This window comes from Hemicordylus capensis, chromosome 2, assembly GCF_027244095.1.
Source record: "Hemicordylus capensis ecotype Gifberg chromosome 2, rHemCap1.1.pri, whole genome shotgun sequence".
Lineage (NCBI taxonomy): Eukaryota > Metazoa > Chordata > Lepidosauria > Squamata > Cordylidae > Hemicordylus > Hemicordylus capensis.
Window position 1 is genome coordinate 218273059 of NC_069658.1, and position 123893 is coordinate 218396951.

Consider the following 123893-nt stretch of genomic DNA (forward strand, 5'->3'; position numbering starts at 1 on the left):
GCTGAAAGCCAGTTCAGAGCTTGGGTTTAACCATTTCTTTGTTCCTTTTCCCACCTGCCTTCAATCCTTAGAGCTTTTCAAATTGTATTCCTTGGGTGTTCTTTCATCGCTGGACCAGTCATAGCAGATGAGATTTCCTGGAGGACAGCTTGGCCACCAGAACTGATCTTCCCTGGTAATGCGAAATGGAACATAGGAATATAAGAGGCTACCCTATATTGAGTCAGACTCTTGGTCCATCTCGCTCAGACCTGACTACATTGACTGGCAGTAGCTCTCCAAGATTTCAGGCAGGAATCTTTCCCAGCCCTACCTGGCGATGCTGTCAGAGATTGAAACTGAGATTTTCTGCATGCAAAGCTCTACCCCTGCACTATGGCCCCTCTGTATAAGATGCCTTCTAGGAACATAGGAACATAGGAAGCTGCCGTATACTGAGTCACACCATTGGACCATCTAGCTCAGTATTGCCTTCACAGACTGGCAGCAGCTTCTCCAAGGTTGCAGGAAAAAATCTCTCTCAGCCATATCTTGGAGATGCCAGGGAGGGAATTTGGATTCTTCTGATGCTCTTCCCAGAGCAGCTCCATCGCTTAAGGGGAATATCTTACAGTGCTCACACTTCTAGTCTCCCATTCATTTGTAACCAGGGTGGGCCCTGCTTAGCTAAGGGGACAAGTCATGCTTGCTACCACAAGACCAGCTACCACAAGACCATGCTTGCTGCCACAAGACCAGACTATGGTCTGTCTAGCTCAGTATTGTCTACCCTGCCCGGCAGCAGTCTCCAGGGTTTCAGACAGGGCCCATCCCCAGTCCTGCCAGGAGATACTTCCAGCAGTTGATGCTGGTACCTTCTGCATGCAAAGCATTTGGAACTATGGCTCCATCCCAAATGGAAGATTGTTTGCTTTTTCTTACCTATATGCACCCACCCTTGGTCCACTCTTGGTCACCGCCATCTCCCTTGTCCTCTTCAGCCTTTAACGAGGGCCACCTCCTGGATCTTGGATAAGCAGCATGCCTGCATGGGGGAACGAGATAAATCAGGGGTTTATCTATTTAAAGAAAAAACAATTTGTGGGGGGCCCTGTGCTCTCCACGCCTGATGAGATAAGTCCATTTTTGCCAAGAATGGAAATGGCGTGTTAATGAGGCACTTGAGGCTAATGCACGAGGCTTCTTCGAAGCGGTCGCTCTTAGCGCCTGTCTTCACGGTGGAGCAAAATGGACTGAGCCCGGTGAATGAAAAAGAGAGAGAGATAATAGCTTAAAGTAGCTCCATTTCTCATGTTGGAGTGTTACTGATAGCATGCCCAAATGATACAAGGCCATTACCATAATGAACAGAGACCCGTCTCTGGTGGAGAACTCATCGCAGCTCCTCATGAGGGATTCTTTTTTTCCCCCATTATTGTCTCATCCTGTAAAAATAATAATAATAATTTGGGAGTGAGGAGGAGAGAAAGGAAACCAAGAGGAGAAGCAAGAGGGTGAAATAAAAGGGTGGAGGTGAAAGGAAGAACAAGATTTGGGTGGAGATTGGTAAGAACTCCCTATCCACTGGAAGTTGGAATCCCTGGTCCAGGGATGTCCTTAGAGAGCCCTGGTAGGGGCGGGGCCTGGGGCCAATCAGCCAGTGCGGGGCCCCTTCCAGTCAATTCTAATGGGGATTAAGAGAGCAGGGCCCGGGGCGATTGCCCTGCTTGCCATGCCCTAAGGACAGCCCTGCCGCCATTGTTTGGTCTCTCCCAGCAGGCGAGGTGAGCGCTTTGTTTGCTGGTTGGGTGCTCTTTTTTTATCCCTTGCTCCAACATCAGTGCAGGAGGCATGGCCAGCATTGGGCCTGGGAGCACTGCACACACTTCCTTCTCACGGTTGGCCTGCGCTTCATTCATTGGCTGGGTGTCAGAGAGCGGGGGCTAAGGGTGCCCAGGGGCGGGGGCTGATGGGTGCTCTGGTGGGCCCTGGATGGCCCAGGGACATTTGTACCCCATTGTTCCACAGTGGCTATGCCACTGGGTGCCTTTCTCCCTTGCCAGCAAGTGCCAATGCGGGCAGCGCTGGCCCTACTATGAAGCAGGGTGAAGCGATCCACTTAGGAGGTAGATGGTGAGCCAGTTCCAGGGCTGTCCTTAGAGAGCCCTGGCGGGGGTGAGGGTCCTGGGGCAAATCAGCCGGTGCAGGGCCCCTTCCAATTAATTCTAACAGGGATTAAAAGAGCGGGACCCAGGGTGGTCGCCCTGCTTGCCATGTGCTAAGGACAGCCCTGCCCTGGTCTAAACAGGAGGTTGCATTGCAGAGACATCAGATGATGAAATCCACAGACTGCTTATCATGGGACAGCAATGCAGCTAATTAGGAGGAATTTCCTAGCGGCAAGAGCTGTTGGGCAGAGGAGCTGTCTGCCTCGCTCAGCTGTGGGCTGTCCTCCTCTGGAGGATTCCACACAGAGGCTAGATGGCTACCTGTCAGGAATGCTGCACTGAGCAGGGGGAAGAACTAGAAGACCTCCAAGATCCCTTCCAACTCTGCTAGACAGCCATCAGTCAGGGATGCTGTAACAGTTTCCCGCACTGAGCAGGGGGTTGGACTAGAAGACCTTTAAGGTCCCCTCTAGCTCTAAAATATGATTCTGTTTGTGCAGTGATAGGCTCTGCTCTAGAGATTGTCAGAAGCTGGGTGGCCATTTTTCAGGGATGCTGTAGCAGATTCCTGCACTGAGCAGAGGGTTGGACTAGAAGACCTCCAGGGTCCATTCCATCTCAACAATTCTGTAGCTTAGAAAGAATTCAGCAGGCAACAAGAAGCATAAGAGCAGCCCTGCTGGATCAGGCCCAAGGCCTATTTCCTCTAACATCCTGTTTCCCACAGTGGCCCACCAGATGCCTCTGGGAAGCCTACAGGCAAGAGCTGAGGGCATGCCCTCTCTCCTACTCTTGCTCCCCTGAAACAGCAGTTATTCAGAGGCACCCTGCCTCTGAGCCTGGAAGCAGCCTACAGCCATCAGACTAGAAGCCATTGATAGAACTGTCCTGTGTGAATTTGTCTAAGTCTCTTTTAAAGGCGTCCAAGCTGGTGGCCATCACCACATCCCATGGCAGAGAATATGAGTTGTGGGGAAAGGAGGCAGAACACTCTCTTTCCACTTTGTCCATACCATGCATAATGTTATAAACCTCTATCATGTCTCCCCTAAGTTGCCTTTTTCTAAACTAATTTAAAAAAAAAATCACTCAGACTGGCAGGAACTGAGCCACAAGCACACATGCAAAGAGCCTCATCTGTGAGTGGGAATGTGTGATAGTGAGTGCCTCAGGCACATAGAGCAATCTGGATGAAACCCAACCAATCTCCCACTGAACTTCACACAGTATGCTTCACCATGAGCCACAAGCTACCACTTCCATTCCCACCAGAGATGCAGAATGGAACAGGAGGGAACAAGCTAGGAAAGGTGGACATCAAAGGATCTGGTTTCATGGTAGCAAGCATGACTTGTCCCCTTTGCTAAGCAGGGTCCACCCTGGTTTGCATATGAATGGGAGACTGCACGCATGAACAATATAAAATATTCCCCATAGGGGATGGGGATGCTCTGGGAAGAGCAGAAGGTTCCAAGTCCTCTCCCTGGAATCGCCAAGAGAGGACTGAGAGAGACTCTTGCCTGAAAACCTGGAGAAGCTGCTGCCAGTCTATGTAGACTAGGCCTGCTAATTTAGCCCCCCCCCAGCTGTTTTTGGACTACAACTCCCATAATCCCCAGCAACAGTGGCCAATAGCCAGGGACTATGGGAGCTGTAGGCCAACATCTGCCGCAGGGCCAGAGCTGAGTAGCCCTGGTGTAGACAATACTGAGCTATGGTCTGACTCGGTATATGGCAGCTTCCTTTGTTCCTAAGGTGTGGACCATGGCCCATCTGTCTGATGATGGGGGTGATGAATGGTGGCATTTTATCTCCGTGTGCAACTTAAACAAGTTTGGGGAAAGAATTCTGGAAACAGCTAGAAGCTGGTTAGGGTGGAAGAAACTACTTTTGTGGGAAGGTGAAGAGCTGCCAATCTCAATTTAGGTGAGGAAAGCTCTTTCCCATTTGAAGGAGTTTGGGAAGGGTAAGCAGAGCCTAGAGATACTTAAGGCCTCATCAACATCTGGTCCTTGTTTGGTCTTGTGGTAGCAAGCATGACTTGTCCCCTTAAGCTAAGCAGGATCCACCCTGGTTGCATACGAAAGGGAGACTAGAAGTGTGAGCACTGTAAGATATTCCCCTTAGGTGATGGAGCTGCTCTGGGAAGAGCATCTAGGCTCCAAGTTCCTTCCCTGGCTTTTCCAAGATAGGGCTGAGAGAGATTCCTGCCTGCAACCTTGGAGAAGCCACTGCCAGTCTGTGTAGACAATACTGAGCGAGATAGAACAAAGGTCTGACTCAGTATATGGCAGCTTCCTATGTTCCTATGAGTGCTCTGCAGGAGTGCTGAAACACTTGCTCACTGGGAACCCTCCATGGTCCTGAAATAGGTCTTTGCTGAGAACTCTCCAGGGTGCTAAAATTTGTATTGCCTTTCAAGTTTTCTTGCCTGAAGTCCAGGACAATTCTGGGTTCCTTTTAGCATGTATGCTCAGCTTAGACAGGGAGGACCACTAGGCACCATTGCTACTGTGTGTAAACTGAGAATGTGTCCTGCAGTACAGGCCTATGGCTGAAAGTCAGTTGTAGTGAACAAGCTGTCAATCAGAGATGCTTGTTTGTTTGTTTGCTTGCTTGCTAGCTTTTTTGTTTGTCATATTTATATACTGCCTGATATGTGTTTCTCTAGGTGGTATTTTGCCATTACTATTCTTCTTGAGCACATTTTGGAAACCATGGCAGGAGGGATGCAGTGATTTTGCTACATGTAGTGGTCTGTCAGTAAGGAGATATCAAGGAGGGAGTATTTGTGACTGATTTTCCCCCACTACTTGCTTTCCTCATTTTATTTACATTAACATTTACATTTTATATCCCACTCTTCCTCCAAGGAGCTCAGAGCGGTGTACTACATACTTAAGTTTCTCCTCACAACAGCCCTGTGAAGTAGGTTAGGCTGAGAGAGAAGTGACTGGCCCAGAGTCACCCAGCTAGTCTCATGGCTGAATGGGGATTTGAACTCGGGTCTCCCTGGTCCTAGTCCAGCACTCTAACCACTAAAAATGCCTGATGCATCTGTGGATGGTTGGCAAATCTTTTAGAGCAAAATATTTTTAATTCTGTTTTCAAAAAAACTGAATATGTGTCCAACAATCAAAAGGTCCCTTAACCAGCTGCTGTTGTTTTTATATCTGCAAACAGCTTAACCCAGAGTGGGTGAGTGTTTCGTTTCCTGATATATGGATATCATTTGTGCATACAGTTGACACCTTTTGAATTACAAAAATAAATTCTGGCATCTTGCACAGGGTACCTACCTCTGAGCATGTTCAAAGTCCTTTCCCCCCAAGATGAATACTGTGTTTAATTTTTTGACTCCCTTTAACCAAACCGGAGTAGGGTCAGAGAGTCTGTCTTCTGCAAAAAGGAACCTGCTTTTCAAAAATCTTGGGGTGTTGATAACACTTCTAGATTTTATTCTCTTTTCAGGTTCTAGTACCTGTTACCTAATGCAACATAGCTTTCTATTGATAGCCACAGTTTCAAGGCACAGGAGCAGGGTGTCCTTTATTTTTTTAATGGGCAGCGGCCCTCTTAATTTTGTGCTGAAGGGGGAGACTTTCTCTCCTCCCAGGTCTGGGTAACAAGGCTGCTGCTGCTCTTTCCCACTTCTAGAAGACCTTGTTGTGCGGGAGCTGAGGCGGTTCCCTTGGAAACCTCTGGAAGCCCGGCAACAGGTTGCTGGCAGCTGTCATGTGACCAGGGGAATTAATCAGGCAGGTTGTAAGAATCAGGTCAGCAAAGGCCGAAGTCCAGCTCTTCTCCCCCCCCCCTCCGCTCACCCCCTCACACAACATGCACACACCATCTCCCTCCTCAACCCCAGCTTGGGTTGAGAACTACCTGCAAGAAAAGAGCTTGTTGGTCAAACAGGCATGGGAAACAACTCCACAAAATAATGAAAATTTCAAGACCCCACCCCCAGCACAGTACTTCCAGTGACTGTTGCAAGTGTTTGTCTTATGTTTCTTTTAGATTGTGAGCCCTTTGGGGACTGGGATCCATCTTATTTATTTATTATTTCTCTGTGTAAACCACTCTGAGCCATTTTTGGAAGGGTGGTATAGAAATTGAATAAATAATAACAACAACAACAACAACAACAACAACTAGCTGGGCCGGGCACAGAGCATCTGAGCCTCTAACAGCCCACCCAGCCCACTCCCCCCCCACCCACTGCCTGGCTGCGGTTTGTGGCCCTCCTCCTGCCTGCCACCACATGCTCCCAGGGGCCAGGCTGGCCTCATCCTCATCCGAGTAGCTGGGCCAGGCCCGCCGCCACCACCTCCTCATCCTGGCGGTCAGGCCAGGCCGGGCTGCCGCCATCTCCTCATCCCAGAAACCGTTTTCTCCCCGGCCCCATCACTAGTCTGGCAGCTGCTCATGAACTCTCGCAAGAGCTGCCACACATGGGATTAGTGACGGGTACACCTAGGAGAAATAAATATATAGATAGTAATAATAAAGACCAACCTTTTGCTGCTGGGGCTGGTTCCACTCTGCACCCCCAGATCCCTTTCTAACTCAGGGAACCCCAGGTGAGCAGGCATGGAGCAAAAATAAAGCTAAAGCATGGCCAGGGGCAGCAGTTTTCAAAATGAATGAATGCACAACCCGCCAAAAGGTTGCACAGAGTGTTGGGTAACTGCCCACAGATGAAGCGGCTTGATTGGGCCACTGGTTCAGTCAGCACAAGATTTCCTACTCTCACTGGTAGCAGCATTGTGACAAGTCGGGTTCCGAGGGGCCTTTCCCTAAAACTTTCCAGCCAGCGAAGCCAGCAAATGAATCTGACAGCTTCTGTGTGTAAATTTCACACTCAGTCACTCCGCTATGATCTCTCCAGCAGCACCATTTTAGACACGAGTTGTTGGTTCCCACAGTAGATAGCTGATTAAATAAATAAATAAAAGGGCTCACGATCTGAAAAGAAACGCAAGACAGACACTGACATCAGCCACTTGGGGACTGCTGTGCCGAGGATGGAGAGGGCCAGATGCTCTTCCCCTTTCTAATTATTAGGGCCAGTTGCTCCCCCCGCTGCCCCCTCCCCCGCCCCCTTAAGAAAGTCACCACTTGAAAAAGGTCCCTCTTGGCCCAGTTAGCAGGAGTGACTCCCAGATTGTGTGCCCCAAGAGGGCCTGAAGATGGCTCCCTATCCCAAAGGGGCTCACAGTGTATTAAGAAAGTTGCACAAGGTACACACAAGTGACAGCCACTGGAGGGATGCTGTGCTGGGGATGGATAGGGCCAGTTGCTCAGGTTGGCTCATCCATCTTGGAGGATGGAGCCTGTGGTTTTCATTCAGCTCTTCCCTGTAAACCATTTCCTTAGGGTTGTCAGCTCTAACTGAAGCTATTCCTGGAGATTAATTAAATAATTGATTGACTGACTGACTGACTGACTGATTGTATTTCCATACCACCAGATATAGAAATCTCCAGGCGGAGATGTCCCCCACCCAATATTTCCCCCAACAGGTTTCACAATATCAAGCCATTATAATCTCCAAATGGCTTTCAACAATCACCTGGAGATTGGTGCCGAATGAAGAATGCACCTTGTTATTACTTGTCATGTAAAACTCTGTGTAATCAACCCTGTTTTGATTTTTGATGGTCTGTCTTTCCTAATGCTCTACTAAAAAATACATATGAGCAAACCAGGATCTTAATAGAAACTTTAGGCTGGTTCACACAGTTCTAATTAGGGTAGGACGGAGATGTGTTCTACCCAAGTTCAGGATATATGCGCACTCCCTTTTCCCAATTGTTTGTGAGTAAAAAGTAAGGTAGGAGGGGGATGAAGTAGTCATCTGCTAAGCAGTAGCTGGGTCAGAAAGCTCCCTCTTACAGCTGTATCCAGCTCTTTAACAAGGTAGGATGAAAAGCCCTCCAAGCCAGATGCTGCTTAGCAGACTATGAGGTCATTCACACAATCAAAAATTGTATTCTAACCGGATTTGGGAGCTGTGTTCTACCCAGGTGTGTGCTCCCAATTTTCGGTGGTGTGGAAGCAAGGTAGGAGGAAAATCTGGACAGCAGTTATTGAGGCTCTCCACACGAGCAGTGTGGAGAGCTGAGAAGGGTTCTGCGAGGAGAGCGGGCTTGACCCGCTCTCCTTGCAGACAATCCTGCACCTAGCCCTGGGCAGCCAGATTTGCCGCCCACACAATTACCGGCTCTGTCGTGGGGCATTCTGGGGAGACCCCCGTGGCCGGGAGGCTCATGGTAGCCTCCTGGTTGGCGGGTCTCCTCGTGAGTTGCCATGGTGTGGAGCCACGCCATGGTGACTCACAATCAAACAGGGTTAGCAGAGTGCTCACTCCACTAACCTCATTTAACAGCGTGGTGGGCATTTAGCAGGGTTAGCAGCTGGGAGCTGCGTGGCACCCCGTGCTGCACATGATTGCACAAAACCGGGCTGGGCTTCCTCAGCCTGGTTTTGTGTGGTTGTGAGAATAGCCTCATTGTGTGGATGCAGATGCTACCCAGGTTTTCCTCCTACCTTGCTTCCACACATCCAAACATTGAGCACACACAGCTCCCAAACCCAGGTAAAAACATAGTTTTTGATTGTGAGAATGACCTCGATCACTCCCTTCCCTTCCTCTCTTGTTTTTAATTCACAAACCACCAGAAAATGGGAGTGCATACAGCTCCTGAACTTGGGTAGGACGTGTCTCCTATCATTAGAAGTTCTTATCTTTAGTTGTCTGTACAACACCCTAGGAACATGGAGTACAGTTTCCTGATGTAGCTTAAAAGGTAAAGTGTGCCATCAAGTCGATTTCGACTCCTGGCGCCCACAGAGCCCTGTGGATTTCTTTGCCCTATCTGTCGTTGCCATTGTGTAAGTTTGGTGGTAGCTTTGCTTCCTTTCAGCAGTTCAAAAGGTGATTTTCCTGTAGTGGAATGAGGAGTAGTTTGATAATAAGCAAATAGAATTTCATGGATTGCCTCTTTCCACGACTGTTGTTGCGTAGTAGCCAGTTGTAAACTTTATTCCACTAAGCTGTTCATTCTTTCCACTATTTCATTCTTTCCACCATCCTTCCCATTCCCTCAAGGATGGTACAAGGAAAGAGTCTTGTGTTTTATCCCATGGTTATGCAAGTAAATTTGCTCCATTTCAAATGAGGTAAGCTGTGTCCCATTGTCAGTCACCAGTTCTTTAGGAAGACCTTCTCTCTTTTTTTTTTTACAAATTCAATTTTTATTGATTTTAACAATAGCAATATTATCATTCATTAAAAATACACACACACAAAAAGGGGTGGACTTCCCGCTCACATTTCTTCGTGAATCAACAACTATAAAATTTACCCTTGCTATAATAATAGTTCAAAACATAAGTTCAAACCCTTACAAACATAATTAATCTAACCAACCTGCGATTTATACTAAATTTCAAACCCTGCTGTCAAGTCCATAGTAGGAAAGTAATTCTTTAGATAGAACAAAAATGGTTTCCAATCTTCTTTAAAACATTCCAAGTTTTGATCTCTTGATAGTGCTGTAAGTTTTGCCATCTCTGCATATTCCAAAATTTTTATCAGCCAGTCTTTTTTTGAAGGCAGTTCACTAGACTTCCATTTCTGTGCATATATAATTCTAGCCGCCATGGAGGCATACATAAAAAATGTTAAATTGGTTGTAGAAATTGCACCTTGTGTTATTCCCAGCAGGAAGGATTCTGGCTTCTTAGGAAATGTCATTTTAAATATTTTCTTTAATTCATTATATATCATATCCCAATAGGCTTTAGCCTTCCCACAGGTCCACCACATATGAAAAAATGTGCCTTCAAAATGTCCACACTTCCAACATTTGTTTGAAACATTTTTATACATTAATGCCATTTTTTTTGGTGTCAGATACCATCTATACATCATTTTATAATGATTTTCTTTGATAGCATAACATGCAGTAAATTTTAAATCATTTTTCCATAACTTTTCCCAGGCTGCCATTTCTATATTAAGCCCCACATCTTGAGCCCATTTTATCATAGTCGTTTTAACCACTTCCTCTCTTGTCTCCTCCAAAAGCAACAGTTTATACATTTTAGAAACTAATTTTTCATCATTTTGACATAATTCAGGAAGACCTTCTCTTGCAAAAACTGCAGCCATTAATTGGATCACCTTGTTTATAGTAATGTTGTCAGTAAATGAATATTCTGGCCACCTGGAATAGTAATATCACTATAACAAATCTTTGGTTTGTGGGATAATTATCAAGAGGCCCCATTATATCCAGAGCATGTTTTCCCCAGGGACCATTGGGATATTCTACTGGAGTCAAGAGGGTGGCAAAAGACTTCTGTAACTTGTCAGATAAAGCACAAGCCATACAGTGCCTGGTCACATCTTCAAAGTGCTTGTCCAAATATCTGGCCACCAAAAACTTTCTCTGATTCGTCTTTTAGTCCTGCTAATGCCCAGGTGACCTTCATGGACAATTTTGATCACTTTTGCTTATAAGGTGGTTGGCACCACCAAACAATCAGTCCTCAGCACCATCTCATCAAGAAAAAGACAGTTCACTTGCTACAGTACGTGCATGTATGGTTGAAGATGTTCAGGAACCTTGTTTTTGCCTGGCCATCCATTAGTTATGTAAGGTTTAAGTTCAGGAAGCACTTGATAAGCACTAAGGGCTGCTTTCCATTCAGAAGACGTGATCACTCCATGAGTGGATGAAGCTATTTGTGCATTTACGACTCCTTCTTCTTCATCTTTTGGGATCTCCTCTTGGCCTGGAAGTGGAACTCAAGATAAATAATCTGCAGTTGTTTGATTCCACCTGGAAATTGAAATCCAGAAGTCTGGTGGTCCATTTGGCTATTCTTTGGGTTCCTTGACTTGATCCTCAAGTAGTAAATAAAGGAGATAAGAGTTTATGGTCTGACCATAAAGTGACTTTTCTGCCCCACAAATAAGTCCTGAAGTGCCTCATTGCCCAGAAACATGCTAGAGCTTCTTTTTCAGTGACAGAATACATCTTCTCCAATGCAGCAAACAGTCTGGAAGCAAAAGCAACTGTAACTTCCCTGTCCCCCCCCTTTTTTGTGGGGGTCAAGGCAGCACTCAAACCATATTCAGAAGCATCAGTGGTTACAATAGCATCAAAAAAGTGGGAGTTGGGCTTTCAGCTAACAAATTTAGAGTAACTAGCTGGGCCGGGCACAGAACATATGCACCTCTAGTTCTACCCGTCCACCCGCCACCGTCACCACTTTCCCCCTGCCCGCCCACTCACCACCATTGCTGTCATTTTCTCCCTGCCTGCCTGTTTTATTTGCCACCAGCAACATTTTCTCCATCCCCAACCACCTGCCCGCCCACCACTGCCTTCTCCCTGCCCATCGCCCATCCTTCCGGCTCTGCTGCTTTCGTCTTCCCTTGCCAGAAGTTTGCTTGCGAACTCTCACAAGAGCTGCCACACATGGGATTTGTGACAGGTACACCTAAGAGAAATAGATAGATAGATACTCACAAAGTCCTAAAAATGAGCAAAGTGCATCCTTGTTGTGTGGATCTGGTGCTTCCTGAATAAGCTTTCACCATCTGTTTTGGGATGTATGCCACTCTGAGATATTGTGTGTCCCAAGTTACGGCATCAAGTATGTACAAAACTGACATTTCTCTGCAGAGATAGTAAGTCCATGTTGTCAGAGTTTTCTTCTGTCAGTTTAGCATCATGTTCTTCAGTGGTTTTGCCATACACTAGAATGTCATCCTGAAAGTAAATGATTCTATCCATAGTCCCAAAAATTGCGTGCATCATTCTTTGAAATACCGAAGCTGCAGGGACTAATCCAAAGGGCAGTCTTTTGTATTGACAAAGACCCTCTGGGGTGATGAAGGCTGTGTATTTGCGAGGACATTTGAGCAGAGGAATTTAATGACAGGAAAAAGACAAGTCCAAAGTTGTGAACACTGAGGCCTCTTTCAGAGTAAGCAGCATTTCATTGATATTGGAGAGTGGATGACAATCCACTACCATGTTGGAGTTCACATCCCTTAAATCTACGCACATTCAAAGAGTACTGTTTGATTTCTGCACAAGAACAATGTTGATTCTGATGAATTAACAGGTCCTATGATGTTAGCATGCTGTAGTCTTAAGAGCTCCTCTCTAAGTGGTTGATGCAATCCTATGGGTACATTCCTCACTTTGCGTTGTACAGGTATTGCATTTGCCTTCATCTGAATTTTATGTTTGAAATGTATGGCAGTGCCAGGAGTATCAGCAAAAAAATCAAAGAAATTAGCAATCATATCAGCATATGGATGCTCCATCATCTGTAATATGGGTTCCGTCAAGATTAACATAGTAGCAAATGTAGCATTTGCTATGGGCCCCGCATTTTCTAGGGCCCCACACACCTGGCTTGAACGTCTGCCCCTTCTTTCTGCTCTCTATTTGGTGCTCTCTGCTGACTCTCCTCATTGCCTGCTGCTGACCATTTTCATCTATGGCATCGCTGGCCTCGCTCGAGGGCGTTTAAGCAAGGTCTTCCTGGCACCATGGTGTTGATTGGGTTATCTATTATGTTAAGCAGCACAGGAGGGAGTAGTAAGAACAACAATAAGAACAGATAGCTTGCAAAGGGGTCTCAAAGACAACTTAATCACCAGGGAGTTGGTCTTCATTTGTTTAAACTGTAAAAGTTTTTAAAAACATACACAGAGAGAATAAAAGAAATAAAAGAAGTTTAGATTAAAAAACAACTAACTATTAATGCCGGGCGGAAGAAAGGAAGCTAAAGAAGATGCTAGTTGAATGTTGCCAGCGTTTTCCGACTGACTGGGAGAGGGTAAAGATAAACAATGAGAATGTGTACCTTTAAGAGGAAAAAGAAAGCCAGAAGTAACTCAGATGCACGGCAAGAGGAGTCTCAAAGTTTAGTGGATCAATTGAGGGGAGCTTGAAGGGAGATTATATTATGGTCTTGTTGGGTAAGGTCACTTATATCCTCCTTTAGTATCTAGTGCTGTTGGGAGGGAATTTGTGATCATTGCTTTTCAAGGAACTGCCAAATTTAAGGTGAGCTCCTTTCCTCTCCTCTAGAACTGAAATAACTACTGCTGCGTTGCCAACTTCATTAGCTTTACATTGGGATGCCCGTTGAAATTGTCCAAAGATAAACGGAGGCTGCAAACCTAAACACACTTACTAGAGAGTAAGGCTCATTGAGTTCAGTGGGATTTACTTCTGAGTAAACATGCTTAGGGTTGCACTGAATGATTTGTGCATATCCTCCTTTTAATATTAAGCATGTTAGTGTAATTTAGATTGAAAGAGGCTGTGCCTCCTGCCAAAAGATTGTCTTTTGGATACTTCTGTTTTCATGAAAGTTGCTAATGCACCTCATCACAATCACATTCATTTGCAATGCATCAACTATTTTAAATATACATCTGCTTTCCTGTCAGGCTTGCACAAGAGGTTAAACATATATTCTTAATATTGTCAAATGGCCCTTTTAATGTGATGGCTGCTGGGATCCAATATGTTCTGCACACATTGGAATCAAACATCCACTATTGTGTGCCAAAATTGCTAATAGGTTCAGATTTCTCAAAGTATAGAATTCCTGAGAACCTTTTAATTTAAACATTCAGAGTTTTGTTCCCCACCCCCTTTCTCTTTGTGAAAATAACTCCAAAGGAGAACCCACGGTCAGGAGTCACAAAAGTGTGTGTGTGTGGGGGGGTGTTTTGCAAAGTTTGTTGACTGGCTGGCTCAGCTGAGTGGAGGTATGGGGCGGTTGGTGGGGGCGCACTTGGCAAATGAAATAATTGAATTACTTTACTATGCAAGTAAATAATTTATGTTTCAATATTTATGTGCATTTTTTAAATTTGGGGCCCCTTCATAACATATGCTACGGGCCCCACACTAGCTTAATCCAGCCCTGGGTTCCGTGCCATTTGGGTCTAACATGATCCATAGGTCTTTCTGATGTTTCCAGTCCAATATTGAGACTCCTTTTTGTGACACATACATTTTCCCTTCTGCAGTACATCCTTTGTATTCCAAGACAGGAGTGAAATATCCATTTATGACAAAATGGGAACATCCATATCCCCATGTCTGAAGACTGCAGGTGCAGACCTTGCTGCAGTAAGGAGTTTCTTGTAAAGTAGATGGGAAGTGATAGTGTACGGAGAACCAGAATTAGTCATCATCCGCACTTCATGGCCATTAAGTTTAACTTGACAATGTGAAGATGCAAGCTTTAACTCTGCCACACTTAAAACACTGTCAGGAAGTGGTTCAGCTGCCTCATCTTTATCATATGGTGAATCAGTAACAGAGTGGACAGCAGACTTGCAAACCTTAGCAAAATGTCGCCCCCTTTTCGCACTTGTTGCAAGTGACCTTCCATGCTTTGTGGGCAGAATTTCCACATTGGTAGCTCCTCCTCTCTTGTGTTGTCACTTCCTGGGGCAGTGCCATAGGAGAAGATTGTGTTTGGAAGGATTTAGACTGAACAGCCTGGATTTCAGTAAGCTGGTTTGGGGGTACCAAAGAGAAGAAGAGCATTTTCCACCCTCCTAGCAATAGCAATAGCAATAGCAATAGCACTTACATTTATATACCGCTTTATAGCCGAAGCTCTCTAAGCGGTTTACAATGATTTAGCATATTGCCCCCAACATTCTGGGTACTCATTTTACCGACCTCAGAAGGATGGAAGGCTGAGTCAACCTTGAGCCCCTGGTCAGGATCGAACTTGTAACCTTCTGGTTGCAGGGCGGCAGTTTTACTACTGCGCCACCAGGGGCTCTCTCCTAGCCATCTCTATAACTTTTTCCAAGGCAAGTTGCCACTCCAATGGCAATTTTCCATGCAGTTTGGAGCAGTTTGTTTTCATAATAATCTGATCCTTGATCAGTTCATCAGTAAAGTTGGCAAACTCTCAGATTACACTTAAGGCACGCAATGCCGTGGTATACTGATCAACAGATTCACCAACACTGTTCCCAGACGGCGATTTTACTTTCCTTCACCAAGGGAAGGGCAGGTGTGCATTCGCATATTGTCCAGATGTACATCGAAGTTCCTGTGAGCTATTGGGGAGCACTCCATACACAATTTGGGTATTTCATTGCACATTAGAACTTTGCCCAATTTATGCCCAGGATAAACAATTCCACTTTTCGCATTGATTTTTGGTGGCAAATTTGAAATATCCAATATGCCCTGTAACTCGCCATATAAGCCCACAGTAAAGCCTGCTGTCTGGGAAAAGTCCAGGTAGTTGGAGTCTAGAATAGAACTTGTAAAGAGAACTTGTAAAGTTCAGCTATCACATTCAAAGTAGGGTTGAAATGATCTTCTAAAGCTTGAAGAGGTCATCATGAGATTTGGTTCAGGGTGTTATCAATATGCTGATGACACCCAAATCTATTTCTCCTTGTCGTCAGGAAATGGCATTCATTCCCTAAATGCCTGCCTATGGGCAGTAATGGGTTGGATGAGAGACAACAAATTGAAGCTGAATCCAAGCAAGACAAAGGTGCTTACTGCGGGGGATCAGAATTTGAGAGATGAGTTAGATCTTCCTTTGCTGTAGGGGTTACACTCCCCCAGAAGGATTAGCTCCGCAACTTGGGAGTGTTCTTGGAACCAGGCCTCACCTTGGTATCTCAGGTGGAGGATATGGCCAGGAGCACTTGCCATCAAGTTCAGCTGATTTGACAGCTACATCCATTCCTTGAAAAAAAGATCTCAAAATAGTGGTGCATCAGCTAGTAACCTCCAGGCTTGACTACTGCAATGCATTGTGCGTGGGGCTGCCTTTGTACGTAGTTCAGAAACTTCAATTGGTTCAAAATGCTGTAGCCAGTCTCTGGGGTAACCTGGGGAGACCATATTGTGCCTGTCCTCAAACAGTTGCACTGGCTTTTCCAGGCAAAATACAAAGTGCGGGTTATCACCTTTAAAGCCCTGAATGGCTTAGGTTCAGGTTACCTTAAAGAGCGCCTTCTTGTGTATGATCCCCATCACATGTTGAGGTCATCTGGAGAGGTTCATCTCTGGTTACCACTGGCATGTCTGGTGATGACTCTGTAGCTGCTCCTGGCCTGTGGACTTCACTCCCAGCAGATATCCATAGTTTGGGCTCATTGTTGGCCTTCAAGAGAGCCCTAAAAACATATCTCTTGCTGGCTGCTAATTTATTTATATCTCTTTTAAATTAACCTAATGTTCTGTTGCATTAAGTGTTTTCTATTTTGTACACTGCCTTGGGGTTCCCAAAATGAAAGATGGTTTGGAATTTTAAAATATATAAATCTCCCCCAAATGTATCCAGTTTTTAGTAAAATACAGTATTGCATTTGACAGATATTCTACATTTTAAAGAGATGCTTTGACAGGAGTGTAGCTATAATTGAGTGGATGGGTTCAAAGAACCCAGGCCCTCAAGCTCCTGAGGGTCCCCCAGCTCCACCCCTCCCTATTTTCTTATCTCCCTCACTCTGAAGGGCCGCTGGAGAGAGGGTTGAACTCAGGCCCCCTCTCCCCTACCTATGCCCCTGTGCTTTGAATATTTTAGCTATTATTTTTTAATAATTTTAGTATGAATTATCGGCTGGCTGCTTACTTTTATATGATCCCTACCGCACGTTAAGGTCAGCTGAGGAGGTCCGTCTCCAGTTACCACCGGTTCGTTTGGTGGCGACTCAGAGGCGGGCCTTCTCTGTAGCTGCTCCCGGGCTGTGGAATGCACTCCCAGCAGAAATTCGTAATCTTAAATCCTTAGTGACCTTCAAGAGAGCCCTTAAAACCCATCTGTTTGGTCTGGCCTTTCAGGGTCTTTAATTTGTTTTAATTGTTTTAATGTTTGCCCTGGTTCTCCAGGGTTTTTAGCTGTTTGAATGTTTAATTGGTTTTATTCTGTTTTTTTAGTTTTGATTTTAATTGTTAACTGGTTTTACTTGTTTTTATTCTGTTGTAAACTGCCCTGAGCCATTTTGGAAGGGTGGTATATAAATTGAATGAATGAATAAATAAATAAATAAATAAATAAATAAATAAATAAGAGCTTCCATTGATCATCCTGGACTAATAATGTTATCCTGATAGCTGGGGATCTCTCTCCAGCCTTTGGGATGTAATGCATTCATAGTTTTGCACCATACTTTTTGAATATTCTCATGAATAAATATTAGGAATATTTATTCCAGTAAATATTTTTGTATTTACTTAGTGCCATCCATGTACACAATGTATTAACAAAGAATGAGAAGGCAGGTCCCTGCCCTGGGAAGCTCACAATCCAAAAAATAGAATAGTCCATGATTCTGGGACTCTTTCAGCCATTGGTGGAGATAGGTGAGAGAGACAGGATGTGGCCAGTTTGCTTTGATCAGAATCCATTTTTTAAAAGCCGTCTCTGGACTACGGATCCAGGAACATCATTTGGCCAGCCACTTAGGACAGGAGCCACTCAGCCCAAATTGGATTTGAGCATAGGATTTGAATTTCAAACAGTGGCTAATTCAGATCTGGGGCTTGACAGGCAAGTGGGAGGGGCCATCCATGTTTTTGGCTGAAGTTCAGTTGTACTAATGATTCATTTATTTTCTTTGCATTTCTGATGAGACATTGTCCATCAAGGGCCTCTCTCTGCCAGGTCTGATGCTCCCTATCCCAGGCCAATCAGCACCAGATGGGATTAGTTATAAATTCAATTAAATAGATAAAGATAATCTCTTTGAACCTCCAGCTTTTCTGTTTTCTCTCTCTCTCAGTGAATAGCTAGTCTTTGAAAAGCCAGAATTCTGATCTTCTTCAATTCAGTTGGAGATTATTGTGAAACCAACAAGACTCAGTTTCTCAAAACTGAGAAGCTTACGTTATATGGCATCAGTTGAACCGGTAAAATTCAAAACTGCATCCCCTTAGAGGAAATTTTTTAAATGGCAAAACTCCGCTAGGAATTAGGGCCAGGGAGAGGCAGGCAAGAAGTATGTTGGTGACATTGTGGACACTAGGCAATAGACAACCACAGGAGCTGAGTTTTCTTTAATTCAAATGGAACTATGCTGAAGAACTGCAGCAGAGCTGTTCCCCACCTCCCAGAGCTCACCCCAACAAATAATAATACATTCTTAGTAGGTGATCATGGAGGACAGCTATTGCAACATATGCTAAAACAGACTCAACAGACTCAGAAAACACGCTTTCCCAGCAGGTTTGAGCCCCAAGACTTCTTAAATCAGGAAGCAAGCATTCTGCAATTTTTTGCTTTGTTTCTTTTCTTTTCTCCATTTCTTCTGCAAGAAGTTCTAAAACTAGCAGTTCAAAAACCAGCTTTTGAGTTTTCCACATCTGCAATCAAATCAGAGGGCCTTTCATCCAGGGGTATTCCCAGATGAAGCATTCACGCCAGAATCGCCGCCCTGCATTCCTCCACATTTTTGATGGGGCATCGATCTATCGATCGATCTATCGATCTAGTTATTCAATATATAGAGGGCTAGTATGTGCCCCTAGTCCCTTGAATCAGAATCTGGAAACATCGATTACCCGCTGTGATGTGTTTAATGAATTATTTATTTATTTATATTTGTTTGTCTGTTTATTACATTTGTACTAAACTTTCGTCTCTGGGCGGTTAATAATAGTATAAAACAAGTTAAAATATATACAAAAACTTAAAACAATTTAAAAATTTAAAAATCACCACGAATTATCACCTTAACATTTTAAAGAACAGAAAAAGCTTGGATGAGGAGATGGGTTCTTTCTGGGGAAAATCTCTCGTATTCGGGCCGACTTACACAGTCTCCACAATTACTTCAGTGTCTGATGTGGAGGTATCCAGCGGCTCCTCTTGTGTGGTTTGGTTGGATCAGACCAGTTTGTGACTCCTGAGGATGTGGACAAGCTGGTTGGAACGGTGCGGCCTACCACCTGTTCTCTTGACCCTTACCCAACTTGGCTTATACTATCTGGCAGGGGGGTTGTTGTAGAAGGCCTGGTAGAGATCATAAATGCTTCTCTGAGGGAGGGCAGGATGCCTCCTTGTCTTAAGGAGGTAATTATTGGACCACTTCTGAAGAAGCCTGTCTTGGATTCTCAGAGTTAAGCAACTATAGGTCTGTCTCCAACCTTCTGTGGCTGGGCAAGGTAACTGAGAGAGTGGTGGCCTCCCAGCTCCAGACGGTCTTGGAGGAAACTAATCATCTAGACCAGGCCTGCTCAACTTCGGCCCTCCTGCAGATGTTGGCCTACAACTCCCATAATCCCTGGCTATTGGCTACTGTGGCTGGGGATTATGGGAATTGTAGTCCAAAAACAGCTGGGGGGCCTAAGTTGAGCAGCCCTGATCTTGACCCATTTCAAACTGACTTTCAGGCAGGCTGTGAGGTGGAGACTGCCTGGGTCAGCCTGATGGATGATCTCCAATTGGAAATTGACAGAGGAAGTGTGATTCTTTTGGTCCTTTTGGACCTCTTGATGGCTTTCAGTTCTATCATTCATTCATTCATTCATTCAATTTCTATACCGCCCTTCCAAAAATGGCTCAGGGCAGTTTACAGAAGGATACTTCTGGTGCGTCTGAGCAGGGTGGGAATAGGGGGCTCTGCTTTGCAGTGGTTCTACTCCTACATTTTGGGCAGGTTCCAGATGGTGTCCCTTGGAGACTGTTGTTCTTTAAAATCTAACCTTTAGTATGGTGTCCCTCAGGGCTCCTTATTGTCTCCAATATTTTTTAACATCTCCATGAAACCACTGGCAGAGATCATCAGGAGATTTGGTGCAGGGTGCTATCAGTATGCTGATAGCACCCTGCAGTCAGGTAGGAGTTTTGGAGTTTGTCAAATTTTGGAATTCAGGAATGAGGAGTTAAATGCTGGTTGGGACAGGAGGAAACCATGTCTGGAAGTTGATTAATAAAAAGTTGTTTCCACAATGGTTCCAATATTAGGGGAGGCAAAAGCCACTTTAAATGCAAGGCAGACTGCTGAGTGAAGGTTATAAATTTGGCAATGTTAAGCACACTTTCTCAGCATGGGACCAAAAGTGGGGTAAATCGGAGGGGAGGGCAGAGGAAAGTGCACGTTACATCAGGAATTCTCAAACCTGGGTCCCCTGATGTTGTTGGGCTACCGCTCCCATCATCCACAGCCACAAGGCCACTGTGGAATGAGAGTTGTAGCCCAAAAACCTCTGGGACGGACCCAGATTTGAGAAACCCTGTGCTTTTTCATGCCCACTAGTGTAATTGCAACACCCTCAGACGCTCCAGAAGAATACTATGGTCAATAGTATCGAAAGCCACCGAGAGGTCCAGAAGGACCAACAGAGTCACACTTCCTCTGTCAATTTCCAATTGGAGATCATCCATCAGGCCGACCAAGGCAGTCTCCACCCCATAGCCAGCCTGAAAGCCAGTTTGAAATGGGTCAAGATAATCCCTCAGAGAAGCATTTATAATCTCTACCAGGCCTTCTACAACAACCCCCCTACCAGATAATATAAGCCATGTCGGGCAAGGATCAAGAGAACAAGTGGTGGGCCGCACCGTTCCAATCAGCTTGTCCACAACCTCAGGAGTCACAAACTGGAACTGATCCAACCTAACCACATAAGAGGAGTCGCTGGACACATCCACATCAGACATTGACGTAATTGTGGAGATGGAATCTAAGTCAGCCCAAAAATGAGAGATTTTGTCCACAAAGAATTCATTAAACACATCACAGCGGGTGGTAGATGGTTCCAAATTCTGATCCAAGGGAGGAGGGGCACATACTGGCCCTCTCACAACCCTGGACAACTCTGCTGGACATGAACTTGCAGATGCAATATGGGCAGAAAAGAGTCGCTTCTTTGCCGCACGTATCGCCCAAGCATAGGTCTTCAAATGAGCTTTATGTTGCAATCTGTCAGATTCAAGCTGAGTCTTTCTCCACCTGCGCTCCAGTCGTCTACCTCACTGCTTCAGCCCCTGTAGTTTTTCCATATACCAAGAGGCCAGTTTTGAAGCGGGTTGGAGAGGACGCTTAGGAGCGATCATGTCTACTGCCCTGGTGAGTTTGCTGTTCCAATTCTCCACCAGGGCATCAACAGGATCTCCGACAGAGCCAACACTAAATCACTCCAAGGCTTCTTGAAATCCTATAGGATCCAATAACTTTCTCGGGTGGACCATCCTAATAGGTCCCTCACCCCTGCAAAGGTGGGGTGTGACTGTGAGTCCAACCTTAACCAGATGGTGGTTAAGACAATGGGGCAATCACAGGATTCCCCACCAACAGAACACCACCCTGATCAGAGTGAAAGACCAAATCAAGCATGTGACCTGCAATGTGCATCGTTCCCGAGACCACTTGAGATAGGCCCATAGTTGTCATGGCCGCTATGAACTCCTGAGCCGCCCCGGACAAATTGGTCCCAAAGTGAACATTGAAGTCCCCCAGCACCACAAGCCTGGGAAACTCCAACACCAAACCCGAGACCAAGTCCATCAGCTCAGTTAGGGACTCCGTTGAGCAGCGGGGTGATCGGTACACCAACAGAAGCCCCAGTCTATCCCTGGTCCCCAGACTTAAGTACACACTTTCGATATGGTCAGACACTCTATCAGGGATCCTGGTAAGGGAGATATTATTCTTATAGACCACAGCCACTCCACCTCCCCGCCCGCGGTCCCTCACCCGCTCCTCAACAGAGTACCCTGGAGGAAGAAGCTGGGACCACACTGGGCCCCCAGCCTCCCCCAACCAGGTCTCTGTAATACATACCAGGTCGGCTCCTTCATCCAGAATCAAATCATGGATGGTTTCTGATTTGTTCCGGACTGACCTGACATTACAGAGGAGCAAGGTGAGGTTCCATTATCTCCCTCATTCTGAGGGGCCAGCGGGGAGAGCGGTGAACATAGGCCTCCTCTCCCCTAGCTGCGCCCCTGGCTAGGCTGCACTGAAAGTACATTTGGAAGCACGCTGAGTGCACATCCAGTTTTTTAAAAAAAATCTCTCAAATTTCTAATAGACACCTCTTTCTACAGCTCGAACAACCTCCAGAGGTTGACCCCTGACCCTGAAATTATCCTTTCATGTCACTGCTCCTATTAAAAAAGGCCTCTCTGTGGCACCAAGAATGCAGCACATTTAACAGCAGGAGTGGGGCTGTTTTTGTGTTTGTTTTTGTTTCTTAATTCTTGCTCACTAAACACCCAGGGAACCTTTTTTTCCGCCTCCTTGGTGGATTCAGCCACGGCACTCCCCAGCATAGCCCCTCCTTCCTTCCCGCTTTCTCGGCTGTTACTATAGAGACACAAATGTTCCTGCTATAAGTGTTTACAAGGCAGGCCCATATAGCCAGATGGTGGCCTCCAGTCCACCTGAACCGGCGTTTCATGTTTTTCCATCCAGGCTGGGATTTCAAGCCTGGCGAGGATTAGAAAGGAGGGTTAAAATTTACACATCTGCTTGTGCCTTCGTAACCTGAGCTTCCCGTCCAGGTTGGGGGGGATTAACTGGGCCAGCATCCACAAGGTCTCACATGTAGGCAGCCTCAGGCATGGAAATGCCCGTTTGGAGCCCTTGGCGTGGCTTGCTTCATAGCTCTTTGGGGTTTCTTTTGAAAGAAATATAGCTTGCTTTCCCCCTTTGATTTCTTATGAGTTTTTCCCCTTCTCCTGCAGAAGTGGGAACAGGGATGGAAAGGAGAATGAATTGTGTGCAAATTAAATAAGAAAGGTAGGAGGGAGGGAGATGAGTTAAACTGAGCAAATGTAGAGTACCAGATGCACCGCCACAAGTGACAGCCCCAAATACTTGGGGGCTGTCTACTCTGCTGTCAAGGGAGGTGGGGGCAGTGTTTAATTTCTCAACAGCGAAGAGCCAAGAATGGCAAGGAAGCAGATTCAGTCTAGACATTAGGGAGATTTCTTAAACCTAAGAGCTGTTCAATAGTGGAACCACCTGCCTAATGCAGTAGTGGGCTCTCCTTTGCTGGAGGTTTTCCGACAGAGGCTGGCTAGCCATCTGTCAGGGAGGCTGTAGCCATTTCCTGCAGTGAGCAGGGGCTGGAATAGAGGACCTCTAAGGTCCCTTTCAAATCGAAATTCTGTGGAAAAGCTGGCACTGAAATGTTCTACTGCTCATGAAAATAGAGAGAGAGAGATGTTTGTATATATAGGTGTGTGTGTGTGTAAATATATATTATGAATAGATACACACACACACAGCAGATCAGTATTTCCCAAACTTATTTAAACTGGAGGCATATTCCACTCTGACACCTGAAAGGTCTTTTTCTTAGAGTGTGAAATAATTACCTGTTCACAGAGGAGTGTGCCCATGAGGTGCTACATGAGTTGTGGACACAGCAGCTGGTTAAAAGAAGGAAAGCAGTGAATCAGGCCATCTGCTCTGTGGGTTGGGTGGTGGTGGTTGTAATTAGTAGTAGTAGTTAGTAGCAGTAGTAGCAGTAGTAGTAGTAGTTGTTGTTGTTGTTGTTGTTGTTGTTTGATGTTAAGAATATTTTTGTTTGTTTTATGCTGTAAACTGTCCAAAGACTTCAGTAGTGGATGGTATACAATTTATTAATTAAATAATAAATTTATAGACGGCTTTCAACAACAACAAAAATCTTGGAGGGGTTTACATAGAAAAAGGAATAAGATGGCTCCCTTGTGAGATGAAGAGCTCACCGTCTAAAAGGAAATGGGAAAGGAAAGACTAGCAACAGCCGCCGCTGGAGAGACACGACTGTGCTGCTGAGTCGGTTTAAACAATCTGCTCACCGTATGAGCAGCGCTGAGGTGGAGGGGACCTACCTGCCCGTGGAGGCTGCTCGGAAAGAAGCAATGAGGAAGGACTCCTCCTGCAGAGGGGCATCAGGCACCTTCCTCCTCTGTAGATGGGTTCTATGAAACTCAGAAGTTGCTGCCATTGTTTCTCATGACATACCAGCCATTTTCCTGTGTCACGACATTTGTGGCTCTGCACACAGCCTGGGGACCCTGACTGGAGTCGTCACGGCACCCTCCGTGTATTCTCGCAGCTCTACGCAGCAGTGCTCACTGAGTTTCTACCCAGTGGGCTGTGTGGGAGGCGAGGAAAGAAGACATTCCTGTAAAAACTAACAATCTAAGACACCAGATTGTCTTCAAGGGAAACTCAAGGTTGCTCTCCTTTTGAAGGCAAATATTCTTTCTTTTCTTCTTTCATATCTGTGCCTTTCAGTGCCATCTAAGCTAGCAGCTGCCACTATTTCTTGTGGCAGTGGCTTCCACACATTAATTCTCCATCGTGTGTAGAAGTGTTTCTGTCTCCTGAAGCAGTGCCCTTTGATGACCCCAGTAATGACAGAGGGAGAAAAACATCTCTCTATCCACTTTCTCCATAGCAGGCAATATTGAATAAGCGGCTCTCACGCCAACCTCGACTTAGCCTCCGTATTCTAAAATAAAAAGACATAAAGGCTTGAATCTTTCCACATAGGAAGGTGAGGAACAGCCGTGATATTGGCAGGGTGGGACCCTAACAATCAGCACTGGCTCTTCTATAGTGCTAAGAGTCCAAAGCACTTGACATGCACTTCCCGAGGAATCGTCACAAAAGCCCTGCAGGAGAGGCCAGACTTCACAGTGGAGGTGGTACATGTTGGTGGGGGTGGGGGGAGAGTTTGAGAAAGAGTGAAGCTATTCAGATGATCGGGAGGCGGGTAGGGTGGGCAGGGTTTCATCGGCATGCAGCCCGAGCATGCACATGACCCCGGCGCCAGCATTAAGGGCACACTCGTGCCCCTACCCCTGGCTAAAGGCCAGGGTAATAAGTAGGGTTAGGTGAGCCAGCAGCACCAGAATTGGTTCCAATCCCAGCACTGCATATGAGCAGCCTAACCCAGGCTGGGCTGGGCTGCCCTAGAGAGAGAGAGAGAGAGAGAGAGAGAGAGAGAGAGAGAGAGAGAGAGAGAGAAGCTGATTTGGACTTCCTTACTTGGAATTGTCATAGGGGACATAGGAAGCTGCCATATACTGAGTCAGACCATTGGTCTACCTAGCTCAGTATTGTCTACCCAGACTGGCAGCAGTTTCTCCAAGGTTGCAGGCAGGAATCTCTCTCAGTCCTATCTTGGAGAAGCCAGAGAGGGAACTTGAAACCTTCTGCTCTTCCCAGAGCAGCTCCATCCCCTAAGGGGAATATCTTACAGTGCTCACACATCACATCTCCCATTCAAATGCAACCAGGGTGGACCCTGCTTAGCTAAAGGGACAAGTCGTGCTTGCTACCACAAGACCAGCTCTCCTATCACTATCTTAGAACTGTGGAGCTGGAGGGGTTCTTGGAGGTCTTCTAGTCTAACCCCGACTCAGTGCAGGAGTGGGCTGTAGTTAAACTGACAGATGGCTGCCCAGCCTCTGCTCAAAAACCTCCAGCAAAGGAGAGTACCCAGCTCCTTCAACCATTCCTCATAGGACTTCCCTATGTCCTCAAAGGACTTTCCCTATGTCCTCATAGGGCTTTCCCAGACCCCAAACTATCTTGGTTGTCCTCTGAAGCCCGTCCATTTTATCAATGTCCTTCTTAAAGTGTAATGCCCTCCACTGGATTCAGGATTCCAACCAGTGCCCAACAGAGTGGGACTATCATTTCTTGAAAATGATGGGTTTGCCTCTAGTAACAAAGGAATCCAAATGTTCCCCAGTACCTGTGGGTGTCTTTCTGAATGGGCCTTTGACCTGCATAAGAACATAGGAACACAGGAAACTGCCTTATACTGAGTAAGACCTTTGGTCCATCTAGTGCAAGCTTGCCCACCCTGACTGGCAGTAGGGATGTGCATGAACCAAGGTCCAAACCAATTCGGATGAGGTCCAAATTGATTTGGCACTGCCAGAGAGGGGAGGGAGAACGGCAAACGGGATCTTTACAAAGGAGGAGAGCAGGTCCTTATTCCTGCTGTGACGGCACTCCCCCCAAGAACGTGTGCGTGGCTCCGGGACACACATGGCATCTATGCATGAACAGGCACCACTCGCAAGGTCAGCAACACCATGTATGGTGTTGTTGCATGTGCGGACACCATGTGCATCCCTGAACCACGTGCGGGTTCTTGAGGGGAGTGCTGTTACAGCAGGAAACTGCATGCAGCAGCGGAGAGCAGGTACGGACCTGCTCGCCTCCTTTGTAAAGATCCCACTCATTGCTCCCCCCCCCCCCCGCCAGTGGTGCCGAACAAGTTTGGCTCCAAACCTGTGCATGAACGTTGATTCGTGCACATCCCTAACTGGCAGCAGCTCTCCAAGGTTTCAGGCAGGGATTTTTTTCCCAGCCATGGGTGTCCAGAGTGGGATGCCAGGGGGATTAGTTGCTGACCCCTCGAGATTGAGCCAATATTAGCAGTTGTGTTTTTATTGCTAACTACTCACTGGGCAAAGAGGCACCTTTCAGCGTGGTGATTCTCTTTATTTTGCAGGGGGAGAGTAACTGGCTCTATCCACCCCCAGCACAGTACCTCCAGTGATTGCTGCTGGTGTCTATCTTATGTTTCTTTTTAGAATGTGAGCCCTTTGGGGACAGGGTTCCATCTTACTTGTTTGTTATTTCTCTGTGTAAACTGCCCTGAGCCATTTTTTGAAGGACGCTATAGAAATCAAATTATTATTATTATTATTATTATTATTATTATTATTATTATTATTATTATTATTATTTCTTGTTTACACAGTCAGACAGGTGTTATTGACTGGTTTGTTTTATCCAGACATCGAGTCCTTCCCAAGGACCTGGGAAGCCAGAATTTTATTGTCAATGTTGTTGCTGTTGATATAGATATCGTCGCAGAATATAGGCTGTTCCCAGTAAAACTGCTTTTTGTTATTGGCTGATGGTGATTTCTGTGGCCCCTATGGTGTTGAGGTGCTCTTCAAGGTCTTTTGGAACTGCACCCAGGGCGCCAATTACCACTGGGATTATTTTGGTCTTTTTCTGCCACAGCCTTTCAATTTCAATCTGTAGATCTTTGTATTTTGTGATTTTTTCTATTTCTTTCTCTTCTATTCTGCTATCCCCTGGTATTGCTATGTCGATTATTTTAACTTGTTTTTCTTTCTTCTTGACTACAGTTATATCTGATGTATTGTGTGGCAGATGTTTGTCTGTTTGTAGTCATAAGTCCCATAATATTTTTACATCTTCATTTTCTACCACTTTTTCAATTTTATGATCCCACCAATTCTTGGCTACAGGTAGCTTGTATTTTTTGCAGATGTTCCAGTGTATCATCCCTGCTACCTTGTCATGCCTTTGTTTGTAGTCAGTCTGTGCGATCTTTTTACAACAGCTGATTAGGTGGTCCACTGTTTCATCTCCTTCTTTACAAAGGCGGCACTTACTGTTTGTTGTGGATTTTTCAACTCTTGCTCTTATTGCATTTGTTCTTAGTGCCTGTTCTTGCGCAGCCAGTATTAAACCCTCTGTTTCTTTCTTCAAGTAACCATTCTTAAGCCATTGCCAGGTCTTGGTGATGTCTGATTTTTCCACTTATTTTGTGCAAATATTGACCATGCAGGGGCTTATTTCTCCATTTTTCTGCTCGGTTCTTGACTTGTTCTTTCTTGTAGGCCTGCTTTCTTTCATTGGTGTTGAATAGTTTCGCGTTATTGACCATTTGAAGTGCATCTTCTTCACTGTCCTTGATATATTCTTCAAGGCCTCTTTTCTCCTCCTCTACTGTTTGATGGACTTGCAGCATTCCTCTTCCACCTGAGCTGCGAGGGAGGTATAGCCTATCTACATCACTACATCACTATTATTATTATTTCTTGTGACATACTTGGTATGTGTATATCCCCACCACCACCACCACCCAAAAAAGTCCTGCAGATGCCCCCTCTAAAATTCTAATGCAGGGTTAGTAGCTGTATATATTTTACGTATATATTTTAAAACAGCTGCTACCAAGGCATCATTCAAAAAGAGGCTTGTGGCACCTGAAGAGTTACATATTGACTTCAGCATATGGTCTGGTGGACTAGAGCCCACTCCTTCAGACGAATGGGCTAGCTTGAGCTTTTCAAGCAAAGGCTGGATTGCCATCTGTCAGGGTTGATGTAGGGATTCTCCAACCTTGCATCCCCAGATGTCATTGGACTACAACTCCCATTATCCCCAAATATCCCATTATCCACTGCAACTGGGGACCCAAAGCTGGAAACCCTTGCTGTAATAGATGCTTGCACTGAGAAGGAGGTTGGACTAGAAGACCTCCAAAGTCCCCTCCAGCTCTATGATTCCATTACTCTATGATTCCATTACTCTTTGATTCAATTACTCTTTGGGAACTGTTGCCACACTTTATCTTCCAGGCTATAAGGTGCCAAAGGAATATGCTTGTGTTCTGCTATAAAAGATCACCAAGTAAAGGCACTTTCAGACATGCTCTCGTAGTGCCAGCAAGTTGTTGTTTGGAATCACACATGGAATTGCAAAATTCCTTCAACACCAGAGTTGATACCATATCTTTTGGAGCACAGCAGGCTGGCAGGACCCCCTTTAACCTCCTGTATCTGAGCAAAAAAAGATGGCACAGGAGCCCCAAGAGTCCATTTCTGTTAGCGATCATTCTGCTACTCCACTGCTGTTCTTTAAAAAAAAAAAAAAAAAGTCACATTTTCCACATGCATAAATGGGATTATCTGAGCATGGGGAAAATACAAGGGAAGGATGGTGATACTGTGTGAATCTTGCCCCAGCTGACGGGGCAAAGAGTCTCCTTTGAAAGTTGTAGCTCTCTTCTAGAGACAGTTGCTCTCACCAGGGATGGTTCACAAGGACACAGCAACTGTCCTTTTAGCATAGCATCTTTTCAGTGGCTGCTGCTGGCCTCTCCATTGCATTTCTATTTAGGCCATGGGCCCCCTTGGTACAGGGAACTATCTTTGAGCCCTCTTGCCTTTATGAATCACCCCTGTTAACTGGGCAAATAGGACCTTTTGAAGTGGTGGCTCTCTTATTTGAGCAGAGGGAGAGCAACTGTCCCACTTCAGCCCAGCACAAAGTCACTCCCAATGGCTGTTGTGTCTCCCTTGTGTTCCTTTAGAGATTGTGAGCCTCTTTGGGACAGGACACCATCTTCAGGCCCTCTTGGGGCACACAGTTTGGAAATCACCCTGCTAACTGGGTTTAGAATGGGGGCTGTCTCCTGTTTAGCAGAGGGGGAGCAACTGTCCCTGTTTAGCTCAGCACAGCATCCATCTTAGGGGCTGTTGCTGGGGTCTCCCTTGTGTGTTTCTTAGATTGTGAGCCCTCTCATGTAATCATGAGAAAGGGCTCTATATGCCCTCTATATCCCCTGGTGGCGCAGTGGTAAAACTGCCGCCCTGTAACCAGAAGGTTACAGGTTCGATCCTGACCAGGGGCTCAAGGTTGACTCAGCCTTCCATCCTTCCGAGGTCGGTAAAATGAGTACCCAGAATGTTGGGGGCAATATGCTAAATCATTGTAAACCGCTTAGAGAGCTCCGGCTATAAAGCGGTATATAAATATAAGTGCTATTGCTATTGCTTTGGGGACAGGGAACCTTGATCTCACTCCTTTTGCTATGTAGACTGCCTTGAGAACCTTTTCGATTGAAAAACAGTATATATACACTTTAATTGCAATCATTAAATTGACAACTTGATTAACAAACACCTTGTCCAGAAGTGCCCTGCAATTGCAAACCTTGGAAGTCAGTGTTTGCCCATAAGGCAGGGTTGGATTAGGAACATAGGAAGCTGCCATATACTGAATCAGGACCTTGGTCCTTTTAGCTCAGTATTGTCTACACAGACTGGCAGCAGCTTCTCCAAGGTTGCAGGCAGGAATCTCTCTCAGCCCTATCTTGGAGATGCTGCCAGGGAGGGAACTTGGAGCCTCAGATGCTCTTCCCAGAGCGGCTGCATTCCCTGAGGGGAATATCTTACAGTGCTCACATGTAGTTTCCCATTCAAATGCAAACCAGGGCAGAGCCTGCTTAGCAAAGGGGGCAATTCATACTTACTACCCCAAGCCCAGCTCTCCTCCTTTGCTTCTGAGTAAGCCTGCAGGAAACTGAGTTGTGAGCAAAACACCCCTGTGGCTATGCCCTGGGACTTCTCACTTTTTGGAGAAGTAGGGAATGAAAGTGAGCAGGGGTGCAGGGAGAGGGGTAAAGCTTGAAGAGCAACTCCTCACTTAAATTTGTTGTGAGGAGGAGGAAAGAAGCCTTTGGGGAGACTTTTTTTTTTTAAGGTTTGGCAGAACTTGGGAGTTCAGTAAAATGAGGGTGGAAACTCCTTAAATGCTGGGGGAGGGGTCTACACCTGAGGGGGGTGGTGGCATATCCCCCTCCCTCATCACCACCACCACTGCCCCCCCCCTTCATCAGACTTCTGGCTAGCCTAGCCGCCTGCCTCATTCACGCCCCCCCCGCAGCCTCCCCCTCTTTTCCCTCTCCCCCACAAGGTGGGAGGAGACTCTTCCTCTGAAAGCGAGGCTACTATCTATGATGTAATCGGTGCCTTTGCCATCAGAAGAGAGGGGGCGGGTGGCCAGCAAGACCCTTATTGGTCGCATGGAAATTTTTTTTAAAAGCCAAGCGCTCCTCCCCAGAGCCCCTCCCAGCTGCCTCTCCCATAGTCTATAAAAGGCGAGTGCCTCCGCCAGGGCTGCTTTCTGGGAGATCCTGGTGGCAAAGACCTGGAGAGACAGGTGAGATTTTGCTCTCCCCCACCCCACCCCGCCCCAAGGCAGGTTGAAAGGTGCTGGGATGGAGACCTAGAAAGAAAGAAGGGCAGAAAAGTGATGGGGATGCGGTTTCCTCCCCGCCTCCAGGCGAGCAGAGAGACCCCAGATCCCCCAGAGAACGGATCTGCCACCTGTGGAGTGTCCCTTCCAGCATGCAAAGTTCCCGGCTTAGTCGTCCCCCCCCCCCGCCACAAGCCCATCCTCTTTGCATTCCCTCCTTTCCTTTGCCCCTTCCTCTCTCCCCACTGGCCATCTAACTTTGATTGTAAGCCCTCCGGGCAGAGGATCGCTTGCCTCTGGGCTCTGCTCCCTGGGCGCACAAGATGCTTGTGGGAAAGGAAACTCCTGCCAGCAGCATGTGTGTGTGCTTGAAGAGGAAGCAAGCGGGAGGGAGAGAAGGATGAGGAGTTGCATGATTATGATCATTATGATTATTTTCTTGTTTATTTTAATACGTTCACAAAAGGAACCATACAGCCTGCCGTAACGAAGTTTAAGTATATGTAACTGAATGGAACACCTGTCCTCCCCCTGTTGATCTTCACCCACCATTTTCCTTTCCTTGCTATCTCTGGGTGATGGGGGGTGGGGTGGGGTAGATGCAGATTGTATGATCCTAGAGGCAGGGACTTTTTGTTTCAAATTCCAGAGAAAGTGCCTCCTTAGTCTGTCACAGGAAAAAACAGAAAGAGGCTTAAAGACCGACAGGTTTCTTGAGGTTGAAGGTTTAATGGACTTGTTGCCACCAGTGGTCACACTACGTACAATATTATTGCTGTGTATTTATTTTTAAAATATTACATATCCTGCTTTCTCTCTTAAAAGAACTGAGTGCAGCTCATAATAGTAATGTGTTTACTCAGAAGTAAATCCAACTGTGTTCAATGGGGCTTACTCCCCAGGTAAGTGTGCCTGTAATTTGTGCTGTAGACAAGCCTTTTCAGTACCACGTCTGGGGCCAGCTCCGTAGCAAGGAGAAGAGCTTCCAGATTGTGTGTTCTGCTCCTTTCAGCACTTCGGACAGCTCCCAGAAAAAAGAGCAAGATGTGGGAGAAGTCCAGCTTTAGGAGACTTTCTAGCTGCACAGAGCTCTTCATTATCAGATTGTCTAAGAGTTCTGTGCACCCTGAAAGCCACTGTTACTTCAGAAAAAGTTGCTCCGAAACAAATTGTATGGCCTGACACTTGGGGGGGGGGCTTCCTTTATTAACCAGATAGCCAGAACAACTTTGACCAAAAGAAGAAGGGGGGAAAATACAGAAAACTGAGGCCAAATTAAGACATTGGGGGTGATTGGGGTGGGTCTGGGGGGCAGAATGCTAGAAATTATCGATAAAGACCCACAGATAGCCAATCACCCCTCTTTCTCTAGGGCTGAAATAGAGGCAAAGGAGATGGTTTGCTGGAGGCAGCATAAAATGGATTAATTTTCATCTTATGCTTGTTAGCAATAAACACAAACTGTCATTCATATGCTGTGTGTGTGTGTGTGTGTGCAATTTGCAGAAGTTCAGCTAAAATTTAAATAACCATTTTCACTCCAAAAAAAGTAAATAACAAAATTTGAATAACGATTTTGGGGTGGGCTTGACCCTCGGAATCTTCTGTCTATCCACCTTTTCTGCATATCTTGTTGTGATCCACCCAGAGAACAATTTGTTATGAGGTGGCTAACAAAGTTGTCTTATTATATTATTATATTATTATTATTTTCTTGTTTACACAGTCAGGCAAGTGTTATTGACTGGTTTGTTTTATCCAGACATCGAGTCATTCCCAGGGACCTGGGATGGCTGAATTATTTTATTATTATTATCATCATCATCATCATCATCATCATCTGATTATTATTATCTGATTACCTGGGCACTGCCAGACAGAGTGCTTGGTCCAGGATCATCTCACTTTGTTCGCTCACTTTTTGTGGGGAATCACACAACATCGTCATCCATCTGTTGCCAACTTGGACTGTCTGTTCCCATCCTGAACTTAAATCAGCTCATTGATTAACAGAGTTTTTCTGGCTCTTTTGAGAACAGTGCTACTGCTGTACAATGGACTCCACCTACGGACTGCTATTTGCACACCTGCTCCATCTTTTTAGATGGTGCTAACCAGGTTGGGATGTAGAAGCAGGGATGTAATTCTGCATGTGGCTCAAAAAAGAAAAGCCATGACTGGGTCACTCCATGGGACTGGGATGGCCCAAAGTATTGTAGTGCCTAAAGCAAGGCATCAACCCCTGGTGGGGGTCAACCCCCTTTCAGTACCAACCCTTGCAAGCTTTGAAAGTTGGGGGGGTGAGCGCCAGTTGTCATCAGCCTCCTCTTCTCTCCTTGTGCTTCTTGCAAAGCTTACAAGTGTCAGATTGGTCCTGAAGCGCTGCTCTGATGGCTGTGGAGGGGGGCATTTTGCCACCCTTCTGCTGTCCCAGTAATATGCCATCTGAGGCAACCACCTCACCTTTCCTCATGACAAGAAGAAGGTCTGGAAATGTGGTCCTTCCTTCCTTCCTTCCTTCCTTCCTTCCTTCCTTCCTTCCTTCCTTCCTTCCTTCCTTCTCTGCAGAGCTATCTCTCTCTCTGTTGGATTTCTACACCATCTTCCTATGAAAGCCGGTTGCACAGCAATTTTTAAAAAATCAAATCAATAAAAAAAATCCAAGCACCACAACTTGCAAATAATACTTTCTTCCTCCATACCCAAACATATGAAGCTGCTTTCCACGGAGTCAGACTATGGGGTCCAGCACTGTCTACCACAACAGGCCTCGCAAGGTCTCCGGTGGAGAGTAACCTGCCTTGCCCGGCCCTGCTAGTTGGGATGAGGGCTGCTGAGAAGTGAACCTGGTAGGAGCCAGATGCAGCTGTTTAAAAAGCAAATGCAGTCTGAGGGTGCATTAACAGAAGCAGCATGTCCAGAACATAAGAATGATCTTGGCCTCACATTTTAGACATGATATTGATAAACGGGTTCAGAGGAGGGCAACAGAGATGGTGAAGGCTCTGGAAACCAAGTCCTACAAGGAATGTTTTAAAGAGCTGGGTATGTTTACCCTGGAAAAAAGAAGACTAAGGTGAGATCTGATAGCTGTCCTCAGATATCTGGAGGGCTTTCACACAGAAGAAGGAGTGTGAAAGATTTTTCTGATGCTCTTGAGGGCAGGACTGGAACCCATGGGCTGAAATATCAAGGAAGCAGATTTAGGCTAAACATTAGGAAGAGCTGGAAGAGCTGTTGGACAGTGGAACAGCTTGCCTCATGCAGTGGTGGGCTCTTCTTTGCTGGAGGTTTTCAAACAGAGGCTTGACAGCCACCTGTCAGGGATGCTGCAGTGGATTTCTTCACTGAGCAGGGAAACATAGGAATATGGGAAGCTGCCATGTACCAAGTGATACCATACTGAGTCATATCATCTAGCTCAGTATTGGCTACACAGACTGGCAGCGGCTTCTCCAAGGTTGCAGGCAGGAGACCTTCTCAGCCCTATTTTGGAAATGCCAGGAAGGGAACTTGGAACCTTCTTCATGCAAGCATGCAGGTACTCTTTCCAGAGCAGCCCCATCCCCTAAGGGGAATATCTTACAGTGCTCACACATGTTTGGATTAGAAGACCTCCAAGGTCCCTTCCACCTCTGACATTTTATTATTCTATGTCTTTGCAAAACACTATGTTTTGTTCTCTTCCTGTTGCAGAACCTTTTCGTAGGAAGTACCAGAGCTACTTTGGCATAAGAGGAAACAAACTGGCAAAACTTTGACTTAGACTTCCTGTAAAGCAAAAGTGCTGGATGTGTTCTGCTTGGAACCTGCCAGCCAGTTTTCAGGCAGCTCTGGAAAGTCCTTTTGGAAGTACCCAAGTATAAATATAATTACTGCATTGTCTTTCTTTCTGAAAAATAACCCCAAAGGCCAGAACTGAGGACTAGATCCATAGGACATCAGAATACTGGGGCCCTTTGAGGAAGACCTGCCCTGAAGAGGCATGATCAAACCTTCAAACCAAGGCACCATTAAGTCTGCTTTTGTCCTATTCACACATTATGCTCAACCCATATAATATTTGTACAGTGCTTGACAAACTGCAAATTTCCATCTGCACTTTAATGAAATGTACATGCAATTTACCAAAAGCGCAAAAATGTACCAACAGAGTTGCATGATGGACAGCCATTGGAAATCATGATCATCCATTGTGCAACTGCGTTTGCTCACTTTCACACATTTGCACAAGAGCGGCCTTGCTACTGCACACACATTTTATTAACATGCAGACTGAACTTTGCATAGTATATCAGCCACTATTTGCATGTACAGATCTGTACACACACACACACACACACACAGAGAGAGAGAGCAGTACACTTCCTATCTGTATCCTGCATTTCAGGAGACCTGTACCTAGGTTCACTTTTAAAATGAATGCAGGTACAGTCATTCACACAAAAACACATACCTGTGTACAGACATCTCAATGCAGGCACAACATAATGTCTGAACAGGATGATTCTCTTAGTAAAATAATGTATTGTAAACCAATACAGACATCATCATCATATGTACTGCTAAATATCTCTTGATTAAAAACGTTCAGATCAGGCTGGAAGCTGGCAGCACCCTTCTCTTGAAACTAATCATTTCCTGCCAAAGGAGTGAATATATCTGAGGGAATTCTACATTCTGTACTTCTCTCTCACCTCATTGGATTTAGAAATATAAGCATTCGAGGCCTCTTCCTTTAACAATTCTTCGTTAAGCATTCCTGCTTCCCATCTCACTTTGCTGCAAAAGTCAGGCATTCCTAGATTCTCAATATTAATATCTCCCATGGGAGATATCTCCATGCATATCAGGGGTGCTTGTCTTTATCGAATCCATACAGTTCCCCTGTTCATTATCTATTGATCTAGTCTAATTTTTTATATATTCTGTACAGCACGGCCAATCATCCCAGAGACCCTTGCTGCTTGAATGGCAACCCTGAAAAGCAAACTCACTGGAACTGCTATTCTCTTACTATTAGTTAAGGTTATTGTTGCCCTCCATGGAAATAAATAATTGCTCGAACTGTATATAATTGATATAGAAATCTCCTCAATGGTGGCATGAACTACCTGGCCAGAGGACTCCATCATGAATAGCTGGGGTGCACAACTAAAAAAAAAAAAATACCCCAGTGGGCCAGAACCAACCATGACTTGGTGTGGGGGGGCCAAGGTAAATGTTCAGCACATTAATGATTACATTAAAATGAATTATATGAAAGCAATTATTAGTTGCTCATTAAAAATGTGGATGAAGGCAATTATTAGTTACCTGCAGCATGAGGAGAGACTAGGAGAGTGCTAGCAGCTTTTCCTTCTCTCTGCCCCTCATACACTTTCACAGCTGGCAAAGGTTGATTTTGAAAGGGGGCTGACCCCCACCAGGTCCATGGGGAAAAGCAGCAATTTGCACCTCGCCTTAGGTGCCATAAAACTTTGGACCACTCCTAGGGCCAGCAAAAAGGGACCTCGGGGGCCAAATCTCGCAGGCCTTATGTCGTGCAGGCCTTATGTATAGGATAGTTCAGAGGTAGGATTCCTCTGCAGGGGAGCAACAGCAGGAGAGAGGGCATCCTTTCACCTCCTGCATGTGGGCTTCCCAGCGGCATCTGTTGGAAATAGGATGCTGGACTAGATAGGCCTTGGGACTGATCCAGCACAGAGCCCTTCTTTTCTTATGCACTCAGTGCTCTCTCTGCATCTGCTCTCACTGACTAATATCGAGGTGCTTCTCGCGAGCAGTGGGAAGCGCCGAGAGGAGGTTTGTGGGAGAGCAGGCTTAGCCCGCTCTCCCCACAGACGATCAAGCGGCAGCCCTGGACAGCCAGATCGGCCACCCACATGACTGCCAGCTCTGTCACGGAGCTGACAGGGGATCGGGGGCCGTGCAGCCCCCGGAAGTTTCAGGACGCTCTGTGCAAGAGCACGGGGCATCGTGGAGAGACCCCGAGGCTGGGAGGCTGCTTGCAGCCTCCCGGTAGGGGGTCTCCTCGTGTGTCGCCGTGGCATGGAGCCATGCCGTGGCAGCACACGATCCGGAAACCTGGGTTAGCGGAGCACTCACTCTGCTAACCTGGGCTAAGAGGAGGGGTATTTATGATGGCTAGCTACCGGGAGCCGCACGGCTGCTGTGGCATCACACGATCACCCCAAAGTGGGCTAGGCTCCCTTAGCCGGCTTTTGGGCAATCGTAAGAATAGCCTCATTGTGTTTGTGGAAGGGCCAGTTGGGGGACCGGGCAAACGATCAGCCCATGCACTTGGGGTTAACATGGCAGCATGGGCAGCAAAGCAGCCGGAGCATGGAGAGGAGAATGGGAAGAATGAGACAGACCTGTGGCTTGTTTTCCACCCCACTGCTTCTGAGAAGGGTGTTGCATGTGCAGAAGAATGTCCAAATAGAATGCCATTTTATTTATTTGATTGATGGATTGATGGATGGATGGAAGGATTGATTGATTGATTGATTGATTATATCTATGTCAACTGCTTTGGGAACTTCTGTTGAAAATGGTATATAAATATCCATCGTATTTGTATTCATCCTATTGTACGTGCAGAAGGACACTGCTGTTATTGGCTCCTTCTCTCAGCCAGGCACAATGCTGCAGAAAGACGTAAAGGTGCTTTTTTAAAAACAAAAAAACAAAATGGTGGCCGACCTCTTGACTCACCGTGCGCTTGCACAAGGATGCTGCACAAGCTCCTTGCACTAAGCCTGGAACTTCCTCTCCAGGCGAGTGTTGCGTTGGCACAAGCCTACTTGTGCTTGTGCAACCGCGTGTGCAAGCATCCTTGTGCTTGCACATTCAAGTGTGCAAGCTGTGTTCTGAAGGCAACTTTTGTGCATGAGTGCCAAGATTTCCAAAATCCCCATGCCTTTGTATAGTTGTGTGATTTTCCTGCAGCAAAGTGGCATGTTGCACAAGCACACCCTGGGCCAGGATGTCAGTTGGTGGCCTCCAGGTTACGATACACGCACCTTAAGTCAGGCTGTCACCACCACCTGGTGAGTTCTACGGCATGGACAGTTGCCTGCAGTGCACAGGACAAAGACTGATGGCTCACAAGTATAGCATTATGGCCTGGGGGCTGTTCTGTAAGGCAGGGTGTGGATGTGGAAGCAGTCCACTGCAGCTTTCCCTATTTGCAACAATGGGGAAACTTGCAGAAATGCACACTCCTCTCATCCAGGGATGCTGGTCCAAGCATCTGCTTAAAGTCATTCATTTAGTGTCCAGGCATCCTGACACCCAAAGCGGTCATTAAAGCAGCAGCAGCAGCAGCCTCTCCTGAGGCCCTTTTCTGGGTGCTCTGGCCCTCAGAGGTGAGGCAAGTGGCCTCTGGGGAGAAGAAGGCTTTTTCAGTGGTGACCTCCGAACTTTGGAACTCTCTGCTGAGATGCATACGCCTGGTACCTTCATTATTTTCTTTTCAGCACCAAGCAGAGCTTGTCCTCTTTTCTCCGATATTTAATAACCTCAGCTCACTTTGTTAATAAAATAACAGAGCTCTAGAGTTCGAGGGGACCTTGGAGGTCATCTAGTCCAACCCCTTGCTCAGTACAGGAGTTCACTGGAGTGTCCCTGGCTGTCCAGCCTCTGTTAGAAAGGCTCCAGTGAAGGAGAGCCCACCATGAGGCAGACTGTTCAACTCTCACTTAGCACTTATGCTTAGAAAATTCTTCCTAACGTCTAGCCTAAATCTGCTTCCTTGAAATTGCAACCCCTTGGTTCCAGTCCTGCCTACAGGAAGAACAGAGAATGTCCATTCCTACTTCTGTAAGACACAAATGTAATATCTTCTTGTTGCTTTTATTCCCTCATTTCATAGTTTTCATCAATTATGGGTTTTTAGTGCTTTCCTGTAATTTTAGCTGCTACGTTTTCAACTGCCATGTTTGTGTCTTTTAATATTAATAATATTAATATTATTAATATTAATAACACTTGTGATTCAATGGCCACTGTTTTATCTGCCTTGATTTAAAAAGTGGAGCAGATCAGGTGGAATCACAATCCCATGAATGAATCAATAAATTTATCACAAAAAAGGAATTTTAAACAAAGAAAATAATATTTTGGAGAGAGTTTTGAAGTAGGCATATGGCATCTTAAAGACTACCAAACTGATCACGGCAAAAGCTTGTGTCAGATATACAACAAAGTGGCAGACACCTCAGAGGATACTGCAGAGAGAAGGAGGGGGGCAGGAATATTTTTTGAAAGGTTGAGCAATACAAGATACTCCTTTGCAGAGCAGAGATGAAATCAAGATCCCATCTAGGCTCCAATCAGAGTGGGTATGACCCACTCCATACTTGTGATGAATTGTCAAAACAGGGTGAGCTAAATACCTAAAGAGGAACAAGCAGCTCTCTATCTTGAAGGAGATTGCTTGTTCAACTGCTAACTTGCTTGAGTCTGAGGGTGTCAAATGTGCAAACAAATTCCTGCTTCATGTGGATATCTCCGTTTTGTTCAGCTCATTTAATGAATCTAACACTGGCTCTCTTCTGTCTAATCTATCTATCTATCTATCTATCTATCTATCTATCTATCTATCTATCTATCTATCTATCTTTTTATACTGCCCGATATGTACAACTCTAGGCAGTAAACAAAATGTAAAACACAATATAAAATAGAATAAAAACAGTTACAATTGTGCAAAATACAATACAAGCATCCTCATAAAATAAAAACAAATTAAACAGTTCAAAATCGCATTCGCTCCGTTAACCTTGTCTAAGGGGAAGGGTACTTTGGGAGGTTTGCTGCCGCCGGGAGCCTCACAGTTCCCGTTGCAGCACACGATCGCCCCAAAGCAGGCGAGGCTCCCTTAGCCCACTTTTGGGCGATCGTGAGAATCGCCTCACTATGTGCTTCCCTTCTAAACCTGGGGAAGTAATGGGTACAGACATAAGGAGGTCATTCACACAAACACTTTGTTCTGTCCAGGTTTGGGAGCGGTGTGTGCTCCCAGTTGTTGATCTCCCAACCTGGGTAGCTTTTCCTCCGACTTTGCTTCCACGCAATGCAAGGCTGTACTCATCAGCCAAGCCCAGACTTAAGCAGCCAAGCCTGGGCTGGGCTTGGCTTGGCTACCCATGAGAACCACCAGGATTCGTGCCGATCCCAGAGGTGCCGCGGTGCCAAACCCAGTGCCGAAGCCTGGCTGTTAGCTGAGGTCAAGGGCTCAAACGTGCCCTGAAGCCAGCTGCCTGGATTGTGTGGTAGCATGGGCTGCTTGCAGCTCGTGCTGACAGAGACGAGTGCCTCGAGGGATACCTGTGGGATACCCGGAGGCCAGGATAACAAGTCCCAGCCTCAGAGCAATCTGCCTTGCTCCACGCTGCATGGAGCAGCATGGAGTGTTGTGCTCCCACCAAGCACAAGATGATCATCTGGGGGGAAGGCGAGGTCTGTGAAGCCTTCCCCCTACCCAGTAGGTCATGTGAAAGACTCCGAGGCTGTTCTTACACGCACCCTCACCCAGGCTAGGGAAGCTCAGCCTGGATTAGGTTGGGGTTGAGAACCGCCGGGATTGGACCGCCCAGCCCAGTTTTTTAACCCAGCTTTTAGCCTTGATTAAAGGTTCAAGGGGGCCCTTAACTCAGGCTCTGGGATCGTGTGTTTGCTGGGGCTGCATTGAGCACCAGCTGACACAGAGTCGGGCATCTAGAGCTCCCATCTCTTGGGGAATCCCCCAGTGCGCTGTACATGCCACATGGTGCATTGTGGGATATCTGGAGGCCGGGACGCATCGGCCACCTCCAGCCTCAGAGGCAAGATGCCCCTCAATACCAGCTGCAGGGGAGCATCAGCAGCAGAGAGGGCATGCCTCCGTCTCTTGCCTGTGGGCTTCCCAGAGGCATCTGGTGGGCCACTGCGTGAAACAGGATGCTGAACTCGATGGGCCTCCTTGGGCCTGATCCAGCAGGGCTGTTCTTATGTTCTTATGTTCTTCTGTCCTGGCCTCCGGAGCGTGACTCTGCGCCATGCAGCGTGGATCATCTGGGAGCACGGTCCGCACTCCCAGCAACTTTGCAGACATTATCTGGGGCGGGGGAGGTGAGTTGGACCAGCCTTCCCCCACGCCTGCCTGGTCGTGTGAATGGCCCCAACCACTTCTACTCAGGTTTTACTTTTATTTATCAAAGAGAAGAGGACAGTGATGTCTTTTCCAGCCCTCCCCCACCTTCTTTTTAAAGTGTGCAGCCTGCCCTGAGGAGGAAGAGGAGGAGGAGCTGGTCAGGGAGCACCTCTTCACACTGCTGCTGAGCAGTGCTAGGAAGGCGGCAAGTGAAACATATGCTGAGCTGGCATTTGGCACCCCACCTCCACAGGAGAATAGAAACGTAGGAAGCTGCCTTATACTGAGTCAGGCCATTGGTCCCGCTAGCTCAGTATTGTCTACACACTGACTGGCAGCAGCTTCTCCAAGGTTTCAGATAGGAGTCATTTCCGGTGCTACCTGGAGATGCTGCCAGGGATTAAACCTGGGGCCTCAGATGCTCTTCCACTGAGCTACATCCCCATACCCAAAAGTAGTGCATATTATTATTATTATTATTATTACATTTATATCCCGCTCTTCCTCCAAGGAGCCCAGAGCAGTGTACTACATCCTTGAGTTTCTCTTTCACAAAAACCCTGTGAAGTAGGTTAGGCTGAGAGGAAGTGACTGGCCCAGAGTCACCCAGCTAGTATAATGGCTGAATGGGGATTTGAACTCGGGTCTCCCCGGTCCTAGTCCAGCACTCTAACCACTACACCAGGCTGGCTGTCATATGGGTCCCCCATCCAGGCACTGGCCACACCAAGACCTGCTTAGCTTCCATAAGGTGGCTGTATTGTGTGCCTTTGAACACACCATGCCCTAGGTGCCTCCTGCACCTGAAAGTCTTGGCAACCCCCCTGATGGTTCATCCTCTTCACCTGCATAGCCTCAGCCGGGATTCCGCTTCTTGGTTACTCTAGCGCAGGGATTCCCAACCTCAGGTTGGACGTGCCCCTAGCTCTTGCCTGTGGCATCTGGTTGGTCACTGTGCGAAACAGGATGCTGGACGAAATGGACTTCCTTGGGCAGAGGTGCACTAACCCCCGGACCTTGGGGACCCGGTCCAGTCCTCCAAGGTCTGAGGGGGGCTCCAAATGGCCGGGTGGCCTCAGCAGCCACCCTGCCAAATCTCCACTTTTTAAAAAAACTTCTTACTGCAGCCAAGGGGTGGCTGCGGGGGGGGGGGGGGCGCAGAAGAGCAGTCCTTCTCCATTCTCTCCCCCCCCCCAGTGGTAGAGAGACCGGAGGGACACTGGCCGCGTCCGTTCAGGCCAGTGTCTTTAACAGAGTGAAAGGCGCACCTGCGCAGTTTAGAGATTGATCTAAATGCTTCCTCTGGTCTCTCCGCCACCAGGAGTTGGGGAGAAGGGAGAAAGACTCCTTCTCCCTCAGCATCCACCCCTCAGCCATGGTAAGAAGTTTAAAAACTAAACAGCAGAAGTTGGCAGGGTGGGCCCCACAAATGAGGTTTCAGGGGGGCTCACAGCTGAGTTGTCTGAGTGCCCAAATTATCTTGGTGTGCCCGTGTCCTTGGGCCTGACCCAGCAAGGTTGTTCTGATGTTCTTAGGTCCCCAGATGAACTAAAACTCCCATCAGAGGAACATAGGAACATAGGAAGCTGCCATATACTGAGTCAGACCATTGGTCTATCTAGCTCAGTATTGTCTTCACAGACTGGCAGCGGCTTCTCCAAGGTTGCAGGCAGGAATCTCTCTCAGCCCTATCTTGGAGATGCTGCCAGGGAGGGAACTTGGAACCTTCTGCTCTTCCCAGAGCAGCTCCATGCCCTGAGGGGAATATCTTGCAGTGCTCACACATCAAGTCTCCCATTCCGATGCAACCAGGGCAGACCCTGCTTAGCTATGGGGACAAGTCATGCTTGCTACCACAAGACCAGCTCTCCTCTTGCCTTGGGTCACTATGGTGGGTGGGTGATGGGGGTTGTAGTCCAACAACATCTGGGCAAGGTTGGGTATCCCTGCTCTAGAGTATGACTGCCTCTCTCTATCTAAATGCAAATGGTGTTAGGCGTGCTTAATTGTAGGCCAGATTATGGCCGTAGTAGTCCATATGGGGTAAGCCTGCTGGAAAGCAGCTTCTGGTGGTATTACACTCCTGTATGGATGATCAGCTTACTTGAACAGTTTTCTTGCTTGCTTTTCAGTTCCTACCTGGGTCCACTGCCAAAGACACGATGTGGATGCTGATTTAGTGGGGGGGCAGGGGGGGGAGGAAGCCACACATAGATACAGGAAACAACCACTTGAAAGCAAAATTTAAAACAAGGCATTAAATAAGGCATTTTAAAATAAGCATTAGCACCAAACCTACATCTTCTTACAAGATTTGGCATGTGTGCTGAAAACTGATGCAGATGACAAGGAGTTAGTGTATACAAGGGATTCATTTTGGCAAGAAATAGTGTCCGTATCTATTTGTTACTAGCAAAATCCCTGGCATTATGACAGAAGGGGTGTGTCATAATTTCTAGAGAGACGGGGTTCCCAACCTTGGGTGCTCCTGCTATACAGCAATCACCGGTAGGGGGTGCAGTATGCATAGCGGTCAACATGTCCCTATTTTCCCATTCACGTGAATGGGGAAGTAGGGACCTGTTGACAGGTATACAGTGTATCTCTGAGCATATAGAGCAGGCTTCCCCAACCTGCGGCCCTCCAGATGTTGCTGAACTACAATTCCCATCATCCCAGCCACAATAAGTTGTAGCTGGGGGTGATGGGAATTGTAGTTCGGCAACATCTGGAGGGCCGCAGGTTGGGGAAGCCTGATATAGAGGACACATAGCCATTGCCTGCAGGATCTTGGTCAGTGAAGGCAATGAAGGGCAGATTTTCCCTTTCCCCATATTCCTGTCCTTAATTTACTATCCCCATAGGAGTGCAAGAGACCTTTTTGATTACCTGGGAGAAAGAAAAGTGGTACAATATTCCATTGGAGTGGGAGCTAAGTTGCCTTGCGCCCCATGTGACTCCATCCATCCATTGTAAAGGAAGCTGGTACAGCCCTATTTCTTCACTACAAGTAGGGGTGTGCATAAATTCCGCTTTGCAAGCATCCCAAATTGGGCTGGACCAGTTCGATCCGAACCGGACCCTGTTCAGCTCAAACTCAGAATGGCCCCCCTTTTTGGAGGGCCAGTCTGGTTCAAGCCCAAACCAGTCAAACACGGCCAATTTGGCGTCTAACCTGGTTCAAGTCGAGCTGGTCTGCACACCCCTAACTATAAGAGTCTCATCCTGGGCTGTGTTTTCCGGTCACACTACAGAATGGCGCACATTTCAAAAGTAACAATTTTACCACATTTTATTGCCAAAGTTGAATTCTGAAATGTTTCCCAAGTAGAACTGAATTTGAGCACATTGTCATTTGTGTGTTAGTTTTCCAGGGCATTGATCGTAGCGGTTCAAGCCAGAAGGCCCTGACCCCTCCACACATCTTCTTACACCTAAGCCCCACTGAACTCAAACTTAATCTAAAGTAAGCCTATTTAGGATTAGAGTGTTAGTGAAGCAATACTGTTTAGAGGGATCAGCTTCTCTTGGTGCAGCCACATCGGCTTTGCGGAAGGCCCTTCTTAGCTTTGATTTTAGTTGCAAAAAATGGGGTTGTTATGACTGGAGTTTGCAAGAAAATGGAATTGTTATAACAACTGAAAATCAGTTGTTATGACTGGACAGAATGGCTGGCTTGCCCCACAGGGGCACAGGTGGATTTGAATTGCCTGCATTACATTGCAGGGCATGTCAGGTCAGCTAATGTGTTAGATACTTGCCTCACACTGTCTCACTAACATATCATAGAATCATAGAATGTGAGAGTGAGGAGGGACCTTGGAGGTCTTCTAGTCCAACCCCCTGCTCAGTGCAGGAAACTGCTACAGCATCCCTGACAGGTGGCCATTCGACCTCTGTTTGAAAACCTCCAGCGAAGGAGAGCCTTTCACTTCATGAGGCAGGCTGTTCCACTGTCCACCAGCTCTTACAGTAGGGAAATCCTTTTAATGTCAAGTTTGAATCTGTTTCCCTTGGCATTTCAATGCATTGGTCATAGTCCTGCCCTCAAGAGCCCCAGAGAACATCTGCTCCTTCAACTATGTGGCAGCTCTTCCGATACAGCCCATATCTCAGCATCTTCTCCAGGACAAACGTGCCCATCTCCTTCAACCATTTCTCAAAGGGCTTGGCTTCTAGACCCTTCCCCAACTTGGTTGCCCTCCTTTGAAGCCCTCCCAGTCTACAACATCCTTCTTAAAACACGGGGCCCAGAATTGGACACACTGGCTGACATCTTGCACAGTGCTCCCTCTGCCTAGCCATGGGGCACTTGCACAGTCGCGTAAGAGCGCTGTTGCACAAGGCACTAGATTTGTGCAGACCCAGTTGCCCAGTGGGGATCCATTATTTCCAGTGGCCCTTTGTCACACAACTGTGCACATTTCTAGTGTCTTATGCAAGACCTTTTTTGCGCAATTGCATGAGCACTCCATTCCCAGGCAGATGGAGCGCTGCACGGTATGTCAGCCAATACTCCAAGTGAGGTCTGACCAGTGCAGAACAGAGTAGATGAATTACTTCTTGTAATCTGGGCACCATGCCTCTATTAGTGATAGATTTCTGTTTGTCTTCCCCAGTGCATTATGGGCTGAGTCAGCTCCAAAAGTGTGGCATTTCAACTCCCCGTTTTGGAGTTGATTCACCCCATAATGCACCAGGAGCTGTGTGTCGTTCTCGATGCATTATCTATCTTTCTTTCTTTCTTTCTTTCTTTCTTTCTTTCTTTCTTTCTTTCTTTCTTTCATATTTTTATACAGCCTGATATGTGCATCTCTAGGTGGTGTACAAAATTTAAACTATTTAAAAGTCACAGATTAAAATACATGACACAATAAAAACAATAGAATAAAATAGTTATTAAAACCAGTTTTAAAACATTATTCTAATTAATTCTAATTAATTTGATATGCATTATGGGGTGAGTCAGCTCCAAGTGAATCAGTGTTGTGCCCTACGAATTATTGCTGTGGCAAGGGGTGGGGGTGTCCTGCGCTGTTTGTGCCCAGAAGCAGTGCATGGTTAATTAGGAAGCATAAAATATTGTGCTGTGTCTTTGCTGTGGCAAACAAATGAAAGTCTCCCCCATTTCAAATGTGGCTTCCCATGCAACCCAGGGTAGCAGCTGCTGTTAGGGAAATGCTGTCCTGAAGCATATGGAACCAGCGCCACAGTTTGGAAGTCACCCTTTGTACATGCAAATATCCTTTGTCTCATTATGGCCTCCTTCAAACAAGCATGTCCCTCACCGATTTCTCTATACTGGACTACTGTATCCTGGATAGCTAGCAACCGAGTATTTAAACTGACCTGACTGGAAAGTGTTGCTGTCAGTCCACTAGAAATTTTTGTTCAGTCCTTCTTTGGTTTCTCTAGATTGTAACAGGTGTCATGATTCCAAGCTTGGCTTCATACCCATAAGAGGCAGAAACTTGCATTATTTAAAAAGTACCCATGATGCACTCAGGATTCTGAGTGCGGTACCCAATACTAAATTCCACATTTGCAAGGTGCCGAGCGAGCAAGAAGACAGCCAGCTGGGAAGAAAGCTGCACATATTTAAATTTCTAATCTTCTTTTTAGTTAGAAGCTAGCTGCCTCTTTTGGTGTTTTGGCACCTGTGCTCTTTGGCTTCTCCAAAACTTGCTTGCTTGCTTATTTAAAACATTTATATCCTGTCCCTTCAGTGCACTGCTAAGCCAAGTCATAGATGATGATGATGATGATGATGATGATGATGATGATTTGTTTGTTGGTTTAACACATTTTTATCCCACCCAAAACTTATGGCTCTGGGCAGCTTACAACAATACAATACTAATTAAAACAAATTGTAAAAAAATGTTACAATATTAACATAATTTAAAATTTAACACATTGTTAATCTATTAAAAACTGTCAGTCTAATTAAAAGCCTGGGTGAACAAATGTGTCTTAACTGCCTTTTAAAGAGTTGTCAGCGATGGGGAGGCTCTTATCTCAGCAGGGAGTGCATTCCAAAGCCTGGGGTGGGGGGGCGTGTTTACATATATATTTTATTTATTTAATTTTTATTTATTTATTACATTTTATATCCCACTCTTCCTCCAAGGAGCCCAGACCCCACTACATACTTAAGTTTCTCCTCACAACCCTGTGAAGTAGGTTAGGCTGAGAGAGAAGTGACTGGCCCAGAGTCACCCAGCAAGTATCATGGCCGAATGGGGATTTGAACTCGGGTCTCCCCGGTCCTAGTCCAGCACTCTAACCACTACACCGCACTGGCTCCCCATGGTGTAAAAACTATCTTGCAAATAGTCTTCAAGTTAAGGATGCCTTGGAAAGCAGCTGCAGCCCTGATGACTTCCAAGGTGTCTCCATAGAAATCTGATGGATTCCTAGGGACAGAATCTAAATTCGAGAGTTATGTTGCAGCACAGGCTTCCATTATACATAACTGGGTAGGTGGAAGGGCATCCTCTCGGAGAGAAGAAGTCCTAGTTATGTTTTTACCAAGCTCTCCGCTGACTCTGAAGCCCAGCAGCCCAGCTGGGCATCATTAAGTCACGGAAACAGCTTTGTTCCCGAGAGGAATGAGATCCTCTCCTAGGTGGAAAGCTTGAGGAGGAGACAGTTTGATTCAGGGCTGGTGTGTGTTAACCAAGGAGGGCGAGAAATATTCATTGCACAGCAGTTAGTGGGGCCAGACGGTTTGTGCAGACAATTCATTTCTCTGGAAAATAGGAGCAGTTTGTAACCCTTTGACTTCAAGTGATAACATGCCTTGCCTCCTGGATATGCTTCCGTTGCAGGGTCAGGCTCCCAGCCAGCCGATGGATTCTTCTTCTCCCCAGCACTCCATGATCCAGGCCCACAGATTTTAGCCATTTATATTGTCTCAGGGGATGAAGGTTCATCGCGATTTTCTGCAATGTCTTACCCCCAGAGATGGAATATAGAGAATAGCATTGTTGCACTGACAGCTCTCTCTGCACTATCAACTCTGCTTTATCCCTATCACCCAAACAATTAGAGTAATATTGCAGTCTTTTCTGCACAGAGGAAAGGGTTAGGGTAGCAATGAACAAATTCTTATCCTCTCTCGATGGAGTAATCTTTGGAGGACATTCCTGCCCAATTTCATTTCCACTCCTCTGACAACATGAATAAGATCTTACAGAATAAAAAAAGAAACACTACAGGAAAACCTCGGTATTCGCAGAGGTTCCATTCTCAGCTACTGCTGCGGATACTGAAACCATGTCTACCAAGGCATTGTGGCAATGCAAAACCAGGGGTTAGGTTCCGAAGGGGCAAAAGATGGCCAAAAAACATGATATAAAGCCAGGGAACATGCCATACTGTGCTCCACAGGTTCAGCAATGCCCTCCAAGAGACTTAATTCCACCTCTCGTTCCGCTTTAAATTTGTGGGGTAGTTCTTTTCCCCTTGGGAAAGAAACCACAAAATGGCTTCTGAGCACAAAATGGTGGCTGGAAATCCGCAGAGTTCATTCCTGGCCACCCCAATCCACGTATTTGTGGATTTACCCCTTTTGTAACCTGTTTTTTCCTCGCATATACTTAGGTCAGGTGAATAGCACCCAACCTCAGATACGTAAAACCGTGGGTGCCAGATCCATGAGTAATGAGGTCCTCCTGTCTTGCAAATTTGGCCACTGCAGGCACGATGGTCCGGACAATAAAAGCATGGGAACACACTGAGGCTGTTCTCACAAGCAGCCAAGACCAGGCTAGGGAAGCTAAACCTGGGGCTTGGCTGCCCTTGGGAACCCGTGGGAGCTGACCAGCTTCCGGCAGCAAACCCGCCTAGGGAGCCCGCCTCTTAAACGGGGTTAAAGGAACAAGTGCTCCCTTAACCACATCTCCCTGACCGTGTGCAGCGGTCACACTGTAACGCTGACAGGCGCAGTGCATTGTGGGATTTCTGCATGGTGCATTGTAGGATTTCCGGGGATTTCCATGCTGGATTTCCACGCTGCCTGGGGCAGCCGGTGACCATCTGGGTACATGATCAGCAAGGACTCAGCAATCGTCTGCCGGGAAAGTAAGTTTAAGCAGCCTTCCCTGCCACCCACCCACCACCCCCAGAGGTGCACCTAGGTAATTTTGGCACACAGGCCGCCCCTCCGCAAAGCCCCTCCAGCACAAAGCCCCCCGAAACCTACCTTTGGTGGTCCATGACATCGCATAACCTCCGTGTTGTTGTCTTTTTAAAAATTACAGCTGCCAAATGGCCCCCTCTGGCAGCCACCCCACACCCGCTGCGCCAAACCTCTGTGTGTGTTTTTTAAATTATAGCCACCACGCGGCCAAGGGGTGGCTGCCAGGGGGTGAGGGGAGCAGTCCTTCTTCCTTCCCGCCGGCGGCGGCAGCGGCCAGAGCAATGTGGGCCTGTCCGTTCAGCCCAGTGCCCCTTGCTAACTGCAAGGGGTGCCTGCACAGTTGAGAGAGATCGTCACAAACCCATGACGTCACGGATTTGCAACATATCTCTCAAATGAGCAAGGACACCTCACAGTTAGCAAGAGACACTAGGCCGAATGGAGACGCCCAGAGTTGCTCCAGCCGTAGACTGGGGCGGTCTGCTCCGCTCACCCCCCAGCACCCACCCCTCAGCCACGTGGCGGGTGTAATTTTTGAAAAGGCAGTTCAGCGCAGCAGAGCGGGTGTGGAGTGATTGCCGGAGGCCCGCCGGCCATTTGGAGGCCCGCCCCGACCTTGAAGGCCACGGACCGGCGCCTCTGGCCACCCCACCTGTCCGGTCATGAGAACGACCTCACTGAAAGCAGAGCATATTGCAATGCTGTCACCTATTTCCCATCTCTAGGGATGTTGACCTTGTCAAAAATCACAGTGAGCCTCCGTCCTTCCAGATAGGACTGACCACCCCAACTGACCACCCCAACTGGCTCGTGTACCTGCTGATATCCAGGCTAACAAAGCACCTGGTGACAAAGTTGGGCGGACACAGGAAGCTTGTGTAGACGTGCGGAGAGCCAGCCATTTGGGAAACTGCGCTGGAGCACTCTTGCGCAGAAGTTCCCTTTCAAAGATATGAAGCCAGCAGTTGGGCCACTGTTGGGTAAGTGCAAGTACGCTTGGAGTAGCTCAGCCCTGGTCTGGGAGGAGAACTGGTCTTGTGGTAGCAAGCATGAATTGTTGCCTTTGCTGAGCAGGGTCTGCCCTGGTTTGTGTTTGAATGGGAGACTACATGTGTGAGCACTGTAAGATATTCCCCTCAGGGGATGGAGCCACTCTGGGAAGAGGATCTAGGTTCCAAGTTCCCTCCCTGGCTTCTCCAGATATGGCTGAGAGAGATTCCTTGGAGAAGCTGCTGCCAGTCTGTGTAGATAATTCTGAGCTAGATGGACCAGTGGTCTGACTCTGTATATGGCAGCTTCCTGTGTTCCTATGAATGCATCTCTCACAAGCACTTCATTATTTTGGATGTCAGAACCCTGGTCTTTTTGAAAACAGTCATGAGAGCTAAAAAGTCAATGAACTCTACACTTACCGATTCCTCCTAGCCAGGCTCTGCAGATGATCCACCAGTTTCTGTTCTGGCACTATTCATGAGATGACAAATTCTGTCCTGTATATATTTCCAGTCTGCATTCATAGCAATAGGAGTAGCAGGCATCAGCATATTGCCTCAGCAATGCTTAATAAGGCACCTTACAGCAAGGGAGCATGCAATCTAAAACACAGGAACATAGAAAGCTGTCATATACTGAGTCAGACCCTTGGTCCATCTAGCTCAGTATTGTCTACACAGACTGGCAGCAGCTTCTCCAAGGTTGCAAGCAGGCGCCTCTCTCAGTCCAACTGGAGATGCCAGGGAGGGAACTTGGGACCTTCTGCATGCAAGTGTGCAGGTGCTCTTCCCAGAGCAGCAACAGACAATGAGGGGAACCAACAGAGGCAAGAAAGAAGAGAGGTGAGGATAGGGAGAGAAGGATGCAGGGATATGTGCTTAGAATGAATGGTGTTGGGAGTCGGAAGGGACCATGGAGATCTTCTAGTCTAACCCTTCTCACTGCAGGAAACTGCTACAACATCCCTGACAGGTGCCTGTCCAGCCTTGGTTTGAAAACCTCCAGTGAAGGCAAGCCCACCACTGTCCCACTCCAGGAGAAGCAGGCTGTTCCACTATCACAGTAAGAAATTCCTTCTGATGTCTAGCCTAAATCTGCTTGCTTGTCATTTCAACCCCTTAGTGAGCCAACCATGGATAACATCTGGCTGGCACTTGAGCCAAATGCCTCAAATGCCCGCCAGATGCCTATGTCAAATATCCAGAAGTAGGCTGCTACTGGACATGGAGGTTCCATAAAGTTTTCACATCTCATAGCTATTACCTATGAGCCATACTGGTGGTTCCAGAAAGCCCACAAGCTGGGCATGAAGGCAACCCCCCACGCACCCACCAATGTTAATTGATATCCTTTGCACATGGAGTTCAGTTTCTCTTTCGCTAGGGTTAGGAGGCAGAGTTTCTAGATCAGGGAAGGGGGTTATAGAATGGGCAGAGCGCGGTCTCTTCCGATGCTTCTCTTTCTTCCTCTCCCACTACAGGTCGAGTTTCCCAAGCCAGCTTGCTCCTCTGCCACCTCTCAGTATATTATATATGCATTCACTTATTTCTTTAAGTAACTGCAGAATGCCCAGCCTAGTTTTTTGCCGCATGGCATTCCAGAAAGGTTACAATTCAGTATAAAAAATTGCGTTGTCTTTTACAGCCATCTTGAAACATGAGAGGAATGCTGTAATGAAACGTAGAAACAGCACCATTAAATAGATATGTGATCTATCTGTTGATCTATCTGCCTGCTTCTTCCTTTCCCTTTATATCTATTTATCTATCTTCCTTCATTTTTGGTGTGTCTGTCTGTCTGTCTGTCTTCCTGCCTGCCTGCCAATGAATCTATTTGGCTGGCTGGCTGGCTTGCTTCCTTCCTTTCTTCCCTGCACATCTATCTCTCTTCTTCCTTCCTTCTTTATCCATCTATTTTTATTACAAAGAGCATTTGTTCCTCAGCAGTGGCCAAAGGCAAATCTACTCATTGTGCTTCAGTGCTACAGATGAATTTCCATAATGACGAGAATCAAATCTGGCATCATCACCACCACCCTCATCAGCTGATGTACTGCACAACATTCTGTCTGCCTGATAACTGAAAGTGCACACCCATGCACAAGAGCTCTTTTGTGCAAAGCACAAGAATGGTGCAGATAGAGTCGTACAAAGGGTGGCCGTCCACCACACATCTGCAATTGCGCAATTCTTGCATTTTGCAGAAGAGCACCCCAGCACAACTGTTTGCACATTCAGTTGCAAGGCAGACAGAATGCGGCAACCAACATCATTATATGAATTGGTAAGAAGAAAATGCTCAGGGGAAAAGATGCCAAAAACTATACAAACAAATATACATACACTCTATCGAAATATATCCTAGTATAGTAATATTTAAGTAATGGTTCCAATTATGTAAGCTGCCCAGAAAACAATTTGTTATGGGGCAGCTAACAAATGAAGTTGTATCATCATCATCATCATCATTATCATCATCATCATTATTATGTACAATACCTCTAACTGAACATTCTCCCTTGGCAAAATTATGCCAGTACTGGATAAAAATTTCCACCGTGCCCAGAAGGTTCCTCCAGCTTTCCCATTCCCCAGAAAATAGTCGATTAAATCCAATAGTTTTAATGGTCGATTAAATTCAATAGATTCCCAATAGTTTGCAGTAGCAATTTCCCCAGAAATCAACATTAGTTGCTGTATTATGTTCTGTACATGACATCTTGCATACTGAGGCAGAGTAGCCTTGGGTGTCTTAATTAATTAATTAATTGATTGATTGATTGAAATGTTTATACCCCACCTCTCCAGTACACTACTGCTCGGGGCGGCAGATACAATGTAAAATAAAACTAATAAAACTAACCATATTATGGAAGCAAGTTAAAAGTCCAGGCTAAAACTACAGTCAGAATTAAATTTCAAATTATTTTAAAAGCTGAAAATTGGGAATTATAAAAACTAAATAAAGTACCAGATATAACCAAAGATGGAGCATTAAAAAGGCTCTTTAAAGAGATGTGTTTTTATTTGTTTTTTAAAAACAGTGAGGGAGGGAGCATGTAGAAGCTCTTCAGGGAGGGCGTTCCAAAGCTGAGGGGCTACAACTGAAAAGGCCCTGTCTCTAGTCCCCGCCAACTGAGTATAGGAACACAGGAAGCATAGGAACATAGGAAGAACATAAGAATTTTTGGAAGGGCGGTATATTAATTGATTGATTGATTGATTGATTATGCTGATTCAGATCTTTGGTCTATCTAGCTCAGTATTGTCTACAGAGACTGGCAGCAGCTTCTCCAAGGCGGCAAGCAGGAATCTCTCTCAGCCCTATCTTGGAGATGCCGGAGAGGGAACTTGGAACCTAGATGCTCTTCCCAGAGCGGCTCCATCCCCTACGGGGAATATCTTACAGTGGTCACATTTAGTCTCCCATTCAAATGCAACCAGGGTGGACCCTGCTTAGCTAAGGGGACAAGTCATGCTTACTACCATAAGACCAGCTCCCCTTCTCTGTTAGTCTTAGGAATTTCATAGCCAGTTATGGCTTTAGTAGTAATCCAGTGCTTCTCTGATTCATCCAGTTTAACCCGGAGCATTTCCAGATGGAACTTTTAGCACGGAATGGAGGGTGTGCATTCGCACATTGGCCGGATTCAGGCTGAAGTCTGCGTGAGATATTGGGGAGCATTTCACACATAATTCGGGTTTTTCATTGCGCATCTGAGCCTAGTCCCATTTATATCCGCGGTTAAAACATCTACTTTTTGCATTGGTTTTTTTGGGCAAATTCGAATTCGCAGTGAAGCCTTGCAGTGGAGCCTGCTCTCTGCAAATGTTCCTGGCGAGGAAAAGACTGAGGAGGGATATGAGAACCATTTTCAGATATCTGAAGTGCTGTTGCATAGAAGGAAGGGACTTTGTTCCTCGGGGCAGGACTAAATTATGGGTTGAAATTACGGGTTGAAATTACTAGGAAGCAGATTCAGGCTAGACTGTAAGGGCTGATGGACAGTGGAACAGTCTGCCTCATGCAATGGAAGGCTCTCCTTCACGGGCAGTTTTCAAACAGACACTGGATGGTCAGAGATGCTGTAGCAGATTCCTTCACTGAGCAGGGGGTTGGACCAGAAGACCTCCAAGGTCCCTTCCAACACTCAAATCCTATTATTCTCTGCTTGGTGGTAGACTACCTGCTTTCCATGGAGAACGTCCCACATTCAGTCCCAGGCAGCATCTCCAAGTAAGCATGGGAAAGACCTCCCCATCTGAAACCCTGGAAAGATGCTGCCAGCCAGTGTAGATAGTACTGGCCTAAATGGACCAAGGATTTGACTCTGTAGAAGGCAGCTTCCTGTGGACATTTGTGGGGGTCACCACAGTTGACATGAGAGAATGAGAGGAGAATGAGAGGAGAGCTGGTCTTGTGGTAGCAAGTATGCCTTGTCCCCTTAGCTAAGCAGGGTCCACCCTGGTTGCAGAGGAATGGGAGACTAGAAGTGTGAGCACTGGAAGATCTTCCCCTTAAGGGATGGAGCCACTCTGGGAAGAGTATTTAGGTTCCAAGTTCCCTCTCTGGCTTCTCCAAGATAGGGCTGAGAGAGATTCCTGCCTGCAACTTTGGAGAAGCCGCTGCCAGTCTGTGTAGACAATACTGAGCCAGACAGACCAATGGTCTGACTCCGTATATGGCAGCTTGCTATGTTCCTATGTAATGAGCAGCGAACCCAATGATTCTTCCTTCCCAGACTGGTGGCTGATTTACAATTACTCTGTCCTTCTCTTTCTCTCCCAAAAATGGCTACCACTTCTTTTTTTAAGCAACAACAAAAAAAGAGGAGAAAATTGCAGACTAGAAAGGGCGAAATTACTCTTCCACAAAGGCAACTATTGAGAGCCTGTCAACAATGTGTCAAAAGGCCAAAGAGCTGCCTTTCCAAAGTGGCTGACCTGCCTTGGCCGGCACTTTCAGAGCAATTAAGCAGTGCGACTAGCCCAGTGATGGTTCCGCTGGTGACATTTTATTCTGCGGGGTTGGAGGGGGGGGAACTAGAGGGACAGGAAAGAGGAGGAGGCGCCAGAAGACTGCGATCGATATATAGACCTATTCACATGAATGAATGAGGAACATAGGCACATAGGAAGCTGCCATATACTGAGTCCGACCCTTGGTCCATCTAGCTCAGGATTGTCTACCCAGACTGGCAGCAGCTTCTCCAAGGTTGCAGGCAGGAATCTCTCTCAGCCCTATCTTGGAGATGCTGCCAGGGAGGGAACTTGGAACCTTCTGCATGCAAGCAGGCAGGTGCTCCTCCCAGAGAGCGGCCCCATCCTCTAAGGGGAATATTTTACAGTGCTCACATATGTAGTCTCCCATTCCTTCCCAGTCTGCTGGTTGATTTACAATTACTTGGTCCTTCTCTTTCTCTCCCCAAAATGGCAACCACTTCTTCTTTTTAAAGAAAAAAAAGAGTTAAAAAAGGAGGAAGAGAAGTAGAGGAGAAAAGAATAACAAACACAGAGGAGCGGAGTTTGTGGTCAGTTGTTCCAGCTTGTCCTGACTTAACAACGGCAGTCTCTAGATCGCAGATGTCAGGCTTTGGCCCAGAGGCTTCTTCTGAGAGCAGGACTAGAACCACTGAGCTGCCATTGCAAGGGAGCAGATTTAGGGTAGACATTAGGAGGGATTATCTAACTGTAAGAGCTATGGGACCGTGGAACTGTCTGCCTCATGCAGTGGCAGGCTCTCCTTTTGCTGGAGATCTTCACGCAGAAGCTGGACGGCCATATGTCAGAGAGGCTGTAACAGATTCCTATACTGAGTTGGGGGTTAGACTAGACGACCACCAAGGCCCCTTCCAACTCTAACATCCTGTGATTCTGTTATTCTCCTCTGGGCCAATGAGTCCAGTCTCTGAGCTGTCCACTAAGATATATGTGGGAGCCATTATCAGATCCCCAGGTTGTCCCTTGTTATGCTTAGGGGTGTGTGTGATGATGATGATGATGATGATGATGATGATGATGATGATATCTGTGAGAGATACATGTACATCGTGCATGTACATACATGCACACTATGAGAGAGCTGGATCACTTTCTTCTGTGTTCTCTGCCATGGATTCCCTTGATCTGGGGGGGCCTAGCTCACTTCCTGGCCACTTTGCATGGGTTGTGAGTTCTTCCCTTGCATTCATTTAGCTTGGCTCACCTTCTGTTAGGGATCTGCTTTGCATCTGTTTTGAATTCTTCCCTTGGATTCATTTGAACTGAACTATGTGGCTTGGCTCACTTCCTTTATGTGTCTGTGTCGCTTGGCATTTGAGCTCTCCCCTTGGATTTAATTGATCCAAAGCATGCAGCTTGGCTTACTTCCTTCAGTGGTCTGCTTTGCATGGCATTTAAGTTCGATGGATTCACTTGATCAGAAGTATATGTGGCCGGGGTCACCTCCTTCTTTGCATGCGGTCTGAGTTCTGTGACATGGATTCACTGATTGCCATGTGGTTGAGTCTGCCTGCTTGAGCTGTGTATTATTAGCCTACTTTCGTTAAGGAAACTCAGCTTATGAGATCACCCAACTGTGTGTGTCTGTGTCTGTGTCTGTCTGTCTGTCTGTCTGTCCAGCTATCAACTTGGCAATGCCTGGATCAATATGAACCAAATTGGGTACAGTTGTAAGGACACATAAGGATACCTCAACTGGGTAGTTTGTGATGATGTCATCGACCCCAATTCAAGATGGAAGAAGCATGAACATTTGAGGCACAAGTAGGCTAACTTGTGGACTGAGAAGTGGTCCTGTGGTAGCAAGCATGACTTGTCCCTTTAGCTAAGCAGGGTCTGCTCTGGTTGCATATGAAAGGGAGACTACATGTGTGAGCACTGTAAGATAGTCCCCTTAGGGGATGGAGCCGCTCTGGGAAGAGCGGAAGGTTCCAAGTTCCCTCCCTGGCATCTCCAAGATGGTGCTGAGAGAGATTCCTGCCTGCAGCCTTAGAGAAGCCACTGCCAGTCTGTGTAGACAATACTGAGCTAGATGGACCTATGGTCTGACTCAGTATATGGCAGCTTTCTGTATTCCTAACTTATTTGAACCAAATGTGGAACAGTTGTAGGGACACATAAAGACACCTCAACGGTGTAGTTTGTGAAGATGTCATCCACCCCAATTCAAGGTGGCAGATGCATGAACATTTGAGGTGCAAGTGGACTAACGTGAACCACCTAACCAATTTGAACCAAATTTGCTACCGTTGTAGGGGTATACAGGGTCACCGCAAGGGCATAGTTTGTGATGATGTCATCTACCCCAGTTCAAGATGGCAGACATGTGAACACTTAAGGCTGAAGTGGGCTAATTTGTGAGGATGGTAATTATCAATTAAGATTATGGTGACAAGTAAGTAGGCAGATTAGTTCTTAGCATTAGTTCTTACCAGTACGCACCAGAACAACTTCTTCGTTATTGCTTTGTGCTTATGACCCAGTCGGAGTCTGGAGCTTGATCTGTGAGAGCCTGATATAACTAAATGTGCAGCCAGATGACAGGAGATTACAAACATATGTAGTAGCTATATGCCATGCTTAACAGAATGCATTCTCTGGGCACTGCCCCTTTGATGAAAGTCCCATGCAGTCAGGACCTTCCAAATATCTTGTCTTTTGTGGCGAAGAATAGAACTTGTAATTGGAGATGAGAAAGAAGAGGCTTCTCTCACATAACACATTTGTCGGCAATAGACATACAGAAGGTATTGGGTTGTTGCAAGGGATCCAGACAGTACTAAAGCTTAAGAAGAAAAAGCCCACAAGCCCTCCAGAAAGCTCACAAGTAGGGTAGGAAGGCAATAGGGTTCTCTGGTTGCTTTCCCTCTGGCAACAGGTTCAGAGGAATACTGTCTCTGAACATGGAGGCTCTATTTAGACTATCTATTTAGACTATCATAGCTGATAGGCCTGTCTTCCACTATCATATGGAATGCGGTGTCCTGAGTGGGCACCTGTGAACAGCAAAAAGGTATCAACTTTCTCCAGGATGATTGTGCAGTCTCTGTGTAAGTGCTACAGTCCAACAACATTTGAAGATGATGATGATGATGATGATGATGATGATGATGATGATGATGATGATGATAGCAGCCCAGTGTGGAGTGTGTGTGCTTCATTTCAAGTCTCAATTTGAACAAGCCAGCCAAATTTATGTGTGGATGCTCTGAACCTAGTTCTCATGGAGGCAATAAACCTATATCTGAGCTGCATACTTCAGCTTCCAGTGGGGGCTCCCATGAGTGAATGCTCCTCCATACAGAATAAAACCCACTGCACATATAGGGAACCAGCATCTGGGGGAGTAGTGTACTTATGTCCTAGCCTTCTCCTTGTTATGCTAGTAATTCATGTGTGGGGAATTCAGGCATTGTCCCCTGCTCATAGAAAACTAGCATGTAGAGAAGTGTTCTAGCCAAGCTTTCTTCCACCCTGGCATGCTAGCTTTCTAGATGCAGAGCATTCAGCTAAGTGAACATTCCCCCTGCAGACTGAAGCAGTAGAATCAAGATACAAGTTCACTGCCTCACTGAGGTTCCAGTCACCCAATACTTCTCCATTTCCCCACCTTGTCACCCCTTTTGCTCTCCCTCCCACCTCTCACAACCGTCTTTTGTATCATACATCTAAAGAGCAAAATGGCCTCTTGGTCTTCCTTGTAATCTGAGCAGGGAAAGTCAACAGTGAACCATTCTTGCTCAGGAAAAAAGAAAAACCCAGCTCTTTTGCTTTCTCTTTTTGTCAGGATGATGAAGAGGATAACCTGGCAAACCAATCTTAGATGAGATCTTCTGTTAGCTAGGGGGCACCTGAAAGGTTGGTTTCTTTGTGGGCTCTTCCAAAAAGCTGATTTGTTCCAACACCAGCTCAAACTACGACAAAAAAATGTAATGGAGAATCCACACTAGGAATCCGCTCATTCTTAGCGCCACCTGCTGTCAATCACTGAAACAACCTTGATGTGGGAAGCGCACCTCTCTTGGTTCTTCTTGATCTCTCAGCAGCCTTCGATACCATCGACCATGCTATCCTTCTAGAGAGCTTAGGTGGGCTGGGTACCGGGTGCACTGTTCTTCAGTGGTTCCGATCCTATCTCACTGGACAATTCCAATCGGTGTTGATTGGGGATGAGTGTTCTGCACCCTGGCCCCTTTCTTGTGGGGTTCCACAGGGCTCAGTCTTTCCTCCCATTCTCTTGAACATCTACATGAAGCTGCTGGGCCTGGTCATCTGTCAGTCTGGGGTAAACTTTCATCAATATGCTGATGATACTCAGCTTGATATCTCTGCCCCTGGCCAAACAGGTGATACTGTCCATGTGCTCGCTCAGTGCCTGGAGGCTATCAGGAGCTGGATAGGCCAAAACAAGCTTCAGGCTCAATCCCTCCAAGACCGAGTTGCTCTTGTTCAGTTTGCGATCTGGCCCATTTGCCGTGTGTGCGTTTATCTCTTGACGGGGTTGTGCTTCCCTCGAGAGAGACGGTTCATGATCTGGGGGTCCTTCTGGACTTGCGGCTCCTGCTTGAACAGCCGGTGGAGGCCGTGGCCAGGGGTGCCTTTGACCAGCTTTGGCTGGTTCGCCGGTTATGGCCTTTTCTCGGCCGGCAGGCCTTGGCAACAGTAACTCATGGCTTTGTTACCTCTCATTTTCTGGAAGCTTCAACTAGTCCAGAATGCAGCAGCCCGCCTCCTTATGGGTGGCCATAGATTTGGTAGTGTCAGACCTCTTTTACGGTCACTGCACTGGTTGCCTGTTCACTTCCGGGTCCAATCCAAAGTCCTGGTTCTCACCTACAAAACCCATAAGGGCTTAGCACCTGTATATCTCCAGGATTGCCTCTCTCGGCCAGTTGTATCCCAACCTGTGAGGTCTTCTCAGCTGGCCCTCCTTAGTGTCCCAGGCCCTGGTGTAGAACGTGGTGCCTGGGCCTTCCCTGTGGCCACCCCTCTTCTTTGGAACACTCTTTCCCCCCACCAGATTCGTTCAGCCCCCTCCCTGGCTGCTTTTAAGGCCCTTCTTAAGACCCACCTGTTTTGCCAGGCATTTGCCCTTTAATTATTACTATTATTATTTTAATTAATTGGTATTGGTATTGTTGTTGTTCACCGTCTAGAGTCTTTGGAGGAGGCGGTATATAAGAAAATTTTAATAAATGAATGAATGAATGAAACCATGAGACAACCATATATTTTTTCCAAGTTAGAAATTAAAAGATGTTTTTTAAAAAAAACATCTTCACCAATTGCTCTAGATTGCCAGTGTGTGATGCTAAGAAAATAATGCAACCTCCTTCTTCTTAGTGTGGATTCCCCGTTTTTGGGGGGTTTTTTGTTCACAATAATTTGAGCTGATGTTGAGTGTCTGGAAGAGCCCTGTAGCGAATGCACATCCTAAGGAGAATACAGCATCCCGACCCCTTTCTAATCTTCCATGAAGTGAAAGCAGAGCAGCTCTCAGACCATAAGCTGCAGTATCAACCAACCAAGCCATTCCCAAACACTTCATCTTGCACAGTCTCACTGCTTAATACAGCAGTTTTAGAAATAATAGGGTTGCAAACTACTCAGCAGACTGTACAGTCCTGTGCCCTGGCAGTTCAGATCCTGATCTAAGGGAAGTGTCTTGGTGCCTGCCGGTTGTCAGGCAAGCTAGGTGTAGGATGCAGCAGGGGGTGTTTTCTCTGGGATGTCCCTCCCTGCCCCCCACCTATATAGGGCAGCAGTGATATAGGAAGATGCTGAGAGATCTCGTACTGCGCAGGAGATGGCAATGGGAAACCCCTCCTGTATTCTACCAAAGACAACCACAGGGCTCTGTGGTCACCAGGAGTTGACACACTTTACCTTTACACTTTCCCTTCCCCAGCCCTCTTCGTTAGTGCTAGGTAAGTTATCTGGGTTTGTTGCTGATGCGGGCTGGGAATGTGATCCTGCGTATCATCCCTCTCTCCACTTGTTTTATGGCGGGTTCATCAGGTAGGGCCAGTTGTAAGTATTGCCAGGGGTCTGCATTCCGCTGAAAATCTACAAGGTAAACGTGAGGAAACGGTGAGACTTAGCTGTTATGCTCAGTGGATCCACCGGAAGGTGCCATGGTTCATCCCCAACAGGAAGTGGTTCTTGCAGGGCCTCAGCAGCCCATTTCACTGCCTCCGTCCTTTCTTTAACTTTAAAATCTTCTGCTTTTATTAAATGTTCTATTTATTTTATTTATTTATCAAATTTGTATACCACCCCAAACTTTCATCTCTGGCCAGTTTACAATAACATAAAACCAGTTAAAAACATATACAAAAACTTTAAAACAATGTAACAATTTCAAAATAAACCAGAGATTAAAATCTAAAAAATTTAGGAAGCGGAGAAAGCTTGGGTGAAAAGATGGGTTTTCAGGTGTTTTTTGAAAATTGCCAGAGATGGGGAGGATCGTATCTCAGCAGGGAGTGCATTCCACAATCTCAGGGCAGCAGCCGAGAAGGCCCGTCTCTGTGTAGCCACCAAACGAGTTGGTGGAAACTGGAGATGGTGGTTTTGCCTGTATTCTCCCAGTTGTGGGTAAAGCAACAACAGGAACTTAGGAACTCTGGGATGTGTAGTTGGCGAGTGAGCTTTTCCTATAATGTGGCACACCTCTTTCAGTCTTTCAACCTACACATCCTAGAGTTTCCATACAATCTGCAGCCCTATTCAGCCATTATGTTCAATGCACATAATCTGTGTGCACACACATACATACAGATCTGTACACATGTGCAGTTATTCATGCATTGTGCTCAACGCACATGGAGTAGCACACTTGCTATCTGTACACTGCACTTGAGGGGGCCTGTAATAATAATAACAATAATTATTGTTGTTGTTGCTGCTGTTGTTGTTATTTATTAACATAATTGTTGAGGAGAGCTGGTCTTGTGGTAAAGGTAAAGTGTGCCACCAAGCCAATTTCAATTCCTGGTGCCCACAGAGCCCTGTGGTTTTCTTTGGTAGAATACAGGAGGAGTTGTTAACCATTGCCATCTCCCGTGCAGTATGAAATGATGCCTTTCAGCATCTTCCTATATCGCTCCTGCCTAATATAGTACCAGCGGGGATTCGAACCAGCAACCTTCTGCTTGTTAGTCAAGCATTCTCCTGCTGCGCGACTTGTGGTAGCAAGCATGAATTGTCCCCTTTGCTAAGCAGGATCCACCCTGGTTTGCATTTGAATGGGAGACTGCATGTTTGAGCACCTTAAGATATTCCCCTTAGGGGATGGGGCCGCTCTGAGAAGATCTGAGAAGACTCCTGCCTGCAACCTTGGAGAAGCTGCTGCCAGTCTGTGTAGACAATACTGAGCTAGATGGACTAACCTGAAGAGGTCCAGTTATGGATTCCACCAGCTCATTTGGTGGCAAATCGGGATCGGGCTTTCTCTGTGGCTGCCCCGGGGGTTTGGAATATGCTCCCTACTGAAATAAGAGCATCTCCTTCTCTGTTTATGTTCAGGATGAACCTCAAGACTCTCCTCTTTTCATAGGTTTTTAATTAGAATTAATTTTAATAATTTTAAAACTTGTTTTAATATCTATTTCATTATATTGGTTTTATTATGTATTTTAATTAACTTTTAAATATTTTAAATTTTGTACACTAGCTTGAGATGTACATATCAGTCTGACTCAGTAAAAAGCAGCTTCCTATGTAGTAGTAGTAATTAATTAATTAATTAATTAGTTAATTAAAACAACTTTATTTGTTAGCCACCCCATAACAAAACAGGTACACAGGTTCACTGTAATGCCTGAATGCCTCCCCTCCCTCCCTCCCTCTCTCTCTCTCTCTCTCTCTCTGTCTCTCTCTCATTTTGGCGCTTTCCAGACTAGCTGCTCAACAGCAGCAAAATGCCTCCGTTCAGGCAAGTCGCATTCGTACAATAAACAGCAGGGGGAGCCGTCTCACGGAAAAAACAGCAACTTTTTAGCGTCGAATTTACAACGTCCTAGCTCTATATCGGAGTGATTACATGTAAAAGGCAACCTGCTGTCTGCGTAGGGACTGCCATGTCACAACGCGGGAAGTATGGAAGCACATTTCCGAGATACGACATGACCCCGTTGCAGGGTCTAATCTAGAAAGCGCCCTACAGAAGAATCTGGACTGGCAGCTTGTTCGCTGTGTTCCAACACTGTTTTCAGCTGACTTCAGCAAATCTCACAAGATCTGGACACCCCACATAGATGAAAGGAAACAAGTTTACGCAACAGTCCTTGTGCCAGATCTACAATTTAGCCTCAAGGGTTTTTCCCTCATGGTCACAGAATGGCACTTCTGGCCAGCTGCCTCCAGACCTCCAGGCCCAGGTAAAGTGTCCCCTTCCCCTCCACCATACTTGAGCCCTGCCTAGGAGAGAGAGGAGAGGGCCAGCCCCCGCTCAGCTTCCACTCCTCACACCTTTCAACTATAGACACCAAGCATATTGATTGATTGATTGATTGATGGATGGATGGATGGATTGGATTGGATTGGATTTCTATACCGCCCTTCCAAAAATGGCTCAGGGCTGTTTACATTAAAATAAAGCTAAAACCAATGAACTGTTAAAATAGAAATCTTAAAACCATTATTAAAACAGTCTAAACAGTTTTTAAAACCCTGGAAAACCAAGCCAAACTTTTACCATTTAAAAACAGTTTTAAAACCCTGGAAGGCTAGGCCAAACAGATAGGTTTTAAGGGCTCTCTTGAAGGCCAATAATGAACTCAGATTACGGATTTCTGCCGGGAGTGCATTCCACAGCCCAGGAGCAGCTACAGAGAAGGCCCACCTCTGAGTTGCCACCAGACGTGTCGGTGGTAACTGAAGACAGACCTCCTCAGATGACCTTAATGTGCGGTGGGGATCGTGCAGAAGAAGGCGCTCTCTAAGATAACTTGGACCTAAGCCGTTCAGGGCTTTAAAGGTAATAACAGGGGTGTAGCTATAATGAGCAAATGGATTCAAAGAACCTGGGGCCCCGAGCTCCTGAGGGCCCACCAGCTCCACCCCATCCTATCTTCTTCATTATCTCCCTCACTCCAAAGGGCCACTGGAGAGAGGAGTGATCACGGGCCCCCCTCTCCCCTTGGTAATAACCAGCACTTTATATTTTGCCCAGAAACATATCGGCAGCTAGTGCAACTGTTTCAAAACAGGCATAATATGGTCTCTCCAGATTGCCCCAAAGACCACTCTGGCTGCCGCAATATATGAGGGTCCCCCAATTTCCAATGAGACCTTTCATCAGGCAGGGTGAGGTGTTCACCACAGGTGTAGGGAACGGTGCAGAGGGGCAGGTGCTGGGGCCGCCACCATCACAGGGACCACCCTTCCTTCAACTAACACATTTTTTAGTCATAATGTAATGTGCCACCAGAAGGCTCTCTGTTCTGTTTGCTTGAAGAGACCAATATGGCTACCCGCTCAGGATGTTGGCCACCATTCAGTAAGTGAGGGGGGGCAATTTAAAAAAGAACAGGGTAATTCCTTGTGTGAGCTCATTGGCCACACTGTGACACTGTACACCCCAGGCAAACTTTCCCCCCATTCTGTGATGAAAAGCATCATGTGCTCATGCTCCAGTGGGTATCTCTGACCTCTGGAAAAAGAACCCCACAAACAGATCCCAGGACTGGGATGCAAGAGCGAGAGAAATCAATTTTTGAAACAGCTTCACTCCCTGCCACAAAACCAGAGGAAGCAATTAAAATGAAGGATTTGACAAAAGGGGATTTAAGGTGTTAAGCATTCCACTGTCTTTTTCTCCAGACTTTGTGAGAAGAAGCACAAAGAAGGAGCACGATTCTCCTCCTGGGCTGGAGAATCGTGGTCCCATTATTTCTCTGTGAATCCCCACTGCGGCAGTAACACTAGGCCAATTCGGATGAAACATCCTCCAGCCCTTCCAAATGGGCATGTATGCCCACTCCAGCATGCCACTCTGCCACCACTTAATTGTGCGGGGGTGGGTGGGTGGACAAACTGTCCCACACAATTATGTGGCAATGGGGCAGCATCCCAGTGGGAGATGTGCACAACCACATTCCACCTCGCACGATTTGGAAGGCCTGGTCAAAGTATCACTCAAACCAGCCCACTGTGGCTAGGCTTGATTACTCAGTCATAGGACAGGATTAGATGCCTCTTCATCCCCTTGCCTCCTTGATTATGGGGCAGAAGGGGCACTGTGGGAATGATCAGCCAACCTGAACCAATGGATCCCCTTCCTCCTCTCACTCAGAGGGGGTATTGGGACAGATCTACCGCCTAGATGGCCCTGTCCCCACACCCCACCCCACCACCCGGCCCAGCATATTTCCACCATAGCAGTGCATTGTGACTAGCCCCGGATCTCCCATTCTCCTTTTAGGAAATCAAGCCAGGGCGGACAAGAGACCAAAGACAACCCAGCAAGACATCAAGAGGATTCCAGTGATACGAAAGTCTGGACCCATTCGGCCTGCTTCTGAGTGGAAGACTAGTGATTTTGTTGTTTTGACTTATAAAAGAGACAACAAATCATAGCCTGCCATCCAGCATAGGCCCATAGCAACCATCGCACCACCACTTCCTCTTCCACCCTCCACAGGCCCAGAGCCGCCATCACAATGCCACAGGCTCCTCCTCCGTAGCTGTATATGGAATCCCCACTGCCCAATCACCATGGTGCTTCTGCTCTCACAGGCTCCTTCTCTCTATCTGCATATGGAATCCCCACTGGCCAATCAGGTGCTTCATCGGGGGCATGGCTCGCCACATCCCCCTGGTCCATCTACAGGAATTAATAATATAGATGATGATGATGATGATGATGATGATGATGATGATGATGATGATGATTGATGATTGATTAACATTAAATAATAATTTTTCTTATTTACAACATATTCAATTCCTAATTATCATTGTATCCCATCCTCTTACCTACCCCCACTCCCATATTCGTATATGAATATCTTACCTACCTACCCCCGCTCCCATATTCATATCCATATTCATATTCAGAGGAGAGCTGGCCTTGTGGTAGCAAGTATGACTTATCCCCTTACCTAAGCAGGGTCCACCCTGGTTGCATATGAATGGGAGACTTGATGTGTGAGCACTGGAAGATATTCCTCTTAGGGAATGGAGCCCCTCTGGGAAGAGCAGCTGGGTTCCAAGTTTCCTCCCTGGCATCTCCAAGATAGGGCTGAAAGAGTTTCCTGCCTGCAACCTTGGAGAAGCAGCTGCCAGTCTGTGTAGACTGTGCTAGATAGACCAGTAGTCTTACTTGGTATATGGCAGCTTCTTATGTTTCTATATAATGAATGAAGGAAGGGAAGAGGAAAGGAGAAGAAGAAGAAGAAAGAGGAGAGAAGAGAAGAACAAAAGAAAAGAACTTACTGTAATATGCAGGTGCCTAGGTGAAGTAGCAATAAGGAGATTAGAAAATGTATGATTGTGTACATATAGTTCTCGGAAGTTGTGCCAAATTGGTAAAAATGATACATTGCAACCTCAATGGCAGTAAAGTGGACAAATTCATTTAGTATGTTTTTTAAAAAAATTCATGACCCTGTTCTCTGATCAGAACACCTCTCATTCCTACATTCCATCTTTATTTGATTTGCTTTTAATCTAATCCTTCTCAGCCAGTTTTGGCAAGGTAGTTCCGTGGTTAGACTACAACCAATCTGGTTTCAGATCCCTGCTGGGAAGAGTGCTGTTTCCCAGCCTCAGTAACCACATCTGTAAAATGGGAGCATTTGGAGCCTATCTCCAAGAGCTGTTGGGAGAGTCAATGATAGGGTAAGGTAGGGGACCTGGCATAAGACTTTGAGACAACTTCTTTTTCAAAAGCAGGTCCATTTCAAAACCATTCTCCTCTGAAAATGAGCATTTTCCCTGCATGTGCATGTTCCCTACTCCCTCCTAAACCTTTTTAGATTATATCCTCCTAGGGGCAGGGACTTGTGCTTTTGTTGCACTTCTAAAGCAACAATTGCCAAGATAGCAATAGCAATAGCAATAGCACTTACATTTATATACCGCTCTATAGCTGGAAGCTCTCTAAGCGGTTTACAATGATTTAGCATATTGCCCCCAACATTCTGGGTACTCATTTTACCGACCTCGGAAGGATGGAAGGCTGAGTCAACCTTGAGCCCCTGGTCAGGATCGAACTTGCAACCTTCTGGTTACAGGGCGGCAGTTTTACCACTGCGCCACCAGGGGCTCATGTCAAGATGTCTGACAGTACCGTGTTTCCCCGAAAATAAGTGTCTTATATTAATTTTAGCCCCAAAAAATGCACTAGGGCAATTAGCGGTACATCAGAAATTACTGCTAGGTCTTACTTTCGGGGAAGGAAGGAAGGAAGGAAGGAAACTTGACTAAAAAGCAGAAGCTTGCCGGTTTGAATTATTTATTTTATTTATTATTTTTATTATTAAAACTTTTATACCGCCCTTCCAAAAGGCTCAGGGTGGTTTACATTAAAACACCATTAAAATCAGTTAATAATTAAAACAAAAATTAAAAGCATAAAAACAATAATTAACAATTAAAAACATCGTAAAACAACAATTAAATAATCAGAAGAATTTAAAAAACAAGTTTTAAAAAGCTGAGAAAGCCTGGTTGAAGAGATGTGTTTTCAGGTGTTTTTTGAAAATTGCCAGAGATGGGGAGGATCGTATCTCAGCAGGGAGCGCATTCCACAATCTCGGGGCAGCAGCCGAGAAGGCCCCGTCTCTGTGTAGCCACCAAATGAGTTGGCGGCAACTGGAGACGGACCTCCTCAAGTGACCTCAATGGGCGGTGGGGCTCATAGCGAAGAAGACGCTCTCTTAAATACCCAGGGCCTATGCTGTTTAGGGCTTTATAAGTTATAATTAGCACTTTGTATTTTGCCTGGAAACCTATTGGCAGCCAGTGTAACTCCATCAACAAAGGAGTAATGTGGTCTCTCCAAGATGACCCAGAGACCAACCTAGCTGAATCCCCGCTGGTACTATATTGGGCAGCAGAGACATAGGAAGATGCTGAAAGGCATTATCTCATACTGTGCGGGAGGAGGCAATGGTAAACCCCTCCAGTATTCTACCAAAGAAAACCACACGGCTCTGTGGGCACCAGGAGTCAAAATTGACTTGAGGGCACACTTTACCTTTACCTCCTTCCAATCAGCCTCTGCCAGCAGCAGATACGAGAAGGTGAAACTAGCACTGGTCAGGAGGCACTGCACTGTGAAACTCTTGCTAGGACAGTGCACCCTGTCTGGCTAGAGTGACAATACTCCTAAGGAGAGACAACAGGTTTCTTCAGAATCCTTCACAGGTGTCTGGAGCCTGTGCGAGAGCCTGTTCTTAAGGAAGGCGGGAGCTTGAAAAACTATCAACCATCACGTCCCTATGCAGCACACGCTCTCCTCACTTTCGCTCTCTCACATCCTCATTCCCATCTACCTTGTCCCTTCTCCTCCTCTTCAATCAACAGCAACAAATCTGACATGCCATATAATGCACAGAGCTTTATATCCCCCAGCAATCATCTGGCATGCCTCTAGCCCCGGTACCTACCTAGCCCACATCACCTCTAGCCCAGGTACATACTCAAGTCGTGCACCTCTGGTCTAAAAGGTCACAACCCTGTCTACACGACTGGACCTTGTCCTGTCCCCTCTGTCATCTCACAGCCCTCCTTCCAGCATATTTATTTACTTACTTACTTACTTACTTACTTAACTTATATACCACTCAAACTTTTGTCTCTGGCACAGATATGACTGTAAATATAATCGACTGAAAAATAGAGGAACCTCTCTTTAAGACGTGAGCGGGTGCTTGCTACTTAGGTCAAGAAATGCTGCTCCTGGATTGCAGGTGGGTTGAATTCTCGTCCTTACAAGAAATCATAGAATATAGGATATAAATTGAACAATCAATCAATCAATCAATCAATCAAATAAAACGAAATGTGTAGGAGTTGCTCTGTGCAGGAATCTGCCACAGCAAAAACCCTGGCACACAAACAACTAGCATCTCAGGAAGAAGACTAGTCTAGAACATGGAACTGCAGGGAATTTTTTATATGGAGGCAGGGTATAGCAAGGTTGGAGTGGATCCTAAGACAAAATGTGAAGATGAGCCCTCATCCCCCACAAACACGCCTTCACCCCCATGAGGAGGAGAGCAAAGAGAAGACTGTCACCAAACTAGTGGGCCCAGGGACATTTGTCTCTCCCTGCCCCCGTTCATTTATAGCTATGCCCCTATATTTATCAATTATTATTTATTTAGTACATTTCTATACCACCCCATATAAAGAAATCCCTGGGCAGTTCACAATCTAAAAACTATTAAAACGTTAACACAATTTAAAAAATTTAAAAATATAAATAAAAACTCTAAAACCCAAAGCTTTAAAACTATAAACTAAAAGCCTGGCTAAACAGGTATGTTTTCAGATCCTTCTTAAAACGTTCAGAGAAGGGGAAACTCTAAATCCAGGGGCAGGATTCGAGTCGCCACCAACGGTTTCGCGTCGCCACCACTCTATGGAGGGCCATTCAATCCTCCTGTAGTCTGAAAAAGACATGAGTATCACCTCCAGGAAAATGAGACCAGGGCTGCACAACCTTGGCCCTCCGGCTGCTGTCGGACTACATCTCCCATCATCCCCAGCCACAGTGGCTCATAGTTAGGGATAATGGGGACTGTAGACCAACATTCACAGGAAGGCCAAGGTTGGGCAGCTCTGAAAGCGACTACTGCCAAGACCGAGAGTGGATTTGTTTTTAACGAAAAATGGGACAGCAGGAAGCAAATTGGGTTTTGGAACCACAAACGTAATTCACTTTTCAATCTTTCCCTGCCATGGCTGCCCTTGAGGAATGATAATTGGTAAGGGGGCAGAGGAGGGCTCTCAGAGTGTGTTTCCCCCTGCCCATCTGCAGTAGCAGCAGTAACTTCAGCAGCAGGGTGTGCTGGCACATTGGCCCCACATCTCCGACAGTTGTACTTCAGAAGGTGGCAGGACATGGAAGAAACCCTCTCTACACAGTCTCACGGGCCAGGCAGAACTAAGGTAAAGTTGTGCCATCGGGTCGGTGTCGACTCCTGGCGCCCACAGAGCCTTGTGGTTTTCTTTGGTAGGAATACAGGAGGGGTTGACCATTGCCTCCTCCCACACAGTGTGAGATGATGCCTTTCAGCATCTTCCTATATCGCTGCTGCTTGATATAGGTGTTTCCCATAGTCTGGGAAATATACCAGTCAGGATTCGAACCCGCAACCTCTTGCTCCCTAGGCAAGTTATTTCCCCGCTGCGCCAAGGTAAAGTTGTGCGATCGAGTCGGTGTCAAGTCAATTCTTTGGTAGAATACAGGGGGGGGGAGGTTACCAAATAGGGACCATGAAAAGGAAGGCAAATCTCTGGAACTTAGGACATGGCAATGGAGCTAGATGGGCCAAAGCATCAGGGAGCCTCCTATAGCTCCATATTGTCTACAGACACTGGCTGGCAGTGGATCTCCAGGGTTTGGGGCAGGAATCATCCCTAGCCGTACCTGAAGATGCTGCCAGGGACTAAACCCAGGACCATCTGCATGCAAAGCAGATGCTCTGCCACTGAGCTGTGGAGAAATCCTGAGAGGTTATATAGAACCCTGCCTTATACTGAGTCAGACCCCTCGATTGGTCACACTCAGCACTGTCTGCTCTGACAGGCAGTGGCTGCTCTCCAGGATTTCAGGAAAAACCATCTCCCAGCCCTGCCTGGAGATGCTGCCAAGGGTTGAACCTGGGACCCTCGGCATGCAAAGGAGGGGCTCTGCCACAGCTCCAGGCCCAGCCCCCAGGAAGTTACCTTCTGCCCAGTCAGGCCATTGGTCCGTCTAGCTCAGCCTTTTCTGCACTGACTGGGATGGGAGAGCTGGTCTTGTGGTAGCAAGCATGGCTTCTCCCCTTAGCTAAGCAGGGTCTGCCCTGGTTGCAAATGAATGGGAGACTAGAAGTGTGAGCACTGCAAGATATTCCCCTCAGGGGATGGAACTGCTCTGGAAAGAGCATCAGAAGGTTCCAAGTTCTCTCTGTGTAAACCACCCTGAACCACTTTTGGAAGGGCAGTATAGAAATCGAATAAATAAGATAAATAAATAAATAAGTTCCCTCCCTAGTATCATCTCCAAGATAGGACAAGATTTTTTATTGAACCAACAAACTACCAAAGCATACAGTACGTTGCCAAAGCACAATTGTATACAAAGTGGTTGTTTGTACATCATATATCTACAAAGATTTACACACAAGGGTTTGGAAACCCACAAAGTTATAGAGTATATGCAGGCAGTACTGTAACTCGGGGATGGGGGGTTACAAGGCACATCAGGTAATCGGGGGCAGGGGTTATGTCCAACATCCATTTCCATAATTTGTCCCATTGCTGTTTAGAAGAGATACTCTTGTCTTTTTGCACATAACCATACAAACTTTTCCAGAAGAGATTTACTGTCTCATCCACGTGAACCTCTTGATTGCATCTTCCCTCCCTATTCCTATGCAGGAGCATTGCATAAATGACATACAGGTTTACTAACCTGATTACGAGAAGGGGAATGTTCCAGTTCCCTAGTATGAGGGCACCCGTTCCGTCCCGTTTCCTTGAAGGTTTCTTTCTGGGACCTCGAAAAGAGGTTCTATCGCTCAAACCTGAGGTTAGTTCTTCCCAAGTCTGTTTTTCCAAATCAGGCCACTCTAACAACTTGCTTACTCCCTGCCACACTCTTTTGGCTACCACACACTTTTTTAAGAAATGTGAGTGGGTTTCCCTGAATGTCTTGCCTAGCTCACTAGCTTTCTGTTTGCAGGTGATTTTAGGACACTCTTGCTGGTCCTCTGGGAGCCATGGCTTAGCCGCATTAAGCGGCAGTACTTGGTGGTATAAACACCACCTTGTTTCCCATAAATGGAAAGGGACTTTTTTCTCCTTAAAGAGAGCAATAGGGTGATCGGGTTGCAACAAGTACTGTGAAGTGTGGTGTCTGTAGCGTTTACGTTCTAAATCAGGTTTTAAAAAACCCACTTCTAGAATCTCTCCATAAATTGTTTTCCTTAGTTGCTGAACTGAGGAGGATCCTTTCAATAGATCCGGTTCAACCTTCCGTTTTTTAAGTGTGAATAACAAATCTCTCAAGTAGTCCGGGTGTTCTCTTTTTAATACTTGTGTGATATTACTGTTGAAAGATCCTTTCCCCTACCATGCTCTGCCCCATGCTGACTTGCGCCAACGCAGAGCAAAAAGCGAGACAGGGCTGAGAGAGATTCCTGCCTGCAACTTTGGAGAAGCCGCTGCCAGTCTGTGTAGACGATACTAGGCTAGATGGACCAAGAGTCTGACTCAGTATATGGCAGCTTCCTATGTTCCTAATGATGCAGGGGGGAAAGAGGTGGGGGGATTGCCTGAAGCCTCCTCTTCTCTCTTCATGCTTCTTGCAAGCTTTGGAAGGCATTCACAGGGAGGCTGAACACCTCTCCTATGAACCAGAGGTATGCCCCCTGGCCGGGCCTCCCAGAACGGACCTGGGTGCTAGCCCAGCCTGGTTTGCATGCCCTTTGACCAGCAAAGAGGAGAGGAGAGCTGGCCTTGTGGTAGCAAGCATGACTTGTCCCCTTAGCTAAGCAGGGTCCACCCTGGTTGCATATGAATGGGAGACTAGAAGTGTGAGCACTCTAAGATATTATCCTCAGGGGATGGAGCCACTCTGGGAAGAGCAGAAGCTTCCAAGTTCCCTCCCTGGCAGCATCTCCAAGATAGAGCTGAGAGAGATTCCTGCCTGCAACCTTGGAAAAGCCATTGCCAGTCTGGGTAGATAATACTGAGCAAGATGCATCTATGGTCTGACTCAGTATATGGCAGCTTCCTATGTTCCTGTGACTGGCAACAGCTCTTCAAGGTTTCAGGCAGGAGGCTTTCCTAACTCTACCTGGGGAGATGCTGCCGGGCATTGAACCCGGGGCCTTCTGCAGCCAAGGCAGATGCTCTAACAATGAGCTAGGGCCCCATTCCCAAACCCCAAGACCTGGTGACCCTATTTAGAGCATCTGCAGCTGCCAGGTGTCTCTATTGAATAACAGAGTACAGGTTATGCCATTATCACCCTGCAGACTTAACTAGCTCCTGTCAAAGGGCAGGGTTTTTCTGAGCTCCAACGACCCACAGTCAATCCATGGCCCTGTGCAGTTCGTCTTTAAGTACCGGACGAAGGTGTCAAGTCAAAGTCCAGCTCGCTAGTGGAGAATTGGGCGGCTTACTTTGGCAGCCATAGCCCAGCAGGGAAATGATTCCGCTTGTCATAAAGGGAAGAGAAAATGGGTGGCAATTTCCAAGAAATCGATTACGCGTCCTGCCACATTGCCTGGCAGGTCATGTCGAAAGGGCTCATTTTCACCTTCTGAGCACATGGCGCTGCCCTCCCTTGAGTGTTCAATTTCCCAGCAAACTCTTTTGCAGCCAGGTTTGCTTCTCATGTCAGTTCCCAAAGCTTTAACAAGAAAGCAGCACGAAGACAATGGAGGCAGAGAACATGGTTTTGAGTGGGGGGGAGACACTGGGCTGCAAGAAAGCGGGGAGGGTGGCCCTCGAGGCGGCCCTCTCATGAGGCAAGGCGAGACAGTTGCCTCAGGCTGCAGGTTACGGGTGCACCATCCGGGTCTCTCTGGGACTGATCTGAGCCTTGCAAGCTTTGCAAGGGGCGCCTCCGCGACATCTTTCCGCCCAAGCTTTCTCAGCTTTCTAAAAAAAATTAGGTTTTCATCTCTGGTTTATTTTTAAATTGTTGAATTGTTTTAAGTTGTTGTTTTTTTAATATGTTTTTAACTTATTTTATGCTATTGTTAACCGCCCAGAGATGAAAGTTTGGGGCGGTGTACACATTTGATAAATAAATAAAAATAAAATGCGACACGGCCAATATTTATATACTGCTTTTCAACAAAACGTTCCCAAAGCGGTTTGCATAGAGATAAATAAAATAAATAAATAAATAAATAAGATGGCTCCCTGTCCCCAAAGAGCTCACAATCTAAAAAAAATTTTTTTTAAACATACAGTAAGATAGATACCAGCAACAGCCACTGGAGGGATGCTGTGCTGGGGATGGAGAGGGCCAGTTGCTCCCCTACCCCTGCTCAATAAAGAGAATCACCACTTTAGAAAGGTGCTTCTTTGCTCAATTAGCAGGGGGCTTGCAAAGAAGTGTGGAGAGCACGAGAGGAGAAGAGGAGGCCACCTTCCCTCCTACCCGCCCCTTGTGCACTTTCAAAGCTTGCAAGGGTTGGTTCGGAAAGGGGACTGACCCCCCACCAGGGGCAGGGGAGCAAGGGAGCATTCTGCCTCACCTCTGGCACCACTGCAATGCCTTGGACCACCCCTAGGTGGCACCCATGAAAGTGCTCAGTCCACCAATAGCGACAGGTTGGAATTTGCACACTGTAGGAGCCGCCGGGAAGGAGCAACGCTGGAGAAAGTGGAAGGAAAGAGAAGAAGAGGACGACCAGCAGCAAGGTGGATGGACTCGATTATGACAGCAATGAATGCACCACTGAGAGACCTTAAAGGCCAAGCTGAAGTCAGATCATGCTGGAGAGAATCTATCTATGTGGTCGCTAAGAGTTGACACCGATTTGACGGCACTTGACCCATCAATCAGGAGCAGCGGTGTCGTACTGCGGGGACTGGCAGGGATGCAGTCCCGGTACTTTTTTTCCCTCCAGGGCCCCAGCAGGAAAGCAAAGCCCTTGCATTTCAACATGGAAATCGTGCTGCTCTTGCTATTCCAGCCATTTATTACCATTCTTCCTGCCTTAGGACCATAGGAAGCTGCCTGATACTGAGTCGAACCCTTGATCCATTTATCTAAGTATTGTCTACACTGACTGGCAGCAGCTCTCCATGGTTTTCAGACAGGACTGGGTCTGTCAGCATGCAAGTGCTACAGTGGACTAGTGGTCACAGGACATCCTAAAATGAATGACTGGGAATGCCCACTGAAATGTACTGGATTCTTCCAAATGTCCACGGAACGCACTGAATTTCCAAATGGCCATTGGAATTCCATGCATTCTTCCTATGGCTTTTTAGAAAGAACCAGAGCATTTCAGCAGGCATTCCCTGTCATTCATTCTAGTACATCCCCTAGTATCGACATGATTTTGACTAATTGTAACAGACCCCCTCCCAAATAACTGCATCTATCTAAGTCAGGGGCGTGGCCATTGGGATGGGTGTGGCTGCCATGGTGGGTATGGCTAAGGTGGCCGTCATGGAGAGCGCCTGCATTTCTGAATTTGCAGCCACATCACTGTGTGGGAGAACTTCTGAAATAGAGTTTGGACAGTGAACTCTAAATTAGCTGATTCGGAAACAATAGAATCATAAAATGGCGGCGGCGGGGGGGGGCAGGGACGCCTGCTCAGTGCACGAATCTGTTGCAGCATACATCAGGTAGAACCAGTGACTGATGTGATGAAGGAAATTATCCAAAGTAGTCCCATTGGAATTAGCAGGACATGTTAGGCAGGACTCTGTGATAATTACCATTAGCAGGAAAATGCCAGGACCAGGTACAGATGTAGTCTGTAGGCTTTGGTATCCAGACACCAGCAGTTTAGCATCACGGAAAACCCCACAGAAGCAAGAAAGGGGTAGAGTGGGAAATTGGATTCTCCCAGGTAAGGAAGCAACAGTGAGTTTAGCTAGAGATCATAGTTTAGCTGGGTCCTGATGAGGGCAGAAAAAGCTCCAAATTTCACAGGAGATAGGATGCTGCCTTCAACCGAGTCAGACCATTGGTCCATCTAGCTCAGTATTGCCTACATAGACTGGCACCGGCTTCTCCAAGGTTGCAGGCAGGAATCTCTCTCAGCCCTACCTTGGACATGCTGCCAGGGAGGGAACCTGGAACCTACATGCTCTTCCCAGAGCAGCTCCATCCCCTAAGGGGAATATCTGAATAAGAATAAGAATGAGAAACCTTATTTATTTATCGTACAGTGCTCATGCGTCTCCCATTCAAATGCAAACCAGGACACACCCTGCTTAGCAAAGGGGACAATTCATGCTTGCAACCACAAGACCAGCTCTCCTTCCTTAGACCAAGAGCCAAAGGACCATGCAAAGGACTTTTGCACACGCAAGTCTTGATCCAGCCCCTTCTAAATGCATGCAGAGAGTAAAAGCCTTGCATTTTGAGTGTGGGAGAGTCTGAGTGCTGGAGAAAGAGAAAGCTGGGCAGAGACGGCCCTTAAGAACATAAGAACAGCCCTGCTGGATCAGGCCCAAGGCCCATCTAGTCCAGCATCCTGTTTCGCACAGTGGCCCACCAGATGCCGCTGGAAGCCTCAGACAGGAGTTGAGGGCGTGCCCTCTCTCCTGCCATTACTCCCCCGCAACTGGTACTCAGAGGCACCCCGCCCCCGAGGCTGGAGGTGGCCCACAGCCCTCCGACTAGTAGCCATTGATAGACCTCTCCTCCATGAAGTCATCCAAACCCCTCTTAAAGCCATCCAGGTTGTCGGCTGTCACCACATCCTGTGGCAGAGAGTTCCACAAGTGGATCACGCGTTGTGTGAAAAAGTACTTCTGTTTGTTGGTCCTAGACCTCCTGGCAATCAATTTCATGGAGTGACCCCTGGTTCTAGTGTTGTGTGAGAGGGAAAAGAATCTCTCTCTCTCCACTTTCTCCACGCCATGCATGATTTTATAGACCTCTATCATGTCTCCCCGCAGTCGTCTTTTTTCTAAACTAAAAAGCCCCAGGTGTTGTAGTCTTGCCTCATAAGAAAGGTGCTCTAGGCCCCTGATCATCTTGGTTGCCCTCTTCTGTACCTTCTCCAGTTCAACAAGGTCCTTTTTAAGATGTGGTGACCAGAATTGTACGCAGTACTCCAAGTGTGGTCGCACCATAGTTTTGTATAAGGGCATTATAATGTTAGCCGTTTTATTTTCAATCCCCTTTCTAATGCTCCCTAGCATGAAATTTGCCTTTTTCACAGCTGCCGCGCACCGAGTCAACACTTTCAATGAGCTGTCCACCACAACCCCAAGATCCCTCTCCTGGTCAGTCACCGACAGCTCGGATCCCATCAGCATATACTTGAAGTTGGGGTTTTTCGTCCCAATGTGCATCACTTTACACTTGCTAACATTGAACCGCATTTGCCATTTTGTCGCCCACTCACCCAGTTTGGAGATCCTTTTGGAGCTGCTCACAATCCATTTCGGATTTCACTACCCGGAAGAGTTTGGTATCATCTGCAAATTTGGCCACATCGCTGCTTACCCCTGCTTCTAGATCATTTATGAATAAATTAAAAAGCACCAGTCCCAGTACAGATCCCTGGGGGACCCCACTTCTTACTTCCCTCCATTGTGAAAACTCTCCATTTATACCTACCCTTTGTTTCCTCTCTTTCAGCCAGTTAGCAATCCACACATGTACTTGTCCCTTTATCCCATGGCAGCTAAGTTTCCTCAGGAGTCTTTGATGAGGAACTTTATCAAAAGCTTTTGGGAAGTCCAGGTAGACTATGTCAACTTGATCACCTTGATCCACATACTTGTTGACACTCTCAAAGAAGTCCAAAAGGTTGGTGAGGCAAGATTTACCTTTGCGGAAGCCATGCTGGCTCACTCCGAGCAGGGCCTGTTCTTCTAGGTGCTTTACAATTTTATCCTTGAAGATGCTTTCCATCAATTTGCCTGGAACGGACGTTAGGCTAAGCGGCCTGTAATTTCCTGGATCGCCCCTGGATCCCTTTTTGAAAATCAGTGTTACATTTGCTACTCTCCAGTCCTCTGGTACAGAGCCCGATTTCAGGGATAAGTTAAATATTTTAGCAAGGAAGTCGGCAATTTCACATTTGAGTTCTTTGAGGACTCTTGGATGGATGCCATCCAGCCCTGGTGATTTGTTAGCTTTCAGTTTTTCCAGACAGTTTAGAACATCATCCCTTGTCACTTTTATCTGACTCAGCTCTCTAGCCTCCATTCCTAAAAAGCCTGGTTGAGGAACAGGTATATGCTCAGTATCCTCTGCCGTGAAGACAGACGCAAAGAACTCATTCAGTTTCTCTGCAACCTCCATATCCTCCTTAATAATCCCTTGCACTCCCTCATTGTCTAATGGCCCAACCGCCTCCCTGGCAGGTTTCCTGCTTCCTCCCCTTGATACTTTTGGCTAAATGTTTCTCAAACTCTCTTTTTGCCTCCCTTATTGTCACCTTGCATTTCTTTTGCCAGAGTTTGTGTTCCTTTCTGTTCTCTTCGTTTGGACAGGCCTTCCAGTTTTGGAAGGAAGTCTTCTTCCCTTTTATGGCTTCCTTGACAGTACCCGTTAGCCATGCTGGCATCCTCCTGGACTTAGTGGTACCTTTCCTCCTTTTGGGTATACAATCTAACTGGGCTTCTAGTATTGTGGTTTTGAGTAAACTCCATGCACTCTGGAGCGAAGTGACTCTCCTGATTTCCCCCCTCAGCTTTCTTTTCACCATACTCCTCATTTTGGAGAAGTTTCCTCTTTTGAAATTTAAAATGTCTGTGTTTGACATCCTTGGTGATTCTCTCCCCGCATGTATGCTGAATTTGATGGCACTGTGGTCACTGTTCCCTAAAGGGTCGATGACACTGACATCACGCACCAGGTCCTGGGTGTCACTCAGAATTAGATCCAAGGTCGCCTTCTCTCTGTTCGGTTCCATGACCAACTGTTCTAAGGCACAGTCATTTAGCGTATCTAGAAATTTGACCTCTTTGTCCTGACTTGAATGTGAATTTACCCAGTCTATGTGTGGGTAGTTGAAATCACCCATAATTACAGCCCTGCCTCTCCTTGACGCCTCCCTGATTTCCTCCTGCAACTCCCAGTCACTGTCGGCATTTTGATCCAGAGGGCGATAGCATGTCCCCAGTAGCACGATTCCTTTCCGGCCTTGTATAGTCACCCACAGGGTTTCTGTGGAGGACTCCAGTCCACTTAGGTTTTCTAGCTTGTTAGATTCTATCCCTTCTCTAACATACAGTGCTACCCCTCCTCCAAGGCGCCCCTCCCTGTCCTTCCTATAGAGTTTATACCCAGGGATAACAGTGTCCCACCGGTTCTCACTGTTCCACCATGTTTCTGTTATGCCCACTATGTCTATTTCTGCGTTAGCAACCAAGCACTCCAGCTCACCCATCTTGGCTCGGAGGCTTCTGGCATTGGCATACAAGCACCTATACACTGAATATCTCCCCTATTCTTTGGACTCTTTGACCTGCTGGCACAGCCTCCCGTCTGCTCTTTATGCGGTTCTGCTCCGTCCCCATCTGTTTTATTTGAATTCTTTGCAGCCTCACACTTTAAAGGATGGCTTTTGCCAAACGGGATACTGCCCAGCTCCCATCGGCTGTTCCCCAGGTGTCATTTTAAAAGCTGCTCTGCAACCTTTTTGATTTTAAGCGCCAGCAGTCTGGTTCCATCTTGGTTCAAGTGCAGCCCATCCCTTTTGTACAGGCCTTGCTTGCCCCAAAATGTGTCCCAGTGCCTAACAAATCTAAACCCCTCCTCCTGGCACCAACATCTCATCCACGCATTGAAACCCCTCAGCTCTGCCTGTCTCACTGTACTTGCGCATGGAACAGGTAGCATTTCTGAGAATGCTACCTTGGGGGTCCTGGATTTCAAAATGCTACCTATCAGCCTAAATTTGGCTTCCAGGACATCCCGACTGCATTTCCCCACATCGTTGGTGCCGACATGCACCACGACAGCTGTCTCCTCCCCAGCACTGCCTAGGAGCCTGTCTAGACGCTGCATAATGTCCGCAACCTTTGCACCAGGCAGGCAAGTCACCGTGCGGTCAACACGCGGGTCACAAACCCGTCTCTCTATCCCCCTAATGATCGAATCACCAACTACAAGGAGGCCCCCACCCCCCAGAGGAGTATCCCCTGTGCGAGAGGATATGGGCTCATCATCCATGGAAGGGGTCCCTTCTAAAGGAGCATTTCCCTCTTCCTCAGACCAATGTCCTCCTTGCCCAAGGCCTTCATTCTCCCTGACAGCAGAGGAGCTACCAGCCCTGGAGTGGGATGCCTCTATCACATCCCTGAAGGTCTCGTCCACATGCCTCTCTGTCTCCCTGAGCTTCTCCAGATCCGCCACCTTGGTCTCGAGGGAGCGGATTTGTTCCCTGAGAGCCAGGAGCTCCTTGCACCGAGCACACACCCACGACTTCTGCCCATGGGGCAAATAGTCGTACATGTGGCACTCTGTGCAATACACTGGGAAGTGCCCCTTACCCTGCTGACCTTCTATCTTCATACTGTTTTAGTTGGCTCTTCACAGTATTTAGGGAGCTTATTGTCCGTTTATGAGATAGTTTATTAGAAGGATAGGTCTCAGCTGTAATGGTCAGCTATTTAACTGTCCAAACAGCCTTTCCCAAGAATAGGGGGGATACGAGGGAGGGATATGTACTTACGTTCTCTTCTCCACCAGGCTCCTTGTGATCCTTGTGATCGCGGGGGCTTGTTCCAGGCTCCCCCGCACACTTCCCGCTAAACTCCTGCAAAACTCCTACGTCCTGTTTGCTATCCCTGTCAGCAGGGGCGTAGCAAGGTTGGAGTGGGCCCAGAGACAAGATTTTAAAATGCACCCCCTCACTGAAGCTCAGCTCATGAAGTAAAGAAATCTTCAATGAGGCTGAATAGTGGTAACAAAAAGCGGAGTAAAATCTCTCTCTCTCTCTCTCTCAATCTGTGTGTGTATACACACACACACACACACACACCACAATAGAACATCATCCTAAATTATTTTTGTAAACTGTAGACAATGCAAGTCATTTAATGGTGCTAGAGAAAGACATGCTGTTCTGGTAGCTCCAGGTCTTAATACTCACATCAGTTTTGGAGGATGAATACAACTGAAGGAAGCCTGGGCGGGTGTGCGGCTAAGGGAGTCAGTCATGTGACTTGCCTCTGGGGGCCCCCCCAAGGCAGTGGGCCCCCAGACAACTGTCTCCCCTTGCCCTATTATAGTTACGCCCCTGCCTGTCAGCTATGCTCTGTTCGCTATGCTCTCGGGCCTACACCTCATATGTAGAGTAGGCTTCCAACTGTCACACAGGATGTGAGTCTGAGGAAAGGAATGTGGGGCCCCTCCCAGCCCTAGCTGACTCCATCCCCACTACTAAGTAAACACTGCCTTTAGGTAACCCTAAGAACTCCTAGCCCTGTGTTATCTTAACCCTAACAAGTAACCCTAACAAGTAACACACACAGAGATAAAGAGACTAAGACCTTCCTCTTAGAGAGAAACAGCCCCTGCAAAACTCCCCTCTTAGTTTGTTTGAAGTGGAAAAGGCTAGATGTTTAGAAGGGCTTGCTCAGCTTCTCAGCTTCCCAGCTGTGTCTGCTCTTCCCAGAGTGGGCCCTTCCATGCAGCAGGGTGGGCTGGTCACCTCAGATGCAGGAGCAAGGAGGGGGCAGCAAGTGTTGGCCTCCCACAATCACAGGCGCCACCCCATGGGCCTCCCAGCCACCTGCTGAGTCCCATCCCCTTCCTCGCCCCACTAATGCCCCTGCCTGGCTTAGTGTCATGGTCTGAGACGGCTTGTGTGTTGCCACTGCCTCAGCAACATGGCCTCCTGAGCCACAGATGGGGCGGGGGAGGTGTCAGACTGTCCCTCACTTCAGGCAGCAAACTGCCTTGGGCTGCCCCTGAAGCATCTCAGCAGGAGGGATGGCCATGCACAGAGAGGTCCCTCCTTGGCCCCATGAGTTGATGGTTTTCCTCCCCAGAGGGGCCACAGCCAGAAAACAATTTCTAGGAAAACTCCAAGATGGAGTTCAGAGTTCCAAACTAGAACCTGCGGGATTTGAGCCTAGGAAACCACAGCATAGGTTGCCCCATAAGAACAGCTCTGCTGGATCAGACTCAAGAATGCCCATCTAGTCCACCATCCTGTTTCACACAGTAGCCCACCTGATGCCTCCAAGAAGCCTACAGGCAGGGGGTGAGGGTTTTCCCCCTCTCCTGACGTTGCTCCCCTGCAACTGGTATTTAGTGGCATCCTGCCTCTGAGGCTGGAGGTAGCCTAAATCCACCTGACTAGTCGCCACGCCCCACACAGTAGCTTGCCCCACACAGGTCAACTCTGTATAACAGCAGTTTGAGCAGTGGGAGAACAGCAGAAACATAAGCGTTATGCAGGGCCTACAGCCGTTGAGAGAAAGGCAGCCCTTTCATGAGGCGAGGTGAGGCCGTCACCTCAGGTGGCAGATTATTGTGGCCCAACAGGGCAGAAAGATGCCCTCTGCTGCCACCTTCAGAGAAACTCTTCAGGACCGAGCTGACCCTAACAAACTTTGCAAGGAGTGCCTCGCCTCACACCCCTCACCAAGCTTGCAAGAAGCACCAGGAGAGAAGAGGAGGCTGCTGGCAACCGGCCCTACTCCCCATGCCCTGTGCCACTTTCAAAGCTTGCACGGGTCAGTTTTGAAAGGGGGCTGGCCATACCAGGCAAGGCAGCATAGAACACCCCACCTCAGGCACCACAATAGCTTGATAGCTGTACTGGGTAAAACCTTGAATCACACTGAGAGCTAAATGCACCACAAGAAGAAGACCTAAGACCTTCCACACGTTAAAATTTGGAATAGTCAGAACATGCGGATTCTGTTTATACTGGAAAATAAATTCTTCTTAGATCTTATTTCAAGCCACAGTTCTGCACTCTGGTGGAAGAAAAGAAAAGCGGTGGGGGTGGGGGAGAACCTTCATTGCTTCCAATGAATAGTACATTGGAAAAAGCACCCAGATCTACCTGCAGGCCAAAGAAGGATCTCCGATGCACCATCGTGAAAGAACGTTACCACTCAGCTCTCGCTAATGGACACTTCAGATGAAAATGTCAAAGCATCTCTGGCTGCCATGGCAACATGGCATGGTCCAATTTCTCTCCCCCACCAGGGTTTCTACTTCAAAGCTGCAAATCACCCAGTCCAGCAAACCACCCCCCACTCTATAACATGGCTAGGGTTATGCCGCCCTTTTTGCCAGCAGAAGAACTTAGGTGCCCAGCGCCAGCCAGCATAAATTGAGCAGGTGGCACTCTTCTGATCACGGCAAAATTGCCGCCAGCTGAATTTCTGCTTCTTGCACAGTGTTGTAGGTGCAGATGCATCAGAAACACCCAGCTATCGGTTGGTTGTGCACTGCCCTTTTTGGAGCAAGGTGCTTGAGCAGGTGGTTACTGGGCAACTCAAGACATTCTTGGAGAACTCATGGATACACTCACGGAGGCAGTGGCAGTCAGTGCATGCAGGGCGGTGGGGGTGGAAAACGAGCCACAGGTAGGGCTTATTCACACTCCTCTCGCCCATCCTGGCTGCCTCTTTGTCTCCCACCTGGCCCCACTGTGAAGTTAACCAGAGACACGTGGGCTGGTATTCAGCAGGTGGGGAAATACATTTCCGACGCGATAAATACCAGCCCCAGGGGCATAGCTAGGGCAGAGGGGGCCCGTGTTTGCCTCTCTCCCCAGCGGCCCCTCGGAGTGAAGGAGATAATGAGGAAAATCGGAAGGGGTGGAACTGGGGGGGGGGGCCTCAGGAGCTAGGGGGCCCGGGTTCTTTGAACCCATCCTCTCAATTATAGCTATGTCCCTGACCAGCCCACATGCTTGGGGTTAACTGTCTGGCGGAGCAAGGACTCCAAAGTCCAGGCCTCTCTCAGAACAAGAATCATAGAGCTGGAAGGGACCTTGGAGGTCCTCTAGTCCAACACCCTCTCAGTGCAGGAATCTGCAACAGCCTCGGTTTGAAATTAGGGATGTGCATCGGTCCGGACCGGCACCGGGGGGGTGTCTACCTTTAAGGGGGGGTAGAACTTACCCCTCCCGCCGCTCTTCCCCCTCCGGCGCTGCAGTTTAAAGCGAAGTTTTTGGGGCGGCAGCATTCCTCGCTGCCACCACTGCCCCCGTCGTTACCCAGAAGTCTCTGTAAGAGCAGCGTGCGCCTGTCGCTGCCATGCGCGCGCACCGCCTATGTCACACACACGCTGTGTGTGATGTAGGCAGTGCACGCGCGCCGCCATGCACACATGCGTGCTGCTCTTACGGAGACTTCCAGGTAACGACGGGGGCAGGGGCGGCAGCGAGGAACACTGCTGCCCCAAAAACTTCGCTTTAAACTGCAGCGCCGGAGGGGGAAGAGCGGCGGGAGGGGTAAGTTCTACCCCCACACCACCCTTAAAGGTAGACCCCCCCCTTGGTGCCGGACCGCCAAACCGGTTCGGAGGCCTTCAACATGGCCTCTGAACCGGTTCGTGCACATCCCTATTTGAAATGTCTCTTTGAATGACAGGGTCTCCTTGGTGGAGGCCCCCAGACATTCGAAATCCCTTCTGAGATTCCGTTTGCCAGCAGAGAGAGGATGTTGGCAGGTACTGCTGATATTTTCTAAGATTGAGTGGGAAGGTGGCTTTTTTCTTTCAGGGATCTCTTTCTCTAATTCTTTGAAGAATGGATATTCCCCCTCTCCAGTGCTGGACAGCACAACTCCCCAGTCTAGGAGGGAATGTTGGCAGTACCAGCTTACATTGTCTCAGCCTGAGTGGCAAGTGCCTATTTCATTCGAGGAATCTTTATGGGATTTTTTTTTCCCAGTTTCAGTAATCTTTTTCTTTAATTCTCTGAAGGCTGTACGATCCTCCCCTTCAGTGCCAGAGAGCTCAACTCTCCAGACCAAGAAGCAAAGTTGTCAGGTGCAGCTGACATTTTCCCGGCCCCGTTAGGCAGGTGTCGTTTTAAATTCAGGAACCCCACAAAAGGCCTTTCTTGTCTGAACCAGCATTTTACAGGGACACTCCATCCCGCCCTCTCAGGGCCATAAAACCTCCAGGGTGAAAAGCGCCACTGTTTGGGAGAAAACCTCACTTCAAGCAAGAAATAGCTCTCTGTGTACTGGATGTCCCAATGAACAGATGCCACTTGTCAGTGCCTGACAGGCTGTGGTCTGGTGAGACAGGTGGGAAAGTGGTGAGGCATCCACCTCCATCATTTGCTTAAGAGGGGACTCTTTTCCCTTGTTGTCATCACAGAAGGCTACCACTGGCAGGGAAATAGGGCTGGAGACTGGGTACCACTCTGTATTTAGTTTGTCACTGTTTTTTGACATCAGGTGGATTTACCCATAACATGGCAAGTAAGATGGCCACAAACCCCTGGTTCCCTGCAAGTACGAAACCCCTCCTGGCACAAGCTGCTACTTACGACAAATACAACAGATATTTATACACCGCTTTTCAACAAGTTTCCAAAGCAGTTTACATAGAGAAATAATGTAAACTGAGAGAACAGATAGAGAATAGATACATAGATAAATAATAGTGCTGGGGATGGATATTTTTATTTATTTATTTTTCCATTTATATCCCGCTCTTCCTCCAAGGAGCCCAGAGCGGTGTACTACATACTTGAGTTTCTCCTCACAACAACCCTGTGAAGGAGGTTCGGCTGAGAGAGAAGTGACTGGCCCAGAGTCACCCAGCAAGTCTCATGGCTGAATGGGGATTTGAACTCGGTTCTCCCCGGTCCTAGTCCAGCACTCTAACCACTACACCACGCTGGCTGTACCTGGATAGGGCTAGTTGCTCTCCCTCTGCTAAATAAAAAGAATCGCCACTTTTAAAAAAGGTGCTTCTTTGCTCAGTTAGCAGGGGTGATTCTCACACCAGTCATGTGATCCGAACCCAGAAATGTCAGCTTATCCATCTGTAACCAAGGTTTGAAGTTAGTTACAGACAGCAGACATTTCTGGGTTTGAACCACACAACTGGCATGGAAGTAGCGACTTCTTGCACCGTGCTCACAGGGAACCGGACGTTAATGACAACCTTACTTGCTACGTTATGTGAGAACCCACTTTTTTTTTATTGTTAAATTTATATACCACCTTTCATTAAAAACAATCCCAAGGTGGCTTGTATGGATATATACCTGATCCTTGAATCTTCTTTGCCAACTCTGCTGACTTCAGTTGATCCTAATGGGGGAATTGGAATGGATGCCTTTGATCGCATACACTGAATTTTGAAATTCTGACTTCTCATGAGGGCCACTGCCGATTAAAAAACTCCAACAGAGTAAATGCATATCTTGAAGCTAATATTTCAAAAAGGCACACAGGGAATCGGTTTTGTGCTTTCGACGTAAATTAATACATTTCTTTTAAATTAATAAAGCAAAATGCTGAACGTGAATCTGCAGTGTGACACAGTGGCAAAAAGGGCTAATGTGATCGCAGGAGCCTTCAATTGAATTTATGAAAGGTATTAATAAATACATTTAATCTAATGTATTAACTCTGTGGGGGAGGTTAGACTCCGGTGGGGAATTTAAACCTGTGCCCAGTTCTGAAATGTGTACTGCCTTGAAATAAAAGGCGGGGTAAACACGTAATGTCGGTCACTAACATGATGTGCAGCATTACAGCTCCATAATGCTGTGTTCTGAGGCTGCGGCAGACACCTAAGCAAGCCCCAAAGCTGCTCTGAATGAGCCGTTGAGGAAGCAGCATTTCTGCAGAGTTCCCCATTTGCATGGGGGAAAGGCATTGCCCTTTTAATTTCAATGGGACTTCCTCAAGCCCATTTCGTCAGGAAGTCAACCAGTTTTCCAAGTGAGGTCAGACCAGTGCAGAATAGAGTGGGATCGCTTCTCATGATCTGGACACAATGCTTCCATTCATGCAGCCTAATATAAGACTGTATTCGCTCTTTAAGCTGCTGCATCACATTGCAGGCTCATCCACCAAGACACCCAGGTCCCTTTTCACATGTCCTGCTGCCAAGTCAGGTCTCCCCCATCCTGTACTTGTGCATTTGATTTTTCTTACCCAAATGCAAGACTTTACATTTGTCTTGGTTGAATCTTTCTGGTTTGGGCCCAGTATTCGAACCTGTCCAGATCGGACCGAATCCTAATTCTGTCTTCTGGGAAGATCAGTCCCGCCCACCCCACTGCACCAGCTTGTAAACAGGGCCTGTCTCTGACCGTGTGAAGACATCTGCAGATCCTCCACCACGTCCTAAAGCAAAAGAGGGATACAACTGTGAAACCCTGATAACACCCTGTAACACACTGAGGATCCATCCCCTCCATCCTGCACATTCTCTGCCTGTAGATATTCATTTACTCTCCAATAGCACCTCCTGCGCAGGCTCTGGAAATAATGAAGGGTGTGAATAAACTGACCAGGACAATTTAAAAAAAAAAAAAACACCACACACAACTGGAAACTAAATTTTCCCCTTTGCTAAGCAGGGTCTGCCCTGGTTTGCATTTGGATGGGAGATACATTTGTGATTGATTTATAATTTCTATAGCCACCCCCCTTCCAAAAATGGCTCAGGGCAGTTTACACAGAGAAATAACAAATAAATAAGATGGCTCCTTGTCCCCAAAGGGCTCACAATCTAAAAAGAAACTTAGGATAGACACCAGCAACTGTCACTGGAGGGGTACTGTGCTGGGGATGGATAGGGCCAGTTACTCTCCCCCTGTTAATAAAGAGAATCACCACATTAAAAGATGCCGCTTTGCCAAATTAGCGGGGGTTGAGCACTGTGTGAGCATGTGTGAGCACTGGAAGATATTCCCCTGTGGGGAGGGCTGCTCTCCAAGTTCCCTCCCTGGCAGCATTTCCAAGATAGGGCTGAGCGAGACTCCAGCCTGCAACCTTGGAGAAGCCACTGCCAGTCTGTGAAGACAATACTGAGCTAGATGGACCAAGGGTCTGACTTGGTAGAAGGCCCTATATTCCTATGTAACGGACAATTGCTAATTCAACAACATTTGCAATCAGGAGAGGCCATCCTAGGGTGTGGAAGGGGGTGCACACAAATCAATTTTGTAAGTACCCCAAATCTTCCAAAGTTGCAAAACAGGACTGAAGTAAGAGGATTTCCTGGGAATCAGAAAACAGGGACAGCTGGCATGAACATGGATATCCACAGAGAGGGCTCACCTCTGTGGTCGGCGAGAGGTTTCTTCCAGACAGAATCTCAAGCTGCACACCTCTCTTCCCGTCCATCCCAGGAAATTCCTTCTGTGGCCCCAAATAGCTGCACAGTCGACAAAGGAGCAGGGTCACTCCCTGAGCGAGCATCTTGTACATGACACATTCCCTCTCCATTTCCAAAAGGTGAACGGGGAGCGTTCAGAACCCGAGCAAACAAGCGGCCCTCTGTTTTTCTCAAGGGACGCCACTGAGTGGCCAAATATTGACTGGGGTCTTTATTTAGCAAGCCGAAAGAGCACCAATCCACTCCATTTCCTTTGTGGCATCTGCAAATATTTTTCCAGCCCTTTTTACCTTGCACTCATTCAGCTGGAAGAGGTGACGCTGGAAGCCTCCATGGAGCGGAAAGGAAATTTACCAGCGGCTCATTTGTGAGGCTGTGACCCGGTCTGAAGGCTGATGTTTTGTTCGCTAGGCCAGGCTCTCCTTCAGCCAGGATTCACCAGGGTTTCACTCCAGAACCCAGCTTAAATGCCAAGCTGCTCAGCACTAGTAGTAAGTAGTAATGCATAGTAGTTAGTAATATCTATATTGCTAGTAGTAAGTAGTCACTAGCAGTAATAGTAAGTAGTCACTAGTTAAAAAAAACAACATCTTAAATGCCAATGGCTCAGCACTAGTAGGAAGTAGAAATTCATAGTAGTTAGTAGTATACATATACTACTAGTAGTAAGTAGTCACTAGTAGTAGTAATAGTAGTAGTAAGTGGTCACTAGTTTAGAAAAAATAGAAAACTGCCTTATATCAAGTCAGACCATTGGTCCATCTTGCTCAGTATTGTCTACTATGACTGGTAGTGGCTCTCCATGGTTTCAGAGAGGGGTCTTTCCCAGCCCTACTTGGAGTTGCTGCCAGGGAACCTAGGACCTTCTGCATGCAAAGCACAGGCTCTATCTCTGAGTTATGGCCCCATCACCAAGTAATAAGAGTAGGAGTAAGCAATAAGTAGCCCCTACTAGTAGTAAGTATTAAGTAGTCACTACTAGTAGTTGAGACTACTAGTAATAGTAAGTAAAAGGTATGTTACTATTATTTGTTGCAAATAAAGACTAAGAGGACAGTGCCTTGCCTAAGCCGCTGTAGTTAATTTCTGCCTCAGGCGAGATTGGAACACAAAACTTCCCACCCCATACATAGTCATGTTACTTTTCACAATGATTTCTCTCTCATCTTTCTTCTAACTTTCATAGACAGATAGATAGATAGATAGATAGATAGATAGATAGATAGATAGATAGATAGATAGATAGATATGGAGAGAGAGAAAGAGAGAGAGAGAGAGAGAGAGAACATTTTGATAAGATATACAAAAAGAAAAATGAAGGGGAAGAGAAAAATAAAGCAGAAATTATGTACATCACAGTAACAATTAAGCAAAAACATCACACCTACATTCAGAAATCTTATTTACAATATAAATACAACTGCCAATAAATAAATCATAATAGAGATTGGATTTAATTTCATTTCAAAGTGTGCCTAAAAGCACCAATGCTTGCACATTTACCTTTATTTTTATCAACAGCTCAGTCTCGTAGCCACTACACTAAGGCAGCGTTTCCCAAACATTAAAATATATATATATTAAGAACACACATTGCCCCCACCGCCAGCATAAAAACTCCTTTGGTTTGGGGGTTTGGGGGTTTTGCCATGGCAAAGCCACTGCATGAAGTTTGTTTATTTATTAGCATGTCCCTCCTGGTGCATAAGGGAAAAAGTCAGCTCCAAAAGTGGGGAATATATAAACGCAGAGCGAGTCAGGGAATTTATGGCCCTGAGCGAGTCAGCATGGCATGCCAGCCAGTGGTCTGCGGCTCACCAGTTGGGAGCTACTGCACTACGAAATGTGAAGACCTAATAGAAGAGTCAGCAGGGGCCGATCTATAATTGAGCAACCCTGTTCCAAGAACACAGGCCGCCTGGAACCCCACGGGGGGAAGCCGCCACAGACCCCGCCATATGCTGCTTCTGCATCATGACCCCCTAGTGTTCCCTCTAAGGCATGTGCGTGTGTGCGCACGCTCACACGTTTTGTGATGTCCACTCAGTTAATTTTAGACCCCGCTCAGGTTTAATCAGGAAGGCCCCACTCTGAAGTCATGTGCGCACACACTGCCATGAAACTGCCACCCAGAACAAAACTCATTCCGCACAGAGATGAAAAAAGTTAGAGAGAACACTACCATCTTGCCAGTCACTGCTGACTCAGGTTCACCAGCCTGATCTCTCTCTCGATCTCTCTCTCTCTCCTCCCATACACACACACTTCCTCCCTACCTGCCAGCCCACCTGCCGTCCTTCCTGCTGGCCACTTGCCCCCATTGGCCCCAGCACCAGGATGGGGCGATGGAAGCCAACAGCAGCAGTGGCAGGTGAGTGCGGGGGCAAGCACGGTGTGGGGGGAGAAGGAAATTTGAACACAGACCACATCCACCACTGCTAAGCCACTGAGAGCCAGGCAGCATAATATCTATATATTTAATCCTCCTGGGTGTGTCTTTAGAATGTGCGTCCCGGTGCCCAGCTGATTGGCTGGGTGGTGGAGGCACCTGATAGGCTGAGGTGCACCCAGGAGGACTGGTCGTCGCAGTGGCCAGGCTGTCCCGGGTAAGGGGGAGGAGGAGGTGGTGGCAGCAGCGGCAAAGCCCAGCCTGGCCGCCTGGCGGCGGCAGCGGCAAAGGGGGTGAGTGGGAAACAGGCAGCAGGGCACAGCCCCAGCGCCCGATGGAGGCTGGGGCAGGAGGGCAACGGGCAGCTGGACCTCCCTGTTCGCCGCCCAGGAGGAGGAATGGCAGTGGTGGGGCCCTTTTCGGCCGGCTGGCACCCGGTAAGGAGGGCCTGTGGCGGTGGTGAGGTCTGGCCCAAAATGGCCTCCCGCCGTGGTAAAATACTCAGTGCGGGTTGGGGGGGAGGGAGGGGGGAGGGCAAGAGAGAGTGGGGCAGGTGGGGGGAAAGAGGGTGAGAGAGTGTGGTGCACGGAGGAGGGAGGACAAGAGAGAATGGGGCAGGAGGGAGGGGAGGGGGCAAGAGAGAGTGGGGCAGGAGGGGGAAGGAGGATGAGAGAGTGTGGTGGGCGGGGGAGGGAGAGCAAGAGAGAGTGGGGCAGGAGGAAGGGGTGCAAGAGAGAATGGGACAGGAGGGAGGGGAGGGGGCAAGAGAGTGGGGCAGAAGGGAGGGGGAAGAGCAAGAGAGAATGGAGCATGAGGGAGGGGGAGGGGGGCAAGAGAGAGTGGGGCAGGAGGGAGGGGAGGGGCAAGAGAGTGGGGCAGGAGGGAGGGAGAGAGAGGGAGAGTGGGGCAGGAGGGAGGAGGGAACAACCGGTCCCAAAGAGCACATAGATGCTCTGTGTGGGTTGGCTAGTAGGAAAAGTTTGTTCTGTAGCCAAGTGAGTAAGGTGATCGACAGTTCTGTTCCATTGATAAACCTCAGTAGACGAAGATATGCTTTGTGGTCCATCTTTTGTGGTACATATTTAATTGTAAACTGCCCCAAGACACAAGTTTTGGGCGGTATAGAAATATTTTATATAACATAGCCGTGATGACAAACCTCCTCATCATAAAATGAGCAAACCTCTTTATCTGACTCTCCCGAAGCCATTTTATTGAGCAAGCTCTCATTGGAGAAATGGAAAGGTTTGCAAAAGTGCTGCAAAAACTACAAAACCTGTCCGTGGGATTTGTGATGGAATTCTTCCCCCAATCCCTGTCTCCCCCTTCCCCCCTCGCTGCCCACACACACACATTTTGTAAGGCAAAAAGCCCCTGGAAAATGCAACCACAAACACTGTTTTTCCTACTCATGTAGATATCACTAAACTGACTGGTTATGGAGCATATGCGTTGAAGCTTCAGTTGCGTAATTTTCCAGCATGCCAAGATTTGATCAATTTGACAAGTCCTTCCTGAGAGACTCGTTGAGTGCACAAGCACAAAAGAAGGAACGAATCGTCTCATTCCTGAAAGATATATAATACCAATACTTATTGTATTGGGGGAAACCAAGAGGGGGAGGGAAACCATGAGAGTCCAAACAAACATGAATACAAATCCAAAACCCTGCTCAGAAAGGTTTTGCTGTCTGAAAATGATGCCACATGGGATGATTTACACAGAAGACGGAGCGGATTCGTTCTCTCTCCTGAGGGAAGGACTAGCACTTATGGTCTGAAATTACAAGCAAGTAGATTTGGATTAGCCATTAGCAGGAACTACCTGACTGTAAGAGCTAACAGTGGGGCAGTCTGCCTTGTGTATTGATGGGCTCTCCTTCATTGGATGTTTTCAGGCAGAGGGTGGACACTCACGGTTCAAGGATGCTGCAACAGCAAAAGAAGGAGAGCTGGTCTTGTGGTAGCATGCATGAGTTGTCCCCTTAGCTAAGCAGGGTCCACCCTGGTTTGCATTTGCATGGGAGACTACATGTGTGAGAACCGTAAGATGTTCCCTTCAGGGGATGAAGCCACACTGGGAAGAGCACCTGCATGCCAAAGGTTCCAAGTTCCCTCCCTGGCTTCTCGAAGATATAGCTGAGAGAGGCTCCTGCCTGCAAACGTGGAGATGTTGCTGCCGGTCTGGATAGACAATTGAGCTAGATGGTAAAACTGATCATCTGAGTAGTGAGGTAAATCTGGTCTTGGATGGGGTCACACACTCTTGGGGGAGCTTCTGGACCCGACACTGTCCTTGCAGGCGCAGGTGGCAGTGGTCTGTAGAAGTGCCTTCTACAAGCTACGGCTGGTACGCCAGCTGCGACCCTACTTGGAGAAGTCAGACTTGACCTCAGTCACTCATGCTTTGGTAACATCCAGATTGGGCTACCGCAATGCACTCTACGTGAAGGCAGTTCGGAAGCTTCAGCTGGTCCAGAATGCTTTTGCAAGGATGTTCCTGGGTGCAAGTCGCTTCACGAGTGTCACACACATCCTGCAGCAGTTTCATGCAGCAGTTGCATTGGTTACCGGTCTGCTTCCAGGCTAGATTCAAGGTGCTGGTCTTGTCTTTTAAAGCTCTACACGGCTTGGGACCAGGATACCTGTCAGACCGCATTCGCCCATATGAATCTGCCAGGGCCCTCTGCTCACCATCTCAGGCCTTGCTTATGGCCCTGCCACAAACAGAGATCCAGTTGGCAGGGACTAGAGACAGGGACTTTTGGGTTGTGGCCCCTCGGCTTTGGGACACCCTCCCTGAAGAGCTTTGCCATGCTCCCTCCCTCAGTGTTTTTAAAAAATAACTAAAAACACTTCTTTTTAAAGAGACTGATTAATATTTCATCTTTGTTTATATCTGGTAGGGTCTTTAGTTTGTTGTTGTTGTTGTTGTTTATTCTATTTCTATACCGCCCTTCCAAAAATGGCTCAGGGCGGTTTACACAGAGAAATAACAAATAAATAAGATGGCTCCCTGTCCCCAAAGGGCTCACATTCTAAAATGAAACGTAAGATAGACACCAGCAACAGTCACTGGAAGTACTGTACTGGGGGTGGATAGGGCCAGTTACTCTCCCCCTGCTAAATAAAGGGAATCACCACGTTAAAAGGTGCCTCTTTGCCAAATTAGCAGTCCTCAGTTTTTAGCTTTTAAAATAACTTTTAATTTGTAATTGTAATTCTAAATGTGGTTTTAGTTTGGTCTTTCAACGTAACTTAAATTTGGTTAACTTTATTAGTTTTATTTTACATTGTATCTTTTTATTAATGTTGTGAGCCGTCCCAAGCAGTAGTGTACTGGCAGGGCGGGAAATAAATAAATAAATAAATAAATAAATAATGGAGCAATGGTCTGAGTTGATACAAGGCAGCTTCCTATGTTCCTATTTCCACTCTGAGTAAGGGATTGGACTAGAAAACCTCAACAGTCCCTTCCAACTCTAACATCCAATGATTGTTCTACTGTATATGATAGACTCTATGACGGATATTCATTGACCACTTTTCAGCCATAATAGCAGGCGTAGTCTCTCCTAGATTGGAAATGTAACAAGTAGGTGAACCTAGGAGAGGAGAGCTGGTCTTGTGGTAGCAAGCATGACTTGTCCCCATAGCTAAGCAGGGTCTGCCCTGGTTGCATCTGAATGGGAGACTTGATGTGCGAGCACTGCAAGATATTCCCCTCAGGGGATGAAGCCGCTCTGGGAAGAGCAGAAGGTTCCAAGTTCCCTCCCAGGCAGCATCTCCAAGATAGGGCTGAGAGAGATTCCTGCCTGCAACCTTGGAGAAGCCGCTGCCAGTCTGTGAAGACAATACTGAGCTAGATAGACCAATGGTCTGACTCCGTATATGGCAGTTTCCTATGTTCCTATGTTCCTAACCTCTGGAATTCCTTCTGCTTACACCTCTGCTAAAGGTACATCAAGGAAACAAAGTCCCAATCCACAAACACCCGGCACAAGCTAGTTAGGGCACTGCATCAAGCCACCTTTCTTTTTGGTCCCTACGCCAAATTCAGATAAATGTTACTTTTAAAAGGCGGGTGGGGGAACTACTGACTTCTGTTTTAATGGGCACAGACTCATTTCTGCAGAAAGGTGCTGAATATTGAGTTATTAGAGGGAAAAAGCAGGGGTAGCATCAGTGTGTTAATCCTGGTTTTAAGTATTGTGGGTCTGGTTTTGGTTGTGATTTTCCCCAGTGAGAAGAAAGAAAATTCTGGCAGTGGTCAGTAAGAAAGAATTCTGCATGTGCTCAGAGAACCTAATTTACAAGAAATAAACACATGAGAATCTCAGCATTGTGTGTCTCAGAGAGCTGAACTGTTCAAAATTTGGATTCAGATGCAATTTTGGCTCATGTACTTTTTAACTCTCTGGCTCTCAGTTCGGATTCAAACACTAACTGGGGCAGCTTTATTGTGGGTGGAGGGGGCAGCTTTTCCTGTTGAATGTCTACATTGCTGGAAAAGACACAGATGAAACAGTATTCCCCCCCCCCAAGAGGGACGGAATGGGTTCATAGGTCAGTGAAAGAGAATCTGCTTTGCATGCAGAAGGTCTCAGGTTCAGTCCCTGGCAGCATCTCCAGGTAGGTAGTGCTGAGAAAGACTCCTGCCCAAAATCTGGGGAAGCTGATGCCAGTCAGAGTTGGACGCTGAGCTAGATGGATCAAGCATCTGACAGCAATTTAAAATGTTCATCAAGAGCATCCATAGCTCTGTGGAAGTGCATTTCCTTTGCATGCTTAAGGTCACAAGCATGCAGTGACAAGTTCAAGTTTAATAAAAGTAGAGCTGGACTAGGACCGGGGAGACCCGAGTTCAAATCCCCATTCAGCCAAGAGACTTGCTGGGTGACTCTGGGCCAGTCACTTCTCTCTCAGCCTAACCTCCTTCACAGGGTTGTTGTGAGGAGAAACTCAAGTATGTAGTACACCGCTCTGGGCTCCTTGGAGGAAGAATGTAAAAAAAAAAAATTAAAAAATCCCTGGCAGCATCTCCAGTTCGGGCTGGGAAGCAAGACTCCTCTCTGAAAACCCCGAGAGTTGCTGCCAGTCAGGGTTGAGTCAGTCCTGAGCTAGATGGATCAAACAGCAGCTTCCGTTCCTGGGTCTCTAAAAGAAAAGAAGGATGGAGGCGCACACTCCAGAGAGAGAGTCATCGAAGGTGACCCCGGACGCCCACCTACCCCCGCTTTGATTCTAACGCTGTTACTGCTGCTGCAAACAGCTGCACCTTTGAATGTCGGCATGTAGGGAAGGAACAGGATTGGTGGCCAACGTGGGAGCCGTCTAGGGTTGGATTCCCGCTGCTCTGTTTGCGGGGCGAAACGCTGCGCGGGCTGTGGAGGCAGAACCGTCTAGGGGCGGGCTGCCTTTGGCGATCGGACTGCACTTCTTGAACTTCTGCCTGGAGAAGAGCCAGGAGTCCTGCAGCCCGGGGGTGGGGTGGGGAGCCCGCGCAGTCTCCTCCTCCCTCCTCCTCCTCCTCCCAGGGGACGGCCCTCCTCCGCGGGCTCTCGGTGGTGCCCATTCGCGTCGCCCCAGCCCACCCGCCGGACGGCCGCTCTGAGTGCGCCATGGCCGGCCCGGGGCGCCCGCAGCTCGCCTTGGCGCTCCTGCTGCTGCTGCTGCAGCTCCTGGTGCGCCCCGACGGCGGCCACGCGCAGCGATCGCCCTCCTGGAGGCAGCAGATCCGCTGGGAGAACAACGGGCGCCTCTACAGGCTCTTCAACAGCGCCAGCCAGTTCCTGCCCCCCAGGCGGGGCCCCGGCCAGAGCCTCTACCTGAGCACGGTAGGGGCCCCGGGGGGCCTAGGCCGAGCGCCCTCGCAGGGCCACTTCTGGACGCTGCAAAGGGTGGCCTCCACCAGGCGGGGCATCGCCGCCCTCCAAGGCAGGAGGTCCTTGAGCGGGGAAGATGGCTCAGGGGCAGGAGGCCCCCCACTGCAGGGCCCCCCTCCTGAGCGACGGACACCCCAGCGCCCGGAGGCCACCACCCAACTGCCGAGGAGTGCCAGCCATGCCCGCTGGGAGGGGCTCACCACCAGCGGGGCCAGGGGGGACACCCCAGCTAATGTCACCGCCAGGCCCAGGGAGATGCCCCCCGGGCCGAACTCACTGGGCGCTGGGGCTTCCTTTGGGAGAGAGGAGGCACCCCCCACCCAGGGGATCGGGGCCAGGGGAGGAAGCGGAGGCAGCAGCGGCCCCAGCGGGTCCAACCAAGGTGGCAACGAGATCGAGGACACCCCTGTTGCACTTCGCCCAAGCCCTGGAGGGAGGGGTCCCCAGCAGACCTCAGGCGGCCCCGCGGGAGACGACCCCCGGAACCCCCACAAGACCCAGAACAGTGTCTTCTACAACATCTACCCCAATGCCAGACAAGGCTCTGGGGCCCCAGCCACCAACCAGAGGTCAGGCTATGGGACCAGATACTTCCATCATGGTGAGCAGAGATGGGGGGGCCTTGATCTTGGGAGGGGGCTGGCTGCAAGTGAATGGTGGGGTGGGCAGTGAGATTCAATCTTGCTTGAGAGAGGGAGGCTTTCACCTAGCGCCTGAACATATACAGAGAGGTCGCCAGGTGGGTCTTTCTAGGAAGGGTATTCTACAGATGGGGGAGGGCTACTACTGAGAAGACCGTCACCTGTTAGCCACCTGTTGCCGCATTGTGGGGCAGTGATACCCAAAGGGAAGCCTCCAAAGATGTCTTTGAAGGAGGGGGGGCTTAGCTCAGTGGTGGGGCATCTTGGTATGCAGGAGGTCCAGGTTTCAATCCCTGGCAGCATCACCAGGTAGGACTGGGAAATACTCCTGCCAGAAACCTTTGCAAAGCTGCTGCCGGACAGTGTAGGTAGGCAATGTTGAGCAAGATATACCAGTGTTCTAACAAAGCATAAGGCAACCTCCTACATTCCTATGGGCAGGAACATATCGGAGAAGGTGCTCCTTCAGGTAGACTGCTCCTAAACTATTTAAGGCTTTAAAAACCAGCACCAGCACTTTGAATTGGTCCCGGAGAGTGATTGTGCCATTGGCACAGCACTGATGTAATAAGTCATCTGTTCTGAACAGCCTTGGCCACGGTGATGGGGCAGTCTTCTGCTCTCCACATTCTTCCTTCTAATCCTAAGCATTAGTCAGTGCTGACGGAACAGCGTTCTGCACAGGCACAGAGGCACACTTTAATCACTCAGCCCTGGCACTAAAAATCATTCCCTGGGTGATAGTTTATGGGCTGCAGCATCAAGTGGCAAGTGCCCTCACAGACTAATCATCACAAAGAGAAATGTCGGAGCACTCGGTGTCAGCAACTGTCCGATACTTCTCCATGGAGACCTGTTGGACCCTATTTACACATGCTATGTACCAGGGCTTAATGTCTCTCCAGTCCTCAATGACTGGTATCGGAATCTGTGACGGGATTCCCTTTTAAAAGTGCATTTCTTAAACTGCTAAGCTGTTTCCCCACCAAACTGTTCATTGCCCTGTCTGTGAGAACAAGCCCCCTCTGCTATAATCAAAGGGTCAGGCGGATGTGCGGCCAGAACTGGACTTGTGAGATCTACCTGTGCAACATCCTCTGCCTTTCTCACATCCTTCCTCTTCCTCCCAGGCCTGCCTGACTTAATTCCTGATCCGTACTTCATCCAAACGTCCACGTACGTCCAGCGGGTCCAGATGTATGCCTTGAGATGTGCAGCAGAGGAAAACTGTCTTGCAAGGTAGACTTGTGTGCACAGGTGTTCCATTTTTTGTTTTTCATATATGTGTCAGAAGAAGCCTGTGCAGTGCAGGGGTCAGAGTGTCAGACGAAGGCTTGCAGACTTAGATTTGCATCCTGAAGGCTGCATTTTGGACCGTGCCTCAAGTGTCCAAAGCCCTTGGACCAGCCCTTCCCCCAGTGGCCATTGTGCAAACTGAGATGCATTCCTTTGCACAAGCTAATGATATCTGCATCATTTCTCCTCTCAAGGCTCTTACAAACAGGGGCTTTTTTTACAATGCCAAAGAATCTGGGGGGGGAGGGGAACTGCCTTCACACTAATAAACCAAAAAGTGGGGGCGGGGGGGCCGCAGGATGCTATGAAACAAATTGCAAACCGTATTCATTTGTTTAAGACTCTTTAGGGGCGGCCCTTTCATGAGGCCAGGCAATGCGGCTGCCTCAGGTGGCAGATTACCGGGGCACCAGCAGGGTGGCAAAATGCCTCCCCACTGTTTCCATCGGAGCCGCTCTCCGAGATTGCCCTGACCCTTGCAAATCTTTCAGGGAGTGCCTCACCTCACAAAGCTTGCACAAAGAGAGAAGAGGGGGCTGCTTGCCACCTTCCCTCCTCCTGCCTCCCTCGTGCCACTTTCAAAGCTTGCCCGGGTCATTTCAGGAAGGCATCTGGGCCCCACCAAGAATATCTGAGAATCTTGTCCTACACCTCCTGAGGTAAAATCTAGGGATGTGCACGATATTTATCGGCGCCGGCGGGGGTAGGGCTTTAAGGGCGGGGGAGAGTGTACTCACACACACACCCTGCCGCGTTTCCCCCGCCGGCGCTCTCCGAATTTGAAGCCCCTCGGGGCGGCAGCATTCCTCCTTGCCGCCCCGTTTGCCCTCTCGGCCGGAAGTGGCCGGAAGTTCCGAGCGCGCGATCAGGCCCAAGGCCTATCTAGTCCTATTTCACACAGTGGCCCACCAGATGCCTCTGGGAAGCCCACAGACAAGAGATATGTGTGGATGCCCTCTCTCCTACTGTTGCTCTCCTGCAACTGGGATTTAGAAGCATCTTGCCTCTGTGTCCTATAGCCACCAAACTAGTAGCCATTGATAGACTTGTCCTCCATAAATTTGTCATCCCATGGCAGAGAATTCCAGAGATTAATTATGTGCTATGTGAAAAAATACTTCCGTCTGTTGGTCCTAAATTTCTCAGCCTTCAGTTTCATGGGATGACCCCTGGTTCTAGTGTTGTGAGAGAGCGAGAAAAAATTATCTATCTACTCTCTCTAAGGTAAAGTGTGCCTTCAAGTCGATGTCAACTCCTGGCAACCATGCATAATTTTATAAACCTCTATCATGTCTCCCTGTAGTCGCCTCTTTTCCAAACTAAAAAGCCCCAGGTGTTGTAGTCATGCCTCATAAGAAAGGAGCTCCAGGCCCCTGATCATCTTGGTTGCCCTCTTCTGCATCTACAATGTCCTTCTTAAGATATGGTAAACAGAAGTGTATGCAGTACTCCAAATCTGGCCACACCATAGATTTGTATAAGGGCATTATAATATTAGCATTTTTATTCTCAGTCCCCTTCCTAATGATCCCTAGCATGGAATTTCTTTTACCGCTCTTTTACCTCTTTCGCCACTTTTACCGCAGCCACGCACAGAGTTGACACTTTCAACGAGCTGTCCACCATGACCCCAAGATCTCTCTCCTGGTCACTCACCGACAGCTCAGACGTCATCAGTATATATGTGAAGTTGGTCATCTTGTGGCAGCAGATTCTAGACATTAACAATGCATTGTGTAAAGATATTGATTCTGGCCAGGATTTGACTTACTGCTCAAACCTCCAATGAGCACTCTTGCACAAACATGAAAAATTGCACAAACAGAGTTGCAGGATGGATGGTCATTGGAAATACCGGCCATCCATTGTGTAACGCTCCGCAATTGTGTGTTTTTACACAATTGTCCAAATACTTTATTAATATGCAGGCAGACGTTTGCAGAGTATATCAGTCACTTTAACTGGATGAGCCCAAATCCTGGTAGTATGTGAAGGAGCAACACATTTCTCTGTCCAGCCTAAGCCATATTCAATCATTACATTGTGCACATGTTCAGGTGTCTGTTAACATGTACATGTTTTTGTGTAAATGACAACATAAAAGTGAACCTGGTACAAATCCCTCAAATGCAGGGTACAGGTAGGAAGTGTACTGCTGTACTTGCATTCATCATAATGTGTGAATAACTGTATACCTGTGTACACATCTGTATGCTGTCATTCCAACGCTGCATTTGTGTAGCCACAGGACTACACACCCACAGTGGCTCTGCTTCCAGTTTTGGAGTGCGGGAGCTTGTGCGCACACAGGAGGAGTGGTTTTCACCAGTATCCCCTTTCCCCAGAATGCAACCTTGCAATTATGTCCCCGAGGTCTGCACAGCCCTCAGGGACATAATTCCAAGTTGCACAAAGCAAAATCAGGAGAAACATCCCATTCTATGTCTCGGAAGCAACGCCGAGAGCATCCTTTGACTGCCTGACCACAGCATTGCTTATGATGTCAGCCAGTATATGCAGCTCGTATGTGGATTGAACATAAAATGTGAATAGGTCTATAATGCTATCAAGATCTATTGTGTTGCCCCTTGTATCTCAGGAGGGCAGAAGACCCTACATTTCCGCTACCTCCACTTGCTGCAGCTGGATTGTATCTGGTGTTGATTCCGGAGTTTTTATTGGCAACCAGGGACTGCCAGGTCATTAGTGGCTATTTGCAAAGAGCTCAGGCTTCAGTGGATGAAAGGAGTTTTTGCCATTTATTTCCACAGGGTCAAGGAAGGAGCCCAGTGTTGAGGCTTTTGCTCTGGAATTCAGAGCAGGGAGGGAGGACCCAGTGCTTACCTTGGGCTTCTCCCACTTTGGTCTGAAACGGCAATTTTTGCCCTTGGTTACTGATTGTAGCTTGGAAAATCAAAAATTGTGTGTAGGATGTTGTGGAGGGGATGAAAAGAGCTGAATTTCCTGTAAACACTCAAACAAGCCAAGCTGTCATGCTGGGTCTATGGCAAGGTCACTTGCCTTCTCCTTGGCTTGTTTGCCCATTCAATGAATGGCTCCTTTTTGAATTCTCTCCACCCCTTTCTGCTCTCCCAATATAACACTTGCAGCACGCCTGACCTTTGTCATGTCAGCAAAGAAACCTTCCGGACAGCTGGGGAGAATTCCTAACACCTGGAAATGTTTTCAGACCTGCACGTAAATGTCTGTTTGCATTCACTCTCTCATGTTAAAGTCACACTCTCTTAGCATTTCTTGAAACCCACTTGCTAGAAGGGACCGCCAAGCTGTGGGTAAAAAACTGGTACACACACCCTGGCTAGCTACTAGAAGATAAAAATGCTGGTATTCCCTGCAAATGTTTGAAGTGCAATCCTATGCATAGCTTTCATTTATTATCCTGCATCATTCATGTGTATCTGGTAGAGCTTCATGGGCCAAAACAGAAGGCTCTCTGCTTCTAAAGAACTTACAATGTGAAACACACAGGAGGAAGAGACAAGATTAGGACTTTGCCTCTTAAACAGGCCTACGAAGAGAGAGTTCAAGCAGATGGTTTAAAAGTTGACAGCTTGAATTTAAAACATAAGAGCAGCCCTGCTGGATTAGGCTCAAGGCCCATCTAGTCCAGCATCCTGTTTCACACAGTGGCCCACCAGATGCTGCTGGAAGCCACAGGCAGGAGCTGAAGGCATGCCCTCTCTCCTGCTGTTACTCGCCTGCAACGGGTACTCAGAGGCATCCTGCCTTTCAGGCTGGAGGTGGCCCTCAGCCCTCCAACTAGTAGCCATTGATAGACCTCTCCTCCATGAAGTGATCCAAACCCATCTTAAAGCCATCCAGGTTGTTGGCTGTCACCACATCTTGTGGCAGAGAATTTGAACCAACCCCTGGAAGAGCAGAATTGCCGAGAAGGCCTCCTCTTGCAGCAGATCTTGCAGTCCTTTCAAAAATCATATTTTTTTTTTTAATTCCTGAGGGAGGGACAATGTGAATTTTATGTCCTAGGCACTACAACAGTTGCAAACTGAGAAGAGCGTGGTGGAGGGAGAAGGGGAAGGCTGCTCAAACTTACCTTCCCCACAAATGATCCCTCGTTGCTCCCTGGGCGGGCAGATCGCTAGCCCAGACGATCGCCACCAGCCCCTTCAACCATTCCTCCTAGGTTCCCAAAACCCTCACCATCTTTGCTCCCCCAACCCCACCCGAAGCCATTCCAGTTTATCCACACCCTTCTTAAAATGCAGGGCCCGGAACTGGATCCAAATCCCAGGTGAGATCTGGCCAGGGCACATCAGATTAGGACAGCCTTTTCTGTGGCACCCAAGAGTGCATCTAAACTGGCTGGACGGAGCCAGCAGCCTTCCAGGTCCCAAGGGCCTGTGTGTGTGTACATCACCTCTGCTCCGCTTTTCCCCGCAGATCCGCCTACCACTCAGGGGTGAGCGACATCAGCTACCGGGTCCTGCTCCGCTTCCCCCAAAGGGTGAAGAACCAAGGGACAGCAGATTTCCTCCCATTGAAGCCTCACCATGCCTGGGAGTGGCACAGCTGCCACCAGTGAGTATGCAAAGCGACATGGGGTAGAGTTGCAGGATTTGTCGGGGGGGGTGTAGACATGGAGATCTTCCAGATGGCAATAGACTGTGCCTGGCCCGTCCTTAGGGCAGGGCGACCGGGGCAGGGAGCGGCCCCTTTTTTCAGGAGAGCAGCCTGCCCTGCAAAAATTGACCTTCCTCCCCTCTCCCAGCTCGGCCAACCTGTAGAGCTGCAGCCTGCAGGAGCCGAGAGCAGGCTAGCCTGCTATCCAAAGGCTCCCTGCACAAGAGGAGACACTGCTACAGCTCCCTTTCCTGGACCAACTCTCAGCTGTTCAGCGGGTGGGCAGGGCTTCCAAGGACTTCTCTGCTGGTGTAAGGCTCTCTGTCTGAAGGCCTCCCAGTTTCCTGAAGCTCTCTCCAGTCCCTGAAGCTCTCCAGCCAGGAGGCGGAGTAGCCAGCGCTGGCTGCCCACCAGAGCACTGTGCATGCCCTCTGCCCTCCCTGCCCTACAACCCTGGGCTGTGCTGAGAGCTTGTGCCTTCATCCTCCTTCTCAGAGCCTGCAATGAAAGGTATGGGATTTCCCTTTTTTCATAATTCCCCACCCCCTTATATATTTATGGAATGGCTTCCTCTAGGGCTTTGATATCGGGCACAGATATAGGGCAGGGTGGGAGGGCTCTGAATATTGAAATTGAAATGGATTGGACAAATTGCTTATTTTTAATATGTCTTTGAATTTTTCAAAAACTATTTTAAAAAAAAGTCCTACAAGTGGCTTGTTTCATGGCAGAAAATTATGACAAAAACTTCTGGAACTAAAGGCCCCACCACCACCACCCTCTTGGACCATCATTCCACCCCCATGTGGAGGAATCTGCCCTTTGCCTTCATAAAAAATAATAAAAGCACCCCACTTTTTGCCTCACTCTTTGGATCACCTGAAATGACTTGGCATAGGGCTTTGATATTGGGCACAGATATAGGACAGGATGGGGGAGCTCTGGATATTGAAATGGAAATGGATTACACAAATTGTTCTTAATATATTTTTTTATTTAAAAAAAAAGATCAAAGAAGTCCTATAAGTGGCTTGTTTCATGACTTTTAATAAATTTTCCTACTGCAGTAAAGCTGCCAGAAAGAGTTCTCTCTATCCACAGAATACTTCACAACTAGTGAAAGTAGGGCTGTAAACATCTAAGTAAGCTTTAGTTGTACATGTACTATGCTCAAGTTGGTTTGCAATCCAGAATGTCTGAGTGAGAACGATGAAGCAAGGAGCATGTGTTGTGCTTTTAACATTTTCCCCTTACCAAGCTGGCTGGACGTATCCCAAAACCTACCTCCCTCACCCACTATTTCCACAATACGTCATCAGTCAGTATGATGTTGTAATCATAAGAAATGTTAAGGGGGCCCCACACATGCTGATTTGCCCCACACACCCCTAGGGACAGCCCTGGGCTGTGCTGTTCCTGTGCTGATCCAAATGTGAGTTTATTCATGCGCCACACACTCCCACAGATTCCTGGCTTCCTTCCCAGCATGAATTTGCACTCTGTTCGGATGCCGAGCAGGTAGGGGTGTGCAAGGTCCAGAGGCCCCCCGGTCCAGCACGGGGGGGCTGTTACTTTAAGGGGGGTACTTCCCCCCCCCCCCCCGCCGCTCTTCCCCCTCCGGCGCTGTTCCGTTTAAAGATCTTCTTGGGGCGGCAGGGAGCTCTGCCGCCCCTGCCCCCGTCGTTAGTCCTGAAGGCTTAAAAGCAACGAGCCCTAGCGGCACACATGCGCCCTGCGCGTCACGTGCGCGCGTCTCTGACACTGGTGCGCACGCGCCGCAAATGTCACGTGACGTATGCGCCGCGCACCGCATATGTCATGTGATGTTTGTGGCGCCTGCGCACGCCAGCATCAAAAACACACGCGCCACGCAGGGCACATGCGTGCCGCTAGGGCTCGTTGCTTTTAAGCCTTCAGGACTAACGACGGGGGCAGGGGCGGCAGAGCTCCCTGCCGCCCCAAGAAGATCTTTAAACAGAACAGCGCCGGAGGGGGAAGAGCGGCGGGGGGGGGTAAGTACCACCACCACCACCCCTTAAAGTAACAGGCCCCCACCCATCCGGACCTCCGGACTGCCAAACCAGTCCGGAGGTCTGTACAAGTGTGCCGGACCGAACCATGCACACTACTACGAGCAGGTCCTCATGCGATTTACACAGTGCCACCTGCTGGCCAGCCCTTGCTTTCTGTAAAGAGCTGGTTAATACTTTCCTGATGCGTGAAGGAAAGGGCTAGTTATTCTTGGAAAGCAAGAACTGGCCAGAAGGTGGCACTGTGGAAATCGCATGAGGACCTGCTCTGCATCTGACATTAGGAAATTTAGCCTGAATCTGCTTCCTTGCAATTTCAACCCCTTTGGTTCTAATCCTGCCCTCAGAGGACAAGCCTGCTCCTCCTTCTATGTGGCAGCCCTTCAGATCTTTGAAGACAGCTGTCATATCTCCCCCTCAGTCTTATCTTCTCCAGACTAAACATCCACAGCTCCTTCAACCAATAGAAACATAGGAAGCTGCCTTATACCAAGTCAGACTCTTGGCCCATCTGGCTCAGTATTGTCCACACAGACTGGCAGCAGCTTCTCCAAGGTTGCATGCAGGAGTCTCTCTCAGCCCTATCTTGGAGATGATATCAGGGAGGGAACTTGGAACCTTCTGCATTCATGCATGCAGATGCTCTTCCCAGAGCGGCCCCATCCCCTAAGGGGAATATCTTACAGTGCTCACACATGTAGTCTCCCATTCAAATGTAAGCCAGAGTGGACCCTGCTCAGCAAAGGCGACAATTCCAGACACCTAATGGCAGAGCAGGGAAATGACTTGATTAGCAAGCCAGAGCTTGCGGGTTCAAATCCCTGCTGGTATGTTTCCCTGACTATGGGAAACACCTATATCAGGCAACAGCGATATAGGAAAATGCTGAAAGGCATCATCTCATACTGCACAGGATGAGGCAATGGTAAACCCCTCCTGTATTCTACCAAAGACAACCACAGGGCTCTGTGGGCGCCAGGAGTCGACACCAACTCCACGGCACACTTTACCTTTACCACAAAACCAGCTCTCCTCCCTTCCTCATTGGACTTGGTTTCCAGACTCTTCGCCATCTCTGTTGCCCTCCTCTGACCCTACAGCAGCTTGGAGTAGAGCTGGTCTTATGGTAGCAATGTGACTTGTCCCCTTTGCTAAGCAGGGTCTGCCCTGGTTGCATATGAATGGGAGACTAGAAGTGTGAGCATTGTAAGATCTTCCCCTCAGGGGATGGAGCCTCTAGGAATAGCATCTAGGTTCCAAGTTCCCTCCCTGGCTTCTCCAAGATAGGGCTGAGAGAGCTTCCTGCCTGCAACCTTGAAGAAACCGCGGCCAGTCTGGGTAGACAATACTGAGCTGGATGTACCAACGGTCTGACTCAATATGTGGCTGCTTCCTATGTTCCTATGACAGCATACAAGGAATCCCAATTTTTCAGAAAGCATGGCAGAAGCCAATCAGATTGGGGAAATGCTCCGTGTATAATAAATAAAATGAAGATTAAATATCGTATAATAAAATTAGCAGCCCTGCAGTTGCATTTAAGAAAATGTTATTAAATTAGTCTTTTCACTGTTGGGAGAACAGTCAAGGATCCCAGATCTGGCATAACGTATCCTGGTGCAAAGATCTGTATGCAAAAAAAAGGGGGCCTTTTAAAACATGTGGAGTTTCCTCTCCTCCTTTTAGGCACTACCACAGCATGGATGCTTTTAGCAACTATGACCTTCTGGACGCCGTCTCCCACAAGAAGGTGGCTGAAGGACACAAGGCCAGCTTCTGCCTGGAGGATACGACCTGTGACTCGGGTGTCCGCCGTCGCTATGCCTGCACAGCTCACACCCAGGTGATTGTGAGATGGGCAGGATAGCGCTTGCCAACTTTTTATCAACCCCTGCTCCTGCGCCTTGAACAGCAGCTCTGGCTGCAAATACTAGCAGGGGAGAATGCTTCGCCTTGCTAATTTTTATTTATCTTATTTATTCATGATTAAATTTCTATACCGCCTTTCATAATGTATCTCAAGGAGGTTTACAAAAGTTAAAACACAATATGATTCCATAAGCATTACATTTAAAACCTTAAAATCAACATTAAAAGCCAAACACCCACACACACCCCAAAAAACACCAATTAAGAAGATAAACAGAAGCAAGAAAGCGGAGAAACCGGGCAGCCTCTAAGAGGTAAACGCCTGAGTAAATAAAAAGGTCTTTAGCTGTTTCTTAAAAGCAGCCACAGATGTCAGAGAGTGAACATTAACTGCCCTGTTTCCCCGAAAGTAAGACCTACCCCGAAAATAAGACCTAGCAGTAATTTCTGATGTACCGCTAATTGCCCTAGTGCATTTTGGGGGGCTAAAATTAATATAAGACACCGTCTTATTTTCGGGGAAACACGGTAGGAGAGCGTTCCAGAACCTGGGGGCAACATCAGAGAAGGCCCTGTCCTGTGTGCACAACAATTTAGCAACAGGGCCGTTCTTATGTTCTTCTGACTGGTTCCATGGAGATGATGGGATTGTACTTTGCACATGCTCAGAGTCACTTTTCCCCGCCAAAAGAAAATACCCAAATCAGTACGATCTTATCCTCCCTGCAGGGTTTGGGGCCCGGCTGTTACGATACGTACAACGCCAATATCGATTGCCAGTGGATCGACATCACAGACGTCCCACCTGGAAATTATATCCTTAAGGTATTTTTTAAATTATTGTTTTCTCAGTCTCATTCTTTTTTATGCTGCCCTTCAGACAAAGGGTCACGTTGTCAGATCAGATCAGGTAATGAAATGAATTGTGATATTAATTGTTAAAAATCACAATGGAGGGGAACAGAGTGGAGGCCCAGCTTTGGATGCAGAAGATCTCAGATTCAGTCCCCAGTAGCATCTCCAGGTAGGGCTGGGAAGGGGTGGGGGGAACCCTTGCCTGACACCCTGAGGAGCTGCTGCCAGTCAGTGCAGTCAGCACTGAGCTAGATGGACCAATAGTCTGACTCAGTAGGAAGCAGCTTCTTATGTCCATGAGGAGCATCCCTAGTTCAGTGATATAGCACCTGCTTGTATCAGGTCTCAGGTTCAGTCCCTGCTGAACCAGGAAATGGTAGCCCTAGTCAGACATTATTCATATTAAAAATATTCCCCCAAAATGTTGAAATGAATAAATAAATATGTTGCACACTTAGTGTACAGGGTACCAAAGTACAGATCTGTACAGGGGTACAGTTATTCACATATTATAGTGAACACAGGCACAGCAGTACCCTTCTTATCTGTGCCATGCATTTGATGGGCCTGCAGTTCACTTTGAAATTGAATGCAGGTACAGTCATTTGCACAACCATGTGTGCAAGTGTACAGGCATCTGTACACTTGTACAGCATAATGTCTGAATCGAGCTGTGGAGTTTTTTAATCAGTATTTTAAATACACATGTTTCTAAAAACTGCTGACAAAATCAAAGCATTTTAGATTCGGAAGGTCTTCTAGTACAACCCCCTTCTGAGTGCAGGAATCAGCTAGGACATCCCTATCAGATGGTCGTCCAGCCTCTGTTTTGAAACCTCCCGCGAAGGAGAGCCCACCACTGTGTGCACCATTTCAGAAGAAGCATTCTTTCTTCTCTCTTTTACACGGGAGGGAATGCATCTTCTAAGATGATGCTACACAATGCATCATCTAAAAACAAGAATGTCTTTTGCTTCAACACTATTATTTTCACAGATATGCAAATGTATGCCCCTTCAGTCAATCAATTAATGCTCACGTTGTTTGTTTTTTAAGGTGGTGACAGGCCTAACATATAAAAATGACACATCCTGTTTTTCTCTCCAAGAAGCTCAGTGCAACAGCACTGAGGGACTGTGTCATTTTTAAGTGGGTTGGCTCCAGAGTCCTTCAGAGAGCTTCATGGTTGTGTGAATTTGCATCTCCTTGGTCCCAGGTTGCTTCCACACTACTAAGGCTGTTCCACAGTCAGCTGGAAGTGGAATGATGTTTTCCCTCCATGTGGGACTGAAGCATGGCTGCCAACCTCACTCTGTGGAGAGGAGAGCTGGTCTCGTGGTAGCAAGCATGACTTGTCCCCTTAGCTAAGCAGGTTCTGCCCTGGTTGCATATGAAAGGGAGACTAGAAGTGTGAGCACTGTAAGCTATTCCCCTCAGGGGATGGATCCGCTCTGGGAAGAGCAGAAGATTTCAAGTTCCCTCCCTGGCATCTCCAAGATAGGGCTGAGAGAGATTCCCTGCCTGCAACCTTGGAGAAGCCACTGCCAGTCTGTGTAGACAATACTGAGCTAGATAGACCAATGGTCTGACTCAGTATATGGCAGCTTCCTATGTTCCTATGTTCCAGTGTTCTTAGGGCCTTAGCATCACCGTTAAACTTAGCATGCCCCTGGTAACTGGGCAAAGAGGCACCTTTTTAAAATTGTGATTCTCTTTATTAAGCAGGGGGAGAGCAACTGGCCCTATCCAGCCCCAGCACAGCATCCCTCCAGGGATTATTTCTCTGTGTAAACGGCTTTGGAAGCTTTTGTTGGAAAGCGGTATATAAATATTTGGAACAGGAGTAGTAGTAAACCGGCCCTGGTGAGCAAAACTAAGCCATGAGATACTCAGAACTTGGACCCGTTGAAACTGGTCTTCAGGACCACTTAAATCCGCCCCAAATTTCAGGAAAGAAAATCTGTAAGTGGGAGAGATTATGAGAGGTGAAAAGAAAATGCGGGTTTTGATGCTGTTGTTCTTCACTTCCTCTCAAGGTGACAGTCAACCCAGACTCCTTGGTGCCTGAGCTGGACTTCACAAACAATGTCGCAAGGTGCGAGGTCACGTATACAGGGACATATGCTGTGGCACGGAACTGCAGGATCACAAGGTACCCAGAAGGAGGAGCAGATGCGACTCATTCTTGTTAGACCAAAACTGCAATTTCCATTGGTCTGTTGTTGTTATTTTATATCCCGCTCTTCCTCCCAGGAGCCCAGAGCGGTGTACTACATACTTAGGTTTCTCCTCACAACAACCCTGTGAAGTAGGTTAGGCTGAGAGAGAAGTGACTGGCCCAGAGTCACCCAGCAAGTATCATGGCTGAATGGAGATTTGAACTCGGGTCTCCCCGGTCCTAGTCCAGCACTCTAACCACTACACCACGCTGGCTCCCTGCCTGTTGGAGGAAAAACAGAAGGGACGGTAGCGTGATAGTAGGGTAAACTGAAACATCACGTAGTGAGCAAATTCTTCTTCAGGTTGGAGGGTGGGATGGGGAACGAACTTGGTGACTACAGTGGAAAAGTCCATTCTGCATGTGGTCAGCTCTTCGGCTGCTATTCTAAACACACTTGACACCTATTCAGACATTCTGTGGTACAAGTGTACAGATGTCTATACACTCAGATGTGTGTGAATGACCTGCGTTCATGTTAAAACGTGAACCTGGGTACTGGCCCCTTCAAATGCAGGGAACAGAACGGAAGTGTATAGCCGTACCTGCATTCCACATAACGTGTGAATAACGGAACCTGTGTACAGATCTGCACCTTGTGTACATTGTTCACTCATTGTACATGTGTTGAACATAATGTGAGAATAAGGTTTTTAACAGTTGTTGTTGTTGTTATTACATTTATATCCCGCTCTTCTTCCAAGGAGCCCAGAGCGCTGTACTACATACTTGAGTTTCTCTTTCACAACAACCCTGTGAAGTAGGTTAGGCTGAGAGAGAAGTGACTGGCCCAGAGTCACCCAGCTAGTATCATGGCTGAATGGGGATTTGAACTTGGGTCTCCCCGGTCCTAGTCCAGCACTCTAACCACTACACCATGCCGGCTCTCTCAGTTAACAGTTGAACACTGTGGGGCTTACTTCTAAACATAGGGTTGCTCTGCTAATGGTGGGGATATGCAGTACAGATATGCAGCCCAGTCCTATTCATGTTGACTCAGAAACAGGCTCAATGAGGATTACTCCCTAGTAAAGGTGTCCAGAATTACAGCCTTCATTAGCTTGTTGTGCCTAGAGTACAGAGAGATCAGGTTGTGTGCAGGGAGAGCCATGCGGGGATACAAGGGCAGTGGTCTCTCTGTTTCTGAAGCCACCTTTGAAAATTTGAAGTTCTCTCTAAAAATTATCAAAACCAGCCATTATCCAGAGCTGTCTGTAGTGCTAAGTCTGAACGCAGGCTAACGTAAAGAAATAGATGGCTGTCCCAATATTAACAAAGCCAGAGATTACGTTTTGGAGGTGCACTAAGTAGTCAACAGAAGTCAAATTGGGTGGAGAATGCATTTCTCCTCCTCCGTAGGCAAAGTGATAGAAGGGCCATTCTATCCAGTGCCAACATGACTAAATGTATTCTGGATGCCTAAAATCTGGTATATTCCTATATTTTGGGCTGACATCCAGAGCAACCGACTAGTAACATGCCAGGAAGATGCAACACCACGGAGAGCTTGCCTACCTGTGCAGCGTCAGGCGTGCAGCACGGGGAAAGTGAATTGTGAGAATTTCTGCTCTGGCTCTCGAAGTGCCCTGTGTCACCTGAAAATATGGCCCCGAGGGTCACGAAGCCCTCAAAATTTGTTCCCCCCTGTTGTGCATGCAGCAGCTTCAGCAATAGTGATCAAGCTCTCTTGGCAACATGGGTCCGTGTCTTCCTCGTACGCCCTCAGTACGCTGCACTGGATGTCAACCACTATCACTTGGTTTCGTGTTCTGGATGAAGCATATGTTGACAATTGCCTTAACCTCCAAAGGCTCACCCTGAAAAAAAAGAGACTTTAATCTATTTCTGCAAGAGCTGGAAAGTTGTGCTCCTTATGGACGCATATCCAGAGCATCTGCAGGTGAGAGGGAAGTACCAGCAGACTTGGGTTAACCCACAGATACTTCAGTTTCACAAAAATCTGAAGGGGAAAACCCCTAAAGAGCAAAACAAACCAAAGAAAAGGCAAACTAACCCACTGTAACTCAAGGGACAGGAATGTTTGCAACGCAGAGGGCACTTAACAGACAAGCAAGTGGGCAAAGCAAATGGAATTCAGTGGTGGGGGGAGAAGGAGGGCTTGAACAAAAAGAGCAGGGAATTTCTCAGCTCGAAGAATACTCCCTATAGACAGACATAGTTGCTTCTCAGGGGGAGATTTTGCATTTTCTCACCAGCCATTTCACACCTTTGTGTTTATGAGGGGGAAGGAGTTTGACATCTTTAAGCTCTCAGTGTGGGTATTAACTCCTCCACCACAAAAGAGTAAAAACAACTGTATGTGTGTGAACTCACCTAAGGAGCAGAGCTGGAAGCTGTGTGTTGAGTCTGTTAATCTGCTGATCATGGTTCACACACACACACACACACACACACGAGATGTGCACGAACCAAGGCTCCGAACCAGTTCAGCACCACAGAGAGCGGAATGGCACATCCATTCGTGCACATCCCTCACACGTGATCCGTGCACATCACACACAGACACACAAGAGAGTCACACAATAAACTGACAAAATTCACTTTTTCCCCCCTCACTGGGGATATCTGGCAACTTTTTATTGCGGGTCTGTGCTTGTCACTCCTTAAAAGCCAAACTCCAAAGGCTACCTCCGACACCCAGGAGATACACCCAGGGCCCCTGAGCATGTGCAGAGTCTCCCTCCTTCTGCCTTGGCAGGTCTCCAGCTATGTCGCTCGCCTGACTCATCTCTCCTGTCCTTTTTCTTCCCCCCTCCACAGCGCCTGAGGGTGACCCCCAGCAGGGGCCGCGAAGGACCTCCCCGCCCCCCCCCCCCGGGCACGGCTGCTTCAGGCTCTTAAGAGACATGCTTACCCTCCAACCTCCACGGGAGACCTCTGTGACTTCGCCTTGCTTCAAACCTGTGCTCAGACATCATGCCAGAAGACTCCGTTCCCTTCTGTTGGTGCTGCCCTCACACCCCTCCACCCTTGAGGAAGCTGCAAAGAAATACATCCTGCCCTGGGCCCCCACCACCACCACCACCTCAATCCCTTTCTCCCCCTGTAAGCTTTTAGAGAACCTGCAAAAGTGTTGCAGCTACCACTGGAGCTCCAGAAAAGAAAGAAGGGGGAGCTGTCTAAATCCACCCTCTCCCGAAGACAGGCCTGGCCTACAGATCAGTAGGTCCCTCGGCCAAGCAATCGTGGGCCCCGGCAGCATAGCCCCACCCTTGCCGGAGACAGACCTGCCTCTAGCTGACCAGGCGGGCTGTGGATTAATAGAGTCTATTAATGAGAGATTCTTCCCTTTTCTGTGTCATGAATGCTGGTATCATTAAAGCGATCAGGGGTTTCAGCAACGAGTGTCTCCATTGTCCTTCTCGAGAGGAGAGCTGGTCTGGTGGTAGCAAGCATGACTTGTCCCCATAGCTAAGCAGGGTCGGCCCTGGTTGCATATGAATGGGAGACTTGATGTGTGAGCACTGCAAGATATTCCCCTCAGGGGATGGAGCCACTCTGGGAAAAGCAGAAGGTTTCAAGTTCCCTCCCTGGCTTCTCCAAGATAGGGCTGAGTCTGGGAAGACAATACTGAGCTAGATAGACCAATGGTCTGACTCAGTATGTGGCAGTTTCATATGTTCCTATGTTCCAGCCTAGCAAATATCTTTTTAAAAGTGTGTAGCCTGCAGCCAGTCTTACTAGCTTTACTTGCCTTTTTCAGTGGCTACTAGTCACCTTAAGTGGCACAGCGGGAAAATGCTTGACTAACAAGCAGAAGGTTGCCGGTTTGAATCCCCGTGGGTACTATATCGGGCAGCAGCGATATAGGAAGATGCTGAAAGGCATCAACTGATACTGATGGAGGAGGCAATGGTCAACCCCTCCTGTATTCTACCAAAGAAAGCCACAGGGCTCTGTGGGCGCTAGGAGTCGAAATCAACTTGATGGCACACTTTACCTTTATTAGTCTTGCTATAGATTACTGGAGGTAGGCTATAGGCTACCTCCAGCCTCAGAGGCAGGATGCCTCTGAATCCCAGTTGCAGGGGACCAACAGCAGGAGAGAGGGCATGTCCTCACCTCTTGCCTGTGGCTTCCATCGGCATCTGGTGGGCCACTGTGTGAAACAGGATATTAGACTAGATAGGCCTTCGTGGGCCTGATCCAGCTGGGCTGTTCTTATATTTCTATGGCTGGCTTTAAAGGGGGCTTGGAGGACAAATTCTTGGAGGACAAGTCCAGAATACCTGCTTAACAAAGGGAGAGGGGAAACCCCACTTTTTTGTGAAGGCAGCTAGGTTTACTTACAAGCCTATCCTACTTGTTTTGCACCACTGCCAGTGTGGATCACTAATTTCTTGCTGCAGCAGCAGCTCAAAGCCTCTATGCACCTGAAGCAGGGTACTTAATGCCTTTCCTTCCCCGCTCACCACTCTTATGTGTACTCTCCTCCCCTTCTTCCCTCCTTTTCAAAAGCGGAGGGCCACCTTGTTGGTGCCCTAATAATCTGCTGCCTGAGCTGACTGTCTCCCCCTTGCCTCATAAAAGGGCTGCCCCTGAAGGGGTGAAAGGGTTACCAACATCCCATTGCCTGAATCCAGGACACAATGGGAGGGGGGGCGTGGCGGTGTCATCTGGGGGGGGGTCATCACAAGGGTCATCAGAAGCCTGAGTACCCATGCATTTGTAAAAACAGCACAAGCCAAATGATTTCATAAAGCGTCTTATTCACACAGACCATCTCACTTAGACATAGAGCAAGTGTCAGAGGAAAAATTAAGAGAATCCCCCCAGGTTTACACACACACACACAATTACATTCCCCCTTCCAACTTGCCCTGTGGCTGTCACTGAAAGCCTTATTGAAGGGCTGCTTTATCTGCCAGAAGTGGTGAGGCAGTTAAGTCTATTTACATTTGGTAAGTAAACAATTAGCAACTTGCAACATGTAAATAACCCCAGGCAATTGCTCCTGCAAGTTTGCAAAGCAATTAGGGCTTCTTTTGTGAATTTTGTTGTTTCTCTTACATTATAATATGGACTTCACCATATTATGAAGGCTCAGAGGGCTCAATGCAAACTCACTGAGGGATGAGGGAGAGCCCCAGGCTCTGCCAATAATATGGGAGAAACAGCTTCCCTTATGGGACAAGAGATTTTTGCCTCAGATATGGACTTCCTGTATAATATGGGGCTGTTGGGAACACTCACTGCCCCTATCTTGAGTAAAGCCTAGCCAGGGGGACACACCCTGACTGAGAGTGGTTTATGGGAGTCAACCCCACCATGAAAGCAGCCACAGATCAAGCCTGGGCTGCTGTTCTGTGCATCTGCCCTAGGGTTGCCAACTGTGCAGAACATCGCTCATTCAGGGGTAACATGGTGGTCTTGTGGTAGCAAACGTGACTTGTCCCCTTAGCTAAGCAGGGTCTACCCTGGCTGTAATTGAATGGGAGACAACATGCATGAGCACTGTTAAGATATTCCCCTCCGGGGATGGAGCCACTCTGGGAAGAGCAGAAGGTTCCAAGTTCCCTCCCTGGCAGCATCTCCAAGATAAGACTGAGAGAGATTCCTGCCTGCAGCCTTGGAGAAGCTGCTGCAGTCCGTGAAGACAATACTGCGCTAGATGGACCTATGGTCTGACTCGGTATATGGCAGCTCCCTATAGTCCCTATAGGGACAGCATTTGTCCCTCATTTTGGTGGCGGAGCAAGCAGCTTCTTATTTTGAGACGCTTTTTGTTTGAAAAGTGGTATAACTTGAGTATGTTCTAAATAACAACTATGCTGGCATTATTCAGTAGCATATCATTCAATTATGTATACGTCAATGATTCTCAGGTTCTTAATTAACACGGCATACACCTCCCACCCACCCCCAGCCAGCCCCCACAAACTTGTGGTCCTCATTCCAGCCATGAAATGTTGGCAACCCTAACCTGCCCTGTCGTGAGGCCTGCGTTTACCACACAACTGGGCATGCCGCCATTTCATTTGGTCAGTGTGCTGTTGCACCTGACAGGAATGCCCGGCTACCTGTGGCTGCCATCGTGACTATTTTGGATCGGAAGCTGGCACAGAACTTTGGCCCTTCCATGAAGTCCAGGACGCTCTGCTGATCCATCCCTGGCCAGCAAGAATCCACCGCCATGACCAGGTATGTTGGCCCAGACAGAACGAGCAGGGAGGGGCGGCATTCAGTTGCGGCCGGGAGGAAATGTTTGCCATTCTTGATTCGGCTCCTTCAGGCCACGGCCCGTTCCCTTTGGGCTCTGTGCACAGAAGTGGGCTGAGGTTCCAGACGCTGGCCAAACAAGACCCTGGCTGGCTGACAAAGAGGCGGCCGCGGTGCTGAGCCACTGGTCCTTTGGCCAGTTCACTCCTCGGAGGCCCGGTCATCTGAACGGCACCAATGTTTTTCTTGCAGAAAACTGGAACGTTTGACAGTTTGCTCCACAAAGGTACACTTTGACCCTTCTGTGCCATATGTGTGTGTGTGTGGTTTTGTTTGTTTGTTTTGGTTTTTTGTTTGTTTTTCCTGGTACCAGCACTGACCATGAGCCAAGATCTCTATGTGCCTGAGGTGTGACAAAAATGCACACACCCCAGTTGTGCACATCTTCCTCCACCGCTTTCCTTTTTTTTTAGAAGCTGCTGCCGGAAGCAACCGCCTCACCCCATCTCCTGAAAGGGCCGTCCCTGTCTTGAGGTAACCCCACTCTTGCCACCTGACTGGCTTCCCAATTCTCTGTTGCTTGAGGCGGCCATCTTGCCTCGCTTCGCCTCTCTTAGGCAAGAGGCCTTTTCCCGGCTCTTCTGCCTGCCTTGCCCTCCAACAGTCCTGGGCACCACCGCCTCAGGAAGCCTTCTGCCCCCCCTCCATGGATGGGTGAAGGAGAGTGTTGCCCAACCCTCCAGGAATCGGCCTCAATCTCCAGGCGCTTTCCCGGACAGCAGGGTTTACTGCGAGTTTGAAGTCACCCCCCCCAAAAAACGGACACAAAAAGTGGGTTTTCTTTTACCCCGGATATAAATCAGACTACACTCTTAATGTGCACGGAAAAACCCAAATTGGGTGTGATGTGCTCCCTGCTAGCTCACAGGGACTGCGGGTTCATTTGGCTGATATGTGAGTGCACACTTCCATTCCAGAGGAGGTGCAAACTACAAGCCGGGTGTGAAAAACTTCCAGGTGAGTCTTGGAAGCCATCCTGGAGATTTTCATGGCTGGATATGAAAAATATTGGGGAAAGTACTGTAAGAATAGAACTGCAGGAATAACTTCAACCAGAGTTGGCAATGCTAGTGAAGGACCTGAGGCCCGGCCCGGCAGGGAAGAGCCACTCCTGGCCATGCCATGAACACATCGGCCATTGAACCCCCGAACAGGGGCCGCACAGCCACCGCTTGGGAGCTAAACCAGCACCCCTGCATCTGACATCCGATGCAGGGGAGTGTCGGGGACACAAGGCGCAGGCCCTGATTGGCGGCGGCCAGGGTTCTTTGAACCCATTCGCCCAATGGTGGTTCCGCCAATGATGTCAGCACTGTAAGATCTTCCCTCAAGGGATGGGGCCGCTCTGGGAAGAGCACCTCCTGCTTGCATGCAGAAGGTTCCAGGTTCCCTCCCTGGCAGCATCTCCAAGACAGGGCTGTGAGAGACTTCTGCCTGGAGCCTTGGAGAAGCCACTGCCAGTCTGTGAAGACAATACTGAGCTAGATGGGCCAATGTTCTGACTCGGTACAAGGCTGCTTCTTATGTTCATCATGTTGGGGCTAGTTTGACGTCTGTCCCGGCCAGGCACCCAGCAATTCTCAGGCCTCCCTGGCCATAAAGTTTCTTTCGTTGTATGAACATGCCCAACAAAAAGAAGCCTTGGGCTCCTTCTTCCTATCAAGGTCATCAAGTGATGTCACATCCCCCGGCAAGTACACAGGACAGAGAACTTCAAAAAGCTGCCGCGCTTCCAGCACTGGTGTGAGAGACATTGCTGACGCAGAATGTGCGGCAACATGAGAAAAACACACCAGCATAAGGCATGATTGATGGGGCTGGAAAGAAAGCCAGGGGCCCATGACTGGGAGGGCGGCATCAGCAGCCCCATAAGAGCCATGCTGGAAGCAGAGGGAGTTCTCGTGCCTCCCTTCACCCCAAGGGCAGCTAGTTATCTTTACAGACATGACACAGCTCCCTCTGTTCACAGGGACATTTTCACTAACTCCCAGGAGACTGGATTTTCAACAGACAGGGACCATTCCAGCATACTGATTGTGGTGGGGAAACAGGGCAATGTTTTCAATTTTATACATATCTCGGGGGGGCGGGGATCCTTATAATTGATTAGAAAATTCTGCATATTTTTCTTGGGGTTCCTCAACACAGAGACCAGGAAAGTGAAGTTTGAACATACTGGGCCCAACCCAACATTGGGCTATTGGTTGACAAATATGCTAAATGTTTGCATTGGATACAAAGCTATCAGACAAAAATATTTCATACAAATATAATGATTTGGAGGAAAACAGAGGTTTTATGATGGGGTTCCTCATCAGAACTCAAGCTACCAGAAGAGTTGGAATTCAATATACTGCATCCACCGCAACATGCTGATCATTATGAAGCATGTCTGCATTTTATAGAACAATATGAAACAATATTCCTTAAAAATTGAATGCACTGGAGAATCATGTAGATTTTTATTGGAGATAGTAAGCACATCCTAAAATACCAGAAACATTAACTTTAAAATTATTGGTTCCATCCCAATATGATGGATGAGGTGGGAAATGCTGCATTTTGTAATTCCAAAAACAATGCCTTAGCTTGCTGCAATGCACAAACACAACAAAAAAGTGACCACAGAAAGCCACTTTCTTGCCACAGCAGGGAAATAAGTTGCCTTTCGTAATTCCTACAGCAAAGACTCAGCTTGCTGCAATGCAAAACAAGTTGTTCTAGTAAGAACTAATCAGCCTACCTTCTTTTCATTGTCTATACAACTGGACTAAATTTGGTTCAGATCGAGGTCCACAAGTTAGATCTCTTGCACCTCAAATGTTCATGTGTCCACCATCTTGGTGGATGACATCATCACAAACTACGCCATTGAGGCGTCCCTTTGCGTCCCTACAGCTGCAGCAGTTTGGGTTTAAATCGGTTAAGCGGTTCACAAGTTAGCCCACATGTGCCTCAAAGGTTTACATGTCCACCATTTTGAATCGGTGTGGATTACATCATCACAAACTATGCCGTTGAGGTGACACTGTGTGTCACTCACTGCAACTGTACCTAATTTGGTTTAAATTGGTTAGACAGTCCACGAATTAGCACGCTTGTGCTTCAGATGTTCACACAGCCACCATCTTGAATTGGAGTGGATGACACCATCACACGTCACACCCCATGCCATTTGGGCATCCCTATGTGTGTCTGCAGCTGTAGCAAATTTGGTTCAAATCGGTTAAGTGGTTCAAATCAGTTGTTAGCCCACTTGTACCTCCAAAGTTTACACATCCACTATCTTGAATAAGTGTGGATGACATCATCACAAACTATGCCATTGAGGTGTCCCTGTGTGTAACTCACTGCAGCTGTACCCAGTTTGGTTCAAATGGGTTAGACAGTCCACAAATAGCCAGCTTGCGCCTCAGACATTAACACAACCACCATCTTGGACTGGAGTGGATGACATCATAACAAACTATGCCGTTGACGTGTCCCTATGTGTCCCTACAGCTGTACCAAATTTGGTTCAAATTGGTTAAGCAGTTCAGAAGTTAGCCCACTTGTGCCTCAAAGGTTTGTGTCCCCCATCTTGAATTGGGGTGGATGACATCAACACAAACTGTGCCATTGAAATGTCCCTATGTGTCCCTACAGCTGCAGCAATTTTGGTTCAAATTGGTTAAGTGGTTCACTAGCCTGCTTGTGCCTCAGATGTTCATGCGGCCACCATTTTTAATTGGAGTGGATGACATCATCACACACCACGCCATTAGGGCATCCCTATGTGTCCCTACAACTGTAGCAAATTTGGTTCAGATTAGTTAGGTGGTTCACAAGTTAGCCCACTTGTGCCTCCAAAGTTTACGCATCCACCATCTTGGATCAGGGTGGATGACATCATCACAAACTACGCCATTGAGGTGTCCCTATGTGTCCCTACAACTCTACCTGATTTGGTTCATATTGGTCCAGGTGTTGCAAAGCTGAAAGGGGAGGACACATGGACACAAACACAGAAAGCCTACTGGTAAATAGGCTAAAACTGGCCAAAGGACGACAGACTTTTGGCACAGAAGGAAATGCATTGCTCTTTGTAATTCCATTAGCAAAGCCACAGCTTGTTGCAATGCAAAAAGTGGCCAACCTTTTCCTGTTGTGGCAAAGGTCTGCCCTCCTGTGGCTACCTTTTGCATTGCAGCAAGCTGGGGCTTCTCTAGCTGGAATTACAAAGGGCAATGCATTTTCCTGCTGTGGCATAAGATAAGAATGCCTTCCTGTGACCATAAACTGCAGCTTTACTATTGGAATCAGAAAGCATAATGTATTTTCCTGCTGTGGCAGACGTCTGCCCTCCTGTGGCCAGTTCTTGCATTACAGCAAAGCTGCACTTTGCTAATGGAATTACAAAGGGCAATGTGTTTTCCTCTGTGGCAAAAGTCTTCCTTCCTGTGGCCATTTTTGCTACTGGAATGACAAGGGCCAACTTATTTTCCAGTTGTGGCAAAAGAGTGCCCTCCTGTGGCCACGTTTTGCATTGCAGCCATCTGTCATTACTGTAGCAACCAATAGCAAAGTATTTTCCTGTTGTGGCAAAATTTACTGCAATGCGAAATGTGTCCTCAGGAAGGCATAATTTTGCCATCCAGGAAAATACTTCATCCTTCGTAATTCCAATAGCAAAGCTGAAGCTTGCTGCAATACAAAAGTGGCCACAGGAGGGCAGACTTTTGCCACAGCAGGAAAATACATTGCCCTTTAAAATTCCAATAGCAAAGCCTAAGGTTGCTGCAATACAAAAATTGGCCACAGGAGGGCACTCTCTTACCACAGAAGGAAAATAATTTGTCCTTTTTAGTTTGTATTGCAAAGCTTCAGCTTGCTGAGATTTTTAAAAAATGTCCACTGGAAGGTACAATTTTGCTATACCAGGAAAGTGCATTGCCTTTTGTAATTCCAAGCAAACCCTCAGCTGCTCCAATGCAAAAAGTAGCCACAGGAGCTCACTTTTTTGCCACAGCAGGAAAATGCTGATTCCAATAGCAAATTTCTGATTCCAATAGCAAAATTTCTGATTCCAATAGCAAAGCCACAGCTTGCTGCAACACAAAAAGCGGCCACAAGAGGGCAGACATTTGCCACAATAGGAAAATACTTGACCCTTTGCATTTCCAATAGCAAAGCCACAGCTTGCTGCAATGCAAAAGGTGGCCACAGGGGGGCACACTTTTGCCACAGCTGGAAAATAAATTGCCCTTTTTAATTCAGATTGCAAAAAATGACCACAGAAGGTAGAATCTTGCCATGGCAAGAAAATCCATTGCCCTTTGTAATTCCAACCACAAAGCCTCAGCATGCTACAATGCACATAGTGGCCATAGGAGGGCATTCTTTTGCCCCAGCAGGAAAATACATTGTACTTTCTAATACAAATAGCACAGCCACAAGACGACAAATATGGTTCAATGTTAACAAGTGCAAAGTGATACATATTGGGGCAAAAACTCCAACCACATATACATTGATGGGGTCTGAGTTGCCAGTGAATTACTAGGAGAGGGATCTTGGGGTCATGGTGGACAGCTTGTTGGAAGTGTCGACTCAGTGTGGGGCAGCTGTGAAAAAGGCCAATTCCATGCTTGGAATGATTAAGAAGGATTTTGAAAATAAAACCGCTAATATTATAATGCCCTTATACAAAACTATGGTGCAGCCACATTTGAAGAACTGCATACACTTCTGTTCACCATATCTTAAGAAGGACATTGTAGGTGCAGAAGAGGGCAACCAAGATGATCAGGGGCCTGGAGCACCTTCCTGATGAGGCAAGGCTACAGCATCTGGGGCCTTTTAGTTTAGAAAAAAGACAACTGAGGGGGGACATGATAGAGGTCTATAAAATCATGCATGGTGTGGAGAAAGTTAATAGAGACACATTTTTCTCCCTCTCGCATAACACTAGAATCAGGGGTCATCCCATGAAACTGATTGTGTGAAAAAGTACTACTTTTTGTCAGTCCTAAATTTATTGGCAATGTATAATTAACCTATGGAGTTCTCTGCCACAGGATTGTGGTGGCAGCCAACAGCCTGGATGGCTTTAAGAGGAGTTTAGATAAATTCATGTAGGACAGGTCTATCAATGGCTGTCTGAGGCCACCTCCAGACTCAGAGGCAAGATGCCTCTAGATACCAGTTGCTGGGGAGTAGCAGCAGGAGAGAGGGCATGCCCTGAGCTCTTGCCTGTGGGCTTCCTAGAGGCATCTGGTGGGCCACTGTGTGAAGCAGGATGCTGGACTAGATGGGCCTTTTAGGGCCTGATCCAGCAGGGCTTTTCTTATGTTCTCACAGCTTGCTGCAATGTAAAAAGTGGTCAAAGGAGGACAAAATTCTGCCTTTCCAATAAAAAATACTTTGCTCTTTTTAATTACAACAAAACCATAGCTTGGTGCAATGCAAAAAGCGGCCACAGGAGGACACTCTTTTGCCACAGCAGGAAAATAGGAGGCCCTTTCCAATTCCTATTGCAATGCCTTCGTTTGTTGCAAAACAACAAAAGGTCTAGACAAAAGCATAATTTTGCCACAGCAGGAAAATAAGTTGCCCTTTGTAATTCATATTGCAAAATCTCAGCTTGCTACAATGCAAAACAAAAACACAAAAAAAGACCACAGAAAGACACAATTTTCCCATGTCAGGAAAATACCTTGCTGTTTGTAATTCCAATCGCAAACCTCACCTTGCTGCAATACAAAAATGGCCACAGGAGGGCAGAATTCTGCCATCCCAGGAAAACACCTTCCCCTTTGTAATTCCAATGGCAAAGCCTCGGCTTGTTGCAATGCAAAAATTAACCACGGAAGCCTCTCTCTTCCCATACCAGGAAAATGCATTGCTCTTTCTACCATATTTACCCGAATAGAAAACAACTCTGAATTTAAAGATCTCTTTTTCAAAAAGGGATTATATACATGTCCTCCCTATATTTATCTGAAAAGCAGCAGATTCCGAATTTACATCAACCCCCCTGATTTCTAACATCAGAGAACTTGGGGAAAAACCTAGATTTGGATTGAGGTAAACTCAGTAATTCCAATAGCGAAGATACAGTGTGCTGCAATGTAACACATGGCCAGAGAAGGGCACTCACAAACCAAAGCAGGGAAATTAACATCCAAACATGCTGGTTATTTGGGGATAATATAGGGAATTTTGCATTCTATAGCAATCTGGCAGATAAAAATATTCCATAATAATATAATGGATTTGGATAGGATACATATTTTTATTGGGTGATTCTGAAACACACAAGCTGGGATTTGAACCAACAGCCTCCTGTTCTCTAGGCAGGTTATTTCTCCGCTGCTTACTGACGAGCAATATGTGGAACTAGTAAGTGAGGCCATCATTAACTGGGCAAAGTCATTTTGCATTTTTAAAAAGGTTTTTTACAACTTTCCCCTCACATCTTCCAGTATAAAAAGTAATGCATTGTTCAGCTA

At 47.4% G+C, this 123893-nt stretch overlaps 1 protein-coding gene across 5 annotated transcripts; it reads left to right on the top strand.

Annotated features, from left to right (window-relative positions):
* Positions 1 to 30817: 30817 nt before the first annotated feature.
* Positions 30818 to 113525, top strand: LOC128347899 (protein-lysine 6-oxidase-like). Of its 5 annotated transcripts, none has more exons than XM_053303184.1 (9): positions 30818 to 30906; positions 69033 to 69135; positions 90663 to 90750; positions 98424 to 98532; positions 103012 to 103149; positions 106908 to 107064; positions 107820 to 107915; positions 109982 to 110097; positions 112945 to 113525. In XM_053303184.1, exons 3-9 carry the CDS (start codon positions 90717 to 90719, stop codon positions 112949 to 112951), a joined length of 657 nt encoding a protein of 218 aa, XP_053159159.1. In that variant the 5' UTR covers positions 30818 to 30906; positions 69033 to 69135; positions 90663 to 90716; the 3' UTR covers positions 112952 to 113525. The 5 variants fall into 5 exon arrangements, with proteins under 5 accessions (XP_053159159.1, XP_053159161.1, XP_053159160.1 ...); XM_053303185.1 differs by lacking the exon at positions 30818 to 30906 and adding an exon at positions 51164 to 51278; XM_053303186.1 differs by lacking the exon at positions 90663 to 90750.
* The last annotated feature ends 10368 nt before the right edge of the window (positions 113526 to 123893 follow it).

Coding starts and splice junctions, on each gene's coding strand:
- LOC128347899 (XM_053303183.1), top strand. CDS start 96,389: ATGGCCGGCCCGGGGCGCCCGCAGCTCGCCTTGGCGCTCCTGCTGCTG. Junction 98,533..103,011: donor GAGGAAAACTGTCTTGCAAG/GTAGACTTGTGT, acceptor TTTTCCCCGCAG/ATCCGCCTACCACTCAGGGG. Junction 107,916..109,981: donor CTGGAAATTATATCCTTAAG/GTATTTTTTAAA, acceptor CTTCCTCTCAAG/GTGACAGTCAACCCAGACTC.